General features: G+C 45.4%; 2 protein-coding genes across 3 annotated transcripts; one reads left to right on the top strand and one right to left on the bottom strand.

Moving 5' to 3' along the window:
* Positions 1-8,400: 8,400 nt before the first annotated feature.
* LOC138676921 (WW domain-binding protein 1-like) lies at positions 8,401-33,568 on the top strand. Its single transcript, XM_069766624.1, has 4 exons — positions 8,401-8,488; positions 22,877-22,979; positions 24,629-24,790; positions 32,851-33,568. Exons 1-4 carry the CDS (start codon positions 8,450-8,452, stop codon positions 33,198-33,200), a joined length of 654 nt encoding a protein of 217 aa, XP_069622725.1. The 5' UTR covers positions 8,401-8,449; the 3' UTR covers positions 33,201-33,568.
* A 26,232-nt stretch (positions 33,569-59,800) lies between these two features.
* On the bottom strand, positions 59,801-108,445 carry LMAN2L (lectin, mannose binding 2 like). 2 transcript variants are annotated; one of them, XM_069766625.1, is made up of 9 exons: positions 108,269-108,445; positions 90,969-91,087; positions 89,861-89,978; positions 89,680-89,762; positions 87,978-88,004; positions 68,600-68,761; positions 68,318-68,432; positions 61,361-61,480; positions 59,803-61,281 (listed from the first exon to the last, which is right to left on the bottom strand). In XM_069766625.1, the coding sequence occupies exons 1-9, from the start codon at positions 108,429-108,431 to the stop codon at positions 61,139-61,141; spliced, it is 1,050 nt and encodes a 349-aa protein (XP_069622726.1). In that variant the 5' UTR covers positions 108,432-108,445; the 3' UTR covers positions 59,803-61,138. The 2 variants fall into 2 exon arrangements, with proteins under 2 accessions (XP_069622728.1, XP_069622726.1); XM_069766627.1 differs by lacking the exon at positions 87,978-88,004 and having other exon boundaries at positions 59,801-61,281; positions 108,269-108,443.
* Between the last annotated feature and the right edge of the window lie 35,734 nt (positions 108,446-144,179).

Genomic DNA, 144,179 nt, shown 5'->3' on the forward strand with positions numbered 1-144,179 from the left:
TACAATTATTAGGTTCTGTAGAAGGACGTAGATCTGGGTATTTATTTATTATGATGGAATATAGGCTGAACTGGATGGACAAATGTCTTTTTTCGGCCTTACTAACTATGTTACTATGTTACTATGTTACTATGTGACATCTCTAAAGAGTCTGCAGAAATTCCTGGGCTTTGCTAATTTTTATCGTCGCTTCATCTGTAATTTTTCTAGCATTGCCAGACCATTGACCGATTTGACCAAGAAGGGTGCTGATTTGGTTAATTGGTCTTCTGCTGCCGTGGAAGCTTTTCAGGAGTTGAAGCGTCGTTTTTGCTGTGCCCCTGTGTTGTGTCAACCTGATGTTTCTCTTCCGTTCCAGGTCGAGGTTGATGCTTCTGAGATTGGTGCAGGGGCGGTTTTGTCACAGAGAGGTTCTGGTTGCTCAGTGTTCAAACCATGTGCTTTCTTTTCCAGGAAATTTTCTGCTGCTGAGCGTAATTATGATGTGGGCAACCGAGAGTTGCTGGCCATGAAGTGGGCATTCGAGGAGTGGCGTCATTGGCTTGAGGGTGCTAAGCATCGCGTGGTGGTATTGACTGATCATAAGAACCTTACTTATCTTGAGTCTGCCAAGCGCTTGAATGCTAGACAGGCCCGTTGGTCGTTATTTTTTGCTCGTTTTGATTTTGTGATTTCATACCTTCCGGGCTCTAAAAATGTGAAGGCGGATGCTCTGTCTAGGAGTTTTGTGCCCGACTCTCCGGGGTTATCTGAGCCAGCGAGTATCCTCAAGGAAGGAGTCATTGTGTCTGCCATCTCCCCTGATTTGCGGAGAGTGTTGCAGAAATTTCAGGCTAATAAACCTGATCGTTGTCCGGCCGAGAAACTGTTCGTCCCTGATAGGTGGACTAGTAAAGTTATCTCTGAACTTCATTGTTCGGTGCTGGCCGGTCATCCAGGAATCTTTGGTACCAGGGAGTTGGTTGCTAGATCCTTCTGGTGGCCATCTCTGTCACGGGATGTGCGTGCTTTTGTGCAGTCCTGTGGAATTTGTGCTAGGGCTAAGCCCTGCTGTTCACGTGCCAGTGGGTTGCTTTTGCCCTTGCCGGTCCCGAAGAGGCCTTGGACACATATTTCGATGGATTTCATTTCTGACCTTCCCGTTTCTCAAAAAATGTCGGTCATTTGGGTGGTCTGTGATCGCTTTTCTAAAATGGTCCATCTGGTGCCCTTGGTTAAATTGCCTTCCTCCTCTGATTTGGTGCCTTTGTTCTTCCAGCATGTGGTTCGTTTACATGGCATTCCTGAGAATATTGTTTCTGACAGAGGTTCCCAGTTTGTCTCGAGGTTCTGGCGAGCCTTTTGTGGCAGGATGGGCATTGACCTATCTTTCTCCTCGGCCTTCCATCCTCAGACTAATGGCCAGACCGAACGAACCAATCAGACCTTGGAAACATATCTGAGATGTTTTGTTTCCGCTGACCAGGATGATTGGGTGTCATTTTTGCCGTTGGCTGAGTTCGCCCTTAATAATCGGGCCAGCTCGGCTACCTTGGTCTCTCCATTTTTCTGCAATTCTGGGTTCCATCCTCGTTTCTCTTCAGGACAGGTTGAGTCTTCGGACTGTCCTGGTGTGGATTCTGTGGTGGACAGGTTGCAGCAGATCCGGACTCAGGTAGTGGACAATTTGACCTTGTCCCAGGAGAAGGCTCAGCTTTTCGCTAATCGCAGACGCCGTGTGGGACCCCGACTTCGTGTTGGGGATCTGGTTTGGTTATCTTCTCGTCATATTCCTATGAAGGTTTCCTCTCCTAAATTTAAACCTCGTTTTATTGGTCCGTATAGGATTTCTGAGATTCTCAATCCGGTGTCTTTTCGTCTGACCCTCCCAGACTCCTTTTCCATACATAATGTATTCCATAGGTCGTTGTTGAGGAGATACGTGGCACCTATGGTTCCATCTGTGGAGCCTCCTGCCCCTGTTTTGGTGGAGGGGGAATTGGAGTATATTGTGGAGAAGATTTTGGATTCTCGTCTCTCTAGACGGAAACTCCAGTATCTGGTCAAATGGAAGGGTTATGCTCAGGAAGATAATTCCTGGGTTTTTGCCTCTGATGTCCATGCCCCAGATCTTGTTCGTGCCTTTCATGTGGCTCATCCTGGTCGGCCTGGGGGTTCTGGTGAGGGTTCGGTGACCCCTCCTCAAGGGGGGGGTACTGTTGTGAATTCTGTGGCTGAGTTCACTTCTGTGGTCACAAGTGGTATTGCAGTCTCTGGGCTTCCTCCCTCAGGTGTTTTGGTGAGCTCGTTGGCTGCCTTGCTATTTAGCTCCACCTGAGTCTGTCTTCCTTGCTCCTTGTCAATGTTCCAGTGTTGGATCTGAGCTACTGCATCTTTCCTTGGGCCTGCTGCTCTGCTAGATAAGTGCTTCTAGTTTGTTTTCTGTTTTTTTCTGTCCAGCTTGCTATTAACTTTTGCTGGAAGCTCTGAGAAGCAAAGGGGTGCACCGCCGTGCTGTTAGTTCGGCATGGTGGGTCTTTTTGCCCCTTTGCGTGGTTTTCGTTTTAGGGTTTTTTTGTAGACTGCATAGTTCTCTTTGCTATCCTCGCTCTGTCTAGAATATCGGGCCTCACTTTGCTGAATCTATTTCATTCCTACGTTTGTCTTTTCATCTTGCTAACAGTCATTATATGTGGGGGGCTGCCTATTCCTTTGGGGTATTTCTCTGAGGTAAGTCAGGCTTGTATTTCTATCTTCAGGCTAGTCAGCTCCTCAGGCAGTGCCGAGTTGCATAGGTAGTGATAGGCGCAATCCACTGCTGCTTATAGTTGTGTGAGGATAGATCAGGTACTGCAGTCTACAGAGATTCCACGTCTCAGAGCTCGTCCTATTGTTTTTGGTTATTGCCAGATCTCTGTATGTGCGCTGATTACTGCACGCTGTGTTGCCTGATTGCCAGCCATAACACAGGACCTCCCAATGCACAGGCTCTCCAGGACCTTCCACTGGAACCACACGGGAACATGTGACCCACACCCTGGTCACATTATATACCCTTAACCACTCCACTGGATGGGAGTGTGGATGTGTGGCTAGTTTGTCCCACCCATCTCACACAACTAGCCTAGTAAGTCTCCCTTACAGCTACACCATACATATACACACTTGAGGGACGACAGGCCCCAGAATAACAACATTGCATCAGACTTACTACGCAGACTCCCTCTGCGACACATATCGGCCATTCACAACACAGCCAGTCACTGTTTCACCACGATTATCACAATAGATATGCCTCCATGCACATCCCAAAGAGCACTCACCTAGCTGTCACAGGGGTCACTGCATCACAATATATATGTATTCTATGTGTATATTTCTATTCTATTCTAACCTCTCAGTGTGATTTTACAGTACACCACACATGAATTAAAGGCTTTGGCTTTTCAAAGGACACTGGTGAGTAAGAAACGGACAGCACTTGCATGGTGCGAGTGCTGTGACTTTTTTTCTTGCATCCATTGACTTGCATTGGCGAGTCTCGTCCGAGATACGCAGCAAATTGCAGCATGCTGTGGTTTTTTTCTCAGTCCGATTTCAGCTGAGAAAAAAAATCACAGATGAGATGTAACTCATTGAATAACATTGGTCAGAGTGCAATCCGATTTTTTATCAGATTGCACTCGTCTGTTTTTCTCACAAATGAGTATGAGCCCTAGACCGGGGTCACACTAGCAATGAATACGGACGCGTGCTATGCGATAAAATATCGCATAGCACTCGGACCAGAATTCATCCATGGGGAAGCTCACATCAGCGTTTTTTTCTCAGCCGCATTATACATACGAGTGAAATCGCACCATGCTGCGATTGTCACTTACACTCAGCCGAGTCTCGACTCACTTGCACCTTTTTAAGCCTATGGGTGCGAGTTAGGCAACGTACATCACTCGGATATCATCCGAGTGATGTGCGGTATACGATGATGCCGGCAATGGAGGAGATGGAGAAATTCATTTCTCTGCCTTCTACGCAGCTGTACTCCTAATCTCTCTGCGCGAGAGGCTCGGATCACAGACGCATGACACTCGGCTCCCACTCGCAGCAGAGCAGGAGCCGAGGGTCATTAGCATATCGCATCAGATGCTCTAGCTCTGACGCTGGCCCTAATCAATATAGCGCCGTCGACCTGATAGTGTCTGTAGGTTACTGTGCACAATCCTGCTGACAGGTTCCCTTTAACATGACAAGATATACCATTTCTTTTGCCAGAAAAAATGCTGTGTAAAAAACAAAAATGTGTACATGTGTTTTGCTGCATTTTTTTGCCCATTTATTAGAATGGATGAAAAAATACTAAAGGTACCGTCACACTAAGCGACGCTGCAGCGATACCGACAACGATCCGGATCGCTGCAGCGTCGCTGTTTGGTTGCTGGAGAGCTGTCACACAGACCGCTCTCCAGCGACCAACGATACCGGTAACCAGGGTAAACATCGGGTTACTAAGCGCAGGGCCGAGCTTAGTAACCCGATGTTTACCCTGGTTACCATCGTTAAAGTAAAAAAAACAACCACTACATACTTACCTACCGCTGTCTGTCCCCGGCGCTGTGCTTCTCTGGTCTGGCTGTGAGCACAGCGGCCGGAAAGCAGAGCGGTGACGTCACCGCTCTGCTTTCCGGCTGCCCGGCGCTCACAGCCAGACCAGAGAAGCAGAGCGCCGGGGACAGACAGCGGTAGGTAAGTATGTAGTGGTTGTTTTTTTTACTTTAACGATGGTAACCAGGGTAAACATCGGGTTACTAAGCGCGGCCCTGCGCTTAGTAACCCGATGTTTACCCTGGTTACCAGCGAAGACATCGCTGAATCGGCGTCACACACGCCGATTCAGCGATGTCAGCGGGAGAGCCAGCGACGAAACAAAGTTCTGGCCTTTCTTCTCCGACCAGCGACATCGCAGCAGGGGCCTGATCGCTGCTGCCTGTCACACTGGACGATATCGCTAGCCAGGACGCTGCAACGTCACGGATCGCTAGCGATATCGTCTAGTGTGACGGTACCTTAAGGCTATGTGCACACGTTGTGGATTTTGATGCGTTTCCGGCCGCGCAGATTCGCATCAAATCTGCAGTATAGTGCACAGTCAATGTTAGTCTATGTGAAATTGACATGTGTTATGCACATGCTGTGGAAAAAAACGTGCGGAATGGCGGCTTTTTTTTTCCTGCAGCATGTCAATTCTTTTGGCGGATCTCCAGCGTTTCTGCACCCATTGATTTCCATTGAGTCAGGCACATCCGCAGCAAAACTGCAGGTATAAAAAAAAATGCGGTTTTGCTGCAGATGAAACGCTGCAGATCGAGAGGGAGTGTGTGGGCGGAGTTATGTGCGTGTATCGTGTGTGCAGGGGTCTGCGTGTATGTGTCTCTGTATGTGTCCCTGTGTGTGTGCGTGTCTGTGCAAGCAGCCATTGTCTGATAGGACTGCGGCTCCCATCCGGCAATCAATGCTCACAGTGACAGCATTGCTGATGATGGGAAAGTAGTCCCATCAGACAATGGCTGTGTTCAGTAGTAAAAAAAAAAAAAAACATACAGAACATACAACATATAACATACAGTACATACACATAACATAGAGTGCATACCAAACGCTTAGTCCCTGAAGCCCTTGATTCTCCTGTAATAAAAATAACATAATAAACCAACCTATACTTACCTTTCCGCCGTAGTCCAGTTAATAACAAGTGTCCCACAACGATCTCCCGTGTAGAACAGTACATCTTACAGATGCGCCATATCTAGGGAGGCAATATCCATGGCCCCTCTGTAGGTTATGAATATCATCCCGCAGCTAGCTATAAATTATAGTGGGACCCACACGTCATTTTTTGGGGGGGTCCCCCTATTTTAATAGCCAGTAATGTCTAAATATACAGTTGTGAGCTGATATTCATAACCTGGGAAGATCCATGGGTATTAACACCTACCCAGGCTATAAACATCGGTCCCCAGCCATTGGCTTTCCCTCTCTGGCGCAGAAAATTGCGTGGGAGCCATTTTTTCTTTCAATTTTTTTTTAAATTAAACAGATATTGCGTTTAATAATGCAGTTTTTTTAATTAAACAGATATTGCGCTTAATAATGCAGTGTGTGTGTGTGTGTGTGTGTGTGTGTGTGTGTGTGTGTGTGTGTGTGTGTGTGTGTGTGTGTGTGTGTCTCTTTCTGTGCCATTTTATTATGTTTATTACTAAACATCGGGCGCTTGGTATTATCTGTCTACCTATAGACATATCTAGATATTTATCCCTTCTATGTGCTATTATTTTCGTCCCTATGTGGTGGTAATATGTGGTCTGGTCATGGTGTGGTGGTATTTGTTCCTTGTATGTGGTATTATTGGTCACCATGTAGTGGTAATATGTGGTCTGGACATGGTGCAGTGGTATTTGTCCTTTGTATGTGATATTATTGGTAATTTTAAAAATTGAAAAATAAATAAAAATATACCTAAAATGTATTGGATATTTTAATAAATGTTTAATAGGTTAGAGTAGAGTAGAGCCCGGCCTTGTGGTGGCGGCTTAAAAAATATTTTGGCCAAAACAAAAGCTGCTGGTTATAGGTGTGATCTGGTGATGGAAACTGTTAGGGTATGTGCACACAATGCGGAAAACGCTGCGCATCCGCAGCGTTTCCGCAGCTACGGGTCCGCAGCAGTTTCCCGTGAGTTTACATTACAATGTAAACCTATGGGAAACAAAAAACGCTGTGCACATGCTGCGGAAAAAAATGCGTGGAAACGCAGCAGTTTACATTCCGCAGCATGTCACTCCTTTCTGCGGATTCCGCAGCGGTTTTACACCTGCTCCAATAGAAAACCGCAGTTGTAAAACCGCAGTGAAATCCGCAGAAAAACTGCAGTAAATCTGCAGCAAAAACGCAGCGTTTTGCCCTGCAGATTTATCACATCCACTGCGGAAAAATCCGCAGTGGACCATTCTACGTGTGCACATACCCTTAGGGTATGTTCAGTATTTGGTGCGGACTGGATGCAGCGTGCAACGTCCAGATGTTACAACATAGTGGAGGGGATTTTATGAAATCCCATCTCCACTATGCGTTCAAAGATGCTGGTGACAGACCCGCGTACACGCACATGCGGCGCGTCTTTATAGACAGCAGCATGTCTATTTATCTTGCGGAGACTAAATAGCACCGTCCTATGTATAGAATGCAGTGATTCTGCACAGTTCAACGAGCACATGCAGACTCACCGCATGTACAAAAGCTGGCAGTGCTTTGGACGGAGCGCGGATCTGCTGCGTCCAAAGCGCTGCCTTTAAGTAACATGAAAACATACCCTTAGGCTACTTTCACACTAGCGTCGTACGACGCACGTCGCAATGCGTCGTTTTGCAGAAAAAACACATCCTGCAAAGTTGTTTGCAGGATGCGTTTTTTCTCCATAGGCTTGTATTAGCGACGCATTGCCACACGTCGCAACCGTCGTGCGACGGTTGCGTCGTGTTGTGGCAGACCGTCAACACCAAAAAACGTTGCTTGTAACGTTTTTTGGTGCGTTGTGGCCGCCATTTCCAACCGCGCATGCGTGGCCGGAACTCCGCCCCCTCCTCCCCGCAACTCACAAAGGGGCAGCGGATGCGTTGTAATAATGCATCCGCTGCCCCTGTTGTGCTGCGTTGTCACAGGATGCGTCAGTACGTCGGCGCGACGCACTGTGATGGGCCAACGCCAGTGTGAAAGTAGCCTAAGGCCGGGATCACACATAGGCGAGATACGGCCTAGTCTCGCAGGTGAAAACCAAGCTCTGGAGCGGAGCGTGCAGCCGCACAGCAATACATGGAGCTGCACGCTCCGCTCCGGAGTGCCGGCGCCAGAGCTGGGTTTTCACCTGCCGTATCTCGCTGTAGTGTGACTCCGGCCTTAATGTGTGACTGGTGATGGTGTGGTGAAAATGTGTTGTTTTTCAAAGAGTGGGCAGTGAGACTGTGGAAAGTTCAAACGGTGGAGCCTGAGCGAAGTCTCAAGGGGGCCCGAAATTCCTAGTGGCAGCCCGGTTTATGCCTGTAGCTGGATGTCTGAATCCTAGCCAAATGTTCTAATTTAGGACCCACTTCAGGAAACAAGGACATCTTTCCACAGCAGAAAAGTCACGACCATTGAGTGACTCTAAACTCTAGAGCCCGTTGCCGCCATTGAAGCGAGCACTTCAGGTAGCAGCGCCATCTTTTTCTCCACAGCCATACACAGACCAGCGCGCGCTTTTCTACACGCTTGCGCGCGGCGCGCCATCTAGCGCTCGATCCTCGTAGCTGCGCGTCAACGAACAGATACGGCTTCTAGGGAGGACTGACTGCAACCAATCACAGAGCAGGAAATTCAGGGACTGACCAATGAGAACGTTGCGTGAGAAGGAACAGGAAGTAGCAGCTGCTGGAGAAAGATGAGAAGAGAAGAGCTGGCAGTGAGAGGATCAGTCTATGTACGTAGAGCAGCTCGTGTGTCTGACCGTGTGCACGGCCGGACGGCGGCGGAGTATACTGCCCGGTACACAGTGTGTGTGGTGTGTGCGGCGGCGGCCCGCTCCCTGCTTATGTGCACAGTGGCCATCACTTGTGTCCATTGTGAATGTGCGGGGTCCTGTATTGTGTCTGTAGCAGTGTATATACAGTATGTGTATATAGTGTGTGCATAGAAGGGAGTGCACACTAGTGTATATACAGTATGTGTATATAGTGTGTACATAGAAGGGAGTGCACACTAGTGTATATACAGTATGTGTATATAGTGTGTGCATAGAAGGGAGTGCACACTAGTGTATATACAGTATGTGTATATAGTATGTACATAGGAGGGAGTGCACACTAGTGTATATACAGTATGTGTATATAGTGTGTACATAGAAGGGAGTGCACACTAGTGTATATACAGTATGTGTATATAGTGTGTACATAGGAGGGAGTGCGCACTAGTGTATATACAGTATGTGTATATAGTATGTACATAGAAGGGAGTGCACACTAGTGTATATACAGTATGTGTATGTAGTGTGTACATAGAAGGGAGTGCACACTAGTGTATATACAGTATGTGTACATAGAAGGGAGTGCACACTAGTGTATATACAGTATGTGTATGTAGTGTGTACATAGAAGGGAGTGCGCACTAGTGTATATACAGTATGTGTATGTAGTGTGTACATAGAAGGGAGTGCACACTAGTGTATACAGTATGTGTATGTAGTGTGTACATAGAAGGGAGTGCGAACTAGTGTATATACAGTATGTGTATATAGTGTGTACATAGAAGGGAGTGCGCACTAGTGTATATATAGTGTGTACATAGAAGGGAGTGCACACTAGTGTATATAGTATGTGTACATAGAAGGGAGTGCGCACTAGTGTATATACAGTATGTGTATGTAGTGTGTACATAGAAGGGAGTGCGCACTAGTGTATATACAGTATGTGTATGTAGTGTGTACATAGAAGGGAGTGCACACTAGTGTATATACAGTATGTGTATATAGTATGTACATAGAAGGGAGTGCACACTAGTGTATATACAGTATGTGTATATAGTATGTACATAGAAGGGAGTGCACACTAGTGTATACAGTGTGTGTACATAGAAGGGAGTGCACACTAGTGTATATACAGTATGTGTATGTAGTGTGTACATAGAAGGGAGTGCGCACTAGTGTATATACAGTGTGTATATAGTATGTACATAGAAGGGAGTGCACACTTGTGTATATACAGTATGTGTATGTAGTGTGTACATAGAAGGGAGTGCGCACTAGTGTATATATAGTATGTGTATGTAGTGTGTACATAGAAGGGAGTGCGCACTAGTGTATATACAGTGTGTATATAGTATGTACATAGAAGGGAGTGCACACTTGTGTATATACAGTATGTGTATGTAGTGTGTACATAGAAGGGAGTGCGCACTAGTGTATATACAGTGTGTATATAGTGTGTATATAGTGTGTACATAGAAGGGAGTGCGCACTAGTGTGTGTACAGTATGTGTATGTAGTGTGTACATAGAAGGGAGTGCGCACTAGTGTGTGTACAGTATGTGTATGTAGTGTGTACATAGAAGGGAGTGCGCACTAGTGTATGTACAGAGTGTATATAGTGTGTACATAGAAGGGAGTGCGCACTAGTGTGTGTACAGTGTGTATATAGTGTGTACATAGAAGGGAGTGCGCACTAGTGTGTGTACATAGAAGGGAGTGCGCACTAGTGTGTGTACAGTGTGTATATAGTGTGTACATAGAAGGGAGTGCGCACTAGTGTGTGTACAGTATGTGTATGTAGTGTGTACATAGAAGGGAGTGCGCACTAGTGTGTGTACAGTATGTGTATGTAGTGTGTACATAGAAGGGAGTGCGCACTAGTGTGTGTACAGTATGTGTATGTAGTGTGTACATAGAAGGGAGTGCGCACTAGTGTGTGTACAGTATGTGTATGTAGTGTGTACATAGAAGGGAGTGCGCACTAGTGTGTACAGTATGTGTATGTAGTGTGTACATAGAAGGGAGTGCGCACTAGTGTGTACAGTATGTGTATGTAGTGTGTACATAGAAGGGAGTGCGCACTAGTGTGTGTACAGTATGTGTATGTAGTGTGTACATAGAAGGGAGTGCGCACTAGTGTGTGTACAGTATGTGTATGTAGTGTGTACATAGAAGGGAGTGCGCACTAGTGTGTGTACAGTATGTGTATATAGTATGTACATAGAAGGGAGTGCACACTAGTGTATACAGTGTGTGTACATAGAAGGGAGTGCACACTAGTGTATATACAGTATGTGTATGTAGTGTGTACATAGAAGGGAGTGCGCACTAGTGTATATACAGTGTGTATATAGTATGTACATAGAAGGGAGTGCACACTTGTGTATATACAGTATGTGTATGTAGTGTGTACATAGAAGGGAGTGCGCACTAGTGTATATATAGTATGTGTATGTAGTGTGTACATAGAAGGGAGTGCGCACTAGTGTGTGTACAGTATGTGTATGTAGTGTGTACATAGAAGGGAGTGCGCACTAGTGTATGTACAGAGTGTATATAGTGTGTACATAGAAGGGAGTGCGCACTAGTGTGTGTACAGTGTGTATATAGTGTGTACATAGAAGGGAGTGCGCACTAGTGTGTGTACATAGAAGGGAGTGCGCACTAGTGTGTGTACAGTGTGTATATAGTGTGTACATAGAAGGGAGTGCGCACTAGTGTGTGTACAGTATGTGTATGTAGTGTGTACATAGAAGGGAGTGCGCACTAGTGTGTGTACAGTATGTGTATGTAGTGTGTACATAGAAGGGAGTGCGCACTAGTGTGTGTACAGTATGTGTATGTAGTGTGTACATAGAAGGGAGTGCGCACTAGTGTGTGTACAGTATGTGTATGTAGTGTGTACATAGAAGGGAGTGCGCACTAGTGTGTACAGTATGTGTATGTAGTGTGTACATAGAAGGGAGTGCGCACTAGTGTGTACAGTATGTGTATGTAGTGTGTACATAGAAGGGAGTGCGCACTAGTGTGTGTACAGTATGTGTATGTAGTGTGTACATAGAAGGGAGTGCGCACTAGTGTGTGTACAGTATGTGTATGTAGTGTGTACATAGAAGGGAGTGCGCACTAGTGTGTGTACAGTATGTGTATATAGTATGTACATAGAAGGGAGTGCACACTAGTGTATACAGTGTGTGTACATAGAAGGGAGTGCACACTAGTGTATATACAGTATGTGTATGTAGTGTGTACATAGAAGGGAGTGCGCACTAGTGTATATACAGTGTGTATATAGTATGTACATAGAAGGGAGTGCACACTTGTGTATATACAGTATGTGTATGTAGTGTGTACATAGAAGGGAGTGCGCACTAGTGTATATACAGTGTGTATATAGTATGTACATAGAAGGGAGTGCACACTTGTGTATATACAGTATGTGTATGTAGTGTGTACATAGAAGGGAGTGCGCACTAGTGTATATATAGTATGTGTATGTAGTGTGTACATAGAAGGGAGTGCGCACTAGTGTATATACAGTGTGTATATAGTATGTACATAGAAGGGAGTGCACACTTGTGTATATACAGTATGTGTATGTAGTGTGTACATAGAAGGGAGTGCGCACTAGTGTATATACAGTGTGTATATAGTATGTACATAGAAGGGAGTGCACACTTGTGTATATACAGTATGTGTATGTAGTGTGTACATAGAAGGGAGTGCGCACTAGTGTATATACAGTGTGTATATAGTATGTACATAGAAGGGAGTGCACACTTGTGTATATACAGTATGTGTATGTAGTGTGTACATAGAAGGGAGTGCGCACTAGTGTATATATAGTATGTGTATGTAGTGTGTACATAGAAGGGAGTGCGCACTAGTGTATATACAGTGTGTATATAGTATGTACATAGAAGGGAGTGCGCACTAGTGTGTGTACAGTATGTGTATGTAGTGTGTACATAGAAGGGAGTGCGCACTAGTGTGTGTACAGTATGTGTATGTAGTGTGTACATAGAAGGGAGTGCGCACTAGTGTGTACAGTATGTGTATGTAGTGTGTACATAGAAGGGAGTGCGCACTAGTGTGTGTACAGTATGTGTATGTAGTGTGTACATAGAAGGGAGTGCGCACTAGTGTGTGTACAGTATGTGTATGTAGTGTGTACATAGAAGGGAGTGCGCACTAGTGTGTGTACAGTATGTGTATGTAGTGTGTACATAGAAGGGAGTGCGCACTAGTGTGTGTACAGTATGTGTATGTAGTGTGTACATAGAAGGGAGTGCGCACTAGTGTGTGTACAGTATGTGTATGTAGTGTGTACATAGAAGGGAGTGCGCACTAGTGTGTGTACAGTATGTGTATGTAGTGTGTACATAGAAGGGAGTGCGCACTAGTGTGTGTACAGTATGTGTATGTAGTGTGTACATAGAAGGGAGTGCGCACTAGCGTATACAGTATGTGTATGTAGTGTGTACATAGAAGGGAGTGCGCACTAGCGTATACACAGTATTTGCATATAATGTGTATAAATTAGTGTCAGTGTTTTGTATAGTGTATATACACTATATATTACTGTCTATAATGTGTATCTATGTATATGTGTGTATATATATGCGTCAGTGTTTGTATGTGTGTGTGTGTATATATACAATATTTGTATATGTGTATATAGAATATTAAAAAATATATATAACGTTTTTTTTTGTACCACGTATTAACCAGGATAAGGATGTCAAACTGCATTCCTCAAGGGCCGCACACAGGTCATGTTTTGAGGATTTCCTTGTATTGCACAGGTGATAATTTAATCACCTGCACAGAATGATTCCAGCACCTTGTTCAATGCTAAGGAAATCCTGAAAACATGACCTGTTTGCGGCCCTTGAGGAATGCAGTTTGACACCCCTGATGTAGACACGGCCTTGCATTCATTTGAGGCCGTCTGATAACTGGGGCTTGTGCTTGTAAATTGCCTAATGCAGATTGTCGCTCCACATGTGATCCTCTGACCTGAAGGCGGGTCACAATACAGGGCGGGTCGGGTGCTGGGCATGGAGGCCTCACCTGCCCTGAAGTCGCTGGTGTTCTGTTCACACACAGGTTTTTGAGGCTTTCAGAATGACACATTTTTAAAGTGAAAACCATTGCAGGAAACACTTCATAATTGTATTGTTTGTTTCTTTTTCAGTTCCTGAGCATTTAAACAGCAGTGGGGTTTTGTTTTGTTTTTCTCTTCAGCATTTTTAGGCCATTTTTAAATACAATTCAACAATACTTTTTAATCAAGAACACTGCCAAAATACCCTGGGTGTGTGTTTTCAGGCTTCCCATTGACTTGTATTGTTAAGTATAGAGCGTCTTTGGTGCAGAAAATTCTTGAAGGCTAGGTTCACATCGCGTTAGTGCCATCCGTTTAATGGATCCGTTAAATGGATGCGCTAACGCTGATGCACAAAATCTTTTTTTTTTTTTTTTTATACAATCGCGCTAACGCATGGTACCATTGCGTTGGTATGCGCTAGCAATAGAGGTCTATGCACAGTGAACGTGTCCGTTCTCTGTGCGTCAGACCTAAACGTACCCGAAAACGCGGTAGACCGCGTTCTAGGGTGCGTCACAAAGTAACGCATGCCGATTTTGACATATGTTGGGATTCGTTATGATAATGGAAGTCTATGGGCGTGTTAATGGATCCGTTACATAGCGTTAATGCTGCTAAGTAACGGATCCACTAAACGAATCGTCCTATCGCAATGTGAACCTAGCCGAAGAATGGTCGGGACATTTCATTAACTGCTTGGCATGTTTGGAAACCTGAAGCAAGTAAGACGCTCCATAGACTGAACATAAGAACAAGTGGCTTCTACATACAAATGCAGATATTCAATCTTCAGAGGCTTTAGGCCATGTGCACACGTTGCGGATTAGGCTTAAGAATTTTTGTTGCGGATTCTGCATCTCTTGGCAGAAAATGCAGGTGTGGGTTTGACGCTTTTTTTGTGCAGATTTACTGTTTTTTTACCCCTGCGGATTTCTATAATGGAATGGGTACAAAAAAACGCTGCAGATCCTCAAAAAAGAAGTGACATGCTGCTACTTTTAATCCGCATCGTTTCCGCACCCTTAGCACAGCATTTTTTTTTTTTTTTTTTTACCATTGATTTACATTGTACTGTAAATCACTTGCGGATCTGCAGCATTTCTGCGCGGCAAAAAATGCTGTGGATCCGTAGGAAATCCGCAACGTGTGCACACAGCCTAAGGCTACTTTCACACTAGCGTCGGGCTCGGTCCGTCGCAGTGCGTCGGGCCAAGGTTACCGACGCTAGCATTGTCTCCGCCGCACAACGGGTGCAGCGGATGCTGCTTTTCAGCGCATCCGCTGCCCCATTGTGAGGTGCGGGGAGGAGGGGGCGGAGGTCCGGCCGCGCATGCGCGGTCGGAGAAGACTGACACGTCGCACAAAAAAAGTTACATGTAGCGTTTTTTTGTGCCGACGGTCCGCCAAAGCACGACGCATCCGTCGCGCGGCAATGCGTCGTCAATACAAGTCTATGGGGAAAAAACGCATCCTGCAAGCACTCTTGCAGGATGCGTTTTTTCTGCAAAACGACGCATTGTGACGGATTGCAGTTAACGCTAGTGTGAAAGTAGCCTAAGTGCTTCCAGAATCTGCCTGCCTTTTTCTCGGATCCCTTTTTTTTTTTTTTTTTTTAAAGCTTTGTCAGAGCCTAGTTTGGAGCTGATTCCATCATACAGATTTTTCAATCCCCCAAAAATCTGGCATTTGTGCCTGGTGTGACCATAGGGTTAGGCTATATGAAAACAGACTTATTTTATTATTTTGCTGTCAAAAACAAGTTTACTTCTGCAAATCACTGAAACAGGAAAAAAAAACTCACATTAAACGTATGTTGGGAAAGTGGATCCACAATCGAAATAGATTGGAAGAGTCTCTCAAGTGGGTTTTTTTTTTCCTGGCTGGCAGAAATCACTCCAAAAGATTCCTCAAACTTTCATCTCAGCAAGCCTACCTTTTTTATTTTCTGTGTTTTGGGAGTGTAGATTAGAGACCCCCCTTCCTCTGGTTTTCCAATCAACCAATTTTCTAAAAGCTGGAAAAGTCCTAGATCTGTGTGATTTGGTGAACACATAAATGATCCATGTAGTTCTCTCCAGAACACATTGTTCAATTATTGGCTCGCCTGAATGAGCCATTATGTTAGGTCACAAATATCAGGTGAGAGTGGTGGTTTTCTGACTCCCACTGACCATCTGTAGCCTTCGGCCGTGGCCTGATGTAAATGGCGTATGTAGCAGAACACCCACTTCTCCATCAGTCTATTTAGCCGCGGCTCCTATGTACAATTTTGATCCCAGGAACCGTTATAGTTATTTTAACCTTCTATATTGAAAAGGCCAAAATAATTAACGCACTCCTGTAGCTGCGAGCAGGGCTGTGGAGTCGGAGCCCATTTTAGTGAGTCTGTGTCATGGAAAATGAGGAGTCGGAAGTTTGGCTTACTGACTCCACAGCCCTGGCTGTGAGCTAAAAGGCTTGTTCTTTAACCTCTTCACGACCTAAGAATTTTCCGTTTTTTTTTTTTTTTTTTGTTTCCCAGAGCCATAACTTTTTTTCTATTTTTCTGTAAATATGACCATGTGAGGGCGTTTTTTTTTTTTTGCATGACGAGCTGTGTACTTGTGAACACCACCATGATTTTACCAAATCGTGTATTATAAAACGGAAAAAAAATTCCAAGTGCAGTGAAGTTGCATAAAAAAAGTGCAGTTCTACAATTATTTTATTTTTTTAGTATACCATGTTTACTAAATTCTAAAACTGACCTGCCAGTGTGATTCTCCAGGTCATTTTGTTTTTTGCAGATGCCATACATGTATAGGTTTCTTTCTTATTTAGGTGGTGGAAAAAAAAAACCCTAAGTTTTGTGTTAAAAAAACAAACACAAACTCCATTTTCTGAGACCTGTAGTGTCTCCATTTTTGGGGATGGGCGAGGGTTTATTTTTTTGCGTACCCAAAAGAAGTTTTTATTTATGCTATTTTGGAATAGATACAAATTTTTTTTTCCATCACCTGTTTTATTTAATTCTGGCGTTTCGATTTTTTTATTTTTATTTTTTTTCTTGTTAACAGTTTATTGATCGGATTCATTTAGTTTGTTTTTTGATTGGGCGTTTATAAACGCAGCGATACCAAATGTGCTGTTTTTTTTCTATTTTGAACAGGGCAAAAGGTGAGTGACTTATATATTTTTTTTAAACATGTTTTTTTCAACTTTTTATTTGCTTCAATAGTCCTCTTAGGAAACTTGAAGTTGCGATCTTCCGATCACTTGTGTTACACATAGCAAAGCTTCTGCCATGCTATGTATAGCAGAAATCATCTCCTATGAACGCCGGTCAATGTCTTGTGCAGACCCCCATCTGTCATGCCACCCCCTTTGGCGCATCGGGGTCATGTGACTCGGGTGCCGATGGGCGGGGTTTGTGACATGAATCTGTTTTTTGTGAGTTAATAGTCACGGGTGGATTGCGATTCCACCTGCAGCTGTTTAAATCAGCTGCCATGTGCCGGGAACAACGCAGGCTCAGTCCTGGAGCCTGCATCAAAGGGAGGGACACAAACTATGGCGTACCTATGGGTCATGAAGGGGTTAAAGAGCTTCAATACTTGAAGACAATATGGTATATCCAGACGACAGGTATTGGAGGGAGGGAGTCCCATACTCTCACAGATCAGGCAGGTGTAGACAAGCATGTATTCTCTCTTCCGAGAGAATCTGGTCAATTAAGCAAATGACACTGTGATCAGAGAGTAATCACAGAGCAAACTGATTTTCTCAGATGAGAAGATTAAGAAAAATATGGAAATTGGACTGCGCTCAAATATCATGTTAGTGCAGTCCGATGATTTCCATTGCCTCATTGACTTGCATGGTAGAGAGGTATCCAAATATCTGGTCAAACTCTGGCAAGCTACGATTTTATTTTTTTTTATTTTTTTAACCCAGACAGGCCTTGTCCGAGAGAAAAAAAATCTGTTATGTGCACAGCCCCAAAGCATAACATTGGGCCAGATGTGATCTGATGTTTTTTTTCGGATCACACTCGGACCTATAATACGGTCATCTTCACAAGCATGTTCAGCTGCTATCTGCTCTGGTGGCGGCTGGATGTAAACATTGAATGGAGCATAATAGCACCACTAAATTAAAGGATCAATTCCTGTTCTACTGAACAATCACTGATGTCCACCACCCGATATCAGCCACTACACGGGGAACAAAGCTGTACAGTGTGGATCCACTGGTTGCTGACACATCTGGCTGCCGCCAGAGATGCTGGCAGCTGTTCGTTAGGGGTCTGACACTTTGCACCCCCACCTAGCTCATAATGATCACCCATCCATGGGTAATTTGCCCAGAGATCCCCCATGAATACAGAAGTCTATGTAGCCTTGTAGGCAAACTAACATGGTGGCAGAATAAAGAAATTGGCTTCTATCTGTTTTCCATGTGTGTTACAGACCAGCCATAGTTGCAGAAGTCATATTTTTCTGACTCATTTAGGAAAATAAGCAAGATGCCCTGCAAAACTCTGACAAGAGAATGTACCTGGGTCTTGGTGCAGCCTTCAGCTGTAACATTCATTAACCCTTCCCACTTGTGGTATGGTAAACTTCTTACTTAATCATCCATTATCGCATTTGGGGAGTTTACCGAGGCCATTACAGCAGTGCTGGAAAGAACATCTTGACCTGTTTTAAGTTAGTGTAAGCTAGACAAGCAGGAGCACATCTGAGCTTGTTGGTTTGGGAAGGGGCCAAATCCTAATTATTGAAGTGATACTATTCCCAGTGGTGTTATATCATCTGTCCATGCATGTAGAGAGGACCTGCCCATACAAGATCAGTATGGCCTGGTAATTAAAGGGAACCTGTCACCCCCAAAATCGAAGGTGAGTTAAGCCCACCAGCATCAGGAGCTTATCTACAGCATTCTGGAATGCTGTAGATAAGCCCCCGATGTATCCTGAAAGATGAGAAAAACAGGTTAGTTTATACTCACCCCAGGAGCGGTCCTGCTGCGGTCCGGTCCGATGGGCGTCGCGGTCCGGGGTTTCCCATCTTCTTACGATGACGTCCTCTTGTCATCACGCTCTGGCGCAGGCGTATTTAGTGTTCCCTGTTGAGGGCAGAGCAAAGTACTGCAGTGTGCAGGCGCTGAGCCTCTCTGACCTTTTCTGGCGCCTGCGCACTGCAGTACTTTGCTCTGCCCTCAACAGGGCAGACAAAGTACGCCTGTGCCGGAGCAGCAGCGTGAAGACAAAAAGAGGACATTATCGTAAGAAGATGGGAGGCCCCGGACCGCGACGCCCATCACCCCTGGCTGAGTATAATATAACCTGTTTTTCTCAGCTTTCAGGATACATCGGGGGTTTATCTACAGCATTCCAGAATGCTCTAGATAAGCCCCTGATGCTGGTGGGCTTAGCTCACCTTCGATTTTGGGGGTGACAGGTTCCCTTTAATCTATCGGGGCCATCACCTTCTGTGCCCATACATATTCTGGTGAAATAGGCAAATGTAAGGCCTCGATTAGATGTCTGGATTTTTTTTTTTTGTTCTTCTTTGAACTAACTTTAATCTGTGCATTGGATCTGATTTTCATCGTTGGTTTTATGCACACTGGGTTTTTTGAGTAGTCTTTGAAGCAAAAACTAAGAGGAAACTTCAGATCTGCCTCAAAAAATGCAAAAATACTCAAACTTAGAGATTCTGCCGTGCATCCACTAAAAAAAAAAAAAACTTTGGACAAATACTCTATGAAAACTGACAAACTGTATACCAAAGGCTGAAAAAATGGACTTTTGGGCTTTATCTGAAGGGGACATATAGGTGTATTGGACTATGTGTCAGGGGAAAGCTCCCATTGTATGCTGCAAGGTAAATGCACAGATGCAGTGTGCACTTAGCCTTATTTCCTTCTGAACGCCTCTGAACTGACTTGTGATCAGAGCGCTGCCATCTTTTAAAGCTCAATTGTGAGGAGCTCGAAAGGATAAAGAGTTACAATCTGAAAGAGCTCTCTGACTGATTCTCAGTGTAAGGGCTCATACTCCTCTGCGTTCAAATCGGATGCATTACAATTTAGAGGGGACGTGTGCTGACAATAAGACATTACAGCATAACGATAATCACATAAATCCAGAAGAAGAATGAGGGCCCTGCTCGCAAGCTTACAATCTGAGAAAATAGTAGACACGAAGGGTGGATGGTAACAATGGCTTGCATTGTTCTGTCGAGCCATATTCTAATATATCGGGTGTTCATGTAATGTTGCATGAACCGGTTATCAGCCAGAATGTGTAAAAGTACAGACACAGAGGGCTATTAAATGCATAAAGCGTGTGAGAACATACCAGGGTTCTCGTTATGAAAAAACTTTTGAATGGGCAAAACAGGGATAGTTAGATAAATGTGTTGAGGTGGTAGGCCAGTCTAAAGAAATGCGTTTTAGGGGACGCTTAAAACTGTCGGTATTGGGGATTAATCAAATTGTCCTGGGTAGTGCATTCCAAAGAGTTGGCGCAGCACGCGAGAAGTTTTGGAGATGGGAGTAGGAGGTTCTGATTATTGAGGATGTTAACCTCAGGTCATTAGCAGAACAGAGGGCACGGGTAGGGTGGTAGACTGAGACCAGGGAAGAGATGTAGTGGCGTTGAACCATGGAGCGATTGTGGGTGGGAGTGATAAGTTTATATTGAACTCTGGAGTGGATGGGTAACCAGTGTAATGTCTGGCACAGGATAGAAGTATCTGTGTAACGGTTGGTGAGGAATATGATCCTGGCTGCAGCATTCAAGACAGATTGTGAGCCAGTGATCGGAGGTGGGGGGTGAATTAAAAGTCTGAATCCAGAATGACAACGGGCATGTTGCTGGGGAGTAATGGTAGAACCACACACAGACATGGCAGTGTTGGGCATAGGTAGGTTAGCGAAGGGGGAAACACAAGGAGTTCAATTTTTGACAGGTTCAGTTTCGGATAGAGGGAGGACATGATGTTGGAGACAGCGGTAAGACGATCACTGGTGTTTTGTAATAATGAAGGCGTGATGTCAGGAGTAGAGGTGTATAATTAGGTGTCATCAGCATAGAGACAGTATATAATAGATATATAGTGACATTAGTGCAGTGCATGTGTAGCTTACAGAACACGTTTTAGCTAATAAATAAACTAAAGAAAAAAAGTTGCATGGAATCCCCCTTATTTTTACTAACCAGCTGAGGGAAAACAGACAGCTGGGGGCTGGTGTTATTATTCTGGGAAGGGGCCACTATCCATGGATCTTCCTAGCATAACAGCTAACTGCATAGCGCTATATATCTCTATCTCTTACAAAACTAGCTCTAAATTGCATAGAGAATGACAGTATGTAAACGATGTTAAAAACGCATTGCATACGGATGTCATAAGAATACTACTTGATAAAAATCGCATTGAACGCTCATGACACTTGTCCTACTTTACAGAAACCACATCGGAGCGATTTTTATTTACGCAGATGAGTGCGATCCCTAACACATGTTTCAGCTAATAGACAAGTGCAAAATATAGAGTACAGAAGTCAAACGGTGCAACATTTTTAATAAAACCTATTGGCAAAATTATTTTAGCTGCTTGGTATGTAGAAAATTGCAGAGACATGTCCAATCTTGATCCGAGGGTGGGATCTAAATTAATAATGTAAGTCTATAATTACGTGAAAAAAATCAGACCACACTTGGATGACATCCGAGTTCCGTCCGGTTTTCACTGACTGTCAAAGGAGAAGGTGGAGAAACATGTTTTTGTTTTGTTTGTTTACCCTCCTCATACTTGAAAAACTGACACTGAGACCAAACGGTGAGCAAAATAATCGGTTCATTTTTCTCATGCGTGATATAAACAGACATCTGAATAAGACACTAAAGGTACCGTCACACTGAACGTTATCGCTAGCGATCCGTGACGTTGCAACGTCCTGGCTAGCGATATCGTTGAGTTTGACAGGCAGCAGCGAAACTTTATTTCGTCGCTGGACTCCCACAGACATCGCTGAATCGGCGTGTGTGACGCCGATTCAGCGATGTCTTCGCTGGTAACCAGGGTAAACATCGGGTTACTAAGCACAGGGCCGCGCTTAGTAACCCGATGTTTACCCTGGTTACCAGTGTAAACATAAAAAAAAACAAACACTACATACTTACATTCCGGTGTCTGTCCCCCGGCGCTGTGCTTCTCTGCACTGTGAGCGCCGGCCGGAAAGCACAGCGGTGATGTCCCTGCTGTACTTTCCGGCTGGCGCTCAGTCAGTGCAGAGAAGCACAGCGCCGGGGGACAGACACCGGAATGTAAGTATGTAGTGTTTGTTTTGTTTTTTTACATTTACGCTGGTAACAAGGGTAAACATCGGGTTACTAAGTGCGGCCCTGCGCTTAGTAACCTGATGTTTACCCTGGTTACCAGGGGACTTCGGGGTCGCTGGAGAGCTGTCTGTGTGACAGCTCTCCAGCGACCACACAGCGACGCTGCAGCGATCGGGATCGTTGTCTAGATCGCTGCAGCGTCGCTAAATGTGACGGTACCTTAACTCACCGGTCACATCCCCTATGTCATCACCACTCATTGCACACAGCAGAGAGCTGCTGGCTGAGCTGCTCAAAGCACAGACTTGAAATCTCTTTGGTTTGAATAATTTTAGCTGGAAGTAAGGAGCTGGAGATCCCATCACCACACACAGGAACAGCAGACTTTTAACAGCAAGCAAATGATAGTTTCTTAATTTCTGATAGATAAATAGTTGTAAAACCTGTATGCTTGGAAGGCACCATTAGAGAAGCTCTATTAACAGGTTAAAAGTGACCAGCTATAGCTCTCATGTTATCTCCACTGTTCACTGTTTGCCGTTTTGTTATATTTTCAGATTCTGCCATACAGTTCCAGAGCTTTGACCCTTTTTATTTAGCACTAATTTTTCTGGTCTTTACAAAGGGGGAATGGTTCGCATTATTCCCTAGGGGAATGTCTTTAGACTATTCTGCATTATTACCCTGTGAACCCACCCCCTTTGTAAAGATCATAAAAATTAGTGCTAAATAAAAAAGGCTCATATCTCTGGAACCGTATGGACAATTTAAAAAAAAAAAAAACTGACAATTTTTTTTTCTTGGTGACATGTTATCTTTAAGTAAAAAAAAAAAAAAACATAGCTGCCATTATTCTTTGTAATGCTTCCTGAATTTACATCTTCTACATATGGTCTTGTTACAGGGCCGGGAGTTTTGCTTTGGTGAAGATAGAAAGCCTTATAGATGTGACATCGGATACTGCTGTGGGGACACTGAATGTTGTACATATTACTATGAGCTGTGGTGTGAGTATAGAACACTTTCATTTATTTTTCTGTGCGCTTTTATAGGCAACATACCAGTCGATTCCTTCTGCTTAAACCTGAGGCGGGAATATGAAGCTCGATGGCCAGTGAGAAGGGGGCGAATGTGAGGCTGGGTGGCCAGTGGGAAGGGGGCGAATATGAAGCTCGATGGCCAGTGAGAAGGGGGTGAATGTGAGGCAGGGTGGCCAGTGGGAAGGGGGCGAATATGAAGCTCGATGGCCAGTGAGAAGGGGGCGAATGTGAGGCAGGGTGGCCAGTGGGAAGGGGGCGAATATGAAGCTCGATGGCCAGTGAGAAGGGGGCGAATATGAAGCTCGATGGCCAGTGAGAAGGGGGCGAATGTGAGGCAGGGTGGCCAGTGGGAAGGGGGCGAATATGAAGCTCGATGGCCAGTGAGAAGGGGGCTAATGTGAGGCAGGGTGGCCAGTGGGAAGGGGGCGAATATGAAGCTCGATGGCCAGTGAGAAGGGGGCGAATGTGAGGCAGGGTGGCCAGTGGGAAGGGGGCGAATATGAAGCTCGATGGCCAGTGAGAAGGGGGCGAATGTGAGGCAGGGTGGCCAGTGGGAAGGGGGCGAATATGAAGCTCGATGGCCAGTGAGAAGGGGGCGAATGTGAGGCAGGGTGGCCAGTGGGAAGGGGGCGAATATGAAGCTCGATGGCCAGTGAGAAGGGGGCGAATGTGAGGCAGGGTGGCCAGTGAGAAGGGGGCGAATGTGAGGCCGGGTGGCCAGTGAGAAGGGGGCGAATGTGAGGCAGGGTGGCCAGTGAGAAGGGGGCGAATGTGAGGCCGGGTGGCCAATGAGAAGGGGGGCGAATGTGAGGCTGGGTGGGAAGGGGGCGAATGTGAGGCCAGGTGGCCAGTGAGAAGGGGGCGAATGTGAGGCCGGGTGGCCAGTGAGAAGGGGGCGAATGTGAGGCTGGGTGGGAAGGGGGCGAATGTGAGGCCAGGTGGCCAGTGAGAAGGGGGCGAATGTGAGGCCGGGTGGCCAGTGAGAAGGGGGCGAATGTGAGGCCGGGTGGCCAGTGAGAAGGGGGCGAATGTGAGGCCGGGTGGCCAGTGAGAAGGGGGCGAATGTGAGGCCGGGTGGCCAGTGAGAAGGGGGCGAATGTGAGGCCGGGTGGCCAGTGAGAAGGGGGCGAATGTGAGGCCGGGTGGCCAGTGAGAAGGGGGCGAATGTGAGGCCGGGTGGCCAGTGAGAAGGGGGCGAATGTGAGGCCGGGTGGCCAGTGAGAAGGGGGCGAATGTGAGGCCGGGTGGCCAGTGAGAAGGGGGCGAATGTGAGGCCGGGTGGCCAGTGAGAAGGGGGCGAATGTGAGGCCAGATAACACTATGGGGGAGAATATAAGGCTGCACAGACACAGCATATGTAAAAGGGATAGGATATAAGGCAATCTTTTCAGTATTCACGGAGAACAGATACTGCCATACGTACATGACTTAAGCTGATGTTGCACAATAAGCACATAGCGATAAACCTGTTGTCTATGTTATAATTAAACAATGAATTTGCATACACTCCAGTAATAACCTGTGCTGTGTTTTGTGGCCAGGTAGTTGTGTAGATATGCTTAATGAATCTCATACCGTTGATGCTACGAACAGGTAATTGTTATTTTTCTGCTCAGGGTTCTGGTTGGCCTGGACTCTCATTATCTTGGCCGGCTGCTGCTGTGCTTATCGTCACCGCAGAGTTAAATTGAGACATCAACAGGAGCTGAGACAACAGGAGATCAGCCTCATGGCCTACCAGGGGGTCACTCCATCAGCATCTGCTGCCACCGCCATAGGTATCCATCTTGTATACAGCAATGTAATGGTGGCTCTGAGTTTGTAGTTTACAGTATATAATAATTTATATAAAATAGCAAATTTAAGGGAACTTGACAGCGGACACATTCTGTCTGATCCACGGACAGCATGTATCATACACTGGCTGCATGATTTCAGAGATCTTTGTGTCTGGAATGCTGAGGCATTGTAGAGAAAAACATACCATATATTCTCGAGTATAAGCCGACTCGAGTATAAGCCGACCCCCCCTAATTTTGCCACAAAAAAACTGGGAAAACTTATTGACTCGAGTATAAGCCTAGGGTGGAAAATGCAGCAGCTACCGGTAAATGTCAAAAATAAAAATAGATACCAATAAAAGTAAAATTAATTGAGACATCAGTAGGTTAAGTGTTTTTGAATATCCATATTGAATCAGGAGCCCCATATAATGCTCCATACAGTTCATGATGGGCCCATAAGATGCTCTATATAAAAATGTGCCACATATAGTGCTCTGCACCGTTCATTTTTGTCCCATAGCTGTGCCATATAGTGCTCTGCACCGTTCATCATTTCCCCATAGCTGTGCCATAGTGCTCTGCACCGTTCATTTTTGTCCCATAGCTGTGCCATATAGTGCTCTGCACCGTTCATTTTTGCCCCATAGCTGTGCCATATAGTGCTCTGCACTGTTCATTTTTGTCCCATAGCTCTGCCATATAGTGCTCTGCACCGTTCATTATTGCCCCATAGCTGTGCCATATAGTGCTCTGCACCGTTCATTATTGCCCCATAGCTGTGCCATATAGTGCTCTGCACCGTTCATTATTGCCCCATAGCTATGCTGCCATATAGTGCTCTGCACCGTTCATTATTGCCCCATTGATGTACCATAGAAAGCTCTGCCATTGCTGCTGCAATAAAAAAAAAAATGCCATACTCACCTTTCTTGCTTGCAGCTCCCAGCGTCTGGTCCCGGGGTCTCTCCGCACTGAGTGATCAGGCAGAGGGCAGCGCGCACACTATATGCGTCATCGCGCCCTCTGACCTGCACAGTCAGAGCACAGAGACGCCGGGAAGATGGAGCGGCGCCCGGCGTGTGGAACGGGGATAGGTAAATATGACATACTTGCCTGCTCCCGGCATCCCGCTCCTTCTCCCGGACAGCTGGTCTTCTATGCCGCAGCCTCTTCCTCTATCAGCGGTCACCGTTACCGCTGATTAGATAAATGAATATGCGGCTCCACCCCTATGGGAGTGGAGTCCATATTCATTTTTCTAATGAGCGGTCCCACGTGACCGCTGTACATGGGAAGAACTGCAGCACCGAAGACCGTGGGATGGGCAGGGGGAGCGCCAGGATCGCCGGGACTAGGTAAGTATGCCTCAGCGCCCTCTCCCCCTCACCCGCCGACCCTGCCACCCACCGTGACTCGAGTATAAGCCGAGAGGGGCACTTTCAGCCCAAAAATTTGGGCTGAAAATCTCGGCTTATACTCGAGTATATACGGTACCTTAAAAGCCACCAGCAGGGACACTAGTCGGACATGTGGGTCTCCAGTGGCTTCTCCCCACCCGCTCCCCTTTAATTAAAAGGTCTTTTCCAATGTACACATGCAGGGAGGAAGCTGCTAGAGACTCGCTAGCCCACTTTTAAAATATTTTTCTCTGAAATGCCAGTATTTAAGAAGCATTGGAGGATTAACCCATTCTCTCCCCCCAGCCTGTTTTCACTTCCCTGACCAGGCTAAAAAATATTTCAGCTCAGACCAGTGTCACTTTGTGGTAATAACTCTGGAAGGGTTCAACATTCTCAGGCTGTTTTTTCATGATAAATTATACGTCATGTAAATTTAGGTTGATATTTTTTTTCATTAATTGTGTAAATATAATTTTAGCAAAAATGGTGAAAATTTCTCAATTTTCAAACTTTTAATTTTTATGCTCGTAAACGAGTTAAATCACACAATGGTTAGTAACATTTTCCACATGTCTGCTTTACATTAGCATCATTTTTTTAAACATACATTGTTTTTGTTGGGAAGTTAGAAGGGTGAAAGGTTGATGCAATTTCTCAATTTTACAACAAAATTTAAAAAACCAATATTTTTAGGGACCACCTTACATTTGGGGTGACTTTGAGGGGCCTATATGGCAGAAAATACCCAAGAGTTACACCATTCTAAAAACTGCACCCCTCAGTGCTCAAATACACATTTAAGAAGTTTATTAACCCTTCAGGTGTTTCACAAAAATTAAAGCAATTTGGATGGAAAACATTAAAATTTAACTGTTTCCCAGAAATGTTGCTTTAGCCCCAAATTTTGCTTTTTCAAAAAGGTAACAAGAGAAAATGCACAACAAATTGTATGGTCCATTTTCTCCTGAGTAGTGTAATACCCCTTGTGTGGTGGAAAACCACTGTTTGGGCCCACAGCAGGGCTCGGAAAGGAAGGAGCCCCAGTTGACATTTAGAACCAAAATTGGCTGGAATCGAGACATGGACGCCATGTTGTGTTTGCAGAGCCCCTGATGTGCCCAAACAGTGAAAAACCTCCAAGTGATCCCATTTTGGAAACTAGACCCTTCAAGGACTTTATTTAGAGGTGTGGTGAGCACTTTGAACCCACAAGTGCTTTACAATATTTTATAATGTTGTTAAATGTTGCTTTAGCCCACAATTTTTTATTTTCAAAAGGGGAACAGATACAAATGGACCCCAAATTTGGTGAACAATTTCTCCTGAGTACACTGATACCCAATATGTGGGGGAAAACTACTGTTTGGGCGGACGGCAGTGTTTGGAAGGGAAGGAGCACCGTTTGAGTTCTGCAGCGCTACAATGCCTCGCGAAATTATTCGGCCCCCTGGAACTTTTCAACCTTTTCCCACATATGCCTCAAACATAAAGATACCAAATGTAAATTTTTGGTGAAGAATCAACAACAAGTGGAACACAATTGTGAAATTGAATGAAATGTATTGGTTATTTTAAAAGGAACCTGTCACCCCCAAAATCGAAGGTGAGCTAAGCCCACCAGCATCAGGGGCTTATCTACAGCATTCTGGAATGCTGTAGATAAGCACCCGATGTATCCTGAAAGATGAGAAAAATCGGTTAGGTTATACTCACCCAGGGGCGATCCCCGGTCCGGTTCTGGTCCAATGGGTGTCGCGGTCCGGGGCCTCCTATCTTCATAGGATGACTTCTTGTATTCACGCTGTAGCCCCGACGCAGGCGTACTTTGCCCTGTTGAGGGCAGAGCAAAGTCCTGCAGTGCGCAGGCGCCAGGAAAGGTCAGAGGCCCAGCACCACCTGCGCACTGCAGTACTTTGCTCTGCCCTCAACAGGGCAGACAAAGTACGCCTGTGCCAGAGCGTGATGACAAGAGGACATCATCGTAAGAAGATGGGAGGCCCTGGACTGCGACGTCCATCGGACCGGACTGCAGCGGGACTGCCCCTGGGTGAGTATAATCTAACCTCTTTTTCTCATCTTTCAGGATACATCGGGTGCTTATCTACAGCATTCCAGAATGCTCTATGGCAGACAGTACGCCGGAGCCGCAGCGTGAATACAAGAAGACGTCATCGTAAGAAGATGGGAGGCGCTGGACCGGACCGCGACGCCCATCGGACCAGAACCAAACCAGGACTGCCCCTGGGTGAGTATAATCCAACCTCTTTCTCTCTGACGCCCATGACGGCACCACGGAGAGAGAGAGGGGATCCGCCCACCAAGGACAGGAAACCTACAGATAAAAAGGCGGTACCTCTTTCCCGCATCAGTTGGTTTCCTGTCCTTGATGGGAGACCTACAGAAGTCCTTACCTACAGAGGACGAATGTCGTGGGAGTCCGTGGCCAATCGGTCAGATTCAGGCAGTGGGGATCCCCCTGCCTCGGCTGGTGTGGTGACCCGAGGCGCCACTGCTGGGGCTAATAGGCCTCTAGGATGCACGAGGAGAGGTGGCATGGAGATCGCGGCCACCTCTCCAGGTAAGAAACCACAGCAGCAGCATCCAAGGGGGTGTCTCCTTCTGAAGCATCAGTCTGCCGGGAGAAACCCGGGGGTTCCGGGATTCAGCATACCCGCGCGTGTTGCGTGGCGCCATTTTGTGGGCGGAGTCTCCGTCTGCACGTGCGTGGGATTAGGGCGCAATTCTCGCGCTGTAATGACGGGGATTCGCCACTGCGCATGCGCGGGATCAGGTGTGCGGCCTCGAGTGTGGGCAGTGCTACTGCGCAAGTTTGAATAGGCAGCGGGAATCACCACTATAAAGGGGGAAAGGTAACTCGGGTCGGCGCTTCCATGGAGCTTAACCGGCATTCCCCTAACATGAGCGACCTAGGACCATCACCCCTGTCTAGATCACCGCCGCAGCAGCAAAAGCGACGGCTGCAAACAGGACACCCGGATGTAACCGGTAAAGGACGCTCAGGGTCTCTGCATAGTGATTTGGTGGGGAATTGGTGGGTTTCCAGGTTCATCAAGGCAGCCGGTAGATCAAGACCTCGTCCTGTAAAAATTACCCCTCAGTGGGATTTAAATTTAGTACTTAAAGCCTTGACTAAACCTCCCTTTGAACCCTTAGCGGACGTCCCATTAAAAATCTTATCCCTTAAAACATCCCTGCTGGTTGCTCTCACCTCTGCTTGTAGAGTTAGTGACATACAGGCTCTGTCCGCTAACCCCCCTTTCACTCAATTCCTGGATGATAGGGTTATTCTCAAAACTGACCCAGCGTGTCTCCCAAAGGTAGCATCCTGATTCCATAGGACACAAGAGATATCTCTTCCCTCCTTTTGTCTTAACCCTAAAAACTAGGAGCAAGAGTCATTACATACATTGGATGTTAGGAGATGCCTGATGCATTACATAGAAGCCACCAGAGAGAGTAGGGAGGATGGCTCTCTTTGTATGCTTTCAGGGTCCCCGAAAGGGGAAGAAAGCCTCCAAGGGCACTCTGGCAAAATGGATCACGGACGCCATCAACCTGTCATACTCCTCAAGTGGGGAACCCGTCCCGGGAAATGTCAAAGCGCACTCACCGAGAGCAGTAGCAACATCTTGGGCGGAGAAGGCCGGAGCCTCAATCGATCAGATATGTAGAGCTGCTTCCTGGTCTTCACCATCTACATTCTATAAGCACTATAAATTGGACCTTATCTCCTCCTCAGACCTTACCTTTGGTAAAAGGGTTCTGGAAGCGGTGGCTAAATGTACAATCTCTGCAATTCTCTCTGTGGTACCGTCATGGGCGTCAGAGATAAATATAGTTCTCACTGATAACAGTATTTCTCTGAGCCCATGACGTCACCTGTACATTCCTTCCCTTCACTTATGGGTGTGCACATTAATATAGTGCCCTATGCCAATTAGCTAAATAGCCACGCGGTATCTCAATTAAGTTTTCAAGTAATGTTAAAATCAAGACTTTATTCCTTAGTCTCCCATCATTCTCTAGTAGACAACTGATGCGGGAGAGAGGTACCCCCTTTTTATCTGTAGGTGTCCTGTCCTTGGTGGGCGGATCCCCTCTCTCTGTGGTGCCGTCATGGGCTCAGAGAAATACCGTTATCGGTAAGAACTATATTTTTCTCATCTTTCAGGATACATCGGGGGCTTAACTACAGCATTACAGAATGCTGTAGATAAGCCCCTGATGCTGGTGGGCTTAGCTCACCTTCGATTTTGGGGGTGACAGGTTCCCTTTAAATTTTTGTGGAAATTCAAAAACTGAAAAGTGGGGCATGCAATATTATTCGCCCCTTTTACTTTCAGTGCAGCAAACTCACTCCAGAAGTTCATTGTGGATCTCTGAATGATCCAATGTTGTCCTAAATGCCTAATGATAAATATAAGCCACCTGTGTGTAATCAAGTCTCCGTATAAATGCACCTGCTCTGTGATAGTCTCAGGGTTCTGTTTGAAGCACAGAAAGCATCATAGAGATAAAGGAACACAACAGGCAGGTCCGTGATACTGTTGTGAAGAAGTTAAAAGCTGGATTTGGATACAAAATGATTTCCAAAACTTTACACATCCCAAGGAGCACTGTGCAAGCGATCATATTGAAATGGAAGGAGTATCATACCACTGCAAATCTACCAAGACCTGGCCGTCCCTCTAAACTTTCATCGCAAACAAGGAGAAGACTGATCAGAGATGCAGCAAAGAGGCCCATGATCACTCTGAATGAACTGCAGAGATCTACAGCTGAGGCGGGACAGTCTGTCCATAGGACAACAATCAGTAATACACTGCGCAAATCTGACCTTTATAGAAGAATGGCAAGAAGAAAGCCATTTCTCAAAGATATCCGTAAAATGTGTTTGTTTGCAAAAAGCCACCTGGAAGACACACCAAACCTGTGGAAGAAGGTGCTCTGGTCAGATCAAACCAAAATTGAACTTTTTGGCAACAATACCAAATGATATGTTTGGTGTAAAGGCAACACCGCTCATCACCCTGAACACACCATCCCCACTGTCCAACGTGGTGGCAGCATCATAATTTGGGCCTGCTTTTCTTCAGCAGGGTCAGGGAAGATGGTTAAAATTGATGGGAAGATGGATGAAGCCAAATACAGGACCATTCTTGAAGAAAACCTGTTGGAGTCTGCAAAAGACCTGAGACTGGGACGGAGTTTCTTCCAACAAGACAATGATCTCAAACATAAAGCAAAATCTACAGTGGAATGGTTCACAAATAAACATATCGAGGTGTTAGAGTGGCCAAGTCAGTCCAGACCTCAATCCAATCGAGAATCTGTGGAAAGGGCTGAAAACTGCTGTTCACAAACGATCTCCATCAAACCTCACTGAGCTCGAGCTGTTTGCCAAGGAAGAATGGGCAAGAATTTCTGTCTGTCGATGTGCAAAACTGATACATACCCCAAGCGACTTGCAGCTGTAATCGCAGCAGAAAGTGGCGCAACAAAGTATTAAGTAAAAGGGGCTAAATAAGGCTACGTTCACATTTGCGTTCTGCCGGGCTGCGTCGGGCGCAGCTGCGGCGACACATGCGCCCCTATATTTAACATAAGGGCGCATGGACATGGTTTGCATGCGTTTTGCTTCACAATTGTTCCACTTGTTGTTGATTCTTCACCAAAAATTTACATTTGATATCTTTGTTTGAAGCATATGTGGGGAAAAGGTTGAAAAGTTCAATGGGGCCTAATACTTTCGCAGGGCACTGTATAAGCGACTCCATTTTACAAACTACACTCCTCTGTGAATCTAAGAGTGAAGTGATCATATTGACACCACAGGTGTCATATATTTTTATACTATTGGGCACTAAATAAAAAAAATCACTTTTTTTACTACTAAAAAATGTTACCCTCACATTTTACATTTTCACATTGGGAAATGGGTAAAAATGGCACCAAAAATTGGCACATAATTTTTGCTAAGTGTGACAATACCTTACAGGTGGCTGTACAGTACTACTTAGCCACACTGAGAGACTTGGGAGGGCCGGAGCGCTATTTAACTCTTGGAGATCACATTTTCATAGACTGTTGTGCAGACTCCATTTACAGAACCCCTAAGTGCTAGAAGAAGAGAATCCCTCCTCTGGGGACTTTGTCTTCTTGCTGTAGTGTAGTGCTTATTATTGTTGCTACATAAATATATGCCATAGCTGGCAGACCAGGAGGTTGTCATGACAACCTGCAACGATCGGGCCCTCATGATGAAGTTGCAGGGGTGCCAATCAGAAGGGAGAGGGAGCCTCCTCCCTCTCCTAGCTACCTAAATGTTGCTATCTATATCAATCGCGGCATTCACGGTATTAAATGGCCTTGGGCAAGGGTGGGCACCACTCTAGGCAGTGACAGACAGGTGTTACTTACTCCGCTTCTGGGCCTGCACGATTGCAATGACGTAAGTTTACGTCATAGGTCCTGAACCCTTGGATCCTATCATGACATGGAGGACAACTCCTTTTTAAGTACAGCATGTGGTGTGACATGAAGTCTGTATATAAGAACCATCAGGGGCAACAATAAACTTTTTGCATTCTCAGCAGAAAATGTCTTTAATCTTTTTATACCTTTTACTTCCAGAGCCTTGGCCCAACTGCAAACTGCCTACATATGATGAAGTGACACAAGACCCCCCTACACCTCCACCACCTTACTGCGAGCTTTTGGATGAGTTTCCCAATGATCTTGTTCCTCCAGTCACTTCCACAGGATTAAACATTGCATGGTCTCAACAAGAAGATCCTTTCCCTGAGACAACAGAGGGATCTGCTGAAGAGCATCAGCTATGTGACTATGGCAACCAGGAGAGCTCCAGTGCCTTAGAGAGAAGACGACATATCACGGGGGACTCTGGGATTGTGTTGTGTGACGAGAAGGTGGCCTGCCTGAGCGAGAGAGAAGAGACTGACTTATGTCCCCGAATAGAATAACTGATCTGTCTGTGCTTTATAGGCTGTAGTGGTTATATGTGACGATAGGGGCTGTATCACAAAGACATTTACATTCAAGGGCTGTTACAAAGGGGGAGCAGAGGCCTCGCCAACCCTGACAACCCTCTATTTCCTGGCACTATTCTTGCACTGATGGCATCTTCTTACAGAGCTTTTGCACTTTGTTTTGTATGTTTGTCAGTGGATTTCACAAAGAATCCAAGTTTTCGTTTCCTTGTTTTTTTTTGTATATTTGTTAGAAACGTTTTGTTATAGACATCAGGAAGCTTCGTAATCTTGTATTTACCGAAACTTGGTCTCGCGTGAGAGAAGGCGATACTGAAAAATAAACCAGCTCCGTTCAGCAATCAAGTCTGCTTGTGTTTTTTTTATAGTTGGATATATTATATTTAGTGTAGATTGGTGGCTTTATATCTGTTTTTTTTTTTTTTTGTTTTGTTTTTTCAACCCCTTCACAGCATGCGCCTTACATTTACTGTGTATTTCGTGTCTCCTCCTTTGATGTGGGCTCTGGCGCTGAGCCCACATCTTTCCTGGCAGATGTCAGCTATTTTGAAGAGTTGACATGTGCCTCTCTAACAGCTGCGAGTGGAATCGCGATCCACCCGCGGCTGTTAACCTGTTAAATGCAGCTGTCATTCTCTAACAGCTGCATTTAATGTGACCGTGCCAGAAGCGCGTCACTAATCCCGTCGGTGCCTGATCGTCGCTCCCAAGACTCCTTGGGATGATGAGATGGATAAGTATCTGCCTGTATTTCTCCTACGCCTCATTGGGGGACACAGGACCATGGGTGTTATGCTGCTGCCACTAGGACACTAAGTAACAAAGAAAGAATAGCTCCTACCCTGCAGTATACACCCTCCTGCTGGCTCTAAGTGAACCAGTTCTTGCTTAGTGTCTGTAGGAGGCACTTGGGTCTGCTCTCAGACCCCACCGTTTTTTATTTTTATTCTATTTTTCCCTTAACAGAGCGAATGGGGGCGACTGATCCTTTCTAGGTTCCGATCTCCCCCGAACCATCAACAGGCAAGAACGCGGAGCGGCCCTCCCCTTACCCTTTCCTGCACCGTTGGATGCCAGCCCTGAGCTCACCTTACGGGCGGCGGTTCCTTCGCGTTCCGATCTCCCAAAACCTCTCCCCTCCCCCCCCCCCCCTCCTCTATAGCAGGCGACCACATGGAGTAGCCCTCCATTTACCTTTCCTGGAGCCAGGTCCATAGCCAGACATGATGTTTATGGCATCCGTGCAGCGCCCCATTGCATGACCACTGTTATAGCGGATGATGGAAGGTGGCAGAAGCTCTCCACCCCCTCCCTGACTATGGTGACGGTGGATTGAGCACCGGCCCACCGCATCTACCGTGAGTACACCTGCGGGGCCGAGGCGCTGGGGGGTCCTGGTCCCTGGGATAAGGGAGGTCCGCATATACCTTTAAAGCCTGGGTGCGTGGGTCATGTCGATCCGCACAAATAGCAGCCGTGGCGCTGCAGGCCGCAACCGCAAGCTTAAAATTAAGCCCCCGGCTTTTCTCTCATCAAGGCTGGAACGTTGGCTCCGCCCACCGGCGGTTACCGCCTCCCACTCTTTCTGGCGCTTCTCGTTCTGCGAGAAGCGCCTTCTGTTCCTGATCTCGGTGGCCATCTTTGGACACCCACAGGGCTGATGTTGCAGCGCTGCTCCAGCGTTTTCAATCACCGCTTCAGGGATTAGTGATTTCTGTGGACATATTGCGGACCTTCCCCGGGGACTCAAGACACAGGACCTGGGTAAGCTGCAGAAACATAGCTTAACCCTTCCCCTGCTAGTAAGCGCTCTCTTCATGGCTACACTGTCTCAATCAAAGCCTAACAAAAAGTCTGGGGAAAACCCACACTGTGTATTTTGCTGCTTGTACAGCTTGTAAGGTATTTCTTCCCCGGGCTCACAATACTGTTACGCTCAACTTTTGTGAACCGTTGACTGCTCTGGAACCACCTGTTACTGATACCGAGCCCAGTGAGCCTAGTCCCCCTGAGTGGGCTACCTCCCTTACCCGGTCTATGGCATTCCTGGCCAAAGCGTTAGACTCGTTCTGAGACCCTTCCTCTAACCAGGCCACCTTTACGGATAACTCTTCCGATGATCAGAACCCCTTGTACACCTTACCAAGGAGCTCTCGCTCTTCCAGGAAAAGGACTCATGCCTTGTCCCCAATCGATCACCGGGAATCGGATTCTGAGTTCCATTTCTTGCTTCCCCTCCCTTGGGGCTAGTAGAGAACCTGGCTCAGTGGACAATTCTGAGACGTCCCTAGATCAGGAATTTCAACATGATCAGGAGACTCTCACATTGTCAGTAAACAAGGCCCTGAAGCTAGATGAGGAACCTTTATCTAAAACGGATCATGCTGTGTCCTTTGTGAGCTCGCTTGGTCCTCTTAGAGTGTTCGCCAATCATCCCTAATTTAAGGATTGTTGAATCTCATAGGATTCGTCCAGATAAACGCTTCACAGAGCAAAAGCCCATGGAGTCAAAATAACCCTTTGCTCCTGATCTAAGAAAAAAATGGTCAGTCTCCTCTGGTAGATCCTCCAGTATCGTGCCTAGCTACTAAATCTATTTTATCCTCTTCAGAGGGTGCCTCGATTAAAGATCCCACCAATTGTCAGATCGACAATATGGCTCGTTCAGCTTTTGAAGCCTTAGCAGCCGCACTCTTTCCATCTTTTGCCGCTACGTGGGTGGCTAAGGCTATGACCCATTGGGCTGAGGTCTTGTCTTCAGCTGTTCTGGATACCAATCTTCCCCCCTGAGGTAGCAGACCTTGCTACTCAGCCAGAGCTGGGGATTTTCTAGTGACCGCGTCTCTGGATGCCGCTGACTGCGCTTCTCAAGCAGCAGCAAACGCCATCACCACTTGGAGGTCCTTATGGCTCAGGGACTGGCGTGCGGATTCTGCTTCCAAAAAGTCATTGACTTGACTTCCTTACCATATCAGAGTGGCCGCCTTTTTGGCGAAAAACTCGATCAATTAATTTCCAACGCTACTGGAGGGAAGAGTAAATTTCTCCCACAACAGAAACTTTCGGCCCTTTCGGAACCAGCAACAGCAGGCTCTGTCCCGATTTTTTTTCTTTTTTTTTTTTCCTTTCTCGTTCCAACTCAAATTGGTCCTCTACTGCCACATCTTCCGGACCCAGCCGGGCACAATGTAGGGGTAGAGGTCCCCAGACCTCTTACAAACCTTCCCCTTCATGGAGAGGCAGGCATAGGCAGTCAGGATTCAGGGGGTCCAGACCGGGCAGATCTCCCACACAATGACTCCCGGTGGTATCCGGAGGACACCCTCAAGGTAGGCGGCCGCCTGCTTTCCTTCACTGTCACGTGGCTCTCGGTTCACAACGAATGGATCCGCGGACCTAGTGTCCTCCAGATACAAGATAGAATTCTCCTCTCTTCCACCAAATCGTTTTTTCCTGTCTTCTCCTCTCAGGGCAAAGGCATCAGAGTTTTTTTTTTTTTTTCATGCCATAAGCTCTCTAAAAGATGGGGTTATTATCCCGATTCCTCAAAGCGAAAGGTTTCAAGGTTTTTATTCAAACCTGTTCATTGTTCCAAAGAAGGACGATACAGTACGGCCCATACTGGACCTAAAACTGCTGAACAAGTTTGTCAGGGTATGCCGTTTCCGAATGCAATAGCTTCTTTGTCATCGCCTCCATGGAAAAAGGCGAGTTCCTGGCGTCTATAGCCATCCAGGACACGTACCTCCACATTCCAATTTTCCCTTCTCACCAGAGGTTCCTTCGCTTCGCAGTTAAGAAACAACACTTCCAATTCGTTGCTTTGCCTTTTGGCCTCGCCACCGCTCCCAGGGTAATTACCAAGGTCATGGCGGCTGCCGTGGCCATCCTTTCACACCCGAGGCGTGGTGGTGCTACCGTATCTATATCCTCATCAAAGGCCCCTCTTTCCGCGCCTGCAAGGAGGCCGTGAATATCACAATAGATTCTTTCTCGCCTGGGTTGGAAGATAAACTTCAAAAAATCTTCCCCAGTACCGGCTCAGCGAATTTCCTTTCTAGGAATGATACTGGACTCGTCCCAGGTGTTGGTGCTTCTTCCCCCGGAAAAGATCTCAGCCTTACAACAGGAGGCTCAGAAGCTCTCTCAACCTGGCACTCACTCTCTGCGCTTCAGTGAGAGTCCTCGGCAGAATGGTAGCAGCCTTGGAGGCGGTTCCATTTGCCCAATTACACCTCCGTCCCTTACAGCATGCCCTCCTGGCTGTTTGGGACAGGAACCCGTTCTCCCTCGACTGTCGGTTCTTCCTTCCCCAGCGAGACAATCTCTCAGGTGGTGGACATTAAAAGTCCTCCCTGAATCAAGGGAAGTCTTTTCTTCCAGTACATTAATAATAATAATAATAATAATAATATAATTTATATAGCGCCAACATATTCTGCAGTGCTTTACAGATTATAGAGGGGACTTGTATAGACAATACAGCATAACAGAAATCAGTTCAAAATGGATACCAAGAGGAATAAGGGCCCTGCTCACAAGCTTACAAACTGAGAAAATGGGGGAGACACGAGAGGTGGGTGGTAACAATTGCTTTAGTTAGACGGACCAGCCATAGTGTAAGGCTCAGGTGTTCATGTAAAGCTGCATGAACCAGTTAACTGCCTAAGTATGTAGCAGTAAAGACACAGAGGGCTATTAACTGCATAAAGTGTATGAGAACATGATGCGGGGAACCCAATTATGTTTGTGTTTTTTTTTTTTTTGTTTTTTTGTTTTTTTTAATGGGCCACACAGGGATAGTTTGGCCTACCGCCTCAATGCATTAACCTATCTGAACAAATTAGTTTTTAGGGCACGCTTAAAACTGTGGGGATTAACCTAGGTAGTGTACTCCAAAGAATCGGCGCAGCACGTGTAAAGTCTTGGAGACGGGAGTGGGAGGTTCTGATTATTGAGGATGCTAACCTGAGGTCATTAGCAGAGCGGAGGGCACGGGTAGGGTGGTAGACTGAGACCAGAGAGGATATGTAGGGTGGTGCTGAGCCATGGAGTGCTTTGTGGATGAGGGTAGTAGTTTTGTACTGGATTCTGGAGTGGATGGGTAACCAGTGTAATGACTGGCACAAGATAGAGGCATCGGTGTAACGGTTGGTGAGGAATATAATCCTGGCTGCAGCATTCAGTACCGATTGGAGCGGGGAGAGTTTGGTAAGAGGGAGGCCGATTAGTAGAGTTACAATAGTCCAGACGAGAATGAATAAGTGAAACAGTAAGAGGTTTTGCAGAGTCGAAAGTAAGAAAAGGGTGAATTCTAGAAATGTTTTTGAGATGCAGATAAGAGCAAGCCAGTGATCGGATGTGGGGGGTGAATGAAAGCTCAGAATCAAGTATGACCCCAAGGCAGCAGGCATGTTGCTTTGGAGTAATGGTGGAACCGCACACAGAGATGGCAAAGGTAGGTTAATAGGGTGAGAACACGAGAAGTTCAGTTTTTGACAGGTTCAGTTTCAGATAGAGGGAGGACATGATGTTAGAGACAGCGGTAACACAATCACTGGTGTTTACTAAAAAGGTCGGCGTGATAACAGAAGTGTATAATTGGGTGTCCTCAGCACAGAGATGGTACTGGAAACCAAATCTACTGATTGTTTGTCCAATAGGGGCAGTATACAAAGAGAAGAGGGGGGCCTAGGACTGATCCTTGAGGAACTCCAACAATAAGGGGAAGGTGAGAGGAGGAGGAACCAGCAAAAGATACAGTGAAGGAGCGGTCAGAGAGATAGGAGGAGAACCAGGAGAGAACAGTGTCCTTGAGGCCAATGGAGCGGAGCATAGTGAGGAGGAGCTGATCCACCGTGTCGGATGCTGCGGAGAGATCGAAGAGAATTAGCATGGAGTAGTAACCATTAGAGTTAGATGTTAGTAGGTCATTAGAGACTTTAGTGAGGGCAGTTTCAGTAGAGTGTAAAGAGTGGAAACCAGATTGAAGAGTGTCTAGAAGAGAGTTATCTGAGAGATAGCGGGTAAGACGGGAGTGGACCAGGCGCTCGAGGAGTTTAGAGATGAAGGGAAGATTAGAGACTGATCTATAATTAGCAGCACAGTTTTGATCGAGGGATGGTTTTTTAAGTAATGGATGTATGATGGCATGCTTAAATGAGAATGGAAAAAATACCGGAAGTGAGAGAAAGGTTGAATATTTTTGTTAGGTGAGAGGTGACAGCCGGGAAAAGGGACTGGAGATGTGACAGAATGGGTTCACTGGTGCAAGTGGTTGGGTGAGAAGATGCAAGGAGCCTGATTACTTCTTCTGTAACTGGTTCAAAGTCAGAGAGTGAATGAGATGCAGTGGGGGAGGGAGGACAGTGCATGGTATGAAGAGATTTCCTATCTATTGTGGTCAATTTTTTTCTTTGAAGTAATTGGCCAGATAGTCAGCGTGGTGATCTGCAGTTGGGGCCTGCACTCTTGGGTTGAATAGGGACTGGAAAGTGTCAAAGAGACGTTTAGGGTTATTGGACAGCGAGGTGATGAGGGTGTTGAAATAGGTTTGTTGATGGAGGAGATTGGGGCCAATGAGGACTGCAAGTTCTTCATAAGTTTCTGGGTGTTAATGGCCTGTATGTTTCTATAAGTGTGGAAAGTGGGGGTGACCTTAGCGGGATGGCAGTTCTTGATAGAGAATGAAAGAAGGTTGTGGTTAGAGAGCGGGAGAGGGGAGTTTGTGAAATCATCCACTGAGCAAAGCTGGGAGAAGACCAAGTTGAGGGAGTTTCCATCTTCATGCGTTGGAGAGTTGGTATGCTGCGAGAGGCCGGAAGTAGAGGTTAGAGATAAAAGGTGAGAAGCAGATGGGGAGAGGGGAGAAGCAATGGGTATGTTGAAATCACCCATGATGAGGGTGGGTGTGTCACAGGAGAGAAAGTGTGGAAGCCAGGTGGCAAAGTGATCCAGGAACTGATGAGAGGGGCCGGGAGGACGATACACCACCGCAACTCGCATGGAGAAGGGGATGTAGAGTCTGACAGCATGGACCTCAAAGGAAGGGAAGACAAGTAAGGGTACTTGGGGGATAACTTGGAAGATACATTTGTGTGAAAGGAGCAGACCAACGCCTCCACCTGCTCTGTTGGGGTATGAGAAAAGAGTAGTCCACCATATGGAAGAGCAGCAGCAGCGGTGGTGTCTGACTGCTGGATCCAGGTTTCAGTAAGAGCCAGGAGATTAAGAGAATTAGAAAGGAAGAAGTCATGGATGAAGGAGAGTTTATTACACACAGCGAGAATTCCAAAGGCATTGGCTAGTTGTGACAACATGCCAGTCTTCTAGGCGGCGGAGCGGTGTTCTTACATCACACTGCTCAGGGCCGATGGTCACTTCAGGAATCACGCCTTCCGATCAACTTCTTAGAAATTCGGGCAATCAGGTTAGCTCTTCTCCAATTCCATCCCTTCCTGGCGGGTCGTCCCATCAGGATTCAGTCCAACAATGCCACTGCAGTGGCATACATCAACCGACAAGGGGGAACCTGCAGCATGGCAGCCATGAAAGAGGTAGGCTACATTCTCCGTTGGGCCGAGGAAAACCGCTCAATGATTTCTGCGGTTCACAACCCGGGAGTGGAGAATTGGGAGGCAGATTTCCTCAGTTGTCAAGGCCTCAACTCCGGGGAGTGGTCTCTCCATCCAGAGATCTTCCACCAGACCTGCTGTCGTTGGGGAACTCCGGATGTGGATCTGATGGCCTCACGGCTAAATTCCAAGGTTCCTGACTTCATAGCTCATTCCCACGATCCAGCAGCCATCGGGGTAGATGCACTCGTACCCCCATGGCATCATTTTCAGCTTCCATACAGATATCCCCCGCTCCCCTTACTGCCGAGAGTCATCAAGAAGATCAGAGCGGAGGGAGTACTGGTAATCCTGATTGTGCCAGATTGGCCGCGCCAGGTGTGGTATGCGGAACTATTTCAACTAGTCGCCGATGTTCCCTGGCGATTACCGAATCACGCAGACCTGCTATCACAGGGCCCCATTTACCCCCAGAACTCCGAGGCCCTGTGTTTGACAGCATGGCCGTTGAGTCCTGGGTTCTAACTCAGGCAGGTTTCTCTCCGGAAGTCATCTCTACCATGATCAGCGCTAGAAAGCCTACATCTATGCGCATTTATCATCGCATTCGGAAAACCTTCTTTTCCTGGTGCAACGACCGGGAACGGTCTCTTAAATTTTCCATTCCTTCCATCCTCGAATTTCTACAAATGGGTTTGGACTTAGGTCTCACCTTAGTTCTCTCAAGGGGCAGATTTCAGCCCTGTCCGTTCTGTTCCAACGCAGGATTGCCAACAGATTACAAGTGAAGACGTTCATTCAGGGAGTCTCCCATAGGGTGCCGCCCTATAAGATGCCGTTGGAACCATGGGACCTTAATCTGGTCCTTGGAGTCTTGCAAGAAGCTCCTTTCGAACCTCTACAGGAGATTTCCCTGTCCTTTCTTGCATGGAAGGTTGCCTTCCTGGTTGCGGTCACGTCCATTAGACGAGTCTCAGAGCTGGCGGCTTTGTCTTGTCAAGTTCCGTTCCTGAATTTTCATCAGGATAAGGTGGTTTTGAGAACATCCCCGTCCTTTTTGCCAAAAGTTGTCTCATCCTTTCATCTCAGTCAGGAGATTCTTACCATCTCTCTGTCCGGCACCAGTACATCACATATAGAAGACCCTCCACACACTTGATTTAGTGAGAGCTCCCAAGAGATGCGTCACTCGGACGGCGTCCTTCCGCAGGTCGGATGCCCTGTTTATGCTACCGAAAGGGCCAAGGAAGGGGTTTCCCACTTCCAAGGCGACAATAGCCAAATGGATTTGTTCAGCTATTCAGGAGTCCTACCGAGTCAGAGGTCATCCTGTCCCAGCAGGGATTAAGGCTCATTCCACTCGGTCAGTGGGTGCGTCTTGGGCCATCCGGCACCAAGCTTCGGCAGCACAAGTTTTCAGAGCTGCGACCTGGTCCAGTCTGCATACGTTTACAAAACATTACCATATTAATTCTCAGGCCTCGGCAGATGCGACCGTCGGCAGATGAATTTTGCAGGTGGCTGTGCCGCATCTGTAACCTGTGGGTAGGAGGAGCAATTACAGTTGATTGTTGCCCACCCAGGGACTGCTTTAGGACGTCCCATGGTCCTATGTCCCCCAATGAGGCGTAGGAGAAACAGGGATTTTTATGTACTCACCGTAAAATCCTTTTCTCAGAGCCAATCATTAGGGGACACAGCACCCACCCTGTTAGCCTAACTGCTTTGGTTTTCTGTGTTGGCTTGGTTTTGACATAGTTCATCCTGGTTAAATGTTAAGCTCCTACTGCTTTGTTACCGAACTGGTTCACTTGGAGCCTGCATGAAGGTGTATACTGCAGGGGAGGAGCTATTCTTTTTGTATTACTTAGTGTCCTCCTAGTGGCAGCAGCATAACACCCATGGTCCTGTGTCCCCCAATGATTGGCTCGGAGAAAATTTTTTTACAGTGAGTACACAAAAATCCCTGTTTCTCAGCATAGAGGACACCATTTATCCTGGCTAAATTCCGATCTGCATTTGCTGAAATGCAGACCCCGAATGTCCTAGGAGGCTCGTGTTTTCCAGTTGTAGCTAAATATTTCACACATTTACTCCTCAGTCCAGAGCACCTTATGTCATTTTTCTACACCCCAGTTGGTATGTTTTCACAAGTAGTTGAGTTGCTTGGCCTTGTGTCCATGTCAAAGGTATGGCTATTTGGCCATAATTTTTCCAAAATGGCCACTTCTGGACAGACTTATCAGAAGAGTAGATGGGTGAGGCTGGGCCCCTCTAGTTGCCAGGTTCTGTGTTGATGGCACTGCTGGGCATCTTCCACTTTCAAAGGGCAGTACATATGTCTTTCATCAGCTACACTAAGTTTTCTTGGCTGACCCTGTGTCACATCTTCAGCCCTAGTTTGTTTTTTTAATTCTTGCTTGGGAGAAACCTTGCTGATGCAGTATAACTACCTTGTGTGATGTTGCTGTGATTACTCTTTTCATGGTGTATAATCTGTAACCGTCTTCAACAACCTCATCTTTTGTAGCAGATTTTTGCTCTTACTTCCACAGTTTTAAGCCTATTACACAGCTGTTTTTGTTTCAGTAAATAGCGTTGTTTCAACCTACATATGAATATTATGATTGTTATTATCTGTCTGGTGTAACTGGGTACTCGAGCACTTGGCTAGAAACCTACAAAATCTGTGTACAAGTGTACCTAGAAGAAATGTAACTTTTTGAAGACAGTCACACCAAATATTGATGCGATCTACATTTCCCTTTTGTTCATTCACTTTACTTACAAGAAATAAGTGTTTTATCAGATACCTAAATGCAATCTTACATTGCAGCATTTTTCCGTATAAATTTGTGCAAGCAAAAATGTAGTATTCAGTACAGCATGCCTATTGTTGAAATAGGTCTAAAATATATGGAATTATTATTTTTGTGATGTCTTTATGGAAATTGGGTTTGTTCACCACCTCAAATCTGTTCCTTTCACTATACCAGTGGGCGTCCTCCCCTAGACCACCCCTTTGTTAGCCAATATGTATGTAGTGGAACAGAATGGTTCCCAGATTAGTACATTGTTTCCCAAACATTTGGCTTCAGTGGCAGAGGTCTCCTCTTGTACCAAATCAGTTCCCATATACAGTGGTGAGGGGTTGTCTTCTTTCAGAAAACATTTGCATGCCGACTCGGTTCATTGTGTAAAAAAAAAAAAAAGATAAGTAGTGTCGTACTTGACTAACTTAGCCTCCCCAAATCCCGTGTTTACAACTTTGCCCCCCTGTGTTTGGCTGTACCAGTGACATCACATCAACAGCGCTGCATCCAAAAACAGAGCTCAAAGGCTTGTGCCTCTACATCGGCAGAGCTGCTGAGCTCTGTAGTTGGCTGCAACGCCGAGATGTGACTTCACCGCTGCAGCCAATACACAATTACCAGAGAAAGAACAAGAAACTGAGCTGGCAGGAAGAAGTTTTTCTGAAATAACATATCCCCTTTAAGTTGCCAGACAGGATTTTAAGAGCATTGGGGCCTACATAGCAAAAGTTGAACTTTGGCTCCTGAACTCAGAGCCCTGTGTAGGGTGTTTGTAAAACTGCATATTAGGTTATGTTACCACATAAGATTTTTAAAGCCAAAGTCAGTAATAGTCTGAAAACAGAAGACACCAGTAAGATAAAGTCTAAGGCACTAATTTGTTACTGCTGGCACATCTTTCTGTAAGAAATGTACTCCGTAAGAATCTGATGAAAATCCTCACTATGCTTTACGCCACTATTGGCATTGGCGCAAATTATGATTAATATGTCAGATGTGCTTAGCCACGCCCTCTCATGGCTAAGCTCCACCCTATTGACTTTTCAAAAACTTGGAAGAACTGCTCAGGACTGGGTGAAACCAACAGAAAGCAACGCTACATGTTGCGCAAAAATGTTTCAACATTTGTTAGGTATAGCGCTTAATCAAATGAGAGCGGATGACATTACGACCTCAGCCACACGCACGATACAAGTCGATAAAATAGACCATGCCTTTTAAGAGGAGCTTTCACCAGTTGATCATGTTAAACCGGCCACATAATGGAATAGTGGCCTGAGTAAAACGTAGGTTGTATTCTTATATTCTCATCTCCATGGTGGAAATATTAGCTTGTAAATTTTAGATTCTAAGTTTCACTAAGAAAAAGTGTGAGAGGTTACTTCTTCCACTGTTGACCAATCATAAGCAGGCAGCAATATACAGAAGAAAGAGACCACCCCCCCAGAAAATGACAGACCCAGCTATCTCTGTATGAGACATGTACTGACACACAGCCCATCTCTACTACCTGATCACACTACAGTGTCAGCAAAAAAAAACAACTTTACTTTTGTACTGCAAAAACACAACTCTACGTTTAAAATCTGCATCCTCCTTTCACTGCTTAAGGCTATGTGCACACTTTGCAGATTCCACTGCGGATTTTTCCGCAGCAGAATTCCTAAATCCGCAGTGAAAACCCGTCGCGGTTTTTACTGCGGATTTATCGCAGTTTTTACTGCGTTTTCTTCTGCGGATTTTCATCTGCAGTTTTGTATTGGAGCAGGTGAAAATCCGCAGAAAAGAAGTGACATGCTGCGGAATGTAATCCGCAGCGTTTCCGCGCGTTTTTTTCCGCAGCATGTGCACTGCGTTTTTTGTTTCCCATAGGATTACATTGGACTGTAAACTCATGGGAAACTGCTGCAGATCCGCAGCGGTCAAATCCGCTGCGGATCCGCAGCAAAATCCGCAAAGTGTGAATATAGCCTTAAAGTGCGCACAATGGAGGAGATAATCAAAACTTGTCAGAAAGCAAAACTGGCTTAGTTGCCCATAACCACCAAAGTTCAGCTTTCAGTTCTCAGACTGCTGTTAAAATGAGAGCTGCACTTGGATTGGTTGAATGTTAAGATTTTGTGGTTTTAACTTGCATAGTAAGGGTATGTGCACACGTCAGGATTTCACGTTTTTTCATGCGTTTTTTGTGCGTTTTTCCCCAAATGCATTGAATAGCGGGAAAAATGCAGAAAATCCGCAAAATTAATGAACATGCTGCTTTTTTTCCGCAATGCGTTTTTTTTGCGGAAAAAAAACGCATCATGTGCACAAAACATGCAGAATGCATTCTAAATGATAGGATGCATAATGTATGCGTTTTTAATGAGTTTTTATAGCGTTTTTACCGCGAAAAAACCTGAACGTGTGCACATAGCCTAACAGTTAAGGTTGAAGGAAGCCTTTAACCCTGCTCGTCTGTTCGTTTCCACTATACACTTGTACTGCTCCGGTCAAATGCTGTTTTAGCTACTTAATGCAACAGTTATTCAAAAAAAAATTTTTTATTATACTGTATGTGAACATGGTTGATCATTATAAAAAAAAAAACGTAAAAAAATAAATTTTTTTTACTTATTTTGTGTTTATAAAGGTTACAAGGGCTTAGTGAATTCTGCACAGAAATTACAAATTTGAGCTTAACTAACTAAAACTACTACTATAACAACTATAACTAACTATAAAATTAACGATAGTATAAAATTTAACTGCATGCAAACATTTTGAAAAAATATAGTAAAAATAATAAAAAAAATAAAAATGCATAAGCAATATAAAAATAATTGAGATACTGAGCCTGATATGTCATGGGCTCCTATACCCCACCCTGGAAACGTATCAGACTCCTTTTAGAGGATAGGGGATATCCTGTACCTCTATATGCCTCCCTCCCTCACCCCCATATGTTTACCATATGCTTTGGCAATGCTAACGTGTACTTAAGGTACCTTCACACTAAGCAACTTTATAACGAGAACGACAGCGATCAGTGACGTTGCAGCGTGCTGGATAGCGATCTCGTTGTGTTTGACACGCAGCAGCGATCTGGATCCCGCTGTGCCATCGCTGGTCGGAGCTAGAAGTCCAGAACTTTGTTTGGTCGTCAGGTCGGCGTGTATCGTCGTGTTTGACATCAAAAGCAACGACGCCAGCAACGTTTTACATGGATTTAACAACCAGCGAGAACGAGAAGTGAGTCGCCGCTACGTCACTGGATCGCTCCTGCATCGTTCTGGAGCTGCTGTGTTTGACGTCTCTACAGCGACCTAAACAGCGACGCTGCAGCGATCGGCTCGTTGTCTATATCGCTGCAGCGTTGCTGAATGTGACGGCACCTTTAGTCCTGCCAATAAAGCTCATTTGAATTGAGATCAGAAAAGAGACACCAGACACCACCCCTGGAATGCTGAGATAGCAGAGAAGAAAAAAAACATTTGGCAGACATGACTCATTAGCTTTTTAGGTCTGCTGTGCTCAGAGAACCAACACAAGGAAGAAAAAAAAAATTCTTTTACAATATGCAATCTGGACAACAGAATTTATTTTTAGAGGAAAAGAAGGGTAAATAACATACAGAGAAAAAAAATTGCACAGAACTGTACTGAAAGCCAATGCGTATGGTTTGTACTGAAAGCATGTGTAAATCTGCACCTAAACCAACTGTTTAATTCATAAACAATAGTGGATGCAAAATAGTCTCAAAGTCTCAAAGTAGTCTCAAAATAAATTATAAGGCTATGTGCACACGTAGGAAATGTGGTGCAGAATTTTCTGCACTAAATCTGCATCTGCAGATTTGATGCAGTTTCTGTGCAGTACAATGTAAATCAATGTGAAAAGAAAAAAGCTGTGCACATGGTGCAGAAAAATCTGCACGGAAACGTTGCAGAACTGCACAAAAGAAGCGACGTGCACTTCTTTGAAATCTGCAGCGTTTCTGCGCAGATTTTTCTGCACCATGTGCACAGCATTTTTCTTTTCACATTGATTTACATTGTACTGTAAATCAGTGCAGTTCTGCAGCGTTTCTGCAGCAGAAAAATCTGCTGTAGTTCTGCACTAAATCTGCATCGTGTGCACATACCCTAAGTCATTTGTTTTACTCAAAAATGTCTGAAATTAGCATAAAATGCTATTCGGTCATTTTTGACCGGGAACAGTACAAGTTTTAAAAAAAAGTGGCGCAAAAACTAAACCAAAAAAAAAAAAAAAAAAAGGACCCTTAGAAAGAACCCCTCAAATCAGGAAAATAGAAGTAACCAGTAATTTTTTTTAAAATATCAAAGTTCGAAAACGGTAATTTTTGACCGAACAGTATAGCAGGGTTAAGGCAACCTATAGCCTAACCTAACATGTTGATCCAGAGGAAGGCAAAAAAAAAACCCCATGTGGTAAGGAGTAAGCTCCACATTGGAGAAAAGATTCCTTCCCGACTCCACATACAGCAATCAGACTAGTTCCCCGGATCAATGCCCTATCAAGGAATCTAGTATATGTAACCTGTAACATTATACTTTTCAAGAAAGGCATCCAGTCCCCTCTTAAAGTTTAGTAATGAATCACTCATTACAACATCATACGGCAGAGAGTTCCATAGTCTCACTGCTCTTACAGTAAAGAAGCCACGTCTATTATTATGCTTCACCTGATTATGCTTAACCCGTACTGCACATGCCGTGTCACCCCCTTTGATGTGGGCTCTGGCGGTGAGCCCACATCAAAGTCGCGACATGTCAGCTGTTTGTACAGCTCACGTGCGCGCAATAGCGACGGGTGAAATCGCTATTCACCCGCCGCTATTAACCTGTTAAATGCCACTGTCAAATGCAGACAGCGGCATTTAACCGGCGCTTCTGGCCGGGCGGCCGGAAATGATGTCATTGCCGACCCCGGTCACATGATCGGGGGTCGGCGATGCATCAGGAAGGTAACCATAGAGGTCCTTGAGACCTCTGTGGTTACTAATGCCGGCCTGCTGTGAGCGCCCCCCCTGTGGTCGGCGCTCACAGCACACCTGCATTTCTGCTACATAGCAGCGATCTGATGATTGCTGCTATGTAGCAGAGCCGATCAGGCTATGCCAGCTTCTAGCCTCCCATGGAGGCTATTGAAGCATGGCACAAGTAAAAAAAAAAAATGTTTTTAAAAATATGAAAAAATATAAAAAATATAAAAGTTTAAATCACTAAATCACCCCCCTATCGCCCCATCCTAAATAAAACAAAAAAACAAAAAAAACACGTATTTGGTATCGCTGCGTTCAGAATCGCCCGATCTATCAATAAAAAAAAGCATTAACCTGATCGCTAAACAGCGTAGCGAGAAAAAAATCCGAAAAGCCAGAATTACGTTTTTTTGGTCGCCGTGACATTGCATTAAAATGCAATAACGGGCGATAAAAAGAACGTATCTGCACCAAAATGGTATCAATAAAAATGTCAGCTCGGCACGCAAAAAATAAGCCCTCACCCGACCCCAGATCATGAAAAATGGAGACGCTTCGGGTATCGGAAAATGGCACTTTTTTTTTTTTTTTAAGCAAAGTTTAGATTTTTTTTTCACCACTCAGATAAAAAATAACCTAGACATGTTAGGCTACGTTCAGATTAGCGTTGCGCACCGCTGCGTCGGCGACGCAAAGCACGACGCACGAAAAAACGCGTGCAAACGCACGCAAAAACGCTGTGTTTCGCGACGCGTGCGTCGTTTTTTTGACGAAATCGGACGCAAGAAAAATGCAACTTGTTGCATTTTCTTGCGTCCGACGCTAGCGTCAAAAACGACGCACGTTTCGGAAAACGCAACAAGAAAAACGCATGCGTCCCCCATGTAAAACATAGGGGCGCATGACGCGTGCGTCGCCGCTGCGTTTCCCGACGCAGCGTCGGGAAACGCTAATCTGAACGTAGCCTAAGATGTATATCAACTCGTAATGACCTGGAGAATCACAATGGCAGGTTAGTTTTAGCATTTAACCCCTTAGTGACGGAGCCAAATTTTTGAAATCTGACTAGTGCCACTTTATGTGGTAATAACTCTGCAACGCTTCAACAAATCCCAGTGATTTTGAGATTGTTTTTTTGTGACACATTATACTTTATGATAATGGTAAATTTAGGTCAATATGTTTTGTGTTTATTTATAAAAAATATGAAAAAATTGAGAAAAATGTTAAAAAATTAGCAATTTTCAAAGTTTGAATGATTATCCCTTTAATCCAGATGGTCATACCACAGCAAACCATTAATAGATAACATTTCCCACGTGTCTGCTTTACATCAGCATCATTTGTAAAATGTTTTTTTATTTTGTTAGCATTTTAGGAGGTTTAAAAATGTAGCAGCAATTTTCATTTTTTCAAGGAAATTTACAACATTTATTTTTTTAGGGACCTATCCATGTTTAAAGTGACTTTAGGGGTCTCATATTGGGAAACCCCCAAACGTGATACCATTTTAAAAACAGCACCCCCTGACATATTGAAAACTGCTGTCAGGTAGTTTATTAACCCCTCAGGTGCTTTACAGGAATTAATGCAAAGTGGCATGACAGAAATGAAAATGTGTATTTTTACCACCTAAATGTCGGTAACTTCTGAACAGATTACAACAGCCGGCAGACTCTAAGGCCGCTATTTGGTCATGAATTGCCATCGCAAACATCAGGACCACACAATCATGACCTGAGGGCACCAGTTTGGTTAAATAGGAAGCCCCCACACTCTGTTAACCATTTATAATGTTGTAGTCACTATTGACAGCAGCATCTAAGGGGTTAAACAGATATGTACGGTGCCAACACTGATCGTGGCTGATGCAGAAAGTTGTCAGCTATAGTGCACAGCCGACAGCTGCTGGATTGTCACCTGTATGGGGAGGCTATTCTCTTAAATCTCAGGTCAGTTAAAAGACGTATTGGCGGTCATTAAGGGGTTAATGAACCTAGCAAAAAAGCCAAACAAAAAACAAGTGTGGGATTGCGCTTTTTTTGCAATTTCACCGCACTTGGAATTTTTTTCCCGTTTTCTAGTAAAAGACTTGGTAAAACCAATGGTGTCGTTCAACTCGTCCCGCAAAAAATAAGCCCTCACATGACCATATTGACGGAAAAATAAAGTTATGGCTCTGGGAAGGAGGGAAGTGAAAAATGAAAACGCAAAAACAAAAAAGGGCCGCGACTTGAAGGGGTTAATCTGATGATCGCTGCTATGTAGCTGAGCCGATCCAGTTGTGCCAGCTTCTAGCCTCCCATGGAGGCTATTGAAGCATGGCAAAAGTTAAGTTTTTAAAAATATGAAAAAATTAAAAATATAAAAGTTAATCACCCCCTTTTCGCCCCATCCAAAATAAAAAAAAAAAATCAAACCTACACATATTTGGTATCGCCGCGTTCAGAATCACCAGATCAATAAAAAAAAGCATTAACCTGATCGCTAAACAACGTAGCGAGAAAAAAATTGAAACGCCAGAATTACCGTATATACAGGAGTATAAGCCAACCCGAGTATAAGCCGACCCCCCTAATTTTGCCACAAAAAACTGGGAAAACTTATTGACTCGAGTATAAGCCTAGGGTGGAAAATGCAGCAGCTACCGGTGAATTTCAAAAATAAAAATAGATGCTCCATACCGTTCATTATGGCCCCATAGCTGTGCCATATAGTGCTCTGCACCGTTTATTATTGCCCCATAGATATACCATAGAAAGCTGTGCCATATAGTGCTCCGCACCGTTCATTATTGCCCCATAGCTGTGCCATATAGTGCTCTGCACCGTTCATTATTGCCCCATAGCTGTGCCATATAGTGCTCTGCACCGTTCATTATTGCCCCATAGATGCTCCTTATAAAGCTGTGCCATTGCTGCTGCTGCAATAATTAAAAAAAAAAAAAATGCCATACTCATCTCTCTTGCTTGCAGCTCCCCAGCGTCCGGTCCCGGCGTTTCTCCGCACTGACTGATCAGGCAGAGGGCGGCGCGCACACTATATGCGTCATCGCGCCCTCTGACCTGCACAGTCAGAGCGCAGAGACGCCGGGAAGATGGAGCGGCACCCGGCGTGTGGAACGCGGACAGGTGAATATGACATACTTACCTGGTCCCGGCGTCCCGCTCCTTCCCCCGGACAGCTGGTCTTCGGGAGCCGCAGCTTCTTCCTCTGTCAGCGGTCACTGGCACCGCTCAGAGGAATGAATATGCGGCTCCACCCCTATGGGAGTGGAGTCCATATTCATTTCTCTAATGAGCGGTCCCACGTGACCGCTGAACAGGGGAAGAGCTGCGGCACCCGGAGACCATGGGACGAGCAGGGGGAGCGTCAGGAGCCCCGGAAGCAGGTAAGTATGCCTCAGCGCCCTCTCCCCCTCACCTGCCGACCCTGCCGCCCACCGTGACTCGAGTATAAGCCGAGAGGGGCACTTTCAGCCCAAAAATTTGGGCTGAAAATCTCGGCTTATACTTGAGTATATACGGTACTTTTTTTGGTGGCTGCGACATTGAATTAAAATGCAATAACAGGCGATCAAAAGAACGTATCTGCACAAAAGTGGTATCATTAAAAACGCCAGCTCGGCGCGCAAAATATAAGCCCTCACCCAACCCCAGGTCACGGAAAATGGAGACGCTACGGGTATCAGAAAATGGCGCTTTTTTTTTTTTTTTTTTTAAGCAAAGTTTTGAAATTTCTTTCACCACTTAAATAAAATAACCTAGACATGCTAGATGTCTATGAACTCTTAATGACCTGGAGAATCATAATGGCAGGTCAAAGCCAAACAAAAACAAGTGTGGAATTGCACTTTTGTTGCAATTTCACACTTGGAATTTTTTTTCCGGTTTTCTAGTACAAGACATGCTAAAACCAATGGTACCGTTCAAAAGTACATCTCATCCCGCAAAAAATAAGCCCTCACATGGCCATATTGACGAAAAATAAAAAAAGTTATGGCTCTGGGAAGGAGGGGAGGGAAAAACTAAAACGCAAAAACTAAAAAGGGCTGCAGCGGGAAGGGGTTAAACCTTCTTTCCTCCAGACGTAGAGGATGCCCCCTTGTCCCGGTCTCAGGTCTATGATTAAAAAGATCATCAGAAAGGTCTTTGTACTGTCCCCTCATATATTTATACATTAAAATAAGATCACCCCTTAGTCTTCGTTTTGCCAATCTAAATAGCCCCAAGTGTAAAAACCTATCTTGGTATTGCAGACCCCCCAGTCCTCTAATAACCTTGGTCGCTCTTCTCTGCACCCGCTCTAGTTCAGCTATGTCGTTCTTCTACACCGGAGACCAGAACTGTGCACAGTATTCTAAGTGTGGTCGAACTAGTGACTTGTATAGAGGAAAAACGATGTTCTCCTCATGAGCATCTATGCCTCTTTTAATGAATTCCATTATTTTATTTGCCTTTGTAGCAGCTGCCTGACATTGGCCACTAAATGTGAGTTTGTCGTCCACCCATACTCCCAGGTATTTTTCATTGACGGTTTTGCCCAGTGTTTTACAATTAAGTACATAATTATACATCTTATTACTTCTACCCAAGTGCATGACCTTACATTTATCCCCATTAAAGCTCATTTGCCATTTGAATACCCGATGAGTTAGAATCGGCCACCATCTAGTATATATCTACTATATAATTGTCTAAGGGTCACGTCCGTCTGTCCTTCTGTCTGTCACGGTCATTCATTCGCTGATTGGTCTCGCCAGCTGCCTCTCAAGGATGCCGCGACCAATCAGCGACGGGCACAGTCCGGAAGAAAATGGCCGCTCCTTACTTCCCGCACTCAGTGCCTGTCGCCCGCATAATCCCCTCCGGTCACCGCTAACACAGGGTTAATGCCGTGGGTAACGCACTCCGTTACCGCCGCTATTAACCCTGTGTGTACCCAACTTTTTACTATTGACGCTGCCTATGCGGCATCAGTAGTTAAAAATGTAATGTTAAAAATAATTAAAAAAAAAAACCTGCTATACTCACCCTCCGTAGTCGCTCGTGCCGGCCGCCATCTTCCGTTTCAGGTTCCGGTGGCAATGATGGTATGGGAGAAGGACCTGCCATGACGTCACGGTCATCGGTAATGTGACTGCGACGTCATCACAGGCCCTGCCGCCTGCGCTAGAAAGACCTGCCATGACGTCACGATCATGTGACCGTGACGTCATCACAGGTCCTGCGCTCATACCAACCCTGGGACCGGAAGCTGCCGTGGATTACAAGGGGCCCTCGGAAAGGTATATGTTTATTATTTAACCTGTGACATACCTGGCTGGGCAATATACTATGTGCCTCTGTGCTGTATACTACTTCGCTGTGCAATATACTACATGGGTCTGTGCTGTATACTACGTCACTGGGCAATATACTATGTAACTGGCCAATATACTACGTGGCTCTGTGCTGTATACTACGTCACTGGGCAATATACTACGTGGCTCTGTGCTGTATACTACATCACTGGGAATATGCTACGTTACTGGGCAATATACTACGTCACTGGGTAATATACTACGTCGCTGGGCAATATACTACGTCGCTGGGCAATATACTACGTCACTGGGCAATATACTACGTCACTGGGCAATATACTACGTGGACATGCATATTCTAGAATACCCGATGCGTTAGAATCGGGCCACCATCTAGTATATGTGTGTATATATAAATGTATGTTTACCTTGGCTGAAGTGGTTGAATTACATAGAAAGGAAGTGCCGCTTGTGGTAATGTGGGGGGCGGAGCCTCGTGTGGTAATGTGGGGGGGCGGGATTATGTGAAGGTTGGGATTGTGTGGTAATGTAGTGGGGGGGGCGGTAATGTGGTGGGGGGCGGGATTATGGGTGGTGATGGGGTGGTGGGGGCAGGATTATGGGTGGTGATGGGGTGGGGGGCGGGATTATGGTGGTGATGAAGCGGGGGGCGGGATTATGGTGATGATGGGACGACATTATGGTGGTGATGGGGCGGGGGGCGGGATTATGGTGGTGTTAAGGGGGCGGGATTATTGTGGTGATGGGGCGGGATTATGGTGGTGATGGGGTGGGGGGCGGGATTATGGTGGTGATGGGGTGGGGGGCGGGATTATGGTGGTGATGAGGTGGAATATATGGGTGGTGATGAAGTGGGGGGGCGGGATTATGGGTGGCGATGGGGCGAGATTGTGTGTGGCGATGGGGCGGGATTGTGTGTGGTGATGGGTTGGGGGGGGCGGGATTGTGTGTGGTGATGGGTTGGGGGGGCGGGATTGGGTGTGGTGATGGGTTGGGGGGGCGAGATTGTTTGTGGTGATGGGTTGGGGGGAAGAGATTGTGTGTGGTGATGTGGTGGGAGGCGGAGCTACTGTGCAGGGGCGGAGCTACTGTGCAGGGGGCGGGATTAGCGAGTAATCACGATGCTATATATATATATATATATATATATATATATATATATATATATATATATATATATATATATATATAGCATCGTGATTACTCGCTTATATATATAGATAATCTCATGCGTTGGAAATTTGCCCTCCTGAAGTTTAGTGTCCTTGTAACCCCTCTACTACACATCTTATTAAAGGATACATGAAAACTTATTATTTTTTGATCACTATTCCCCAAGTGACCCCCAACCCTTATATTTGCTATGCGGTCTGGCCTGTTGGTTAATATTAGGTCTAGCAGTGCCCCCCTTCTTGTTGGGTCCTGAACCAGTTGTGAAAGGTAATTGTCTCTCATAGTTGTCAAAAACCGATTACCTTTGCTGGAACTGCAGGTTTCTGTTCCCCAATCTATTTCAGGGTAGTTGGAAGTCCCCCATAATAATGACTTCTCCTTAAGTCACAGCAATATGGAGCAAGTTTTCCATAGTGCAAGTGAAGGTATGTCCATATGGGAATTGTGGAGTGTCACATGGAAACAGACCTCAGACTCCCTAGGAAACGTATAAGACAAGGCACACGAGCGCGGCGTCCGTGGTGTGTACCGTACCATAGTCTACAACATAAATTAAGGTGCAATGTTCAGAGCATAGCAATCACACGAGAACCATTCTGGAACATAGTTTATTGAATTGTACAAGCAGAAATAAGATGAAGGCAGCAGATAATACAGTGAACATTCACAGTAAAAACAAACAACAAAAACAAACGTGCTACACCAGATAGATTTTCTCCCTGAGCCAGAAGTGGAAGCAATCTTCCATAGACATGGCGATGAGATGCTCTCCAGCTCCTGTAGAGTGCATGGGCCGCAGATGGCCCTCATGGACAGCCACTATGGATGACATTCTGACTTGTGATGCAGAATACAGAACGTCGTGTAAGGGAATCATGTACGGCGACCAGAAGCCGACAGACAAGACCGGTGCGCAGCAGAGGTAATCAGGAGGTTTTCTATCTCGTTTAGTCAGCATCTGTCGACTCTTATGACATGTAGGTTTAAAGGGCTATTCTCAAGCTTGGAAGTTATCCCCTAATCTGTGTGTGGAATAGGGGTTAAGGTCCCTATTGCTGTGGGTCCTACCCCCATTGGTCTCCGGTAGTCCCATAGAAATGGAGTGGCTGTGTGTATGATAAACCAAAGCTCTGTTCACATGGTGCTAGTCACAGCCCTGTTTCTCTGGATCGCCAGGGATCCCAGAGGTCAGACCCCAGTGATCAGGAAATTCCCATGGAGAGGATAGAACGTTCAAACTTAAGAATACCCCTTTAAGTAAATACGTTTAAAGGGGTATTCCCATCTCTAATATCATATCCCAATTTGCAGTAGGTGTGATAATAAAATAAGCAAATGCCTCCAATTAGAAATATAGTATAGTTTTTCTGACTCGCTATGTCGCTTTCCCCATGTGCAGGGCATTGCAGTAGCTTAGGTATCCACGGTTACGATGGCTAACAGCTAACTGTCGCTATATGAATAGTCATAACCATGGATACCTAGGCTACTGCAGTGCCCTGCACATGGGGTAAGAGACATAGCGAATCAGAAGATACTACATGTCTAATTGGAGGTATTTGTTGTTATTATTACACATACTACATATTGGGATAGGATCTTAGAGATGGGAATACCCCTCTAATTCATCATAAAATGACTTTGAGCAGTCCATCACGACATCCCCGTTAATCCTCCTGGAAACATAAGAGCAAATTGTCAATATGGCGCATATAAAGCCCGACACCATCAGCGCTGATTGGACTGTACACAAGGGGACGAGAAATACCCAGTTAGTCCAGGCTCCCTCCCATAGGACATCCGACAGCATTTTACAAGGAGCACAGAGTAAAACCAGTCATCCCAAAAACCTGTGCAGAGCTACGGAATGAATACATGAGCCACAGTGACCGCTAGCCCTCCTTCCCTTTTGTAGTTCATCTCCAGGCGGATGTCCGTACGGCACATACAATACCGGCAGCACACAACTTCGCAGTAGAAGCAAATGCCCCCGATTTCCATTGAAGGGGGGCATGGCTTAGTGGTAAAATTAAGGAACAACGGTTTCTATCACAATTCCTCACAACTTTCAGGATCTCTGCTTACTGTCAATGAAATGAAACCTTCATTGTAGACTGTATTGTGAGAGCGGAATCTTGTAAGGAGACCTGTCCCCGACGGGCAGGGAGGGAACTGGCCAACCAATATATTACGTATTCAGGACACGACCAGGTGGGATCTACCAGCAGAACATCAGAATGGGGGTCCCGAGTTACAGATAGTGGATTTTTTTTTTAAATAGATCAACCTCGTTAAAGGTGTGCAAGCTGCAATCATGAAAACAGTAAGTACATAGGAAAATTGTAAAACTTTTGAATAAAATTTGTTTTCTTAGGAAAAAAAAAAACTATAACAGTCCTTTAAAGCGCCACTCAAGTGTTTTTTTTTTTATTTCACCACTGGAGTGGTGCAACTAATCTAAGTTCCCTGCCCCTAGTCTCATACCTACCAGCCATCAGCGCAGCTCAGGTCGGTCTCCTGCAGGTTGTGACCTGCTGTGTGATCTGTCCGACACAACTCAATGTAAGTCTATGAGAGCCAGAACAAGACCCTCATAGACCTACACTGAGCGCTCAGGACCGTTACCTCTGACTTCCGGTCAGTTACAATGTCGGAGTGGCGTCTGAAGAGCAGAAGTGGCTGACGAGTAAGGCTAGGGGCAGAGATGATTGATTAGTAGCACCACTCCAATGGGGACAGTAAAAAAAAAGTGTGATGCTTTAAATAAACTTGAAAACGGAGCCGATATAACAAATAAAAACTGTGTAGACCCCCCAAATATACTAGGAAAATTTACTATATTCTTACACTTCACACAGATTAAAAAAAAGAAAATTGACCGGCGTACAAAACATCAAAGGTGTAAAAATATTTGTAGTTGTGCGAGTGGAGAAGACGAGGGTCTGAAGATGCTTTATCTGGGGCCCAGTGTATCTACAGGGTTATGTGCGTTCAGAAAGGCTACTCACAGTGAAAAGCAGGAACAGGGCAACCGTGGACACAACACTGCCCAAGCACTGCCGATTGTGGGGGGCCGAGCCTCGACCCCTTTAATGTCCATCAGACACAGTGGCTCATCCCGGGGTTATTGGGCCGCAGTGTAAGCTGATTATTTCGTCCCAGACATCCCCCCAAGAGACAACTTGATCATACAGACTGTTACTTCTAGGCTGAGGGCAAATAATAGGCAGCTACTACGATGCAAAAAGGCATCAAAGAGATTGAATGCCCCCAACCAGCAGTCATGTTATAGATCAAGTATTTGCCAGCACCAAGAGCCCCGCTGCCGTCCCCGAGAGCCGCCCCACCGCCATGCTTGCCTTATATCACAGGCTTTGCGGGCTTCCCCAGATGAGGTGCGGAAAACATGTCAAAGACAGACAATTACGTCCTCTCAAAGTACAGGAAAAGTTACTGGCTGATGCACCAAATCCATGGCTGTAACAATGTAACCCCAGCCCCAAGCCCCCTACCTGATCAAAAATGGCAATCAGAGAAAATCCAAAAATAAAATGAGAAAAGTCCTATAGTTAGACAGGGGACAGTTGGATTTCCAAATTCTTGATACAGAATCTCTTCCCTGGGATTTAGACAAACCCATAATGAACACATACATTTGAATATACTTTCTTCTAAGTCCCACCTCTGTCAAGAAGTCATGTGTGGTACTGCAGCTCGGAGTAGCTCATAATTTGTGACGTGCTCGGAGAACATGTCCTCCAAGCATGCTCAGGTCTTATCTGAGCATCTGGCCGTTCTCATATGTTCCGAGTCCCCGCGGCTGCATGACTTGTAGCTGTTAGACAGCCTGAACACGATTGCGTAACAAACAGGCAATCCCAGTGTTTACAGCTGTCTAACAGCCGGAAATCATGCAGCCGCAGGGACTTGAACATAATATACGAGCACGTTCGCTTATCACTTCTCAGAATCCTTCTACTTCCATGAGACTGAACTGAAATTATAGACTAGCTATGGGAAGAGGTCTATTAATTTAAATTAAAAAAAAAAAACACAGCATTTTATTTTTTAAGGGAACCCGATAGCTGCTGCCCAATCTGTGCGGATATGCACACGTAGGGAAAGACCTGTCAATCCAGGGCGGAGAGAAGCAGCCAAGGAGACGCTGGGACGACTATACTATACGACTATATAACTGGGTCTTTCTCTGAAAAGCCGCAGGGTTTGAGAGTCCAACATACCCGGCTGCGATCATCTCGTGGATTGGGCCTTATCTACCAGATATCAGGTTCCCCTTCAACCTGAAAAACCCCTTTTAGAGAGCTGTCACTTCTAGTGGTTATGATGGCAGGACGGCCATGAGTTTCACAGCGTGTGCGGCTCTCAGGACGGATCTCTACGCGGCGCTCACCCTCGTACTGTTATGGATAGCTTCATTCCTCTTTAAAAAATAAAACATATTTAAACTTTTCAACTAAAACTAGTGATGGAGCCCCGTCTGCTCCTTCTAAGTAAAACATCTTGCGCTATCCAGGAAATAACACAACTGGAGCATCTTTCCTTAGTAGTCATTGTTGGGCTGCATCAGTCATCCCCCCCGTCAAGTGCAGTCTGATTTTCTTAATAGATGTGAATGGGCGAGTGCCATTTGATTCTCGGGAGATAAATTGGTGTTGCCGCGATTTCTTATTTATTTTTTTCTTTTTCTCACTTGGACCACTTGATCTGAGGGGGAAAAAATTGTACATGTACACGGCCCCATAGAAAACATAGGTACGAGTGCCACCCGTCAAGAACATGGAAATCACTCATCCTATTAAAACAGTCGTGTGTTAAAACAGAGTGTATAAAAAAAAAAAAAAAAACACTCCACTGACAAGGGGGAATGGCAGCACCTAGTTGGGAATTGATTTATACATTTGCAGGAGGGTTCACAGATGAACAGCACCATGTAAAATTCTAGGAAAGATGCTTCAGAATTGTTATTTTGTGGAAAATACAAGCAGTTATTAAAATAGTCATGTCAGAAGATGAGAGAGTGCTCTGCATCCTGAAGGCACATGAGCTCACATCTACTACTGCCGTGGTCCGATCTGCTTTCTGTCTGATATAGAGAAACATTAACAGTAGCGATGAGCGAACGTGCAGGGATAAGGTGTTATTAGAGAATGCTCGGGGGCTAACCCAGTGTCTTCGGCATGCTCGAAAAATATGGTCGAGTCTGCATAGCTGCATGTCTCATGGCTGTTCAACAGGCGCAACACATGCAGGGATTGCCTAACAAACAGGAAATCTCTGCATGTGTACTGTAATAATAATCTTTTATTTTTATATAGCGCTAACATATTCCACAACGCTTTACATTTTGCACGCATTATCATCACTGTCCCCGTTGGGGCTCACAATCTAAATTCCCTATCAGTATGTCTTTGGAATGTGGGAGGAAACTGGAGTACCCGAAGGAAACCCACGCAAACACGGAGAGAACTCTTTGCAGTTGTCCTCCTTGGTGGGATTTGAACCCAGGACTCCAGCGCTGCAAGGCTGCAGTGCTAACCACTGAGCCACTGTGCTGCCCTGTCGAACAGCCGGGGGACATGCAGCTGCGGGGACTCGATCATGCCGAAGTCACTCGGTTAGCCCCCGATAATGATCAGATAACACCTTATCAGAGCACGCTCGCTCATCACTAATTAACATATCATACAATGTATAACAAAACCCCCCACAGTGTATAGAGATTGCAGCGGAGAAGACCACGTCCTTCCTGCTTGTTCTTCAACAGTTGCCTCACCTACATACAGCAGAGACTCGAGCAGTGCATATGAAAATGTCATGGATCTGTTACAGATAGACTCCGGTAGCAGCGAATAAAACAACAAACCAGTGTTAAAAACCCAATAGGAGCGGCGTCTGCTACATCTCCAGCTGGAAGGATTCATCCTCCGACCCATTCACAGAATGACTCTCCACCAGGGACGTTGTCTGCAAGTCTCATCAGTGCACCATTGGTGAAGAACGTGGCAAACGGGCGCGTCATGGACTTAATAGAAATGCTTCCGGCTTCTCTCCTGCCACTTGTTGTACACGATGAGCAGAATGACGCCGGTGAAAACCAGACCGATCAGCGTGAAGAAGACGATGAGGAAGACTGCAAAGCCGCTCATGGACTCATCCGGGTCATCCACTGGAAGAGCAACCAGATGAAGATTAGATCATGGCATATACATGTAAGACAGGAGAGGACGTGGGACCGGGCGACCCACCTCCAGGCAGCTTCATGTTGTCTACACTTGGGATGAAGACCTCCTTGTCCATCTTCTCCTCTGCAGGGGTGCGCTCCACGCTGATCTGGTACACTTTCAGAGAGATGATGTCGTGGTTGTCTGAGCAGAAAAAAGGACAATATCTGTATGGGGCACAGGGCGGTCCACCTATCTCATACCACAGACTGATCTTACTGTTTAAAGGGAACCGGTCATGTGCAAAAGAGTTAATCACCTGGAGATATAGGGTTAAAAGAATAAAAATGATGCCTGGCTGCCTTAGGTTACGTTGCCAAGAGGAGTTTTTGGCACAGGATATTTTCAGTGTCTTTCAAAGTGGACGGGATTTATACCGATCTCCTGCCAACTTTGCCATCTTCTTGTTGCGCAGCCGACATCCCCAACATGTCAATTCCTCTTGAGCTAAATATATGTTTTATTTGCAGATTTTCCCCATAGGCTTAAAGGAAATGAAGAAAATATGCAATTAAAAAATGCATGTAATCCACACAGGACTGAAAGTTTTATCACAATCAAATACTAGGAAGTTTCAAGAACAAAGCAGCTTTATGTAAAAAAATTACATAAAAAATCTAACCCCGAGAGCGTCATAGGCTATGTTGTGAGGTGAAATTTTAACCCCGCGCTTTCCAATTCACCAAAAAATTTTGCCCCTATCTACATAATGGGGAAAAAGTGAAAGGAAAAGTGTTGGAGGCAAATTGACAGCTGCCAGATGTGAACAAGGGGGACTTAAAGAATGAGAGCGATGGCGCCAAAGAGTATATACCGTACAGTTGCTAAGGTGGGGCCCCGACATGGGATACTCCCCACACATGGGGATATGGACACACACAAAATGCGCCACACACTACCACATGCTTGAACACATATACCACCCTCAGCACACATTTCACCACACATACACCAACCTCGCCACATAAAAGTCGCCGCTCAAAACTCGCCACATGCAAAACTTGCACCCGCGGAAAAATTGTCACATGCACAAAAGTTGCAACACATGCAAAAGTTGCCTCAAACAAAACTTGCACATACTCAAAAGGCACCACACATAAAACTCGCCACGCGCAAAACTCGCCATGCACAAAACTTGCTGCACTAACCTGTCACATGCAACTCGACACAAAAAGTTGCTACATGCATGTCGCCACACAAAACTCATCTCACAAAAGTCGCCACATGCATGTCGCCACACGCAACTCACACGCAACTCACACGCAACTTGACAAACGAAACTCGCCCTAAAACACACACAAGTCTGGTATTATCCTTCAAAAATAAAAATCTGATTAATAAGCACACAAACTACAAGAGCAACAAATGTACCATATAGGAAATACGGCAGCTGTCAGTCACATGACCTGTCTATTATGTGTATGTGTGAGCTAATATATACTGCCAGGGGGAGGGCTTCCTGTTGGCTGGGGATTTATCAGGCTGCCAATTTAGCTTACAAATACTGAGGTAAAAATACTGACCAAATAACGTGTGAACGAGGTCTAATACAGGAGGAGATGACATACAGATATATACTATGTACAGGGGAGATGACACACAGGTACAGTTAGGTCCATATATATTTGGACAGAGACAACATTTTTCTAATTTTGGCTATAGACATTACCACAATGAATTTTAAAGAAAACAATTCAGATGCAGTTGAAGTTCAGACTTTCAGCTTTCATTTGAGGGTATCCACATTTAAATTGGATGAAGGGTTTAGGAGTTTCAGCTCCTTAACATGAGCAACCCTGTTTTTAAAGGGACCAAAAGTAATTGGACAGATTTGAATAATTTTAAATAAAATGTTTATTTTTAGTACTTGTTTGAAAACCCTTTGTTGGCAATGACTGCCTGAAGTCTTGAGCTCATGGACATCACTAGACGCCGTGTTTCCTCCTTTTTGATGCTCTGCCAGGCCTTCACTGTGGTGGTTTTCAGTTGCTGTTTGTTTGTGGGCCTTTCTGTCTGAAGTTTAGTCTTTAACAAGTGAAATGCTGCTCAATTGGGTTGAGATCAGATGACTGACTTGGCCATTCAAGAATATTCAACTTCTTTGCTTTAATAAACTCCTGGGTTGCTTTGGCTTTATGTTTTGGGTCATTGTCCATCTGTAGTACGAAACGACGACCAATCAGTTTGGCTGCATTTGGCTGGATCTGAGCACACAGTATGTCTCTGAATACCTCAGAATTCATTCGTCTGTTTCTGTCCTGTGTCACATCATCAATAAACACTAGTGACCCAGTGCCACTGGCAGCCATGCATGCCCAAGCCATCACACTGCCTCCGCCGTGTTTTACAGATGATGTGGTATGCTTTGGATCATGAGCTGTACCACGCCTTTGCCATACTTTTCTCTTTCCATCATTCTGGTACAGGTTGATCTTGGTTTCACCTGTCCAAAGAATGTTCTTCCAGAACTGTGCTGGCTTTTTTAGATTTTTTTTAGCAAAGTCCAGTCTAGCCTTTTTATTCTTGATGCTTATGAGTGGCTTGCACCGTGCAGTGAACCCTCTGTATTTACTTTCATGCAGTCTTCTCTTTATGGTAGATTTGGATATTGATACGCCGACCTCCTGGAGAGTGTTGTTCACTTGGTTGGCTGTTGTGAAGGGGTTTCTCTTCACCATGGAGATTATTCTGCGATCATCCACCACTGTTGCCTTCCGTGGGCGCCCAGGTCTTTTTGCATTGATGAGTTCACCAGTGCTTTCTTTCTTTCTCAGGATGTACCAAACTGTAGATTTTGCCACTCCTAATATTGCAGCAATTTCTCGGATGGGTTTTTTCTATTTTCGCAGCTTTAGGATGGCTTGTTTCACCTGCATGGAGAGCTCCTTTGACCACATGTTTACTTCACAGCAAAACCTTCCAAATGCAGCACCACACCTCAAATCAATGCCAGGCCTTTTATCTGCTTAATTGAGAATGACATAACGAAGGGATTGCCCACACCTGCCCATGAAATAGCCTTGGAGTCAAATGTCCAATTACTTTTGGTCCCTTTAAAAACAGGGTGGCACATGTTAAGGAGCTGAAACTCCTAAACCCTTCATCCAATTTAAATGTGGATACCCTCAAATGAAAGCTGAAAGTCTGAACTTCAACTGCATCTGAATTGTTTTGTTTAAAATTCATTGTGGTAATGTCTATAACCAAAATTAGAAAAATTTTGTCTCTGTCCAAATATATATGGATCTAACTGTATATACTATATAGAGCAGAGGTGTCAAACTGCATTCCTCGAGGGCCGCAAACAGGTCATGGTTTCAGGATCTCCTTGTATTGCACAAGGTGCTGGAATTATTCTGTGCAGGTGATTAAATTATCACCTGTGCAATACAAGGAAATCCTGAAAACATGACCTGTTTGCGGCCCTCGAGGAATGCAGTTTGACACCTCTGATATAGAGGAGGAGATAACATACAGGTACATACTATATACAGGAGGAGATGACATACAGGTATATACTATATACAAGAGGAGATGACACACAGCTATATACTATATACAGGAGCAGATGACCTACAGGTATATATTATATACAGGGGAGACAACACACAGCAGGAATATACTATATACAGGGGAGATGACATACAGGTATATGCTATATACAGGAGATGACATACAGGTGTATACTATATATAAGGGAGATGACAAACATGTATATACTGAGGTGAAAATGAGAGGTGTGAGTGTAAAATGAGAGGACTGAGGGAAAATAGTGGAGTGATCGGAAAATGACAGATGTGAGGTCGAAATGACAAGTGTTAGGGGGAATGAGAGATGTGATGGGGAAAATGAGAGGCGTGATGGGAAAATAAGAGAAGTGAGGTGCTATAACTAAACACAGATATTTACTATGCCCAGGCAACGCCGGGCTCTTCAGCTAGTACGTTATAAAAACACATGAAAAATAAAATAGTAACCCAATTTATATAATAGGTGCAGAAAATCTACAACATCAAATACTCATATTGGGAAGCCTTAGGGGACCGTCACACTATACGATTTACCTACGATCACGACCAGCGATATGAACTGGCCGTGATCGTAGGTAAATCGTAGTGTGGTCGCTGGGGAGCTGTCACACAGACAGCTCTCCAGCGACCAACGATGCCGAGGTCCCCGGGTAACCATCGGGTTACTAAGCGCAGGACCGCGCTTAGTAACCCGATGTTTACCCTGGTTACCAGCGTAAAAAACAAACAAACAGCACATACTTACATTCTGGTGTCCGTCAGGTCCCTTGCCGTCTCTGCTTCCCGCACTCAGTGACTGCCGGCCGTAAAGTGAAAGTGAAAGCACACGTCACCGCTGTGCTCTGCTTTCACTTTACGGCCGGCAGTCACAGTGCGGGAAGCAGACGGCAAGGGACCTGACGGACACCAGAATGTAAGTATGTGCTGTTTGTTTTTTTTAGTTTTACGCTTGTAACCAGGGTAAACATCGGGTTACTAAGCGCGGCCCTGCGCTTAGTTACCCGATGTTTACCCTGCTTATAAGCGAACGCATCGCTAGATCGGTGTAACACACACCGATCTAGCGATGACAGCGGGAGATCCAGCGACGAAAGAAAGTTCTAAACGATCTGCTACGACGTACGATTCTCAGCAGGATCCCTGATCGCTGCTGCGTGTCAGACACAGCGATATCGTAACGATATCGCTGGAACGTCACGAATCGTACCGTCGTAGCGATCGAAATGGCAGTGTGTGACGGTACCCTTACTGAAAGCCAAGCGACCGGGAGGAAATAACTTCGCTATCAGTAATAGGGCGTGCATGGAATAGCTGCCATCACTGTGATTGACGGGCCGCATCGCAGCATGTATGCGCAGAGCAAGCTGTCAATCAAAGTGCTCGGGGTCAATACAGCCGCCGCTCAAAATCTAGTGAGTGGTGACTGCAGCCGCTCCGTGCGCGCCCCAATTAATGAAAGCTCTTTGGAGGATAGAAGCTAATGAAAATGTCGCTACCGGGACAAAATGAAGGCAAACAGGCACAAATTAACCCTATAACTGCATTTAAATAGCGTTTTGTTTTGCACAGGATAGGTTCCCTTTAAGCCTGAAATCCCATAACTCACATAAAATGGGATCTTTAACTTAGAAAACACATTTTCATATCTCCTATTAGGGAGGCAGTAGTTGGGTTCAGGATCCTCATCTCTTGGCCAGAAAATAGAGCCATTACAGAGAGTATCTCGTACTGGAGGACCCATCCAGTCCTCCATTACGCACACAATCCAGAGATGTGAATGCACGCTCTGTAATGCTTACCTTCTCCTGTGGTGGCGCTGTAGGCAAATTAAACATTTTCTGCTATGTTTCCCTAAAGACTTAAGATCCCAACAGGAGAACGCTTTGTGATCAGATTGATGTCAAGGCCTTTCTAACAAGTAGGCATGGACCACAGAGGAGAAACCCTTTTACCCCTTCCTGGCGTAGGAAGGGTTCGGTCTGAATAATAAAACCCCACACCTGCCGCTAACAGCAGAGACCAGAGCTAGCGCCACTTGCTGCTGTTTGACAGTGGCATTTAAATGGCTGCAACTGGCCTGGGCGCCCATCTTCTTCACACAAGGAAATTTCAGTTGGCGGATAGGTCACCATAGCAGCCAGATGAAGGACCCGACATCTTTTTATTCCCATGGAGCTCAGTCTGAAGGGTTTTTTCGGTCTTCGAGTGACTGCAGACTATGTGACTACTGACTTGTAAAATCCTCTTTTCTTGCACTGCGCTCTGAGGATTCTCCGGTGATGGCGCCTTGTGCACTGGGCCCATAACCACAAGTATGTGATTTGCATACATGCGGTCACATGCCGACTAGATGTGCGTGGCTCCGCTCAATGCAAATGTATTGAGTGATGTTGGCTACAGTCTAGTAGGAATGTTGCCGGAAGTATTCAAACCGCATGCTTGCGGTGACATGACCGTCCAGAGCGCAGTGCGAGAAATGAGGATTAAGGAGTCTGTAGTCACAAAGAGTGACTGCAGACTGGTAGCCTAAGGCTCTTCCTAACATGGCAAAAAATTGAATAAAATACATTTAAAAAATGTCATATATACACCAACAATATTACAAAAAAAAAAATCTACTGGTCATGCAAAATACAAGCCCTCACTCCTTGCACTTCTCTATTAAAGTAAAAAATAATAAAGATACAGGTCTGAATTTTCCTTTAAACACCAAAATAGAAAAAAAAAAACAACATACAAATTCAGTATTGCCATAATTGAAATGACATGGAGAACCATAGTGGCAGGTCATTTTTACAGCACAAAAGCGGCCATAAATACAAAAAACAATGGTGACATTGCATTTTTTTTTTTTTCACCATTTCACTGCAATTCAAATTTAGCCCCATTTTTCTGTAAATTACATAAAAATAAAGCTGAAGGGTGTCAATTAAAACTACAAGTTAATATTGCCTCACATATTCTTCTAGCTACAAAAGTAGGGATTACAAGATATTGGAATTCCTGCCAACAAAGAGATAATACAATCAATAAATAAAACGTTGTGCTTTTGAAAAAAAATGATAGCACACAAAAATAATAAGTTACAAGTTTTCAATGTTAATTGGGATAGTTGGTTAAATCATCCAAAAATATTGTTCCAATTTAATAGTAGTCATTAATGGTTGTAATCTGGTGAATACAGCCCTGTATGCTATGTTGTATTTTATTTTCTGTAGGTTTAATCCCCATGTGGACTTCAATGTTTGTCATTCTAAAGTATTGTATACACTGTTTGTTGTTACTTAAAAAAATTAAAAAAAAAAACAACAAATAAAAAAGATGTTGTTAACAAAAACACAGGTTAAAAGAAAAAAAAAGTTATGGCTCTTGGAAGGAGAAACAAAAAAAAAAAAAAAAAAAAAAAAAGCAAACACAAAATTGTCAGCAGCAAGAATGGATTTCATCTTACCTGTAAGATCTCCCGTAGCTGCTGAAGCCCCAAAGTAATATCCCCGGGGCAAACGTACACCGGGAACATCTAGGCAATCCCTCCATTCCTGCTTCCCATCAATGTCAATCATGATCTGTCCGTGATATAGAGGACGAAGACAGGACAAGTGAGTGGCAAAAGATGAATGTTCGATAAATCACTTCATACAGTGAAGCCATATCGTTCTGAGTTCTCAATCTGCGTATGTGCCGACCGCTGTGTGCAGGTGTCCATACAAGAGAATAAAAAATACATTCTTACCGTGAGCCTGCGCTTTACATAGCGTATGACCAGGAAAGTGTCATGGTTCAGATTCCTAACCATCGCTGTGCATCCCCCGAGCTCTGTAGGACGACCGTCCCGGGTGTGATCGTAGGACAGGGATCCATTGCTCACCATTGCCGACACATAGGGAAATATGCGCTGGTAAAAGAGAGGAGGACAAAAGGAGGATGAGATTTATACAATCCATTATTATAGTTTCCATATTAGATAAATCATCTGACAGTCATAATTAACAAATACTGACTGCACTCACTACCACTATATACAGAGGAGACGACTAATACTGACCGCACTCATTACTACTATATACAGAGGAGACAACTAATACTGACCGCACTCATTACCGTTATATACAGAGGAGACGACTAATACTGACCGCACTCATTACTACTATATACAGAGGAGACGACTAATACTGACCGCACTCATTACCACTATATACAGAGGAGACGACTAATACTGACCGCACTCATTACTACTATATACAGAGGAGACGACTAATACTGACCGCACTCACTACCATTATATACAGAGGAGACGACTAATACTGACCGCACTCATTACTACTATATACAGAGGAGACGACTAATACTGACCGCACTCATTACCACTATATACAGGGGAGACGACTAATACTGACCGTACTCACTACCACTATATACAGAGGAGACGACTAATACTGACCGCACTCACTACCACTATATACAGAGGAGACGACTAATACTGACCGCACTCATTACTACTATATACAGAGGAGACGACTAATACTGACCACACTCATTACCACTATATACAGAGGAGACGACTAATACTGACCGCACTCATTACCACTATATACAGAGGAGACGACTAATACTGACCACACTCATTACCGTTATATACAGAGGAGACGACTAATACTGACCGCACTCATTACTACTATATACAGAGGAGACGACTAATACTGACCACACTCATTACCGTTATATACAGAGGAGACGACTAATACTGACCGCACTCATTACCACTATATACAGAGGAGATGACTAATACTGACCGCACTCACTACCACTATATACAGAGGAGACGACTAATACTGACCGCACTCATTACTACTATATACAGAGGAGACGACTAATACTGACCGCACTCATTACAGTTATATACAGAGGAGACTACTAATACTGACTGCACTCATTACGGTAATATACAGAGAAGACGACTAATACTGACCGCACTCATTACTACTATATACAGAGGAGACAACTAATACTGACCGCACTCATTACCGTTGGAGACTACTAATACTGACTGCACTCATTACGGTAATATACAGAGAAGACAACTAATACTGACCGCACTCATTACTACTATATACAGAGGAGATAACTAATACTGACCACACTCATTACCACTATATACAGAGGAGACGACTAATACTGACCGCACTCATTACCACTATATACAGAGGAGACGACTAATACTGACCGCACTCATTACTACTATATACAGAGGAGACGACTAATACTGACCGCACTCACTACCATTATATACAGAGGAGACGACTAATACTGACCGCACTCATTACTACTATATACAGAGGAGACGACTAATACTGACCGCACTCATTACCACTATATACAGGGGAGACGACTAATACTGACCGTACTCACTACCACTATATACAGAGGAGACGACTAATACTGACCGCACTCACTACCACTATATACAGAGGAGACGACTAATACTGACCGCACTCATTACTACTATATACAGAGGAGACGACTAATACTGACCACACTCATTACCACTATATACAGAGGAGACGACTAATACTGACCGCACTCATTACCACTATATACAGAGGAGACGACTAATACTGACCACACTCATTACCGTTATATACAGAGGAGACGACTAATACTGACCGCACTCATTACTACTATATACAGAGGAGACGACTAATACTGACCACACTCATTACCGTTATATACAGAGGAGACGACTAATACTGACCGCACTCATTACCACTATATACAGAGGAGATGACTAATACTGACCGCACTCACTACCACTATATACAGAGGAGACGACTAATACTGACCGCACTCATTACTACTATATACAGAGGAGACGACTAATACTGACCGCACTCATTACAGTTATATACAGAGGAGACTACTAATACTGACTGCACTCATTACGGTAATATACAGAGAAGACGACTAATACTGACCGCACTCATTACTACTATATACAGAGGAGACAACTAATACTGACCGCACTCATTACCGTTGGAGACTACTAATACTGACTGCACTCATTACGGTAATATACAGAGAAGACAACTAATACTGACCGCACTCATTACTACTATATACAGAGGAGATAACTAATACTGACCACACTCATTACCACTATATACAGAGGAGACGACTAATACTGACCGCACTCATTATTGTTATATACAGAGGAGACGACTAAGACTGACCGCACTCATTACCACTATATACAGAGGAGACGACTAATACTGACCGCACTCATTACTACTATATACAGAGGAGATAACTAATACTGACCACACTCATTACCACTATATACAGAGGAGACGACTAATACTGACCGCACTCATTATTGTTATATACAGAGGAGACGACTAATACTGACCGCACTCATTACCACTATATACAGAGGAGACGACTAAGACTGACCGCACTCATTACCACTATATAGCGGGGAACGGACCGCGGGCGCGCCTCGGACGCTGCAAGCAGCGTCTGCGGCGCGCCAGGAAGCACCGGCGCGTCGCTAGCGCGTGCCAAACATGGCACGCGCTAGTGCTGCGCGTTCCCATTGCCGTGCGCGTTAATTTCGCCGTGCAACGCTGCCCGTTAGCGCTTTCCCATTAACGCAATGGGAACCAAGCCTTATACAGAACTTCAGCTGCAACTCAATATTTGCACAAATTAAACTTAACCTATTTAACCCCTATCTGACCTTGGACGGGATAGTACGTCCAAGGTCAGATCCCCTGCTTTGATGCAGGGCTCCGCGGTGAGCCCGCACCAAAGCCGGGACATGTCAGCTGTTTTGAACAGCTGACATGTGCCCGTAATAGGCGCGGGCAGAATCGCGATCTGCCCGCACCTATTAACTAGTTAAATGCCGCTGTCAAACTCAGACAGCGGCATTTAACTACCGCTTCCGGCCGGGCGGCCGGAAATGACGTCATCGCCGACCCCCGTCACATGATCGGGGGTCGGCGATGCATCTCCATTGTAACCATAGAGGTCCTTGAGACCTCTATGGTTACTGATCGCCGGTGGCTGTGAGCACCACCCTGTGGTCGGCGCTCACAGCACACCTTTATTTCTGCTACATAGCAGCGATCAGAAGATCGCTGCTATGTAGCAGAGGCGATCGAGTTGTGCCTGCTTCTAGCCTCCCATGGAGGCTATTGAAGCATGGCAAAAGTAAAAAAAAAAAAGTTGAAAAAAATGTTAAAAAAATAAAAAAAAATATAAAAGTTTAAATCACCCCCCTTTCGCCCCAATCAAAATAAATCAATAAAAAAATATCAAATCTACACATATTTGGTATCGCCGCGCTCAGAATCGCCCGATCAATTAAAAAAAAGCATTAACCTGATCGCTAAACAGCGTAGCGGGAAAAAAATTCGAAACACCAGAATTACGTTTTTTTGGTCGCCGCGACATTGCATTAAAATGCAATAACGGGCGATCAAAAGAACGTATCTGCACCGAAATGCTATCATTAAAAACTTCATCTCGGCACGCAAAAAATAAGCCCTCAACCGACCCCAGATCACGAAAAATGGAGACACTACGAGTATCGGAAAATGGCGCAATTTTTTTTTTATTTTTTTTTTTTAGCAAAGTTTGGAATTTTTTTCACCACTTAGATAAAAAATAACCTAGTCATGTTAGGTGTCTACGAACTCGTACTGACCTGGAGAATCATAATGTCAAGTCAGTTTTAGCATTTAGTGAACCTAGCAAAAAAAGCCAAACAAAAAACAAGTGTGGGACTGCACTTTTTTTGCAATTTCACCGCACTTGGAATTTTTTTCCCGTTTTCTAGTACACGACATGCTAAAACCAATGATGTCGGTCAAAAGTACAACTCGTCCCGCAAAAAATAAGCCCTCACATGGCCATATTGACGGAAAAATAAAAAAGTTATGGCTCTGGGAAGGAGGGGAGTGAAAAACGAACACGAAAAAATGAAAAATCCCATGGTCATGAAGGGGTTAACTTAACAGAGGCACCGTGACTAAAATTAATTACTAGTACATTACAAAGTGCACACCTGTGTGTGAAAAGGGAGGGAATATACGGGTGCCATCATGGGATCAGAGAAATACCGTTATCGGTAAGTAACTACCATTTTCTCTATCCCCATGATGGCACCACGGAGAGATTTGCATAGATAGAACTCTTAGGGAGGGACCACTGCATCTAGAACCCTTCGCCCAAAGGTAGGATCAGAGGAGGTCAAGTCTAAACGGTAATGTTTGAAAAATGTAGACTGGGAAGACCAAGTGGCCGCTCTACATATCTGTTGTATTGAAGCGCCAGCTCTCTCCGCCCAGGATGATGCCACTGCTCTGGTCGAATGAGCCTTAATATTCTCCGGGATGGCTGTCCCGCAGGATGAGTAGGATAGGGCGATGGCGTCTCTTATCCATCTCGCAAACGTGGCTTTCGATGCTTTTTGTCCCTTCCGTGGACCCTGGAAGCAGACAAACAGCCCTATCCTTCCTGCACTCCCTAGTGGCTGATAGTTTTCTACTCTGTAATAGAGTGGACACTAGATTGGGAGAGAACCCTTTATCCCTTAGAAGCCTCCTTTCAAAAGCCAGGCTGTCATGTGTAGATTCTTTACATTGGGGTGAAATACCGGTCCCTGGGATAGACGTTTCGGAGTGTCTGGTAGAACCCATGGACTTGATATGGACATTTTTCTTAGCCAAGAAAACCATATTCTGCGGGGCCAGAATGGCATTATTACTATCACTGTTGCTCCCTCCTCCCGAATTTTCCTCAACACTAAGGGGATGAGCGATATCGGAGGGAACGCGTAGGCGAGGTGATAGTTCCAAGGAATTGTTAGGGCGTCTAGAGCTACTGGGCTCCCCTGGGGATCGATTGATCAAAATGTTTTTACTTTGTGGTTTTGGCTGTTCGCGAATAGGTCTATTTCTGGTAAACCCCAGAGATTCACGATTTGATTGAAGACCGACTGGTTTAGTTCCCACTCTCCCTGCTTTAAGCATGTTCTGCTCAGGAAGTCTGCAGTTTGGTTTTCTGAGCCCTTTAAGTGGAGAGCTGTCAAGGACTTTAGACTGTGTTCCGCTATGTGGAAGATGGATTGGGTTACCTCCATCAATGCTCGACAGCTGGTGCCCCCTTGGTGGTTTAGATATGCAACCAATACTTGGTTGTCCGAAAAGACTTTTACGTGATGGGAGTGAAGGAGATATAGAAAGTACGTTAGGGCCAGTTTTACCGCTAACAGTTCTTTCATGTTTGAAGAAGCTAGCTCTTGATTTTTGCTCCAATTCCCCTGTGCCACTTGATCGTCTATATGTGCTCCCCACCCCCAGGGGCTTGCATCCGTCGTTTGGATTTTCTCCGTCGGTAGTGCCCAAGGAACCCCCTTGGTTAAATTCTCTGGGTCTGCCCACCATACTAGGGAGTGTATCGTGTTTGATGAGATACTTAATTGCCCGTCTAAATTTCCGTGCAGAGATATGCCTGAATCTAAAGTCTCCCATTGTAGGTCTCGGGAATGACATTGTGCCCACTGCACGGCCGGGATGCAGGCAGTCATAGAGCCCAGCAGGGACATTGCTTTCCTCAGAGTAGTGACTGGGGATACCGTCAACTGTAACACTGCCTGTGTCATTTTTTGAATCTTTCCCTGAGGAAGGTAGCACTTCTGCGTGATCGAGTCTAGGACTATCCCTAAGTACTCCTGTACCTGGGATGGCACTATTTTGAATTTGGGTATGTTTAGCAGCCACTCTAGACTCGACAGTGAAGCCATGACCAGATCCAACTGTTGTTTGCAATGTTGGAATGAGGTCCCTACCACGAGGAGGTCGTCCAGATAGGGAACTATTAGGATACTCTGTTCCCGTATGTGGGCCATCACTTCTGACATTTTCGTGAATACTCGAGGAGCGACGGCTATCCCAAAGAGGAGAGCTCGGAATTAGTAGTGTTTTAGTTCCCCCTGGATATTCACTGCCAGTCTGAGATACTTTTGATGATCTCTGTGGATGGGCACATGGTAATATGCGTCTCGTAAGTCTAGAACAGTCATGAAACACAAGGGAAAGAGTATTTTCACGCAAGATTTTATTGTCTCCATTTTGAAATGTTGGATCTCTAGGAAACTGTTTAATTTTTTGAGATTTATGATAGCTCTGTACGATCTGTCCGGTTTCCTGCGGAGGAAGAGGGGAGAATAGAAGCCCGTGCCTCTTTCCCGGTATGGGACTTCTTGCAATACTCCTTTCTGGATTAAGTTCAGAATTTCCTCCTGGAGAGCTGACTGTTCGTGTGAGGCGTTATCAACACTAATATTAGTGTTAGGACCCGCAATATTATGGGGACCCTTGACGTTGGGTTGCGGGCTTACTTTATTTTGGCCAAAATATTAAACCAATACCTCATATAGTGTATGTATTTATCATATGCATGCATTTTTTGCACTATATCATATCTTTTTCTGCAGGATGTGGCCAGGCCTCTTTATGTTGGCTAGGTTTTTCTGGGGCGTCTTTCACTGTGCGCTGCATTTTTATAGTGCTGGGCAGCCCGCCTGTTAATACAAGGGGCGTCATCAATAGGTTGCATACAGACACTGTGCACCGCACCTATCAGTGTGACTGGCGTCCTATGTGAGTTATATCAATGTGCATTTTTTCTGCTAGGCAGCCAACCCCTGCAATGTTTGGTTGGAGTGGTTGTTTTTATCAAGTAGTTTGCACCTGTGCCGCTCCTAGCCTGTATCAGTGGAGGCCTGCTGCATCCTGCTAAGTGTGCATTTGTCATCAGACAGGGTTTTGGGAAGGCCGTATCTCATGGTATGTATGTTATCATGAAGGAGTTGCTGGGAGGGATACGAAATTTGAGTCTGAGACCTTCTCCTATTATACCTAAAATCCAGGGACTGTTTGAAATTTTTTCCCAGGCTGGAAGAAACTCGGCTAGTCTCCCTCCGACCCGGGGAGTACCTTCATTGTGATTTTTTATTATCCGGAGGGGGGGGTTTGTTGAACAAGAAGCCTCTGTTTTTGTTCCTTCTGTCTTCCCATCAGTCTTTATTCCCTTTTGGGGGTCTTCTCCGCATGAATTTTCTGTTCCGAAAGGAACGCCTATAAGACTGGTTGGGAAACCCGGGGAAAGATTTCTTCTTATCCCCCGCTTTGTCAAGGATGTCGTCCAATGTTGACCCAAACAGAAATTCACCTTCGCAAGGTATTGAGCATAATTTGGTCTTCGTTTGCAAGTCCCCCGGCCAGCACTTTAGCCACAGGGCACGTCTTGCGGCGTTTGAGAAGGAGGCCGACCTGGCTGCTAATCTCGCCGAATCCATCGATGCGTCTGCCAAAAAGGCTGCCGCCCCTTTCATCATGGACACTGACTTTTGGATTGTCTCTCTTGAGACTTTTTCCTTTAATTGGGAATCAAAGTGCTCGAGCCATACCATTAAGGCGCGGGCCGTACAAGTGGCTGCGATGGCTGGTTTTAGACCACCTCCCGCTGCTTCCCAGGAGTTTTTTAAGAAAGTGTCAGCTTTTTTGTCCATCGGGTCCTTTAGGGTACCCATGTCCTCGAAGGGCAGGGCAAATTTTTTAGAGGCCTTTGCTATGGCCACATCCAATTTGGGTCATCAGGCTGGGTCATCAAACGGGTATTTTCTCTTGGGGGGGTCAAGAGAACTTCTTTATCCGTTTTTTTCCATTCTTTTTTGATCAAAGAGTGAATTTTCTCATTTATTGGGAATTCTCTTCTTTTCTTTTGTTCCAATCCGCTGAACATTATGTCCTGTGCTGTTCTTTTAGGGCGTTCATCTACCAGACCCATGGTCGTTCTGATGGCCTTTACCAGTGCGTCTGTCTCTTCGATGGGGAAGCAACTGCGCCCCCCTTCTGATGATAGCGAAGAGGTCTCGGATGTTGACGAATCGTTAGAATCAGATGTTTCACTTTCTGACTCGTCTACACTAGATTCAGGAGACTTGTGACTTGATCTGTGTTTTTTCTTTGAAGTTTTAATGCCTTTGAGGGCACTCTCCACCTGATTTTTTATTAGCAATTTTAGGTCTGATGCGAACGACGGGGATTCCTCCTGAATTTTTTTTCTCTATGCAAGAGCCGCATAGCTTTTTTCCCAGGAGGAAGGTAGCTCTTCTAAACATATAGCACACACCTTGTGCTTTGATTTGGCTGTACATTTTCTTCCCTAGGAAAAAGAGTAAGCCCGTATTACATTAGTACTTTCAAGTAGATCACTCACCCCTGTGAATAAGAGATACCGTCTCTGGCCTGGGGACTATATCCACTGGATTCGTCACCGGTCGTGTCCCAGAGACCCGGCTGCGTTGTGACCCTGAGCGTCCACTGCTGCGCTGCTGAGAGGAAACGTTTCCTTTGCGCTGATGCTGTGGGCGCTGGTGCCGCTGTACCTGCACTTGCTCAGGAGCCAATAGTACGCTCTCCTGCGCATCTTGCTGCTCTTTGTCGCTCATAGTGGCCTCCACACTGCATTTAGTGAAGAGGAGGTTTAATCCACACATCTCCCTGGAAGTGCCTCTTTTTAAATTTACCGCCGACGAAAGTGGCGATCTGCGCATGCGCACGCCGTACTTCCGGTTCAGAGCACGGGCGTCCCATAGGGAAGATATAATCAGGGACGCCCGTGCGCGCGCTCTAAGGTTCCGCCTGCTGTTTGTGCCCGCACCGCACTTCCAGTATGGGCGGCCGGCCGGCGTCTCAGCGGTCCCATGTGCGCTTCAGCTTCTGCGCCTGGGACTTTATGGTAGCGTAGCCGCCGCTACCACCATGTGCTGTCAGCGGTACGGAGGCTGCATCGGTGACCGCCGTCACCTGCCTCCTTCCTCTCCCCCTTTTTTTTTTTTATCGTGGGGAAGGCAGGCTCGATCCTTCTTCACTGCCTCCCCTCACCACACTCACCCATAGGGCCCGCCGACCCCAGCGATGGTGCTTCAGGGCCGGAGAAAAGGGGGGAGAAAACCTGCTGGATCCGGCCGTGACAGGGCGCCCCCTGCCAGGAACCGACCGGACCAGCCCCCTGGAATCCCACGAAGCGTCCTTCAGGTACGTCGATGTAGGTTCCCCGTCAGGGACAGGAAACCAACTGATGTGGGAGAGAGGTACGCCCTTTTGCACCTGTAGGTTTCCTGTCCCTGGGGGCGGACCCCTCTCTCCGTGGTGCCATCATGGGGATAGAGAAATTAGCTCCAATCGTTAGCGGACACCATGTGGAGAGCCTCTGTGTGCCTAAAAATTGGAGCTCCCCACATGTGACCCCATTTTGGAAACTAGACCTCCCATGGAACTAACCTAGATGTGCGGTGACCACTTTAAACCCCCAAGTGCTTCACAGTTTACAACGCAGAGCTGTGAAAATAAAACATCATTTTTCTTTCCTCAAAAATTATTTTTTAGCCAGGAATTTTTTATTTTCACAAGGGTAACAGGAGAAATTGGACCCCAATAGTTGTTGCCCAGTTTGCACTGAGTATGCTGGTACCCCATATGTGGGGGGGAACCACTGTTTGGCCACACGCCGGGGCTCGGAAGGGAAGTAGTGACGCTTTGAAATGCAGACTTTGATGGAATGGTCTGCGGGCGTCATGTTGCCTTTGCAGAGCCCCTGATGTGCCTAAACAGTAGAAACCCCCCACAAGTGACCCCATTTTGGAAACTAGACCCCACAAGGAACTTACCTAGATATGTGTTGAGCACTTTGAACCCCCAAGTGCTTCACAGAAGTTTACAACGCTGAGCCGTGAAAATAAAAAAATAATTGTTCTTTCTTCAAAAATTATGTTTTAGCAAGCAATTTTTTATTTTCACAAGGGTAACAGGAGAAATTGGACCCCAATAATTGTTGCCCAGTTTGTCCTGAATACGCTGATACCCCATATGTGGGGGTAAACTACTGATTGGGCACACTTCGGGGCTCGGAAGGGAGGGAGCACCATTTGACTGTTTGAATGCAAGATTGGCTGGAATCAAAGGTGGCGCCATGTTGGGTTTGGAGACCCCAAATGTGCCTAAACAGTGGAAACACCTCAATTCTAACTCCAACACTAACCCCAACACACCCCTAACCCTAATCACAACCCTAAGCCCAACACACCCTTAACCACAGCCCTAACTGTTATGATCTGGTGGCCTAGGAGCAGCATGAGACGTACTCTGGAGAAGGTGGTACCTTTACTGACCGCAGACCCTGAACTAACATCGCAACTAGAAGTAGCCGTGGGATGTACCTAACACTCCCTAGACACCTCGACACAGCCGGAGGACTAAATACCCCTAAAGATAGAAACGGGAAAACTATCTTGCCTCAGAGAAAATCCCCAAAGGATAGACAGCCCCCCACAAATATTGACTGTGAGAGGAGAGGGAAATGACATACGCAGACTGAAATCAGGATTTAGCAAAGGAGGCCATTCTAGCTAAAAAGAAATAATAGGACAGAGTACTATGCGGTCAGTATTAAAACACTAGAAAATATCCACCACAAAAAATACAAAATCTCCACATCTGACTAAAGACATGGAGGGTATATCTGCATCTCCAGAGATACCAGCTTGGCTGAAGAAATCCTTACACAGACAAAGCTGGACAATACAAAACATGGAAATGCACTGAACTATAAAGCCCACAGCATGTGGACTGCAAAAACAAAGCCAAAACTTATCTTTGTTGAAATGAACAGCAAAACAGGAGAGACCAGGCAGGGATGTGAATCCTCCAAAAACAATGGACAACTGGCACAGACTAAAGAATCAAGCAAGACTAAATAGCCCAGTCCTAATTGCAAAAAGTGGACACACCTGATGACTGCTGCGATCCAAAGACAGCAGCACTACCAATCAATCACCGGAGGGAGCCCAAGAGCAGAATTCACAACAGTACCCCCCCCCCCCTTGAGGAGGGGTCACCGAACCCTCACCAGGGCCCCCAGGCCGATCAGGACGAGCCAAATCGTCAGCATGAACATCGGAGGCAACAACCCAAGAATTATCCTCCTGGCCATAACCCTTCCATTTGACAAGATACTGAAGCTTCCGCCTCGAAAAACGAGAATCCAAAATCTTCTCAACCACATACTCCAACTCCCCATCAATCAACACCGGGGCAGGAGGATCAACAAAGGGAACAACGGGCACCACATATTTCCGCAACAAAGATCTATGGAAAACATTATGGATGGAAAAAGAGGCTGGAAGGGCCAAACGAAAAGACACTGGATTGATAATCTCAGAAATCCTATAAGGACCAATAAACCGAGGCTTGAACTTAGGGGAAGAAACCTTCATAGGAACATGACGGGAAGACAACCAGACCAAATCCCCAACCCGAAGCCGGGAACCAACACACCGACGATTGTTAGCAAAACGCTGAGCCTCCTCCTGAGACAACACCAAATTGTCCACCACATGAGCCCAAATTTGCTGCAACCTGTCAACCACAGAATCCACACCAGGACAATCAGAAGGCTCAACCTGCCCTGAAGAAAAACGAGGATGAAAACCAAAATTGCAAAAAAAAAAGGCGAAACCAAGGTAGCAGAACTAGCCCGATTATTAAGGGCAAACTCTGCCAATGGCAAGAAAGCCACCCAATCATCCTGATCAGCAGACACAAAGCATCTCAAATAAGTTTCCAAAGTCTGATTAGTTCGCTCGGTTTGGCCATTTGTCTGAGGATGAAATGCGGAAGAAAAAGACAAATCAATGCCCAGCCTAGCACAAAAGGCCCGCCAAAACCTAGAAACAAACTGGGAACCTCTATCGGACACAATATTCTCCGGAATGCCATGCAAACGAACCACATGCTGAAAAAACAACGGAACCAAATCAGAAGAGGAAGGCAATTTAGGCAAAGGTACCAAATGAACCATCTTAGAAAACCGGTCACAAACCACCCAGATAACAGACATCCTCTGGGAAACCGGAAGATCTGAAATAAAATCCATAGAAATATGCGTCCAAGGTCTCTCAGGGACCGGCAAAGGCAAAAGCAACCCACTAGCGCGGGAACTGCAAGGCTTGGCCTGCACACAAGTCCCACAGGACTGCACAAAAGAACGCACATCCCGTGACTAAGAAGGCCACCAAAAGGACCTACCAACCAAATCTCTGGTACCAAAAATCCCAGGATGGCCAGCCAACACAGAACAATGAACCTCAGAAATCACTTTACTAGTCCATCTATCAGGAACAAACAGTTTCCCCACTGGACAGTGGTCAGGTTTATCAGCACTGAAATTCCTGAAGAACCCGTCGTAAATCAGGGGAGATGGCAGAAAGAATCACCCCTTCCTTCAGAATGCCGACCGGTTCAAGGACCCCAGGAGAATCAGGCAAAAAACTCCTAGAGAGGGCATCAGCCTTAAAGGGAACCTGTCACCCCGATTTTTCAGATTGAGATAAAAATACTGTTAAATAGGGCCTGCGCTGTGCGTTACAATAGTGTATGTAGTGTACCCTGATTCCCCACCTATGCTGCGAAATACATTACCAAAGTCGCCCTGGTCAGGTCGGGTGGGCGTAGTGACATCGCTGTTTCTTCCCCAGCTTTCCGTTGGTGGCGTAGTGGTGTGCGCATGTCCAAGTGCTGCCGAATCCACTGCGCACAGGTGAAGAAAAAGCGCGCGATCTGCGCTATTACCCTTGTCATCGGTGGGGGCGGCCATCTTCCTGAGGCCGCGCGTGCGCAGATGGAGTGCTCCGCTGCACGGGGCTTCAGGAAAATGGCTGCGGGATGCCGCGCGTGCACAGATGGAGATCGCGGCGGCCATTTTCCCAAAGCCGAGTTTGCATCTCGGCTTCAGGAAAATGGCCGCCACGATCTCCATCTGCGCACGCGCAGCCTCCGGAAGTTGACCACCCCCACCGATGACAAGGATAATAGCGCAGATCGCGCGTTTTCTTCACCTGTGCACAGTGGATTCGGCACTTGGACATGCGCACACCACTACGCCACCAACGGAAAGCTGGGGAAGAAACAGCGATGTCACCACGCCCACCCGACCTGACCAGCCTGATTGACAGGCGAAAACGGCGACTTTGGTAATGTATTTCGCAGCATAGGTGGGGAATCAGGGTACACTACATACACTATTGTAACGCACAGCGCAGGCCCTATTTAACAGTATTTTTATCTCAATCTGAAAAAACGGGGTGACAGGTTCCTTTTAACATTCTTAGAACCCGGAAGATACGAGACCACAAAATCAAAACGGGAGAAAAACAGCGACCATCGAGCCTGTCTAGGATTCAGCAGTTTGGCAGACTCGAGGTAAATCAGATTCTTATGATCGGTCAAGACCACAATACGGTGCTTGGCCCCCTCAAGCCAATGTCGCCACTCCTCAAATGCCCACTTCATAGCCAACAACTCGCGATTGCAGACATCATAATTGCGTTCCGCAGGCGAAAATTTTCGAGAAACGAAGGCACACGGTTTCATTAAGGAACCATCAGAATTCCTCTGAGACAAAACGGCCCCTGCCCCAATCTCAGAAGCGTCAACCTCAACCTGAAAAGGAAGAGAAACATCCGGCTGACGCAAGACAGGGGCAGAAGTAAATCGGCGTTTAAGCTCCTGAAAGGCAGAAACAGCCGCGGAGGACCAATTCGTCACATCAGCGCCTTTCTTCGTCAAATCGGTCAGGGGTTTAACCACACTGGAGAAGTTGGCAATGAAACGGCGATAAAAATTAGCAAAGCCCAAAAATTTCTGAAGGCTCTTCACGAATGTGGGCTGAATCCAATCATGAATGGCCTGAACCTTAACCGGATCCATTTCTACAGATGAGGGAGAAAAAATGAAGCCCAAAAAAGAAACCTTCTGCACTCCAAAGAGGCACTTAGACCCCTTCACAAATAAAGCATTATCACGAAGGATCTGAAATACCATCCTGACCTGTTTCACATGAGACTCCCAATCATTGGAAAAAATCAAAATATCATCCAAATATACAATCATGAATTTATCAAGATAACTCCGAAAGATATCATGCATAAAGGACTGGAACACAGATGGAGCATTAGAGAGCCCGAATGGCATCACAAGGTATTCAAAATGGCCTTCGGGCGTATTAAATGCAGTTTCCATTCGTCACCCTGCTTAATACGAACAAGATTATATGCCCCTCGAAGGTCAATCTTAGTAAACCAACTAGCCCCCTTAATCCTAGCAAACAAATCAGAAAGCAAAGGCAAAGGGTATTGAAATTTGACTGTGATCTTATTCAAGAGGCGATAATCAATACAGGGTCTCAAGGAGCCATCCTTCTTGGCAACGAAAAAAAAACCTGCTCCCAATGGTGAAGAAGATGGCCGAATATGCCCTTTCTCCAAAGACTCCTTAATATAGCTCCACATGGCGGCATGTTCTGGCACAGACAGGTTGAAAAGTCGGCCCTTAGGGAACTTACAACCTGGAATCAAGTCAATAGCACAATCACAGTCCCTATGCGGTGGAAGGGAACTGGATTTGGGCTCATCGAATACATCCTGGAAATCTGACAAAAACTCAGGAATTTCAGAAGAGGGGGAAGAGGAAATTGACATCAAAGGAACGTGACCATGAACCGCCTGACAACCCCAACTAGTCACAGACATAGATTTCCAATCTAACACCGGATTATGTAACTGTAACCATGGAAAACCCAGCACAATAGCATCATGCAAATTATGCAACACCAGAAAACGACAATCTTCCTGATGGGCTGGCGCCATGCGCATAGTCAGCTGTGTCCAAAACTGAGGTTTATTTATAGCCAACGGTGTAGCATCAATGCCCCTTAAAGGAATAGGGTTCTGCAAAGGCTGCAAGGGGAAACCACAACGTCTGGCAAATTCTAAGTCCATTAAGTTCAAAGCGGCGCCTGAATCCACAAATGCCATGACAGAAAATGACGATAATGAGCAGATCAAGGTCACAGATAACAGAAATTTAGGTTGTACAGTACTGATGGTAACAGAACTAGCGATTCTCTTTGTACGCTTAGGGCAATCAGAAATAACATGAGCCGAATCGCCGCAGTAACAACACAACCTACTCCGACGCCTGAATCCTTGTCGTTCAGCTCTAGACAAAATCCTATCACACTGCATAGGCTCAGGACTCCGCTCGGAGGACAACGCCACAGTGGGCACAACTCTGCGCTCGCGCAAGCGCCGATCAATCTGAATGGCCAGAGACATAGAATCACTCAGACCAGCAGGCGTGGGGAACCCCACCATAACATCTTTAATGGATTCAGAAAGACCCTTTCTGAAAATTGCCGCCAAGGCATCCTCATTCTATTTAGTCAGCACAGACCATTTTCGAAATTTCTGGCAATACGATTCTGCCGCTTCTTGACCCTGACACAGGGCCAACAAGGTCTTCTCTGCATGATCCACTGAATTAGGTTCATCATACAATAACCCTAGCGCCTGAAAAAAGGTGTCTACATTAAGCAAAGCCGGATTCCCAGATTCCAGGGAAAATGCCCAATCCTGAGGATCACCACGCAGCAGGGAAATAATATTAACCTGCTGTATGGGATCACCAGAGGAACGGGGTTTCAGAGCAAAAAACAGTTTACAGTTATTTTTAAAGCTCAAAAATTTGGACCTGTCCCCAAAAAACAAATCAGGAGTTGGAATTCTAGGCTCTAAAACCGGAGTCTGAACGATATAATCAGAAATACCCTGTACTCTAGCAGCAAGTTGGTCCACACGAGACGCCAATTCCTGAACATCCATGCCAGCGCCAAACTCCTGAGCCACCCAGAGGAAAAGAGGGAAGAAAAGACACAGACTACAGAAAAAAAAATGGCTCAGCACTTTTCTTCCCTTCTTCTGAGATGCGTTTAACTCATTGTTGGCCAGTTGTACTGTTATGATCTGGTGGCCTAGGAGCAGCATGAGACGTACTCTGGAGAAGGTGGTACCTGTACTGACCGCAGACCCTGAACTAACACCGCAACTAGAAGTAGCCGTGGGATGTACCTAACACTCCCTAGACACCTCGACACAGCCGGAAGACTAAATACCCCTAAAGATAGAAACGGGAAAACTATCTTGCCTCAGAGAAAATCCCCAAAGGATAGACAGCCCCCCACAAATATTGACTGTGAGAGGAGAGGGAAATGACATACGCAGACTGAAATCAGGATTTAGCAAAGGAGGCCATTCTAGCTAAAAAGAAATAATAGGACAGAGTACTATGCGGTCAGTATTAAAACACTAGAAAATATCCACCACAAAAAATACAAAATCTCCACATCTGACTAAAGACATGGAGGGTATATCTGCATCTCCAGAGATACCAGCTTGGCTGAAGAAATCCTTACACAGACAAAGCTGGACAATACAAAACATGGAAATGCACTGAACTATAAAGCCCACAGCATGTGGACTGCAAAAACAAAGCCAAAACTTATCTTTGTTGAAATGAACAGCAAAACAGGAGAGACCAGGCAGGGATGTGAATCCTCCAAAAACAATGGACAACTGACACAGACTAAAGAATCAAGCAAGACTAACTAGCCCAGTCCTAATTGCAAAAAGTGGACACACCTGATGAATGCTGCGATCCAAAGACAGCAGCACTACCACTCATAACCACCGGAGGGAGCCCAAGAGCAGAATTCACAACACCTAACCCCAACACACCCCTAACCATAACCCTAACCACAAGCCTAATCTTAACCCTATTTCCAACCCTAGCCCTAATTCCAACCCTAAGGCTATGTGCCCACTTTGCGGATTCATGTGAGATTTTTCCGCACCATTTTTGAAAAATCCACGGGTAAAAGGCACTGCGTTTTACCTGCAGATTTACCGTGGATTTCCAGTGTTTTTTGTGCAGATTTCACCTGCGGATTCCTATTGAGGAACAGGTGTAAAACGCTGCAGAATCCGCACAAAGAAATTACATGCTGCGGAAAATACAACAGTGTTCCCGCGCGGTATTTTCCACACCATGGGCACAGAGGATTTGGTTTTCCATAGGTTTACATGGAACTGTAAAGCTGATGGAAAACTGCTACGAATCCACAGCGGCCAATCCGCTGCGGATACGCAGCCAAATACGCACTGTGTGCACATAGCTTAATTCTAAGGGTATGTGCACACGATGCGGAAACCGCTGCGGATCCACAGTTTCCCATGAGTTTACAAAAAACACTGCGCACATGCTGCGGAAAAAACTGTGCGGAAACGCAGCGGTTTACATTCCGCACATTTCACTTCTTTCTGCGGATTCCACAGCTGTTTTACAACTGCTCCAATAGAAAACCGCAGTGAAATCCGCAGAAAAAACACGGTAAATCCGCGATAAATCCGCAGCGGTTTTGCACTGCGGATTTATAAAGACCGCTGCGGAAAAATCAGCAGAGGACCAGAATACGTGTGCACATTCCCTAACCCTAGTTCTAACTGTAGTGGAAAAAAAATATATATAGATTTTCTTTATTTTATTATTGTTCCTACCTATGGTGGTGATAAAGGGGGGTGATCAAAATGTACATGGAACGAATCTGCCGGCCGGCAGATTTGGCGAGCGCACTGCGCATGCGCCCGCCATTTTGGAAGATGGCGGCACCCATGGAGAAGACGGACGGACACCTCGAGACTTGGTAAGTATAAGGGGGGGGGTGATCGGGGCACGGGGTGGTGTCGGAGCACGGGGGGGTGGCATAGGAGCACGGGGGGAGCGGACAGGGCGACGGAGGGGAGCGGACCACAGAACGGAGGACTGGGGGGGCACATCAGTGTTTTCAGCCATGGCCGATGATATTGAAGCATCGGCCAAGGCTGGATTGTAATATTTCACCAGTTTTTTAGGTGAAATATTACAAATCGCTCTGATTGGCAGTTTCACTTTCAACAGCCAATCAGAGCGATCGTAGCCACGGGGGGGTGAAGCCACCCCCCCTGGGCTGAAGTACCACACCCCCTGTCCCTACAGATCGGGTGAAATTGAGTTAACCCTTTCACCCGATCTGCAGGGACGCGATCTTTCCATGACGCCACATAGGCGTCACAGGTCGGATTGGCACCGACTTTCATGACGCCTACGTGGCGTCAAAGGTCGGGAAGGGGTTAAACAAAATCAATATTCAGTGTGACCGCCCCTTGCCTTTATCAGTTCCCCCCCGAAATGCCGCGATAGAACGCTCACAGACCCTGTGCCTTTGGATCGGAGATCATTGCCATGGTGACCCAATGTCGTCATGACTACATCCGGGTCACCAGAGCTAGGAAACATGCTGATAATGTGCAGTGCATGATCAGCAAGTTTCTTTATCAGTGCAGAGCTAATAGTTTCTACAGCATGGGGGTGCTGCTACATCCCCATGCTGCAGAAGCGATCATCCTGTAAAAAAATGATAATCCACTGGTATGATGTTCCCTTGTGAAGGCTTCTCCATGGCATTGGTCACGTGGTCTCCAGAGAAATCTACAGCTATTGTTGCATCCAAGACCCAAGTGGGACTCATCGGTGATGAGGACAAACCTCCATTGCTCCATTCCAGTCGCCTGTCTCCAGCTGAAGACCACAGGGTCAGCTCTATGAAGTCTTCACAAGGGAATCTCACTTCAGTTCTACTCTCAGTATTATGGTGTGGGGACCCCTTTAGTCTTCATTCCAGGTACACCAACAGCTCGGCGTTACGTTTATTCAGTAGTGCAACCAGTTGTACAGCTATTTCTACAAATTGTCACCAGGTCACATGTTTTCAGGCTACTGTGAGCAGCTTGTGTGGCCTAAACGTGCTACCATGGCCTGCAGTGTCTCCCATCAAGCACATTTGGGACATTAATTGGTAACTGCAAAGGCAGCTGCCAGCAGAGGAGCTTGAGGATTTGCCCAAGTGCATTAATAACCATTAATAACCTCACTGATAGCAGCCAGGGATGTGTAAGTGCGCGGATTTCTGCAATGTGCAGAAAACGTGAAGGTGTGCAGATATCACAGCGGATACAAGACAGAGGCATCAGATGACTACTAAATCATTATACCAAACATTGCATGCATTAAGACAAAGAAAGGCAAGTGTATTAATAGAGGAGCTTAATATACCTGATTCCCTGCGGAGTACCTTTTCTTCTGAGATGGCAGTCCAGAAGCACAGGAGAAAGCAAAGGCAACAATACACAAACATTGCAACTTAGTAACATCCAGGGAAGAGCAGAGACAGTACAGAATATCCGCTAAACATGCCAGGAAGCCGTTATTGTTCTCAGTTATCAGCCAGACTGTGGGTGCAGAATAGCACCTGCTCTGCTCCGAGTTTGGTGGGCCTGTTCACATCTGGAGGTCTTGTCTACCATAACTTAAGATAACCATCGATTTCAAATGTTCCTGCACGGTCAGAAACAGCCATTACACAGCACACAGCTGGGGCACATTTATAAGATTATCTCAGCACAGGAACATTTTAAACACATCCAATTGTGGAAAATATTATTATGCCAAGATCTATTGATTAAAATTATCATTGATTGTCAGCTTCTTCCCTCTTCAGGAGCACTGTGTACCGCTCCTCTGTCTACCGGCTAACTGATGGTCGGGGAAGGAGCCACTGGCCCAAACAGAGAGTGCAGGGGGACTGAAGCCATCCGGATCCAGTGATCCACTCAGCTTCAGTGGGACGTTTGCAAACTGTATAGCAGAGAGCTTGTAAGTGCTGCGTTCCTTGCATAGGAAACCACACACCTCAGATAGACCGCAGTGGTGGACAATACTAGGCAGTAAAATCCCTCCATTCTTGAGGACGGACAAGATTTTTAATAAGCGGTAAATTGCAAAGTTACCTGTTTTTACAAGCACTTTGCAATTTTACTAATTTAAGATGAGACAACTCCTATGAAGAAGCTTCACAGTCTACAAAAATGATCCCCTCTATTTGATTGGTGATAACTGTTAGATTGATGTGGATCCCACTGCGGAGACCCTCAACTAGGACTCACATCCCTCATTTTTCTCTGCAAGGAGGTGGCCTGGAGGCGTTAAATAAAGTGGATGGTTCACATACGCCCATCTGTTCCAAAGACTAATGGGAGTCACCACGATAGTTAAAAAGGACATTTCACCAATGTTTTCATGTTAAACTGGACAGATGATGTAATATCGGCTGCAGAGTGGAATAAACTGTCTTTTTATTATTATTATTTCACCTCTTCGTTGCTAAGATATTAGCATTGAAATATTTGGCACCTAATGATTTAACTGTAATAAAGTCCAAGTAGCTGTTATCACAAAGTTTTCACTGAGGGTGTGCACTTTGTCTCCCTGTATAATGTTGACCAATCATAAGTAGGCAGCAACATAGAAGTGCAGAAGCTCCTGTGATGATATGATCACGTGATCTGAGTCCACAAGTCCTGCCAGCCGGAGTGTGCAGCCTAAATAAGCGCTGAAGATACATTCCCACAGCACAGAAATGTGGATCAATTAATGAGTTAATATTCCCATGCTTCTTTAAATGCTGCACTCTGCTGTCGTTATCATTGCCATAGCCTTTCAATGGAGTAGAGGGAGCTTATGCGGCCATCTTCTGCATTTAACACATCCTGGCCATGTTCTAGTGGAAAAAAGGCATCGGGCAATTCAACATGTCCGATCCTTCTTCCTTCTCATACACATGAGAAAGTCCCAGTGTAATCAGAATCTTTGGCGATGAATCCGTTACTAATAATACAGTAACTTCTAAAGCAAACAGCAATGAATTCAAGATGAAAATCAGAAATGAGACCCGCCAGTAAAGTAATGGCACACTTACCTCATGCTGCTTCTCCTCATTCGGGTACGTGTCCACAAACACTCCCAGACCTACAAACTTATCTTTACTTCCGAACACAGAACCTGAAACATCAGATTGGTTAAAAAAAAAAAAAAAAATCCCATTATCACATCAAGACATGAATCCGCACAGCCTAGAAAGCAGAGGAACAACTTCTCACCTACTTGCATTCGATCCTTGGTGAACCAGAGGGCAAAGCCATCACCGTTTAGGTTTTTCTTGCCCTGTCCGTGGACTTTGAAATAAACTTGTAGCTCCCAATCCCGTAGGTAGCAGGGCTGGAAAAACGAATGTATAGTCTGTCATTTATGAAGGACTGCGATCTGACAAGAGTAAGCACATTGAGCTTAGAATGGCCGTTGACTGTCATTTATGGAGTCGGACTTACAACCTTCTATCCGGCATATACACATAATGAACACATTCCCATCGTCACATACCAATACTAAATACACTGTGGTACTTATCGCCTACTGATCAGGAGCCCATATTACAGCGTATATACTAAGAATAACAACCTCCTAAAAAGTAGAACCAAGATGGCGACGATTGGCCATTCAGTAGGCTTCCAGCTAGCTGCTATGATAACCCATCGGCACACTGCGAATGTGTTGCCCGAGGTGCCGGAGATGTGTGCCAAGATATAAGGCTGTGCCATTTCAAACCACAGACTGACAGGCATCTATGCGGTTAAACAAAACTCAAGACAGAAACAAAATGAACATATACCCTGGTGTTAGTAAAAAGCACTTAGCAAACAAAAAAGCATAAAACCCATCCCACCAGCGACAAGGTGTACCACAATCGGGATGGCCCTGACCTCTAGTATTAAAACCTTTCAATATGTAAAAGCGACATCAATGCTGGTGCGATGGCTTTTACGCTTTTTTTAATCAATACCTCACATTATTTATACGCACTATTCCTGTTACTTTTTTACTTATAGCAAGGTATATGTTCATTTTCTTTCAGTCTTGGGTTTAGTCTGTGTAATGGCCAGTGTGAACATGGTCCTATTTTGCATACCAACTTATACCCCAGTTCACTTTTTTTTTGTTAAGTATGTGGTTAAACAGCAGCGATCAGAGTTGGCTCCAGTCTCTGCTGTTAGAAGCAGGTGCTGCCTATACAACACAAACACATCCTACCCTGGGTGGGTCGTGCTCAGTTCCTGATCCTGCACCCAACCTGTGACCAATAAATATATCACAGATCATTAATAGATTGCAAAACAGAAACAATGGGGCAAATACCACATCAAGCCTTACCATACGATTCCACACAGCTCCATGCTTGCTCTGTGAATCTGGAGTGAGGCGGACATATTGAGGAGTAACCAGCACACTGCCCATTAAGTCCCATAGGGATGAAGAAGAAGAGCCCACACCTGAAAGACAAGAAATCATCATCTGTAAAGAGGCTCCAGGGATAAAGCTTCTTAGTTAATTTCCTCCAATTTCCTTCCATGTGTCCAATATTTAGCCCCTGGGGTCAGTCACTGCAGTCCTCTAGATACGTTGTTGGGTTATCTAGAACAGGTTTATAAAATTAATGAAACACAGCTTAACTATTCAAAAACAATGCCACTCTTGCCCATGTTCTGCTCTCTTGAGTGGGCAGACGACTAAAGGGTTTTCCACTACTTTCACATTGATGACATATCCAGATCATTGAGGGTCCAAAACTCCCAAGATCAGGGAGGGTCCAACACCCAAGGTCAGCAAGAGTCCAACACCCAAAAGTGTATGGAGCAGAATTACACATTTCCATACACTTTTACATGAGGCTGCCTCTGGAGCGAATCACAGCTTCCTAGTGATGGTGGGGGCCACCACTATGTCACTTTGATGACCTATCCTGAGGGTGCTCGTTCACATTAAACAGCTAGCTCTCCCGGACCCCCAATACATCATAACTAGTGATGAGCGAATATACTCGGTACTCGAGATTTCCCGAGCACGCTCGGGTGTCCTCAGAGTATTTTAAGTACTCGGAGATTTAGTTTTCAGTGCCGCAGCTGAATAATTTACATCTGTTAGCCAGCTTGATTACATGTGGGGATTCCCTAGCAACCAGGCAACCCCCACATATACTTATGCTAGCTAACAGCGTGCTTGGGAAATCTCGAGTACCGAGTATATTCGCTCATCACTAATCATAACTTTCGGCCTAATCTTCATGTGTCTTCAAAGGGAAGAGTTGAGAAAGCCACTGCCAGATGCCCGAGATATTGGCTTATCGTCTGCATAACAAAAGAGTCAGATGTTCAAATTCAACATGCCCGACCCTCATCTCTACCGACATTATCAGGCAGGAGACCCCATACACAACAGACTGGCAGAAGATACCATCAGGTTCAGCAGATGTTACTCTTCTATGTATGGTACCCTGAATGATGGATACAAGTCCTGGAAACCTCTAATGTCTGTTCTGCAGATGCGCTGGTCTCCTCCAATGACCCAGAAGTGAGAGCGGGATCAGAGGAGAACAATAGGAATTAATTCTCCACCCAAAAATGACAAAACCAACAGTGCCTGTAATACTATGAAGGTGACTGAATGACGTAGGAAGAGACATCCACATGAATCAATAGATGGCATCGGCTCAACAGGACACCCGGGTGGTCTGAGATCTTTCAGCGGACACGTGGGAGCTGATCTGTACTGGCATTTGTTTGGCTTCATCTTATACAACATGCAGCACAACAGCAATCAGTCCAAAAAAGCATCTCCCAGACGTACGAAACTCGAGCGCCGCAGATATGCCACCTCTTACATTGGCTAATGGTGAAATCTGCAGAACAACTTGTCACACTGCAGAGGTCATGTCCGCGGCGGCGGTCAGTTTTCTCTACAGCAATTACGGTAATCACATTTGGCACCTTATTTAATTTAATCGTATGAACATCATATAAGAATACATAAATGATAAACAGTGATTGAAAAGAACAAAGGAACAGAAATCAGAGTCGGATATCGAGATTTTCTATGTATGCAATAACATTGTCATTTTCAGCATATAAATCATTCTTGTCACCAGTATAAGATCTGAGGGGACATTCCTCGACAATGTGCTGAATTGTTTGACGCTCAGCTCCACAGTCACAGGCAGGAGAGTCAGATTTTCCCCACTTATGCATAAGATCTGCACAGACACCAAAGTTTGTTCTGATACGATTCAAAGTGACCCAGGTTTTCCTTGGCAGATTGAAGCCTGGTGCTGGATTTTGAAAGTGAGGAAACGTTTGAGGCTCACCGTCTACTGCACTGACCCAAAGTTCACGCCATTTCTCTTCTAAATTGAAATTATGTTCATACAGGGTAATTGCGGTTCGGATGGGTGGATGTCTTGATTTCAGTCGCTGTATTTGAACATCTTGGATATTTTGTTGTATTGGGAGATTTTCATTATTCACTACTTTGGTGTATTCTTTAAGTAGGAGTTTTTTGTCTTCTCAAATTTGCAGGTGCGATATGGGTCAAGACAGGTAACCAGTGGACGGGCGTAGGTCTGATAGCACCAGAAATTATGCGCATAGAGTTGTTCAACTGATTGTCGATTGCATTCACATGACAAATATTCAGCCATACTGGAGCACAATATTCTGCGGTAGAGTACACCAAGGCAAGGGTAGACGCTCGCAAGACAGGTGTGGAGGAAGCCCAGGAGGATCCACAGAGTTTCTGAATAATATTATTGCGTGCTTTCAGTTTCTGTGCTGTCTTTTCCAAGTGAGATTTGACATTTGGCACCATCTCATCCACAATGCTGGGACTGTAATATGCAGAAGAATTCTGCCCAGAAATATCCAGACAGACAATCCATTGCATATCTGACCCCTGTAGACAAGTCCTGAGTGATCAGCGGTTCCCTGAAAAATGCCCACAGGAAAATTGCCATCAGGAAAATTGCCCACACGGGAAATTTGCCCAGATGGAAAATTGCCAATTGCAGCATCACAAAGTTTCAGATCTATGATATTTGAGGTGAAAGGTGAGGATGTTCACATGAATGTCCGCAAGGACAGGGTCCTCTCCCCTCTGTACTAGTCTGTCACTGTAATCCTGTTTACTGTAAACGATATCTATAACCCTGTATGTAACCCTTTCTCATGTACAGCACCATGGAAATAATGGTGCTATATAAATAAATAATAATAAATAATAATGTGTGATCAACTTGTGATTTACAGCTGACCTAGCGCAAAACTGCAAACATGCTGATGATCTTTGGTTGTAGCAGTCTGTCATTATCAGCAATAGATAGATCTAGTCTGCTCTCATCTCTCACTGATTCTGCCTTACTCCTCCCACCAGCCCAGAACAGCAGCACATGCAGAAACAGCAGCAGTATGATCCAGAGGAGCCATCACTGCTATCAGTACCCACAAAAAAAAATCACTATATTATCTGTGGAGTTACATGGGACTGCAGGTCAGATCTAATACATTATCATCTCAGTGGGTGCCCACCAAAAGCAGGGTGCTGCTGGCTGAGATAGATGGTCCTGGAAGCCCAGAAAGCACCGCAGAAAGGTGAGATTCTGTCAGAATCTGTCAGAGGAGCGGAAGTGCCATAGCAGCTCCGCTCTCCCATTGACTTCAGTGGCAGTGAATCTGGGGCATGCACTTCCTTCCCTGTCCACTTATGACTACCAAGAGTAAGAGTGAACAGACCCTATGTAGTTATGTATCATACACATATACTGCAGGTGCAGGCAGGCATAGGATGGAAGGAAATGCAGAGTGGATTTGAATAAGGGTCTCTAGGCCCAGACACCACAATGAGAGTGGAATAAGGGTCTCTAGGCCCACACACACCACACAGAGTGGAATAAGGGTCTCTAGGCCCAGACAGCCCTCAATGAGAGTGGAATTATTGTTAGCACACTGGAATGACAAGAACAGAATCCGTACTCTGGGACTCGGGATGAGTGAACCGAACCTGTAGAACCTGGAGAAGTAAACTGGGCCCAGAGACCTTTGTTGAAATCCATTCTGCATTTTCTTTGCTGCCTGTTGTGCTGTATTGTATTTCAATGGAGCCCATGGAAATCAAGGACAATCACCCGGCAGCTAATTATTTGCAGGTGTTCAATGATTGTTTAATAAACTTGTTATTGTTATTAGACCTCCTTAATAAACTGTTCTTAATAAACTTGTCGGTAGTTTTTTATGTGGGCAATTTTCGCAGACATTCTTCTATGCTGCAGAGCATCTCACCTATGATTCTATACTATTCTCTGTTCTGCAGAGCATCTCACGCATACCTGTATACTATCCCCCTGTCCTGCAGAGCATTTAACCTATATCTCTTTGCTATTCTCTGTCCTGCAGAGCAACTCACCTGTAATTCTATATTATTCTTCTGCCTGCAGAGCATCTCACGTATACCTGCATACTATCCCCCTGTTCTGCAGAGCATTTAACCTATATCTCTTTGCTATTCTCTGTCCTGCAGAGCATCTCACGTATAATTCTATATTATTCTTCTGCCTGCAGAGCATCTCACGCATACCTGCATACTATCCCCCTGTCCTGCAGAGCATTTAACCTATATCTCTTTGCTATTCTCTGTCTTGCAGAGCATCTCACCTATAATTCTATATTATTCTTCTGCCCTGCAGAGCATCTCACGTATACCTGCATATTATCCCCGTCCTACAGAGCATTTAACCTATATCTCTTTGCTATTCTGTCCTGCAGAGCATCTCACCTATAATTCTATATTATTCTTCTGCCCTGCAGAGCATCTCACGTAAACCTGCATACTATCCCCCTGTCCTGCAGAGCATTTAACCTATATCTCTTTGCTATTGTCTGTCCTGCAGAGCATCTCACGTATAATTCTATATTATTCTTCTGCCCTGCAGAGCATCTCACGTATACCTGCATACTATCCCCCTGTTCTGCAGAGCATTTAACGTATATCTCTTGACCTCTCTCTATATCAATGACCTATATTTACCTTCATTCGCGGTGATGCGCCCTCTGCTGGTTGTTCCTCGAGCGTGGGAACTTTCCTAGAAAGCTCCCAGGCTCGAGCTCATATGAGGACAACCAGCAGAGGGCGCCTCACCGCAAATGAAGGTAAATATAGGTCATTGACCTACATTACCTTCATTCCCCGGGGTTTTGCAGCCACGAGCACTGCTGCATTAGCAGAGCTCCTGGCTGTAAAATATTTTAACCCCTTCAGATGGATTTACATCGTTGGACGTTACAGATCTTCGGAAGGCTTGTATATTGTTGGTTTATTATTTTTTCTTTGTTACAGATCGAGGGTCTTCAGATGGATTGAGCGTAGAATAAAATATTACAACAACCTTTGTTTTTATTTCATTAAAATACTTTTAAATAATGTGTTTGTGTTTATTTAACCCTTTACTACTATTGGATTAATAATGGATAGGTGTCATAATTGATGCCTCTCCATTATTAATTTGGCTTAATGCCACCTTACAATAGCAAGGTTGCATTAACCCTTCATTACCCCATATCCCACCGCTACACGGGAATGGGAAGAAAGTGGCAAAGTGCCAGAATAGGCGTATCTTCCAGATGTGCCTTTTCTGGGGTGGCTGGAGGCAGATGCTTTTAGCCGGAGGGGGGGGGGGGGGGGCAATAACCGTGGACCCTCTCCAGGCTATTAATATCTGCCCTCAGTCACTGGCTTTACTACTCTGGCAGAGAAAATTGCGCGGGAGCTCACGCCAATTTTTTCCTCCATTTAACCCTTTAATTTAATAGCTAGAACAGCCAAATTTTGCATATACACACTACTAACATTAGTAGTGTGGAATATGCAAAAAAAAATGGTGATATGAGATGGTTTACTGTATGTAAACCATGTCTCATATCATGTCGGGTTTAGGAAGGAGATAGCAAAAGCCGGCAATTGAATTACCGGCTTTAAAGCTACCTCGCGCTGTATGAAATAAAATATATATATATATATATATATATATATATATATATATATATATATATATATATATATATATATATATATATATATATATATATATATACACAGATACAGAGAGAGAGAGAGAGAGAGAGACAGTATATATGTCTATTTTTTTTTACACATGGATCCCTTGTATAGCCGTATGTCGGTTTTGCAAGCCTGCGAGAAAAACACGCAGTACGGATGCCATACGGATTACATACGGAGGATACCATGCGCAAGAAACGTTGACACACCCTGCCTACGGAGGAGCTACGGACCACTATTTTGGGGACTTTTCAGCGTATTACGGCCGTAATACACTAGACCTGGTATTCACCCGTCTCTGCTCTCTATCTAACTTCACCACCTCCCCTCTCCCTCTATCCGACCACCATCTGCTCACCTTCTCATCCCTGTCCTCCTCACCAATCATCCATATCCAGCAACATGCGCACCCACGCAGAAACCTTGCACACCTAGACACCCACACACTCTCTGACTCCATCCTACCACTGGCATCCATATCCTCACTCCACGACACAGACAGTGCTGCTGCTTTCTACAATGCCACTCTCGCATCAGCTATTGACACGGTTGCCCCTCTCGTCCATGGCAGAGCGCGACGTATCAATAGACAACCTTGGCATAATAACACCACCAAAAAGCTAAGGCAAGTGTCCAGGGTTGCGGAGCGGCGTTGGAAGAGAACACACTCGCAAGACGACTTCACTGTATTCAAACAAGCAACACTCGCTTTTAAATCTGCACTCACCTCTGCTAAACAGGCCTACTTCACAACCCTCGTATCTTCCCTATCCCACAACCCCAAACAGTTATTCAAAACATTTAACTCCCTCCTCCGCCCCCCACTGCCCCCTCCACCTCCCTCATCTCTGCTGAGGACTTTGCCACACACTTTAAAAATAAGATCGACCAGACAAGGCAAGACTTCATTGTTCAACCACCACAACCCCTTTGTATACCAGACCAATGCCCAAACCCCATAACCTCCCTATCCAACATCACTGAAGGGGGACTTAATTGTCTCATCTCCAAATCCCACCTCACCACCTGTGCGCTCGACCCCATCCCATCCCACCTCCTCCCCAACCTCACCACCACACTTATCCCATCCCTAACCCACCTCTTCAACCTATCACTAACTTCTGGCACCTTCCCCTCTGCGTTCAAACATGCCACAATCACGCCTATCCTTAAAAAGCCAACCCTCGATCCAACTGCTATGTCCAGCTATCGCCCAATATCGCTGCTCCCATTTGCTTCCAAACTACTGGAGCAGCACGTCCATGCTGAACTCTCCTCCCACCTCTCATCTAACTTGTTGTACGACAATCTACAATCTAGTTTCCGCCCCCATCACTCAACTGAGACTGCCCTGACCAAAATCACTAACGACCTACTTACCGCCAAAGCTACTGGACAATACTCTGTACTCCTCCTTCTAGACCTGTCCTCTGCTTTCGACACAGTTGACCACTGCCTCCTACTACAGATCCTCTCCTCCTTTGGCATCAAAGACCTCGCCCTATCCTGGATCGCCTCATACCTTTCCAACCGCACATTCAGCGTTTCCCACTCCCATACTACCTCCTCATCCCACCCTCTCTCTCTGTTGGAGTCCCCCAAGGCTCTGTTCTAGGACCCCTACTCTTCTCAATCTATACACTTGGCTTGGGACAACTCATAAAGTCCCATGGATTCCAGTACCACCTCTATGCTGACGACACTCAGATCTACCTCTCTGGCCCAGACGTCACCGCTCTGCTGTCCAGAATCCCAGAGTGCCTATCAGCCATATCCTCCTTCTTCTCCTCTCGCTTCCTCAAACTCAATGTGGACAAATCTGAACTCATCATCTTTCCTCCATCCCACAAATCTTCCTTACTTGACCTATCTATCGCAGTCAATGACATCATGCTTTCCCCTGTACCCGTAGTCCGCTGCCTCGGAGTAACCTTCGACTCTGCCCTGTCCTTCAAACCACACATCCAAGCTCTTTCCACCTCCTGTCGCCTCCAGCTCAAAAATATCTCCAGGATCCGTCCTTTCCTCAACCCCCAATCTACTAAAATGCTTGTGCACGCCCTCATCATTTCCCGCCTTGACTACTGCAACATCCTTTTCTGTGGCCTCCCTGCTAACACCCTTGCACCTCTCCAGTCCATCCTTAACTCTGCTGCCCGACTAATCCATCTCTCTCCTCGCTACTCCTCCGCTTCCCCCCTCTGCAAATCTCTTCGCTGGCTCCCATTCCCTCAGCGTATCCAGTTCAAATTGCTAATACTGACCTACAAAGCCATCCACAACCTGTCTCCTCCATATATCTCTGAACTAATCTCTCGATATCTTCCCTCACGTGACCTCCGGTCCTCCCAAGACCTCCTTCTCTCCTCCACACTTATTCGCTCCTCATCCAATCGCCTCCAAGACTTCTCCCGAATATTCCCCATCCTCTGGAACTCTCTGCCCCAACACGTCCGACTATCAACCACAGTCGGATCCTTCAGACGGAACCTGAAAACTCATCTCTTCAGGAAAGCCTACAGCCTGCACTGACACCGCTGCTGCCTCATCACCAACGAAGCTACCGCCTCACCAACACCGGAGCTATCGCCTCACCAACACCGGAGCTACCGCCTCACCAACACCGGAGCTCCTGCAACCCTCAACCTACTGTCTCCTTCCCCATAATCCTGTAGAATGTAAGCCCGCAAGGGCAGGGTCCTCGCCCCTCTGTATCAGTCCGTCAGTGTTAGTTTGTTTACTGTATGTGATATTTGTAACTTGTATGTAACCCCTTCTCATGTACAGCACCATGGACTCAATGGTGCTATATAAATAAATAATAATAATAGTAATATACGGACCGTATTGTCTTACGCCGAGTGTGACGCCGGCCTAATTCAGCCTATGGGCAATTTTCTGTGGGCATTCTTCACCTTGCACCTCAAATATCATAAATCTGAAACTTTGTGATGCTGCAATTGGCAATTTTCCGTGTGGGCAATTTTCCGTGTGGGCTAATTTCCCGTGTGGGCATTTTTCCCGTGTGGGCATTTTTCTGGTCACCCTATTGTACAACACCCCACACCACCGGCCATCTGTTGGATGACCGCCCACAACGCCATCTGTTGTATGACCCCACCACCACCAGCTATCCGTTGTACGACACCCCGCACCACCGGCCATTCATTGTACGACACCCCGCACCACCGGCCATCCGTTGAACGACACCCCACACCGCCGGCCATCTGTTGCATGACCACCCACACCGCCGGCCATCTGTTGTATGACCTCTCCACTACCGGCCATCCGTTGTACGACACCCCGCACCACCGGCTATCCGTTGTAAGACACCCCGCATTACTGGCCATCAGTTGTATGACACCCCTCAGCAGCGATTTGATGCTAACATGGCACGGAGCAGGCTTCATAGACTTGCACTAACCATTTTCGGGGACTGCAGCTCAGCTCTTCTTCACTTTAACCCATTATCTACCAACGTCCTTTTTTGGGGACGGCTAATCTTTAGCTTCTAGCAACCAAGATTTTATAATTTTTATAATTAGGTCCAATTTTTTGTGTTGTGTTTGTAAAATGAATGTTTTCAAAATAGGAAATCATGTCATTGTCATTTTTAATTGAATATTGGGACACCCTTTTCTGAAAAATCCGTACTTGGCAAAATTTTAATTTGGCAAGTAATGGGTTAAATAGCTGATCTGCAGTACCAGGGAATGGCCACTACACATCGGAGGGAGCTGTGGTGTTCTGTCTCTGGAAACATCCAGCTTCCAGTCACTGCAGCTAACAGCTGATCGCTGGAGCTGTCAGACACCCACTCATCTGACCTGTCCTAAGGACAAAGTAGGGAAGAACACCTTTAACCCCTTCATGACCCAGCCTATTTTGACCTTAAAGACCTTGCCGTTTTTTGCAATTCTGACCAGTGTCCCTTTATGAGGTAATAACTCAGGAACGCTTCAACGGATCCTAGCGGTTCTGAGATTGTATTTTCGTGACATATTGGGCTTCATGTTAGTGGTAAATTTAGGTCAATAAATTATGCGTTTATTTGTGATAAAAACGGAAATTTGGCGAAAATTTTGAAAATTTCGCAATTTTCACATTTTGAATTTTTATTCTGTTAAACCAGAGAGTTATGTGACACAAAATAGTTAATAAATAACATTTCCCACATGTTTACTTTACATCAGCACAATTTTGGAAACAAAATTTTTTTTTTGCTAGGAAGTTATAAGGGTTAAAATTTGACCAGCGATTTCTCATTTTTACAACGAAATTTACAAAACCATTTTTTTTAGGGACCACCTCACATTTGAAGTCAGTTTGAGGGGTCTATATGGCTGAAAATACCCAAAAGTGACACCATTCTAAAAACTGCACCCCTCAAGGTGCACAAAACCACATTCCAGAAGTTTATTAACCCTTCAGGTGCTTCACAGCAGCAGAAGCAACATGGAAGGAAAAAATGAACATTTAACTTTTTAGTCACAAAAATTATCTTTTAGCAACAATTTTTTTATTTTCCCAATGGTAAAAGGAGAAACTGAACCACGAAAGTTGTTGTCCAATTTGTCCTGAGTATGCTGATACCTCATATGTGGGGGTAAACCATTGTTTGGGCGCACGGCAGGACTTGGAAGGGAAGGAGCGCCATTTGACTTTTTGAATCAAAAATTGGCTCCACTCTTTAGCGGACACCATGTCACGTTTGGAGAGCCCCCGTGTGCCTAAAAATTGGAGCTCCCCCACAAGTGACCCCATTTTGGAAACTAGACGCCCCAGGGAACTTATCTAGATGCATAGTGAGCACTTTGAACCCCCAGGTGCTTCACAAATTGATCCGTAAAAATGAAAAAGTACTTTTTTTTCACAAACAAATTCTTTTAGCCTCAATTTTTTCATTTTCACATGGGCAACAGGATAAAATGGATCCTAAAATGTGTTGGGCAATTTCTCCTGAGTACACCGATACCTCACATGTGGGGGTAAACCACTGTTTGGGCACATGGTAAGGCTCGGAAGGGAAGGAGCGCCATTTGACTTTTTGAATGAAAAATTATCTCCATCGTTAGCGGACACCATGTCGCGTTTGGAAAGCTCCTGTGTGCCTAAACATTGGCGCTCCCCCACAAGTGACCACATTTTGGAAACTAGACCCCCAAGGAACTTATCTAGATGCATATTGAGCACTTTAAACCCCCAGGTGCTTCATAGAAGTTTATAACGCAGAGCCATGAAAATAAAAAATAATTTTTCTTTCCTCAAAAATGATTTTTTAGCCTGGAATTTCCTATTTTGCCAAGGGTAATAGGAGAAATTGGACCCCAAATGTTGTTGTCCAGTTTGTCCTGAGTACGCTGATACCCCATATGTGGGGGTAAACCACTGTTTGGGCGCACGGCAGGGCTCGGAAGGGAAGGCACGCCATTTGGCTTTTTAAATGGAAAATTAGCTCCAATCATTAGCGGACACCATGTCACGTTTGGAGAGCCCCTGTGTGCCTAAACATTGGAGCTCCCCCACAAGTGACCCCATTTTGGAAACTAGTCCACCAAAGGAACTAATCTAGATGTGTGGTGAGGACTTTGAACCCCCAAGTGCTTCACAGAAGTTTATAACGCAGAGCCATGAAAATAAAATAAAAAAATTATTTTCTCAAAAATGATCTTTTAGCCTGCAATTTTTTATTTTCCCAAGGGTATCAGGAGAAATTTGACCCCAAAAGTTGTTGTCCAGTTTCTCCTGAGTACGCTGATACCCCATATGTGGGGGTAAACCACTGTTTGGGCACATGCCGGGGCTCGGAAGTGAAGTAGTGACGTTTTGAAATGCAGACTTTGATGGAATGCTCTGTGGGCGTCACGTTGCGTTTGCAGAGCCCCTGATGTGGCTTAACAGTAGAAACCCCCCACAAGTGACCCCATTTTGGAAACTAGACCCCGAAAGGAACTAATCTAGATGTGTGGTGAGCACTTTGAACCCCCAAGTGCTTCATAGAAGTATATAATGCAGAGCCGTGAAAATAATAAATATGTTTTCTTTCCTCAAAAATAATTATTTAGCCCAGAATTTTTTAATTTTCCCAAGGGTAACAGGAGAAATTTGACACCAATATTTGTTGTCCAGTTTCTCCTGAGTACGGTGATACCCCATATGTGGGGGTAAACTACTGTTTGGGCGCATGCCGGGGCTCGGAATTGAAGTAGTGACGTTTTGAAATGCAGACTTTGATGGAATGCTCTGCGGGCGTCACGTTGCGTTTGCAGAGCCCCTGATGTGGCTAAACAGTAGAAACCCCCCACAAGTGACCCCATTTTGGAAACTAGACCCCCCAAGGAACTTATCTAGATATGTGATGAGCACTTTGAACCCCCAAGTGCTTCACAGACGTTTACAACGTAGAGCCGTGAAAATAATAAATCATTTTTCTTTCCTCAAAAATGATCTTTTAGCAAGCATTTTTTTATTTTCACAAGGGTAACAGGAGAAATTGGACCCCAGTAATTGTTGCGCAGTTTGTCCTGAGTATGCTGGTACCCAATATGTGGGGGTAAACCACTGTTTGGGCACACGTCGGGGCTCGGAAGTGAGGGAGCACCATTTGACTTTTTGAATACGAGATTGGCTGGAATCAATGGTGGCGCCATGTTGCGTTTGGAGACCCCTGATGTGCCTAAACAGTGGTAACCCCTCAATTCTACCTCCAACACTAACCCCAACACACCCCTAACTCTAATCCCAACTGTAGCCATAACCCTAATCACAGCCCTAACCCCAACACACCCCTAACCACAACCCTAATTCCAACCCTAACCCTAAGGCTATGTGCCCACGTTGCAGATTCGTGTGAGATTTTTCAGCATCATTTTTGAAAAATCCGCGGGTAAAAGGCACTGTGTTTTACCTGCGGATTTTCCGCGGATTTCCAGTGTTTTTTGTGCGGATTTCACCTGCGGATTCCTATTGAGGAACAGGTGTAAAACGCTGCGGAATCCGCACAAAGAATTGACATGCTGCGGAAAATACAACGCAGCGTTTCCGCGCGGTATTTTCCGCACCATGGGCACAGCGGATTTGGTTTCCATATGTTTACATGATGGAACACTGCTGCGAATCCGCAGCGGCCAATCCACTGCGGATCCGCAGCCAAATCCGCACCGTGTGCACATGGCCTAATTCTAAAGGTATGTGTACACGCTGTGGAAAACGCTGCGGATCCGCAGCAGTTTCCCATGAGTTTACAGTTCAATGTAAACCTATGGAAACAAAAATCGCTGTACACATGCTGCGGAAGAACTGCACGGAAACGCAGCGGTTTACATTCCGCAGCATGTCACTTCTTTGTGCGGATTCCGCAGCGGTTTTACAACTGCTCAAATAGAAAATCGCAGTTGTAAAACCGCAGTGAAATGCGCAGAAAAAACGCGGTAAATCCGCCATAAATCCGCAGCGGTCTAGCACTGCGGATTTATCAAATCCGCAGAGGACCAGAATACGTGTGCACATACCGAAACCCTACCCCTAGCCCTAACCCTACCATTAGTGGAAAAAAAAATTCTTTTATTTTTTTATTGTCCCTACCTATGGGGGTGACAAAGGGGGGGGGGTCATTTATTATTTTTTTTATTTTGATCACTGAGATATAATCTATCTCAGTGATCAAAATTGTTGTGAATTCTGTGGCAGAGCTCCCTCCTGTGGTCACAAGTGGTACTTCGGCTGGTTCTCTCTGTGAGCTTCCGTTGGTGGAGGAAAGTGGTACTGCGGCTTCTGAGTTTCCTTCCTCAGGTGATGTGGTGAAGTCGTTAGGTGTTTCCCTATTTAACTCCACCCAGTGCTTTGATCCAGGCCTCCAGTCAATGTTCTAGTGTTGGACCTGTTTCCTCCTGGATCGTTCCTGTGGCTTGCTGCTCTGCATAGCTAAGTTCCTCTTTGCTATTTGTTTGCTGTTTTTTTCTGTCCAGCTTGTCAATTTGTTTTTTTCTGCTTGCTGGAAGCTCTGGGACGCAGAGGGTGTACCTCCGTGCCGTTAGTTCGGTACGGAGGGTCTTTTTGCCCCCTTTGCGTGGTTTTTGAAGGGTTTTGTGTTGACCGCAAAGTTACCTTTCCTATCCTCGCTCTGTTCAGAAAGTTGGGCCTCACTTTGCTAAATCTATTTCATCTCTACGTTTGTCTCTTCATCTTTACTCACAGTCATTATATGTGGGGGCTGCCTTTTCCTTTGGGGTATTTCTCTGAGGCAAGGTAGGCTTATTTTTCTATCTTCAGGCTAGTCAGTTTCTCAGGCTGTGCCGAGTTGCATAGGTAGCGTTAGGCGCAATCCACGGCTGCCTCTAGTGTGGTTTGTTAGGATCAGGGATTGCGGTCAACAGAGTTCCCACGTCTCAGAGCTCGTTCTCGTTTTTTGGGTTATTGTCAGGTCACTGTATGTGCACTGACCTCTATGTCCATTGTGGTACTGAATTACCTTTCATAACACAAAATGCACTTTGGAACGAATCTGCCGGCCGATTGGGCGGGCGCACTGCGCATGCGCCCGCCATTTTGGAAGATGGCGGCGCCCGGGGAGAAGACGGACGGACCCCGGCAGGATCGTTAAGTATGATGGGGTGTGTGGGAGCACGGGGGGGGGGGGGGGAATTGGAGCATGGGGGGGTGAATTGGAGCACGGGAGGGGTGGAACGGAGCACGGGGGGGTAGAACGGAGCACGGAGGGGGGTGGATCGGAGTGCAGGGGGGGTGATTGGAGCACGGGGGGGTGATTGAAGCACGGGAGGAGTGGACAAGAGCACGGGGGGGAGCGGAGCACAGGACGGAGGGGAGCCGGAGCAGTGTACCGGACAGATCGGGAGGCTGGGGGGGCGATCGGTGGGGTGGGGGCACATTAATGTTTCCAGCCATGGCCGATGATATTGCAGCATCGGCCATGGCTGGATTGTAATATTTCACCAGTTATAATAGGTGAAATATTACAAATCGCTCTGATTGGCAGTTTCACTTTCAACAGCCAATCAGAGCGATCGTAGCCACGAGGGGGTGAAGCCACCCCCCCTGGGCTAAACTACCACTCCCCCTGTCCCTGCAGATCGGGTGAAATGGGAGTTAACCCTTTCACCCGATCTGCAGGGACGCGATCTTTCCATGACGCCACATAGGCGTCACAGGTCGGATTGGCACCGACTTTCATGACGCCTACGTGGCGTCAAAGGTCGGGAAGGGGTTAAAGCGAATTTCTCATGAAAGAACTATTTCAGTTACTTAAACATCTGATAGAAGATATCTGATCTGTGGGGCTCGCATTGATCACAAGATTGAGGGTCCTGATCCCCCTTCCTACAGTACACAGACTGCAGAGCATGGTCGCCACAAGTGTCTACTGGACTGAGCGAGGAAGGCAGGTACCCTACATGTAGTAATATATAATATTAAAACACAGAAGTACCACACAATGTCACGAGAAGTGTTATACACCTGTATAGACCAAAATTAGAGTATATACCAATTCCGGTACTCTGTGCAATTGTGCGATTACCACCACCACGTGGAGTAAAAAAGCCCAATCACCCTGATCATAGGCACACCAGAGACTAGCACCAAACCAGGAATTATATTTTAACATCTGCTTTTATTACATAATTATAGTAGCAACAAGTAACTCATAAAAAATGTATCATATAAAATCAAATAATCTAGTACGCACCACAGGACATATAAGAACAGTACAGTTACAGCAAACCCAATATTACATTTATAGATCCCAGCCAAAGTAAAAAACTGTGTAATTAAAACCAATTCCTTCAATTGTGCAATATAAATGTAAAATGTATTTCACAATTAACTCAATATAAAGTGCTACGTGTTAGAAGAAATTGATTACATATAAAGTGCTATATGCTACCAGCAATCATAAGGCCGGCTGAGAAAAGTGCTATGTGCCAAAATAAAAAATTACATATGCGCCAAAAAGTGCTATATGCTCCAACAGTCCTGAGCCCGAAAAAGTGCTAAGTGTACCAAGTGGTAACGCATAGGACTAGGCTACTCAAAAGGTATTGTCCGACATTAATATTTCTTAGGTCCCTCCTTGCACTTGGTACACTTAGCACTTTTTCGGGCTCAGGACTGTTGGACCATATAGCACTTTTTGGCGCATATGTAATTTTTTATTTTGGCACATAGCACTTTTCTCAGCCGGGCTTATGATTGCTGGTAGCATATAACTAATGTAATTATGTAATAAAAGCAGATTTTAAAATATAATTCCTGGTTTGGTGCTAGTCTCTGGTGTGTCTATGATCAGGGTGATTGGGCTTTTTTACTCCATGTGGTAATATAGCGCGGCAGCGATCATCCTGTCCAGGACCTCCACTCTTGTGATTAGTGGGGACTCACTTCAAAATGGTCGACACAATGAAAAAGAACAGTTAGTAAATAACACGACTTTACAATATGGGTGGAAATCCTCACATCATCGGTGTCACAAAGTCTATCATACTGTATGCACTAATAAAGCCGATGTGTATACGGCACCCCCCAGCGGTGGTCTCTGGCTCTGATCACCCCCAGTGTATACGGCGCCCCCCAGCCGTGGTCTCTGGCTCTGATCACCCCAGTGTATACGGCGCCCCCCAGAGGTGGTCTCTGGCTCTGACCACCCCTGGTGTACACGACGCCCCCCAGCGGTGGTCTCTGACTCTGACCACCCCCGATGGTCTCTGGCTCTGACCACCCCCAGTGTATACGGCGCCCCCCAGCGGTGGTCTCTTGGCTCTGACCACCCCCGATGGTCTCTGGCTCTGACCACCTCCAGTGTATACGACGCCCCCCAGCGGTGGTCTCTGGCTCTGACCACCCCCGATGGTCTCTGGCTCTGACCACCTCCAGTGTATACGACGCCCCCCAGCGGTGGTCTCTGGCTCTGACCACCTCCAGTGTATACGACGCCCCCCAGCGGTGGTCTCTGGCTCTGACTACCCCCGATGGTCTCTGGCTCTGACCACCCCCGGTGTATACGGCGCCCCCCAGCGGTGGTCTCTGGCTCTGACCACCTCCAGTGTATACGACGCCCCCCAGCGGTGGTCTCTGGCTCTGACCACCTCCAGTGTATACGACGCCCCCCAGCGGTAGTCTCTGGCTCTGACCACCTCCAGTGTATACGACGCCCCCCAGCGGTGGTCTCTGGCTCTGACCACCTCCAGTGTATACGACGCCCCCCAGCGGTGGTCTCTGGCTCTGACCACCCCCGATGGTCTCTGGCTCTGACCACCTCCAGTGTATACGACGCCCCCCAGCGGTAGTCTCTGGCTCTGACCACCCCTGGTGTATACGGCGCCCCCCAGCGGTAGTCTCTGGCTCTGACCACCCCTGGTGTATATGGCGCCCCCCAGCGGTAGTCTCTGGCTCTGCTCATCTCCCCCATTACAGGAGGATCCCTATGAGCCCCACTGCACTCTGCACATACTTCTAGTCACCTGCTTTCTCCCTCCTCGCCCACTTCCGCCCACACCACTGCCCTGTGATCTCTCGGGTGTATCGTTCCGTCTGCCCCAGTGCTCCACCTGGTAACTCACCCTGGTACGGCTTGCTCAGCGAGTGTTCCCTCTTCAGATACTCCTCCGTCTGATCGGCAGCCACAGCACACAGGCATGCCGCCAGCAGTAGCGAAATTATCCAAGTCCACAGCCGTTCCGACCGGCCCCTGACCGGGACACACCGTCTAACCGCCGTCGCCATCTTGCTACTCTTCTTCTCTCTCTGTCTCTGTCACTTGCGCCAGCCAATCAGAAAACAGAGAGGAGGAGCGGCGAGCGGACGCGTCCAGAACAGTAACGTTACCATTGGACATCCGATGCCCAATAGGAAGGCGCGTTGTAAATGCTGCCCTTTGATTGGTTAGCTGGCTGTGCGCCTGGTTACCTGGGTTACGAGCAGTAGTAATGCTTGTTTACAGTCTCCCTGGGCTGGCGGAGAGTGTGGAGCTCCTGTGGAGCTGCCGGTAATGAGCCATTATCCCACAGACAGGCTGACTGCAGGCTCCGCCAGCACTGGGGCCCTGAGGACCAGGACACTTCTGGCTACAAGGACAGCAGCGCTCCTCAGCACGAGGCTGAAGCTGGTTTCTTATTCGGCAATTTTTTCTTTTCTGTTTTTTTATAGGTTTAACAACAAAAAATAATCATCACAATAATAACAGCACACAATGCAGTGAGATGCCCTGATGGGACTACACTGAAAAACAGCTACAAAAACAATAAAACAAAAATGGGCACCAAAGAGCGTTGAAGAAAGGGTTAAATGCCTTTGGGCCACTGATCTCACACTGCAGACATATAGAACAGGGAGCCCCACATCAAAACCAGGTCCCTCCAGCCGGGCCCAAATGGGTTCTGGACACCAGAACTGGCATCACGTGGGCAAACAGCCCATTTTCACAGATTTGAATAAGTGATGTTTTAAGGGGTTAAATTACTTTGGGCCTCTGATCTGACACTTAAAATACACAGATAGTGATGGCCCGCATCAAACTCAGGTACCTCCAGCCTGGCCCAAATGGGTTCTGGGCATCAGAACTGGCATCAAAATGGGCAAACAGCCGATTTTCACAGATTTGAATAAGTAATTGATGTTTTTAAGGGGTTAAATAACTTTGAGACACTGATCTCACAAAATACATAGATAGTGATACCCTGAATCAAACCCAGGTCCCTCCAGCCTGGCTCATATGGGTTCTGGGCATTAGAACTGGCATCAAAGTGGGCAAATAGCCCATTTTCACATATTAGAATAAGTAACTGATGTTTTTGAGGGGTTAAATGACTTTGGGCCACTGATCTCACAATAAGAATACATAGATAGTGATGGCCCGTGTCATGAATTATAGGGAGGATACTTTTATCATCCCCACCGCTGACACCAACCGGGGTTGTTTGGTTTCCCCGATTCTTTTCTGAAGGGGATTTATCTATGTCCCACTTCCCATTTCTGGTTTGGAACTTGCATCTCTCTGGCACCCCCCTCACCCTCAGGTCAGTCAGGGTACTGCACCTAGGATAATTATATATTCACAGATTGGGCTCAATAGTATCTATAATATCCCTCCCAACGGGGGACGAAGTACCATTAAACTGAACTATTACACACCGGCGTGATCAGTAAATGAAATGACCCCGACCATGGTACAAAATAAAAACAATATTTATTATATGATGTTAAAAACAACAAGTTTCTACTAGTAAGGAAGGTGCTGGAACCAAAGAACGAGGGATGGATCTGCCATAGGCTTATCTCTAACATATGAACTGGTCGACTTCTAATGATACTAAAACATCGTACATAGCCTTGTAAACATGTGAACGGTAAGATATCTGTATGGTTTTTAGTTTATCATATATACATATAGGAGAGGCTTGAACGCTATGTCTCCTAGTTATATGACCAAACAAGACAAAGATGACCCTACAAAGGCATTAAGATGGAAATATCTAAAATATACCTGATAGTCAGTCCAATGGGGATAAGCCGCGGCGTCCCTCTGCCCCGACGCGCGTTTCACACTGCTTCTTCAGGAGGCCTCCTGAAGAAGCAGTGTGAAACGCGCGTCGGGGCAGAGGGACGCCGCGGCTTATCTCCATTGGACTGACTATCAGGTATATTTTAGATATTTCCATCTTAATGCCTTTGTAGGGTCATCTTTGTCTTGTTTGGTCATATAACTAGGAGACATAGCGTTCAAGCCTCTCCTATATGTATATATGATAAACTAAAAACCATACAGATATCTTACCGTTCACATGTTTACAAGGCTATGTACGATGTTTTAGTATCATTAGAAGTCGACCAGTTCATATGTTAGAGATAAGCCTATGGCAGATCCATCCCTCGTTCTTTGGTTCCAGCACCTTCCTTACTAGTAGAAACTTGTTGTTTTTAACATCATATAATAAATATTGTTTTTATTTTGTACCATGGTCGGGGTCATTTCATTTACTGATCACGCCGGTGTGTAATACCTAGGATAATTAGTTGCCAGAAACACTACCTTACTATGTACTGGCTAATGGGCACACTGCAGGGCGATATAACTACTCCCACTCAGGTGGGAACAATAATTATCAAAGCCGTCTGTTGCTGCCAGTTTCCCCAAAAACGCAGGACAAATCCGCTGCCACCAGCTCCGATTTCTTAATTAATAACGGGTCCAGAGCCAACCCAATTTAGTAGCGTAATTCACTTCAGACAACGTGACAGTACGTTATAGAGCAAGGAGAAACGAAGCTAGTAATTTTATATATTTTACTCCAAAAAGGTAGGCAGTGTTTATAAAAGGGTAAAAGGATATTATAAAAGAAGACAAGTATCGTATGTACAGAACAATTACAAATAAAAGGGAATTAAGGAAAGAAAATAGACTTACGGTTCTTTCATATCATGGCTGACCATGCAGCTCGGAGGAAGGGCATATATCCCAGTGCATGACAGATGTGTTTCGCAGCTAGACCCTGGACAAAAGACTAGTGAAGAAGGAGGTCTCACTCACTTATCCCTGTGCCCAAAACCAAGGTGCTCCCCCTGTGGTGACCTCACTCAGAGGCTGAATACTCCCCTTTCTTACAATTATGAAAAGCCATTTTTACACATATCTCGCCTCATGAACCTCGTAGAAGAACGACACAATGATCATGATGCTCCCCACATCATGGGGGTTCCTTTAAATACAAACACGAGATAGATATATGACCTGCTTAAGCAGCAATCCATTTCTTCGTCCCTGCTAGGTGCCTTGCTTAGAAAACAACGGCGGGTAGCCTGTTGTCGTACATACTAAATATATATAACTTTCGTATCTCTGTCACTAATTGGGGTCAAGTCATGCCTCACTATTAAGTTTCTACAGGAACAAAAGAGCACATGGTACTATAGCTTCCTTTCACAGATTAAAGACATAAACTACTCAGTGGGGGTCTGCTGCACATTGGTATCAAGTTGCACAGGGTGTGTAGTGAGAAGACAGTTTCCTATGCAGCTGAAGAGGGGGGATCAGAGAGCCTACAGCGTGTGTCTGCCATAGGGCTTTGTTTTTTGTATCAGCGAATGCAGTGGGCGAGAAAAGAAGGGGAGTTGAATCTGCAGCTTGTGTCTGGAACCATGGGACCTTCTAAAAAAATTACTCCGAACATGGAATTTTTTACATTATCGTGACACAGGCCATCACTATCTATGTATTCTTAATGTGATATCAGTGGCCCAAAGTCACTTAACCACTTAAAAACATCAGTTACTTATTCAAATCTGTGGAAATAAGCTGTTTGCCCACTTTGATGCCAGTTCTGGTGGCCAGAACCCATTTGGGCCAGGCTGGAGGGACCTGGCTTTGATGCAGGGCATCACTATCTGTGTATTCTTAGTGTGAGATCAGTGGCCCAAAGGCATTTAACCCCTTAAAAACAGTTACTTATTCAAATCTGTGAAAATCGGCTGTTTGCCCACTATGATGCCAGTTCTGATGCCCAGAACCCATTTGGGCCAGGCTAGAGAGACCTGATTTTGATGTGGGGCTCCCTATTCAATATGTATTCACTGTGGTATCAGTGGCCCAAAGACATTTAACCCCTTAAAACATCAGTTACTTTTTCAAATATTTGAAAATCGGCTGTTTGCCCACTTTGATGCCATTTCTGATACCCAGAACCCATTTGGGCCAGGCTTGAGATACCTGGTTTTGATGTGGGGCGCCCTGTTCTATATGTCTACAGTGTCATTTAACCCTTTTTTCAACGCTCTTTGGTGCCCACTTTGATGCCCATTTGTGTGCCAGTTTTATTGTTTTTGTAGCTGTTTTTCAGTTTATTCACATCAGGGCATCTCCGTGCATTGCATGTTACTGGAGCGCCCCCAGATGCAGGGCCGCGGGGTACTCGGTATCGGTCCTCTCTGTCTCGGTGCTGGGGTTGTCACGGTCGCTGGACCCTGTCCGTGACCCTGCTAAGGGGCGTCCAATGAAAGGGTGATGAAAGTTTGTCAAGGGTTCGTGACGCCACCTGTGGTATTCGGTCAGGGTGACCGACACTGCTTAGGGGTCCACTGGGGTGATGTTATGGCAGCTAGATGGTATACCTTCCCACAGGTGAAGTATATCCCCAGGGCTTCCCAGTAGTGTAGGTGGCGATGATGTGAGGCGCCGTTAATAACGAGGACACAGGGTTGCAGTCTCTTTACCTTTTTACTGAAGACTTCGGGGTCCGCAATCCAGAGCACTGCTAACAGGGCTGGCTGAGTCCGGCCGGTCCGAAGGCACATCCAGAGTTCCCTTTGCAGGTGGAAATCAGTGCCTACCAATAGCGCCTGTGTGTTGTAGTCCTTCCCTGCTGAGCATTCGGGATAGTCCTCACAACTTTCGTATTCGTTCTTTCTCTTCTCCGTCCCCCAAGTTTATCTGGCTAGGACGCACCCGTATGACGGGTAGGCTCGGAGCTATTCTGAGACCCTAGAGACGCCCCTCTCCACGTTTGCCCCCTATGTTTGCTTAAGTGATGTAAGAAGAGTCGTGCTTATAACATGTTTACCATACACTATCTGGCGACCAGTCCATTTAGTCCATATACCCTAAAGTAAGTGGCTTTATATGTGAACTATTGCACCTTATTTAAGAGAGTCTTTTTTTGCACTTTATGCAGTTGCACTTTCTCTTTAGTTTGCACCTTTATTGCTCTTATTCTTGCATGCACATTGTTGCACTTTATTACGAAATTTTATACACACAATTGTTTTAAAAAAAATTTCTTTTTTCACTAAAAACCCCCTTTTTTCATAATAAGTCCTTACGGGTACTAATATAGTTATATAATAGGTCAGCCAAATAGGTATGGGCACTAATTGATATTACATACATATATTAAATGATATGATTTTTGTTTTTAATAATAAAATATTTTTCATGTATACCATGCAATAAATAAAATATGAATTATTTACATTCGTTGCTGTGAATGATTTCTTGGGCTTAAACATGTTATAAGCACGACTCTTTTCAGCTCTTCTGTAGTGTTGTACTACGTTGTTGACACACTTTGGTGATCCTGGGTATCGTGATTTTAGGTTTTATATATCTATATATTTATTATTTTATTTTTTGTGGTACCTCAGTGTAACTAGTGTGTTTTACTAATTAGGTGATGTAAGGTAGACAGCCAACCTATAATCAACTGTCCTGCCGCTGTTTGAAGTAATGCTTGAAGTCTGTTACTTCCTCGGCGTTCCGGCCACCGGCTACGCGCCTCAGTAGGATGTTGCCGATCTCGGGGCACGACTCCTACTGGTTTATCTCCTTGTGCTGCGATTTCGTTTCTCACTTTTCCACAATAGCCTTCGCTTCGTGTTCTTCCTTAGAATTTTCCTGAACAAAACCGGACTTTTTCTGCAATAAATCTGCTTGCGTTTTCATCACATTTTTTCTGCGGACTTTTCCGGAGCTTTCCACTACTATATTATATAGTGGCAAATCCGGAAATTTTCCGCAAAATTAATGAACATGCTCCTTTTTTTTCCACAATGCGTTTTTTTGCAGAAAAAAAACGCAACATGTGCACAAAAATTGCGGATTGCATTCTAATAATAGGACGCTTAACCCCTTAGCGACTGCCGATACGCCTTTTAACGGCGGCCGCTAAGGGTACTTAAACCACAGCGCCGTTAATTAAAAAAGTCAATAGCGCCCCCCAGAGGCCGATTTTCTCCGGGATCTCAGCTGCCGGGGGTAGCCGAGACCCCAGAGAACATGATTCGGGGGGTTTTTAACCCACCCCGCATTTGCGATCGCCGGTAATTAACCATTTACCGGCGATCGCAAAAAAAAAAAAAAGTAAAGAGTAATTCTCTGTCCTCTGATGTGATCGCACATCAGAGGACAGAGAAATAGGGGGATTCGGGGACCCTACAATACTCACCTGTGTCCCTGGATCTCTTTTTAATTTCTCTGTCCTCCGATGTGATCGCACATCGGAGGACAGAGAAAAGGGGTCCCAGGTGGCCCCCCAATACTCACCTAGCTCCCCCGATGCTCCTCGTGTCTCCCGGTGGGCGCCGCCATCTTCAAAATGGCGGGCGCATGCGCAGTGCGCCCGCCGGCCGGCACCGGGAGAATCTTTGGGGTCTCGGCTGTCGGGGGTAGCCGAGACCCCAAAGAGCATGATCGGGGTCGGTTTTACCGACCCCTGTTTTGCGATCGCCGGTAATTAACTGTTTACCGGCGACCGCAAAAAAAAAAAAAAAGTAAACAGTAATTCTCTGTCCTCTGATGTGATCGCACATCAGAGGACAGAGAAATAGGGGGATTCGGGGACCCTACAATACTCACCTGTGTCCCTGGATCCTCTTGCTGCTCCTCCTGGCCGCCGGCAGAAGAAAATGGCGGGCGCATGCCCAGTGCGCCCGCCATCTGTCTCCATCTGCCGGCCGGCAGGAGAACAGCAGTTGGGGCTAAAATTAGGGGTAGGGTTAGGGGTAGGGGTAGGGGTAGGGTTAGGGCTAAATTTAGGGTTAGGGTTGGGGCTAAATTTAGGGTTGGGGCTAAATTTAGGGTTAGGCTTCTTTCACACTTACGTCGGTACGGGGCCGTCGCAATGCGTCGGCCCGACATACCGACGCACATTGTGAAAATTGTGCACAACGTGGGCAGCAGCTGTAGTTTTTCAACGCATCCGCTGCCCAATCTATGTCCTGGGGAGGAGGGGGCGGAGTTACGGCCACGCATGCGCGGTCAGAAATGGCGGATGCGACGTACAAAAAACGTTTCATTGAACTTTTTTTGTGCCGACGCTCCGCCAAAACACAACTGATCCAGTGCACGACGGACGCGACATGTGGCCATCCGTCACGATCCGTCGGCAATACAAGTCTATGGGCAAAAAACGCATCCTGCGGGCACATTTGCAGGATCCGTTTCTTGTCCAAAACGACGGATTGCGACGGAATGCCAAACGACGCAAGTGTGAAAGTAGCCTTAGGGCTAGGGTTAGGGTTGGGGCTAAAGTTAGGGCTAGGGTTGGGGCTAAAGTTAGGGTTAGAGCTGGGATTAGGGTTAGGGTTTGGATTAGGGTTGGTATTAGGGTTAGGGTTGGCATTAGGGTTACGCTTGGGATTAGGGTTAGGTTTGGGATTAGGGTTAAGGTTAGGGTTGTGATTAGGGGTGTATTGGGATTAGGGTTAGGTTTGAGGTTAGGGTTGAGATTAGGATTAGGGGTGTGTTGGATTTAGGGTTTTGATTAGGGTTATGGTTAGGGTTGACATTAGGGTTGTTTTGGGGTAAGGGTTGTGATTATGGTTAGGGTTAGTGATTAGGATTATGGATCAGGTTGGGATTAGGGTTAGGGGTGTGTTGGGGTTAGGGTTGGAGCTAGAATTGGGGGGTTTCCACTGTTTAGGTACATCAGGGGGTCTCCAAACACGACAGCCAATTTTACGCTCAAAAAGTCAAATGGTGCTCCCTCCCTTCTGAGCTCTGCCGTGCGCCCAAACAGTGGGTTACCCCCACATATGGGGCATCAGCGTACTCGGTATAAATTGGACAACAAGTTCTGGGGTCCAATTTCTCTTGTTACCCTTGTGAAAATAAAAACTTGGGGGCTACAATATCTTTTTTGTGAAAAAAAAAATATTTTTTATTTTCACGACTCTGCATTCTAAACTTCTGTGAAGCACTTGGGCATTCAAAGTTCTCACCACACATCTAGATAAGTTCCTTGGGGGGTCTAGTTTCCAAAATGGGGTCACTTGTGGGGGGTTACTACAGTTTAGGTATATCAGGGGCTCTGCAATCGCAACATAATGCCCACAGACCATTCTATCAAAGTCTGCATTCCAAAAAGGCGCTCCTTCCCTTCCGAGCTCTGCCGTGCGCCCAAACAGTGGTTTACCCCCACATATGGCACATCAGCGTACTCGGGATAAATTGGACAACAACTATTGCAGTCCAATTTCTCCTGTTACCCTTGTGAAAATAAAAACTTGGGGGCTACAATATCTTTTTTGTGGAAAAAAAAAATATTTTTTATTTTCACGACTCTGCATTCTAAACTTCTGTGAAGCACTTGGGCATTCAAAGTTCTCACCACACATCTAGATAAGTTCCTTGGGGGGTCTAGTTTCCAAAATGGGGTCACTTGTGGGGGGTTACTACAGTTTAGGTACATCAGGGGCTCTGCAATCGCAACATAATGCCCACAGACCATTCTATCAAAGTCTGCATTCCAAACAGACGCTCCTTCCCTTCCGAGCTCTGCCGTGCGCCCAAACAGTGGTTTACCCCCACATATGGCACATCAGCGTACTCGGGATAAATTGGACAACAACTATTGCAGTCCAATTTCTCCTGTTACCCTTGTGAAAATAAAAACTTGGGGGCTACAATATCTTTTTTGTGGAAAAAAAAATATTTTTTATTTTCACGACTCTGCATTCTAAACTTCTGTGAAGCACTTGGGCATTCAAAGTTCTCACCACACATCTAGATAAGTTCCTTGGGGGGTCTAGTTTCCAAAATGGGGTCACTTGTGGGGGATTTCTACTGTTTAGGCACATCAGGGGCTCTCCAAACGCGACATGGCGTCCGATCTCAATTCCAGCCAATTCTACATTGAAAAAGTAAAACGGCACTCTTTCTCTTCCAAGCTCTGCGGTGCGCCCAAACGGTGGTTTACCCCCACATATTGGGTATCGACGTACTCAGGAGAAATTGCACAACAACTTTTGTGGTCTAATTTCTCCTGTTACCCTTGTGAAAATAAAAATTTGTGGGCAAAAAGATCATTTTTGTAGAAAAAATGCGTTTTTTTTTTTTTCACGGCTCTACATTATAAACTTCTGTGAAACACATGGGGGTTCAAAGTGCTCACCACACATCTAGATATGTTCCTTAAGGGGTCTAGTTTCCAAAATGGGGTCACTTGTGGGGGGTTTCCACTGTTTAGGCACATCAGAGGCTCTCCAAACGCGACATGGTGTCCAATCTCAATTCCAGCCAATTCTACATTGAAAAAGTAAAACGGCGCTCCTTCACTTCCAAGCTCTGCGGTGCGCCCAAACAGTGGTTTACCCTCACATATGGGGTATCGACGTATTCAGGAGAAATCGCACAACAAATTCTGTGGTCTAATTTCTCCTGTTACCCTTGTGAAAATAAGAATTTGTGGGCGAAAAGATCATTTTTGTGTAAACAAAAGCGATTTTTTATTTTCACGGCTCTACGTTATAAACTTCTGTGAAGCACTTGGGGGTTCAAAGTGCTCACCACACATCTAGATAAGTTCCTTAAGGGGTCTAGTTTCCAAAATGGTGTCACTTGTGGGGAGTTTCCACTGTTTAGGCACATCAGGGGCTCTCTAAACGTGACATGGCGTCCGATCTCAATTCCAGCCAATTCTGCATTGAAAAAGTCAAACGGCGCTCTTTCACTTCTAAGTTCTGCGGTGCGCCCAAAAAGTGGTTTACCCCACATATGGGGTATTGGCGTATTCAGGAGAAATTGCATAACAAAATTTATGGTTACATTTCTGTTTTTACACTTGTGAAAATAAAAAAAATGGTTCTGAATTAAGATGTTTGCAAAAAAAAGTTAAATGTTCATTTTTTCCTTCCACATTGTTTCAGTTCCTGAAGCAATCATGTGAAGCACGTAAAGGGTTAATAAACTTCTTGAATGTGGTTTTGAGAACCTTGAGGGGTGTAGTTTTTAGAATGGTGTCACACTTCATTATTTTCTATCATATAGACCCCTCAAAATGACTTCAAATGTGATGTGGTCCCTAGAAAAAAATGGTGTTGTAAAAATGAGAAATTGCTGGTCAACTTTTAACCCTTATAACTCCCTAACAAAAAAAAATTTCCAAAATTGTGCTGATGTAAAGTAGACATGTGGGAAATGTTATTTATTAACTATTTTTTGTGACATATCTCTCTGATTTAAGGGCATAAAAATACAAAGTTTGAAAATTGCAAAATTTTACACATTTTCGCCATATTTCCATTTTTTTCATAAATAATCGCAAGTAATATCGAAGAAATGTTACCACTAACATGAAGTACAATATGTCACGAAAAAACAATCTCAGAATCAGCGGGATCCGTAGAAGCGTTCCAGAGTTATAACCTCATAAAGTGACAGTGGTCAGAATTGCAAAAATTGGCCTGGTCATTAAGTACCAAATTGGCTCTCTCACTAAGGGGTTAGCTATGTGCACACGTTGCAGAATTGCAGTGGAAATTTCCGCAGCAATTCTGCAACTCCCTGCTGTGGGAAATACGCATGCGGAACTGGCATGCGTTTTCCTGCTAAACACTAGCGTTTTACAAGCGTAATTAGCTTGCAGAATGCTAGCGTTTTCCAAGCGATCTGTAGCATCGCTTGGAAAACTGATTGACAGGTTGGTCACACTTGTGAAACATAGTGCTTGACAAATGTGACCAAATTTTTACTATTGATGCTGCCTATGCAGCATCAATAGTAAAAAGGCGCAGATTCTGACCTGCGTTTTCTGCCAAGAAATGCAGAATCTGCACAGAAAATTCCACAGTCAAATCTGCAACGTGTGTACAAAGCCTAAAAGATAGAATGTTAAAAATAATTTTAAAAATATGGTTATTCTCACCTTCCGACGGCCCCCAATCTACTTAGCGGCGCTGCCGGCGGCTTCCGTTCCCAGGGATGCATTGCGCGAAGGACCTCTGTGATGTCACGGTCACGTGACCGCAACGTCATCCCAGGTCCTTCGCGCAATGCATCCCTGGTAACGGAAGCCGCCGCGTATTATTATTATTTTATTCATTGCATACACTCGGGTTTTCTTTCAGAAATTATATTATTCCTTTATTGCACAGGTTGTTCTGGTCATCACAAATATGTGTATATTACCCATATATACTCGAGTATAAGCCGACCCGAGTATAAGCCGACCCCCTAATTTTGCCACAAAAAACTGGGGAAACTTATTGACTCGAGTATAAGCCTAGGGTGGAAAATGCAGCAGCTACCGGTTAATGTCAAAAATAAAAATAGATACCAATAAAAGTAAAATTAATTGAGACATCAGTAAGTTAAGTGTTTTTGAATATCCATATTGAATCAGGAGCCCCATATAATGCTCCATACAGTTCATGATGGGTGCATAAGATGCTCTATATAAAAATGTGCCACATATAATGCTCCATACAGTTCATTATTGCCCCATAGATGCTCCATATAAAGCTGTGCCCCATATACAATGCTCTGCACCGTTCATTATTGCCCATTAGCTGTGCCATATAGTGCTCTGCACCGTTCATTTTTGTCCCATAGCTCTGCCATATAGTGCTCTGCACCGTTCATTCTTGCCCCATAGCTGTGCCATATAGTGCTCTGCACCGTTTATTTTTGTGCCATAGCTCTGCCATATAGTGTTCTGCACCGTTCATTATTGCCCCATAGCTGTGCCATATAGTGCTCTGCACCGTTCATTTTTTTCCCATAGCTGTGCCATATAGTGCTCTGCACCGTTCATTATTGCCCCATTGATGTACCATATAAAGCTGTGCCATTGCTGCTGCTGCAATAAAAAAAAAAAAATGCCATACTCACCTCTCTTGCTTGCAGCTCCCAGCGTCCGGTCCCGGCGTCTCTCCGCACTGACTGATCAGGCAGAGGGCGGCGCGCACACTATATGCGTCATCGCGCCCTCTGACCTGCACAGTCCGAGCACAGAGATGCCGGGAAGATGGAGCGACGCCGGGAAGATGGAGCGGCGTCGGGAAGATGGAGCGACGCCCGGCGTGTGGAACGGGGATAGGTGAATATGCGATACTTACCTGCTCCCGGCGTCCCGCTTTTTCTCCCGGACAGCTGGTCTTCGGTGCCGCAGCCTCTTTTTCTATCAGCGGTCACCGTTACCGCTGATTAGAGAAATGAATATGCGGCTCCACCCTTATGGGAGTGGAGTCCATATTCATTTTTCTAATGAGCGGTCCCACGTGACCGCTGAAGAGGGGAAGAGCTGCAGCACCCGAAGACCGTGGGACGGCAGGGGGAGCGTCAGGAGCGCCGGGGCTAGGTAAGTATGCCTCAGCGCCCTCTCCCCCTCACCCGCCGACCCTGCCACCCACCGTGACTCGAGTATAAGCCGAGAGGGGCACTTTCAGCCCAAAAATGTGGGCTGAAAATCTCGGCTTATACTCGAGTATATACGGTATATTACGTGTGTCCGACCATTAGACTTATTAATGTGTAATAAAACAAAGATGTGTTTTTATTGATTATTTTAACATCACTTTTATTTTAGTTCTTTTTTTATAGGGACTTTTGCGGATTTTATTATAAAAAAACAGGAATTTATCTATGGGTCGTCACAATATCCTGTATCTGCGCACCTAAGTATAAGTACAAGCTAACAACAGGGGATACAGACAGGGACTAGTGATGAGCGAACGTGCTGGGATAAGGTGTTATCTGAGCATGCACGGGTGCGAACCGTGCTCAAAATATATGTTTGATTCCCCGCAGTTGCATGTCTTGTGGCTGTTAGCTGTATCACATGCAGGGATTGCCGCGAGACATGCAGTCGCGGGGATTCAAACATATATTTCGAGCACACTGAAGTCACTGGGTTAGCACCCGACCATTCTCTAACAACACCTAATTGTAGCAGGTTCACTTATCACTAATAGGGACCATTAATGCTTCTTGAATTATTACCTCCAATCTATTAAAAGCAGAAGAGTGACAAGCGGGCACCTCTGTGATGGTCACGGCAACCAATCAGATTGTAGCTTCCTTTGGTGAAGAGTAAGTTGAAAAATGCAATCTGATTGGTTACTAAAACTGGCATTCTTAGAATTACTTCCATTTTGGGGGCTTTGTTTGAAATTATGTCCATTTTGCCTTTATTTCTCAGTCTTTTTTGTGTTGTTCCAATACACAAAGGAAATAAACATGTGTAACAAAACGTGCGATTACAATACTTTTCTGGGAGAAATGCTTCATTGTTTCTAACAAGTTCAAGGGTGCCAACATTTTCGGCCATTACTGTATGTATATATATTAGTGTGGAGCGGGACGGTAGATGAAAGAGTGGGTCTTGGTGCTGTGAGGGTCTTGCGCCCGTGCAGGCCGCCTGTAGCCGATGTTGTTGTCTGGCCAAGACCATCGGTTCCATTGTTCAGTAAAAGAGACGTCACTCGTTACTAGATGCTATCTTGGGGGCTTACATTCTACAGGATGGTGGGGAAGGAGACAGTAGGTTGGGGGGTTGCAGCAGCTCCGGTGATGGTGAGGAGGCAGCGGGGTCAGTGCAGGCTGTAAGCTTTCCTGAAGAGATGAGTTTTCAGGTTCCGACTGAAGGATCCGGATGTGGTTGATAGTTGGACGTGTTGGGGCACAGAATTCCAGAGGATGGGGGATATTCGGGAGAAGTCTTGGAGGTGATCAGGTGAGAAGCGAATAAGTGTGGAGGAGAGAAAAAGGTCTTGGGAGGAACTGAGATTACATAAGGGCAGGACCTGCATTAGCGGCAGGCAAACCAGGCAGCTGCCTAGGGCTCCTGATCCCCCAGGGGCCCCCAGTCCGTGGCGTGCCACTAATAGCGGCAGTGTTGGACTGGGTTGACAAGGGCCCACCAATAACATTGACTTTGGGGGGGCCCACTTTTCACTTGCATGCAAATATTCCACTACCTTCGTTCACAAATGTACCTATATCTCTATATAATAATAAACTGGGTAGCGTGGTTAATGAATGATGAGATGCTGCTTTTTTCTGTACAGAGTGCATCAAGTGAATTATGCCAAGTACTACCAATACAGTGGTGTTGGGGGCCCAGATCTACACATGGGCCCATCGGGGGATTCCCCCTGTTACCCTGTGGGCCTAATACCGGCCCTGCGTGAGGGAAGATATCGGGACATTAGTTCAGAGATATATGGAGGAGACAGGTTATAGATGGCTTTGTAGGTCAGTGTTAGTAATTTGAACTGGATACGCTGAGGGAATGGGAGCCAGTGAAGAGATTTGCAGAGGGGGGAAGCAGAGGAGTAGTGAGGAGAGAGACGAGCGGAGAGACGAATTACTCAGGCAGCAGAGTTAAGGATGGACTGGAGAGGTGTGAGAGTGTTAGCATGGAGGCCACAGAAAAGATGTTTCAGTAGTCGAGGCGGGAGATGATGAGGGCATGCACAAGCATTTTAGTAGATTGAGGAAAGGACGGATTCTGGAAATATTTTTGAGCTGGAGACGACAGGAGGTGGAGAGAGCTTGGATGTACGTTTTGAAGGACAGGGCAGAGTCAAGGGTTACTCCGAGGCAGCGGATTTCAGTACGGGTGGGAAAGTGTGATGTCATTTATTATGGTAGATAGATAGATAGATAGATAGATAGATAGATAGATAGATAGATAGATAGATAGATAGATAACTTAAGGAAGATCTGTGAGATGAAGGAAAGATGAGTTCAGATTTGTCCACATTGAGTTTGAGGAAGCGAGAGGATGGGTGGTTCACACCGATTGGGGAATTTTTATCTCCGGAGGTGGGGACTTTTAACCCAGTTGTAAAAATGAAGCCAAATATTGGATGATCAACCTCTTCTTCATTCATTTTCTATGGGGCTGCCAGAAAAAAGCCGAGTACATCACTCAACCACCATATAAGAAATGAATGGACTGGCGGTCGAGCAGGCGCACTGGTGATCCATTCTACGAGAATAAAAAAAAATTCCAGTTGAGGGCAGGTCCCAGTGAGGTCTGTCCTCCTTTGGATAGGTCACTTATTTTGTCCAAACTACCCCCTTTCAAGGAATTTGTAGCAATAATCAAATGCACCCTCATAATGCACCACAATGAGAACTTGTTTTATAGTACATGTACACAATCTCATCTGTAACTGGTAAATGATGTATTATTACTAGGCCCAACCGAGTAATTCCAGAAATAGTCACTAAAGTAAATCTTATTGTGCTAACGTTAATAGGGATCTGCAGAGGCCTCCAGTCATGTAACAAAGGCTATAAACTATATGCCGCTCTTGTGAATTGTCCATTTAATATATAAAGCTGAATGTGTGTGTGTGTCCGGGATTGGCATCTGCACCGTCGCAGCTACAGCCACAAAATTTTGCACAGTCACACGTCTGGACCCCGAGAGCGTCATAGGCTATCTTGTGAGGCGAAATTTTAACCCCGCACGTTCCAATTCACCAAACAAATTTGCCCCTATCTACATAATAGGGAAAAAGTGAAAGGAGAAGTGTTAGAGGCAAATTGACAGCCACCAGATGTGAACAAGGGGGACTTAAAGAATGAGAGCAATGGCGCCAAAGAGTATATACCATACAGATGCTAAGGTGGGGCCCCGACATGGGATACTCACCACACACGGGGATATGAACACACACACAAAATGCGCCACACACTACCACGTGCTTGAACACATATTACCCTCAGCACACATTTCGCCACACATAAACCTCGCCACATAAAAGTCAAAACACAAAAGTCACCGCTCAAAACTCGCCACGCGCAAAACTTGCCACATGCAAAACTAGGCTCACGAAAAACTCGCCACACGTGCAAAACTCGCCTCATGGAAAACTCGCCACATGCAAAACTTGCACACGCGGAAAAATTGCCACATGCACAAAAGTTGAAACATATGCAAAAGTTGCCTCACACAAAACTTGCACTTACTCAAAACACACCACACAAAACTCGCCACACGCAAAACTCGCCATGCGCCAAACTTGCTGCACACAACTTGCTACACTAACCTTTCACATGCAACTCGACACAAAAAGTTGCTACACGCATGTCGCCACACAAAACTCATCTCACAAAAGTGGCTACATGCATGTCGCCACATGCAACTCAACACACACACACACAACTTGACACATGAAACTCGCCCTAAAACACACACAAGTCTGGTATTATCCTTCAAAAATAAAAATCTGATTAATAAGCAGACAAACTACAAGAGCAACAAATGTACCATATAGGAAATAACGGCAGCTGTCAGTCACATGACCTGTCTATTATGTGTATGTGTGAGCTAATATATACTGCCAGGGGGAAGAGGCCGCCTGTTGGATGGGGATTTATGTTGTGATAGGCAATTCAGTAACACAATGTACATAGCGATCAGAGCACATACAGTGATCTGACAATAACCCAAAATAATAGAACGAGCTCTGAGACGTGGAAACTCTGTAGACCGCAATCCCTGATCCTCTCCAAACACAACTAGAGGCAGCCGTGGATTGCGCCTAACGCTACCTATGCAACTCGGCACAGCCTGAGAAACTAACTAGCCTGAAGATAGAAAAAAAGCCTACCTTGCCTCAGAGAAATACCCCAAAGGAAAAGGCAGCCCCCCACATATAATGACTGTGAGTAAGATGAATAGACAAATGTAGGGATGAAATAGATTCAGCAAAGTGAGGCCCGATATTCTAGACAGAACGAGGATAGGAAAGATAACTTTGCAGTCTACACAAAACCCTAAAGAAAACCATGCAAAGGGGGCAAAAAGACCCTCCGTACCGAACTAACGGCACGGAGGTACACCCCTTGCGTCCCAGAGCTTCCAGCAAAACAAATAGACAAGCTGGACAGAAAAAATAGCAACAAATAGCAAAGAAGCACTTAGCTATGCAGAGCAGCAGGCCACAGGAATGATCTAGAGATACACAAGTCCAACACTGGAACATTGACAGGAAGCATGGATCAAAGCATTAGGTGGAGTTAAGTAGAGAAGCAGCTAACAAGCTCACCAGATCACCTGAGGGAGGAAACTCAGAAGCAGCAGTACCAGTTTCCTCCACAAACGGAAGCTCCCAGAGAGAATCAGCCGAAGTACCACTTGTGACCACAGGAGTGAACTCTGCCACAGAATTCACAACAGATTTATCAGGCTGCCAATTTAGCTTACAAATACTGAGGTAAAAATACTAACCAAATAACGTGTGAACGCGGTCTAATACAGGAGGAGATGACATACAGATATATACAATATACAGGGGAGATGACACACAGGTATATACTATATACAGGAGGAGATGACATACAGGAGGAGATGACATATATACTATATACAGGAGGAGAAGACACAGATATATACTATATACAGGGGAGAAGACAGACAAAGATATATACTATATACAGGAGAGATGACACGTATATACTATATACAGGTGGAGATGACACACAGGTATATACTATATACAGGAGGAGATGACACACATACAGTTAGGGCCAGAAATATTTGGACAGTGACACAATTTTCGCGAGTTGGGCTCTGCATGCCACCACATTGGATTTGAAATGAAACCTCTACAACAGAATTCAAGTGCAGATTGTAACGTTTAATTTGAAGGGTTGAACAAAAATATCTGATAGAAAATGTAGGAATTGTACACATTTCTTTACAAACACTCCACATTTTAGGAGGTCAAAAGTAATTGGACAAATAAACATAACCCAAACAAAATATTTTTATTTTCAATATTTTGTTGCAAATCCTTTGGAGGCAATCACTGCCTTAAGTCTGGAACCCATGGACATCACCAAACGCTGGGTTTCCTCCTTCTTAATGCTTTGCCAGGCCTTTACAGCCGCATCCTTCAGGTCTTGCTTGTTTGTGGGTCTTTCCGTCTTAAGTCTGGATTTGAGCAAGTGAAATGCATGCTCAATTGGGTTTAGATCTGGAGATTGACTTGGCCATTGCAGAATGTTCCACTTTTTGGCACTCATGAACTCCTGGGTAGCTTTGGCTGTATGCTTGGGGTCATTGTCCATCTGTACTATGAAGCGCCGTCCAATCAACTTTGCAGCATTTGGCTGAATCTGGGCTGAAAGTATATCCCGGTACACTTCAGAATTCATCCGGCTACTCTTGTCTGCTCTTATGTCATCAATAAACACAAGTGACCCAGTGCCATTGAAAGCCATGCATGCCCATGCCATCACGTTGCCTCCACCATGTTTTACAGAGGATGTGGTGTGCCTTGGATCAGGTGCCGTTCCCTTTCTTCTCCAAACTTTTTTCTTCCCATCATTCTGGTACAGGTTGATCTTTGTCTCATCTGTCCATAGAATACTTTTCCAGAACTGAGCTGGCTTCTTGAGGTGTTTTTCTGCAAATTTAACTCTGGCCTGTCTATTTTTGGTATTGATGAATGGTTTGCATCTAGATGTGAACCCTTTGTATTTACTGTCATGGAGTCTTCTCTTTACTGTTGACTTAGAGACAGATACACCTACTTCACTGAGAGTGTTCTGGACTTCAGTTGATGTTGTGAACGGGTTCTTCTTCACCAAATTAAGTATGCGGCGATCATCCACCACTGTTGTCATCCGTGGACGCCCAGGCCTTTTTGAGTTCCCAAGCTCACCAGTCAATTCCTTTTTTCTCAGAATGTACCCAACTGTTGATTTTGCTACTGCAAGCATGTCTGCTATCTCTCTGATGGATTTTTTCATTTTTTTCAGCCTCAGGATGTTCTGCTTCACCTCAATTGAGATTTCCTTTGACCGCATGTTGTCTGCTCACAGCAACAGCTTCCAAATGCAAAACCACACACCTGGAATCCACCCCTGACCTTTTAACTACTTCATTGATTACAGGTTAACGAGGGAGACGCCTTCAGAGTTAATTGCAGCCCTTAGAGTCCATTGTCCAATTACTTTTGGTCCCTTGAAAAAGAGGACGCTATGCATTACAGAGCTATGATTCCTAAACCCTTTCTCCGATTTGGATGTGGAAACTATCATATTGCAGCTGGGAGTGTGCACTTTCAGCCCATATTATATATATAATTGTATTTCTGAACATGTTTTTGTAAACAGCTAAAATAACAAAACTTGTGTCACTGTCCAAATATTTCTGGCCCTAACTGTATATGCCATATACAGAGGAGATGACACAGGTATATACTATATACAGGGGAGATAACACAGGTATATACAGGAGGAGATGACACAGGTATATACACACTATATACAGGAGGAGATGACATACAGGTACATACTATATACAGGAGGAGATGACACAGGTATATACTATACACAGGAGGAGATGACACAGGTATATGCTATATATAGGAGCAGATGACACACAGGTATATACTATATACAGGAGGAGATGACATACAGGTACATACTATATACAGGAGATGACACAGGTATATACTATGTACATGAGCAGATGACTTACAGGTATATACTATATACAGGAGATGACATACAGGTATATACTATATAAATGAGGAGATGACACATAGGTATATAGAGGAGATGACATACAGCAGGTATATACTACAGGGTGGAGCGCGGTAATTTGCTGATTTGGGAATGAAATAAAAAAATTATGATCATTAGAAAAATTTATTTTATATTTTAATTATACTGAACAGTAATGGAATTTTTAAATTACATGGTTTTAAATAGTGTATCTGGCAAATGTCGACCTTCGCTATCCACACACTGCTGCATACGTTTTCTGAAGTTTTCATGAACTCTAACAAGCATGTCCACTGGTATTCTGCCAATTTCAGCTTCAATATTGTTCCTTAGGTCTTCCAAGGTGTTGGGACGGTTGATATACACCTTAGACTTCAGGTAACCCCAAAGGAAAAAATCGCATGGGGCCAAATCTGGTGAGCGTGCTGGTCAGTTCACATCTCCCCTCAAAGAGATAAGCCGTCCAGGAAACATTTGCCTCAAACAATTCATGGTAACCCTCGCTGTGTGTGCAGTGGCACCATCCTGTTGGAACCATGTATCCTCTAGTTCCATTGCCATCCGTCGTGTCAAATAGTCCCATGCTGACAAATGTTGGACCACGCACATTTTATACGGGTGAAAATTCAGTTCATCATGAAGAATCCGGTGGAGAGAACGTCTTGAAATGCCAAGAGCAAATGATTGCTTCCGAGCAGAGCGTTTCGGAGATTGCAGTACTGCTGCTCTAACTCTCTCGATGTTTTGTGGTGTTGTAATCCTTCTCTCAGGTCCCCTTCGTACACATGACACATTCCCTGCTGTTCTGAATGCATTCACCCAATTTACAATTGATTGCCGTCCAGGAACACGTCCGCGTGGAAGAACAGCGAATTGTAAACGAAAAGCACGCTGCACTGCAATGATCGAGTGGGCATTTGAAAAATACGCTTCAACACAAAATGACCTCTCCTCACGTGTCCACTGCATGATGGCAACTGAAAGGCAGAGGAATACAAATCTCCCATCAGCCACTGTAAGCCACACCCACTCTCCCCTCTCTTCGACCGACAGTGCCGCCACAGCATGCAGTGCAAAAAAGCAAATTACCGCGCTCCACCCTGTATATACAGGGGAGATGACATACAGGTATATACTATATACAGGAGATGACATACAGGTATATACTATATACAGGAGATGACATACCGGTATATACTATATATAGGAGGAGATGACACAGGTATATAGTATATACAGAAGAGATGACATACAGTTATATACTATAAACAGAAGGAGATGACATACAGTTATATACAGAAGGAGATGACACATAGGTATATACAATATACAGGAGGAGATAACATACAGCAGGTATATACTATTTACAGGGGAGATGACATACAGGTATATACTATATATAAGGGAGATGACAAACATGTATATACTGAGGTGAAAATGAGAGGTGTGAGGTGAAAATGAAGAGGTGTGAGTGCAAAATGAGAGGAGTGAGGAAAAATAGTGGAGTGATCGGAAAATGACAGATGTGAGGTCGAAATGACAAGTGTTTGGGGGGAATGAGAGGAGTGAGGGGGAAAATAAGAGGAGTGAGGGGGAAAATGAGAGGTTTAAAGGAGAAAATGAGAGATGTGAGGGGGAAAATGAGAGAAGTGAGGTGCTATAACTAACCACAGATATTTACTATGCCCAGGCAACATCGGGCTCTTCAGGTAGTATATATATAAGGCCGGGGTCACACTAGACCGTAATACGGACGAGTGCAATGCGATAAAAACTCGCATAGCACTCGTCCCAATGTTAATCAATGGGGCAGCTCCCATCATCCGATATTTTCTCGGCCGTATTCAGGATCCGAGTGAAATCGCAGCATGCTGCGATTGTCAGCATTTCTCGGCTGAGAATCGCCAATGAAAGTCTATGGAAGCCCCAAAAATACGGATCACACACGGACCAGCAGTGTGACTTGCGAGGAATACACAGCGCTGTGAGAGAGAAAAGCCGGTAATTTAGTGCGGTGTACAGTAAAATCACACTGACAGCTTAGAATAGAATAGGTCGAATAAATGTGTACACATAGAATAGGTGTATATATATATATATTTATATATATATATATATATTAATATTTTTTCCAGCGCTAGACAGCTTTAAAGCCGGTAATTCAATTACCGGCTTTTGCTTTCTCCTTCCTAAAACCCGACATGATATGAGACATGGTTTACATACAGTAAACCATCTCATATCACCATTTTTTTGCATATTCCACACTACTAATGTCAGTAGTGTGTCTATGCAAAATTTGGCCGTTCTAGCTAGTAAATTAAGGGGTTAAATGGCAGAAAAAATTGGCGTGGGCTCCCGCACAATTTTCTCCGCCAGAGTAGTAAAGCCAGTGACTGAGGGCAGATATTAATAGCCTGGAGAGGGTCCACGGTTATTGCCCCCCCCCCTGGCTAAAAACATCTGCCCCCAGCCACCCCAGAAAAGGCACATCTGGAAGATGCGCCTATTCTGGCCCTTGGCCACTCTCTTCCCATTCCTGTGTAGCGGTGGGATATGGGGTAATGAAGGGTTAATGCCACCTTGCTATTGTAAGGTGACATTAAGCCAAATTAATAATGCAGAGGCGTCAATTATGGCACCTGTTATGATTAGGTAATTCAGTACCACAATGGACATAGAAGTCAGAGCACATACAGTGATCTGACAATAACCCAAAAACATAGAACGAGCTCTGAGACGTGGGAACTCTGCTGACCGCAATCCCTAATCCTCTCCAACCACACTAGAGGCAGCCGTGGATTGCGCCTAACGCTCCCTATGCAACTCGGCACAGCCTGAGAAACTAGCTAGCCTGAAGATAGAAAATAAGCCTACCTTGCCTCAGAGAAATACCCCAAAGGAAAAGGCAGCCCCCACATATAATGACTGAGTTAAGATGAAAAGACAAACGTAGAGATGAAATAGATTTAGCAAAGTGAGGCCCGACTTTCTGAACAGAGCGAGGATAGGAAAGGTAACTTAGCGGTCAACACAAAACCCTACAAACAACCACGCAAAGGGGGCAAAAAGACCCTCTGTACCGAACTAACGGCACGGAGGTACACCCTCTGCGTCCCAGAGCTTCCAGCAAGCAAGAAAAAACAAATACGCAAGCTGGACAGGAAAAAACAGCAAAACAAAATAACAAAAGCGGAACTTAGCTATGCAGAGCAGCAGGCCACAGGAACGATCCAGGAGGAAGCAAGTCCAATACTAGAACATTGACTGGAGGCCAGGATCAAAGCACCAGTTGGAGTTAAATAGAGCAGCACCTAGCGACTTCACCACATCACCTGAGGAAGGAAACTCAGAAGCCGCAGTACCACTCTCCTCCACCAACGGAAGCTCATAGAGAGAATCAGCCGAAGTACCACTTGTGACCACAGGAGGGAGCTCTGCCACAGAATTCACAACAGACACCTATCCATTATTAATCCAATACTAGTAAAGGGTTAAAAAAAATACACAAACACATTATTAAAAATTTATTTAATGAAATAAACACAAAGGTTGTTGTATTTATTTATTCTACTCTCAATTCACTCACTGAAGACCCTCGATCTGTAAATCAAAAAAACATCATAAACCAACAATATACATACCTTCCGAGGATCTGGCACATCCAACGATGTAGATCCATCTGAAGGGGTTAAAATATTTTGCAGACACGAGCTCCGCTAATGCAGGATGCTCATTTCTGCAAAACCCCGGCGAATGAAGCTAAATATAGGTCAATGATCTATATTTAGCATCATTTGCGGTGAGGCGCCCTCTGCTGGCTGTTCCTAGATCGTGGAAACTTTACTAGAAAGCTCCCTGGCTCGAGATCATATGAGGACAACCAGCAGAGGGCGCCTCACCGCAAATGAAGCTAAATATAGATCATTGACCTATATTTAGCTTCATTCGCTGGGGTTTTGCAGAAATGAGCAGCCTGCATTAGCGGAGCTCGTGTCTGCAAAATATTTTAACCCCTTCAGATGGATCTACATCGTTGGACGTGCCAGATCCTCGGAAGGTATGTATATTGTTGGTTTATTATGTTTTTTTGATTTACAGATCGAGGGTCTTCAGATGGATTGAGAGTAGAATAAATAAATATAACAACCTTTGTGTTTATTTCATTAAATTAATTTTTAATAATGTGTTTGTGTATTTTTTTAACCCTTTACTAGTATTGGATTAATAATGGATAGGTGTCATAATTGACGCCTCTCCATTATTAATTTGGCTTAATGTCACCTTACAATAGCAAGGTGGCATTAACCCTTCATTACCCCATATCCCACCGCTACACGGGAATGGGAAGAGAGTGGCCAAGTGCCAGAATAGGCGCATCTTCCAGATGTGCCTTTTCTGGGGTGGCTGGAGGCAGATGTTTTTAGCCAGGGGGGGGCCAATAACCGTGGACCCTCCCCAGGCTATTAATATCTTCTCTCAGTCACTGGCTTTACTACTCTGGCGGAGAAAATTGTGCGGGAGCCCACGCCAATTTTTTCCGCCATTTAACCCCTTAATTTACTAGCTAGAACGGCCAAATTTTGCATAGACACACTACTGACATTAGTAGTGTGGAATATGCAAAAAAAATGGTGATATGAGATGGTTTACTGTATGTAAACCATGTCTCATATCATGTCGGGTTTTAGGAAGGAGAAAGCAAAAGCCGGTAATTGAATTACCGGCTTTCTGCTATATCGCGCTGGATGAAATATTAATATATATACATATATGTGTCTACTGACATATATATATATATATAGACAGTATATATGTTTGTTTTTTTTGTCACATGGATCCCTTGTATAGCCGTATCTTGGTTTTGCAAGCCTGTGATAAAAACACGCAGTACGGATGACATACGGATGTCACACGGATCATTTGATGCGAGAAAATCGCATCCTCGCACTGCACACGGATCAATGTTTTGGTAACATTTGTGCGATTCTCGTCCATCAAAAACGGTCCGTTTTTTTATACGTTGTGTGTGTCCCCGGCCTAAAGCCCAGTTCAGGAAGAAGGTGGAGCAGGACACAACTAATACCCCCAAATATTAATAACAGCATATTAATGAATCACTAGCTGTAATTATCCACCATTGTTTTTTTTTTAAACTATTCAATCAACTTTTTCTTGCAGTTGTTAATTTGAAATAACAGTGACTGCGATGATGACATCACAAGGCTCATGACATCACAGACCTCACATGACATCACAATTGGTGTAGAATGTCTGAAGCTCTGCACTGGAGCCATCTTGCATAACTAGGACCTGACAGTTGGAAGGGGACGAGTCCAGGTAGGCCGCTGGAGAAGATTTACTGTGATGGGGCTAATTAGTGTAACGGTCGTGGGGAAGATTTACTGTGATGGAGGTAATTAGTGTAACGGGTCTGGGGGAGATTTACTGTGATGGGGGTATTTAGTGTAACGGGCCTGTGGGAGATTTACTGTGATGGGGGTATTTAGTGTAACGGGCCTGGGGGAGATTTACTGTGATGGGGGTATTTAGTGTAACGGGCCTGGGGGAGATTTACTGTGATGGGGGTATTTAGTGTAACGGGCCTGGGGGAGATTTACTGTGATGGGGGTATTTAGTGTAACGGGCCTGGGGGAGATTTACTGTAATGGGGGTATTTAGTGTAACGGGCCTGGGGGAGATTTACTGTGAGGGAGGTATTTAGTGTCACGGGCCTGGGAGAGATTTACTGTGATGGGGGGTATTTAGTGTAACGGGCCTGGGGGAGATTTACTGTGATGGGGGGTATTTAGTGTAACGGGCCTGGGGGAGATTTACTGTGATGGGGTTATTTAGTGTCACGGGCCTGGGGGAGATTTACTGTGATGGGGGGTATTTAGTGTAACGGGCCTGGGGGAGATTTACTGTGATGGGGTTATTTAGTGTAACGGGCCTGGGGGAGATTTACTGTGATGGGGGTATTTAGTGTCACGGGCCTGGGGGAGATTTACTGTGATGGGGTTATTTAGTGTCACGGGCCTGGGGGAGATTTACTGTGATGGGGTTATTTAGTGTCACGGGCCTGGGAGAGATTTACTGTGATGGGGGTATTTAGTGTAATGGGCCTGGGAGAGATTTACTGTGATGGGGCTATTTAGTGTAACGGGCCTGGGGGAGATTTACTGTGATGGGGGTATTTAGTGTAATGGGCCTGGGAGAGATTTACTGTGATGGGGCTATTTAGTGTAACGGGCCTGGGGGAGATTTACTGTGATGGGGGTATTTAGTGTAATGGGCCTGGGGGAGATTTACTGTGATGGGGCTATTTAGTGTAACGGGCCTGGGGGAGATTTACTGTGATGGGGGTATTTAGAGTAATGGGCCTGGGGGAGATTTACTGTGATGGGGGTATTTAGTGTAATGGGCCTGGGAGAGATTTACTGTGATGGGGCTATTTAGTGTAACGGGCCTGGGGGAGATTTACTGTGATGGGGGGTATTTAGTGTAACGGGCCTGGGGGAGATTTACTGTGATGGGGTTATTTAGTGTCACGGGCCTGGGGGAGATTTACTGTGATGGGGGGTATTTAGTGTAACGGGCCTGGGGGAGATTTACTGTGATGGGGGTATTTAGTGTAACGGGCCTGGGGGAGATTTACTGTGATGGGGTTATTTAGTGTAACGGGCCTGGGGGAGATTTACTGTGATGGGGTTATTTAGTGTCACGGGCCTGGGGGAGATTTACTGTGATGGGGTTATTTAGTGTCACGGGCCTGGGAGAGATTTACTGTGATGGGGGTATTTAGTGTCATGGTCCTGGGGGAGATTTACTGTGATGGGGGTATTTAGTGTCATGGGCCTGGGGAAGATTTACTGTGATGAGGGTATTTAGTGTAATGGCTAACATAGAAAAACTAAAAAAAAAAAAAACACAAAAAACAACAACATGAAGAGCATAATCACCACAACCTTGTCAAATGACAAATGCACTCGCAGGGTGCAGCAGGCCCCCGATAATAAATGCTAAAGCAGCACAGGCGCAAGCTACTGATGAGAGCAACCACCCACTCGCCCAAACATTAGAGGGGTTGGCTGCCTAGTAGCAAAAATGCACACAGAGGGGCCCCTTTATGTTGTTCCTTGTGTGTTGCATGTATATATATAGTGCTGGATGGCCCACCTGCTAATACTATGGGCGTGATCAATAGGTTGTCCAGACACTTGTGCATCACATTTATCTGTTGTAGTATATGTAGGCGGTGCACCCCTGCACTAATCAAAGAAATAGGGTGCAAAACCTGGCCCTTGAAATGACAATGAAAAAAAGGGAAGAAAACAGACTGGGCCAATAACGGTATGCACACCCATGAATTATGTAAATATATCAAACAATTTTAATTTTTAATTACACCTCAAAACAAGACATATACAAGATAAAACCTATTAAAAAGGTCAAAGTTATAGCATACTTTGCCTGTTCTCTTGCATGATTGTGGGATATTTGCCACACACCTGGTTGGGGCTTTGAGCAGTCTAAGCCCTATCAGGGATATTAGGGACAGATATATTGATAGTACTATTGCTGCTACAAATGAACATGCTTATCTTGATGTATAATTCTGGTATATTGGATTATCACTATGTGACCGCATCATTACAGACTAGAAAATTATAATATTTCTTGTCACTTTGTGTGTCTGGTTTGGTTTACTCCTCTTATATTTGTGCATGCATATACTATGTTCCTGTACTTTGCTGTGATCTGAGATATTATCTATGTGGACAAGAGACACTGTATATATATATTTTGTATCTACGTACTAAGGGTACCGTCACACAGTGGCATTTTGATCCCTACGACGGCACGATCCGTGACGCTCCAGCATCGTAACAATATCGCTCCAGCGTCGTAGATTGCTGTTACACTTTGCACTGTACGACGCTGGAGCGATAATTTCATGACGTATGTGCGATGTAGAAGCTGTTGGTTACTATGCGCACATCGTATACAATATCGTGCACACCTTTGTTACACCATGCGATCATGCCGCCACAGCGGGACACTAGACGACGAAAGAAAGTTTCAAACGATCTGCTACGACGTACGATTCTCAGCGGGGTCCCTGATCGCAGGAGCGTGTCAGACACTGCGAGATCGTAACTATATCGCTGGAACGTCACGAATCGTGCCGTCGTAGCGATCAAAATGCCACTGTGTGACGGTACCCTAACATTCTCTTCATGTGTTAGGCTAATCTATGCCACACATGTTCAGGGGTGATGGTGTATGGCCCTGTACCCAGACCTTTTTAATTGGTTTTATCTTGTATATGTCTTGTTTTGAGGTGTAATTAAAAATTAAAATTGTTTGATATATTTACATAATTCATGAATGTCATACCGTTATTGGCCCAGTCTGTTTTCTTCCCTTTTTCACATTTATCTGTGGGAATAGTGTCTTATGCAAGCCTTACCTGTGTGCATTTTTGCTACTAGGCAGCCAACCCCTCTAATGTTTGGGCGAGTGGGTGGTTGCTCTCATCAGTAGCTTGCACCTGTGCTGCTTAAGCATTTATTATCGGGGGCCTGCTGCACTCTGCGAGTGCATTTGTCATTTGACAAGGTTGTGGTGAGTCTGCTCTTCATGTTGTATTTAGTGTAACGGGCCTGGGGGAGATTTACTGTGATGGGGGTATTTAGTGTAACGGACCAGGGGGAGATTTACTGTGATGGGGGTATTTAGTGTAATGGCCTGGGGGAGATTTACTGTGATTGTTGTATTTAGTGTAACGGGCCTGGGGGAGATTTACTGTGATGGGGGTATTTAGTGTAACGGGCCTGGGGGAGATTTACTGTGATGGGGGTATTTAGTGTAACGGGCCTGGGGGAGATTTACTGTGATGGGGGTATTTAGTGTAACGGGCCTGGGGGAGATTTACTGTGATGGGGGGTATTTAGTATAACGGGCCTGGGGGAGATTTACTGTGATGGGAGTATTTAGTGTAACGGGCCTGGGAGAGATTTACTGTGATGGAGGTATTTAGTGTAATGGCCTGGGGGAGATTTACTGTGATTGTTGTATTTAGTGTAACGGGCCTGGGGGAGATTTACTGTGATGGGGGTATTTAGTGTAACGGGCCTGGGGGAGATTTACTGTGATGGGGGTATTTAGTGTAACGGGCCTGGGGGAGATTTACTGTGATGGGGGGTATTTAGTATAACGGGCCTGGGGGAGATTTACTGTGATGGGAGTATTTAGTGTAACGGGCCTGGGAGAGATTTACTGTGATGGGGGTATTTAGTGTAACGGGCCTGGGGGAGATTTACTGTGATGGGGGTATTTAGTGTAATGGGCTTGGGAGAGATTTACTGTGATGGGGGTATTTAGTGTAACGGGCCTGGGGGAGATTTACTGTGATGGGGGTATTTAGTGTAATGGGCTTGGGAGAGATTTACTGTGATGGGGGTATTTAGTGTAATGGGCCTGGGAGAGATTTACTGTGATGGGGGTATTTAGTGTAACGGGCCTGGGGGAGATTTACTGTGATGGGGTATTTAGTGTAACGGGCCTGGGGGAGATTTACTGTGATGAGGCTATTTAGTGTAACGGGCCTGGGGGAGATTTACTGTGATGGGGTATTTAGTGTAACGGGCCTTGGGGAGATTTACTGTGATGGGAGTATTTAGTGTAACGGGCCTGGGGGAGATTTACTGTGATGGGTCATTTAGTTTCACAGGCCTGGGGGAGATTTACTGTGATAGGGGTATTTAGAGTAATGGGCCTGGGGGAGATTTACTGTGATGGGGGTATTTAGAGTAATGGGCCTGGGGGAGATTTACTGTGATGGGGGTATTTAGAGTAATGGGCCTTGGGGAGATTTACTGTGATGGGGGTATTTGGTGTAACAGCCAATTATTCATTCTGGCGCTCAGTGTAGGGCAGATATTTCTTATTCAGAAGCATTATAATGACACTTCTATCTTTAAGGGCGTTGTGTGGGGGATGTGCTGCATGAGATCGGAGAAGATGGAAGTCTGCAGAGACGGCATTGGATGAGAAAACTCATCATGGGGTCTGGATAAGATGAAGAAGAAAAGAAAGAGAACGACTCCAGAGACGTCATCTATCAGGTACCTGGATGTAAATGTTTTTTCCCTTCCCCCATGACGGCACACCTGAGAGAGGGGATCCGCCCAGTAAGGACAGGAAACCCTACTGAAAATAAAAGGGCGGTACCTCTCTGTCGCTTCAGTTGGGTTTCCTGTCCTGACAGGGACCCTTGTGCTGAACACGGCGGTGATTCCACTTACCCAGGTCCCGTCCCGGCGTGGAATAACAGGCAGCGCCTGTGCGTCGGAGTTTGGGTCCTAGATGCGCCATCCGCGGGTCCTCCGGGTCTCTGCATCCAAGCGGGCATTTTGGCAGCATGGTCAGAGGGCCGGGTTCCTTTCCATGGCTGCCACGCCGCCCTCCCCTCTCTGCCGGCGTCCAGGTGCGGTGGCCGCTTCCGGGTCGCTCATCTGAGGTCACGCACAAGGCACGCTGGGAATGGGCGTGCCCGCGTGACATCGGGGGCGGGCGCCGGATCCAAGATGGCGGCACCCATGAAGAAACACCGGCCGGTGAAAGGGAACTCCGGCGGCACGGCAGAGAGAGGGAGGGGTCACTATTGGGCACCGAAGGAGGCGGGGAGTGCAGTGGTCCCCCCATAAAAGGGTGCTGGACCACAGAAGACGCGCTCATGTCCAAAAACTTCACCATGGAAGTGGGACAACAGGAGCAGCAGCAGCAGCCTTCACAGCAGCAGCAGGAGCTCTCACCAGATGCATTGCCGAGCCACCAGCATACCAGGAGCAGCCGCTCAAGTGGTAGGAACAGCAGTCGTCCTGTCCGGCAAGATTCGTCGGCATCCAGGAGGGACGCTTCACGTGCATCTGTCCAGCCTCCAAAATCGGTACCCTTGATTGTCGGTGGTGGTGAGTGATCTACGTGAATGTCACCCTTATGGTAACAGGGTCCATTTTTGTCTGTTTTGATCACTAGGGGTCCAGGAAAGCTGGTGGTAAAACAAAGAACCGAGAGTGTGCCCTTTGTAAAGACCCGCTTGCAGTTCAGTGGCAGAAGGATCTCTGTGCTGACTGCATTAGTAAAACTATACAAGAAGAGACCCCTAATTTTGCCACTAGCCTTAAAGCCATAATGCAGGCTGAAATAAAAGACTCCTTGAAATTGGCCCTTAATGAACCGAGAAGGAGAAGCCGTAAAGCGTCTACAGAGTCAGATGCCTCTCAGAGACAGGGGAGTCATAAAACATCCCGGTCTCCCTCTACCTCCTCGGCCTCTGTCCAGTCTTCAGATTCCTCCTCAGAGGCCACCGTCACACATGCGAGTTTTACGGACGTAAGAGCGCAGAATCTACGTCCGTAAAACTCGCAAAAAATACGGCACAATTATTCTCTATGCCCCTGCTCCTATTTGCCGTATTTTACTGATCAGTATTATACGGCTTTCTACGGCCGTACAAAATCGCAGCATGCTGCGTTTGTCACCGTACTGCGCAAGAAATACGCCAATGAAAGTCTATGGAAGCGTGAAAAATACGGATTACACACGGACAAGCAGTGTGACTTGCGAGAAATACGCAGCGCTGTTAGAGAGAAAAGCCGGTAATTCAGTGCGGTGTACAGTAAAATCACACTGACAGCTTACAGTCCAATAGATATAATAAATGTGTACACATAGAATAGGTATATATATATATATATGTCAGTGAGACACATATATGTATATATATTAATATTTATTCCAGCGCTATACAGCTTGAAAGCCGGTAATTCAATTACCGGCTTTTTCCTTCTCCTTCATAAAACCCGACATGATTTGAGACATGGTTTACATACAGTAAACCATGTCTTCTCTCCATTTTTTTTGCAGATTCCACACTACTAATGTCAGTAGTGTGTATCTGCAAAATTTGGCCGTTCTAGCTCTTAAAATAAAGGGTTAACTGGCGGAAAAAATTGGCGTGGGCTCCCGCGCAATTTTCTCCGCCAGAGTAGTAAAGCCAGTGACTGAGGGCAGATATTAATAGCCTGGAGAGGGTCCACGGTTATTGGCCCCCCCCTGGCTAAAAATATCTGCCCCCAGCCACCCCAGAACAGGCACATCTGGAAGATGCGCCTATTCTGGCACTTGGCCACTCTCTTCCCATTCCCGTGTAGCGGTGGGATATGGGGTAATGAAGGGTTAATGCCACCTTGCTATTGTAAGGTGACATTAAGCCTAATTAATAATGGAGAGGCGTCAATTATGACACCTATCCATTATTAATCCAATTGTAGTGAAGGGTTAAATAAAACACAAACACATTCTTTAAAATTATTTTAATGAAATAAAAACAATGGTTGTTGTAGTATTTTATTCAACGCCCAATCCAGTCACTGAAGACCCTCGTTCTGTGAGTAAAGAAACATAATAAACCAACAATATACTTACCCTCCGCAGATCTGTAACGTCCAACGATGTAAATCCTTCTGAAGGGGTTAAAACATTTTGCAGCAAGGAGCTGTGCTAATGCAGGCTGCTCCTCGCTGCAAAACCCCAGGGAATGAGGCTAAAAATAGATCAATGATCTATATTTAGCATCATTTGCGGTGAGGCGCCCTCTGCTGGCTGTTCATAGATCGTGGGAAATTACCTAGAAAGCTCCCTGGCTCCCTGGCTTTCTAGGTAATTTCCCACGATCTATGAACAGCCAGCAGAGGGCGCCTCACCGCAAATGATGCTAAATATAGATCATTGATCTATTTTTAGCCTCATTCCCTGGGGTTTTGCAGCGAGGAGCAGCCTGCATTAGCACAGCTCCTTGCTGCAAAATGTTTTAACCCCTTCAGAAGGATTTACATCGTTGGACGTTACAGATCTGCGGAGGGTAAGTATATTGTTGGTTTATTATGTTTCTTTACTCACAGAACGAGGGTCTTCAGTGACTGGATTGGGCGTTGAATAAAATACTACAACAACCATTGTTTTTATTTCATTAAAATAATTTTAAAGAATGTGTTTGTGTTTTATTTAACCCTTCACTACAATTGGATTAATAATGGATAGGTGTCATAATTGACGCCTCTCCATTATTAATTAGGCTTAATGTCACCTTACAATAGCAAGGTGGCATTAACCCTTCATTACCCCATATCCCACCGCTACACGGGAATGGGAAGAGAGTGGCCAAGTGCCAGAATAGGCGCATCTTCCAGATGTGCCTGTTCTGGGGTGGCTGGGGGCAGATATTTTTAGCCAGGGGGGGGCCAATAACCGTGGACCCTCTCCAGGCTATTAATATCTGCCCTCAGTCACTGGCTTTACTACTCTGGCGGAGAAAATTGCGCAGGAGCCCACGCCAATTTTTTCCGCCAGTTAACCCTTTATTTTAAGAGCTAGAACGGCCAAATTTTGCAGATACACACTACTGACATTAGTAGTGTGGAATCTGCAAAAAAAATGGAGAGAAGACATGGTTTACTGTATGTAAACCATGTCTCAAATCATGTCGGGTTTTATGAAGGAGAAAGAAAAAGCCGGTAATTGAATTACCGGCTTTCAAGCTGTATAGCGCTGGAATAAGTATTAATATATATACATATATGTGTCTACTGACATATATATATATATATATATATATATATATATATATATATATATATATATATATATATATATATATATATATATATATATATATATATTCTTTTCTTTTTGGGACACATGGATCACTTCTATAGCGGTATGTTGGTTTTGCAAGCCTGCGAGAAAACCACGCAGTACGGATGCCATACGGATTACATACGGAGGATGCCATGCGCAAAAAACGCTGACACAGCCTGCCTACGGAGGAGCAACGGACCATTTTTTGGGGGACTTTTCAGCGTATTACGGCCGTAATATACGGACCGTATTGTTTTACGCTGTGTGTGACGCCGGCCAGACAGTGATTCAGGAGGTGGTCCATGTTTTCCAACTGAGGATGTAGATAAATTGGTTAAAGCAGTTAGATCTGCAATGGGTCTTAAAGAGGAGAAGACACCTAGGTCACTAGAAGATGTCATTTTTGGTGGCTTAGAAGAGAAAAGGAAACGCACGCTTCCGGTTAATGCGAAAATAAAAGCATTAATTGAGAAAGAGTGGAAAAAACCTGAAAAAATGGGTTCTTTGCCCTCTTCATCCAAAAGGAGATATCCTTTTGAGGATAAAGACTCTGAGTCCTGGGAGAAGATCCCTAAAATTGACGGGGCAGTAGCCAAATGTTTAAAAAGATCATCCCTTCCGTTAGAAGACTCTGGTGTTCTCAAAGACCCGCTTGACAAAAAAGCAGATAGTTTTCTGAGACACATCTGGGAAGCCTCAGCGGGGGGCCTAAAGCCAGCAATTGCTGGAACATGTACGGCCCGTGCTCTAATAGTCTGGCTACAACAAATAGAGGATCAGCTAAGAAACAAAGTACCCAGAACTGACATCCTTGCAAATATATCTTTAGTGCAAGGAGCAGCTGCTTTTTTGGCAGACTCTTCTGCGGATTCCGCAAGACTAACTGCAAGAGCAGCGGGCTTGTCCAATGCGGCAAGAAGAGCCCTTTGGCTCAAAGGTTGTCCGGGGGATTTGCCATCTTAACACAAGCTGTGCTCTATTCCATGTGACGACCAACTTCTCTTTGGGAAAAAACTTGAAGAGATCCTGGAACATGCAGGAGATAAAAAGAAAGTTTTTCCCAACATCCCTAAAGATTCTAAAAAACCTTTTTTTCGGAGGAGAAGATATAACAGAGGTCGCCCCCCAGGGGAGAGAAAAAATTGGGACTTTAGGGATAAGAGAGGATCGGGCTATATGTTTAAAGGGCCCTCTACATCGGCAAAAAAATCCCCCCAATGACATTACGCTAGAAGTGGGAGGAAGACTCTCCCTCTTCTTTCCGGCCTGGGTAAATATCTCCCCCAGTACCTGGGTCATGAACATTATCAAAGACGGCCTAAAAATAAAATTCGTCTGTCCACCCAGACGAAACTTTATTATAACTCCCCGAAGGAAGTCCCAGCAGGAACAATCTGCCCTAGAAACCGAGGTCTTGGGACTTATCCACAAAAAGGTTCTTCAGGAGGTCCCGGTTCAGGAAGAGGGAGACGGGTTTTACTCCCCCCTCTTCTTGATCCAAAAACCGGATGGTTCTTGGAGAACTATTATAAATCTAAGGAAGCTCAACCAATCTATAGAGAACTACTCTTTCAAGATGGAGTCTATAAACACGACCATAAAACTTCTCTTCCAACACTGCTTCATGGCAGTAATAGACTTAAAGGATGCATACTACCATATACCAATACATCAGGAATATCGGAAAAACTTGATAGTAGCTCTCTATATTCAGAATCAGGTAAAGCATTATCAATATACAGCCCTTCCATTCGGCCTGTCTACTGCCCCCAGGGTTTTCACCAAAGTGATGGTGGAAGTAATGTCATACCTCCGGTCCCGGGATGTAGTAATTGTCCCATATCTAGACGATTTCCTTGTAATAGGGAGGTCAGAGTCCCACTGCACTTATCAAGTATCAGTGGTAACATCAACTCTAATGGAGCTGGGTTGGATAATAAACATCACAAAAGCTAATAACTAGGGTGTAACCATGTATTTGGAACCCCTAGATGGTCCTCTAATAGAAGTACATATATAAAGCCAGGAGGAACCCAGTAAACTTAAAATATAACTTTTAATAATCTTTTCTAAAAAACTTTCTAATGGACAAAACAAAACAAAGTGCATATAGTGCTCAAAACAACCAGTGCTCAATTAAAAAAATGGTTTGATCTCACCACATCAGTTGCTTGTTCCGGAGCATCCTCATGTACATATGCAAGCACGGGGAATAAAGTAATATGAGTATGCAGAGTAACTATACTACCCGGTCGTGCCCCTGTACTGCTCCCGTCCTGACAAGGACAGTACCCAAGTCAGACTAAATCTTGTACCCACCATAAACAAAGATAAACATCCCTACGCATTTCCTCTCCCACAGGGGAGACTCCTCAGGGGAACAAAAAGAATTCGGGGGTATACCTCTAATACTGTGTGTTATTAAGAGGTGTATAGCCCCTGCATTAGCAGGTGGCTACTATGTGTCCAGTGCACCTGACTTTTGGTGTGGACCATAGTCCTCCTTCCAGAAAACAAAGTGGACAAGA

This window comes from Ranitomeya imitator, chromosome 4 (genome assembly GCF_032444005.1).
Source record: "Ranitomeya imitator isolate aRanImi1 chromosome 4, aRanImi1.pri, whole genome shotgun sequence".
Lineage (NCBI taxonomy): Eukaryota > Metazoa > Chordata > Amphibia > Anura > Dendrobatidae > Ranitomeya > Ranitomeya imitator.

What these genes read in the sequence shown, in the direction of transcription:
- LOC138676921 (XM_069766624.1), top strand. Translation starts at nt 8,450, where the DNA reads ATGAGAAGAGAAGAGCTGGCAGTGAGAGGATCAGTCTAT. An exon ending in CAGTGAGAGGATCAGTCTAT is followed by an intron (nt 8,489 to 22,876) that starts GTACGTAGAGCA and finishes GTCTTGTTACAG; the next exon opens with GGCCGGGAGTTTTGCTTTGG. An exon ending in ATCTGCTGCCACCGCCATAG is followed by an intron (nt 24,791 to 32,850) that starts GTATCCATCTTG and finishes TTTTACTTCCAG; the next exon opens with AGCCTTGGCCCAACTGCAAA.
- LMAN2L (XM_069766625.1), bottom strand. Translation starts at nt 108,431, where the DNA reads ATGGCGACGGCGGTTAGACGGTGTGTCCCGGTCAGGGGCCGGTCGGAA. An exon ending in ATGTAAAGCGCAGGCTCACG is followed by an intron (nt 68,433 to 68,599) that starts GTAAGAATGTAT and finishes TATCACGGACAG; the next exon opens with ATCATGATTGACATTGATGG. An exon ending in AGCTACGGGAGATCTTACAG is followed by an intron (nt 61,481 to 68,317) that starts GTAAGATGAAAT and finishes TTTTCTGCTCAG; the next exon opens with ACAACCACGACATCATCTCT.